At 40.6% G+C, this 144,179-nt stretch overlaps 1 protein-coding gene across 4 annotated transcripts; it reads left to right on the top strand.

Annotated features, from left to right (window-relative positions):
• Positions 1-25,709: 25,709 nt before the first annotated feature.
• On the top strand, positions 25,710-135,401 carry fhl3a (four and a half LIM domains 3a). Of its 4 annotated transcripts, none has more exons than XM_048557994.2 (6): positions 25,710-25,926; positions 107,115-107,289; positions 115,675-115,849; positions 118,765-118,934; positions 120,314-120,500; positions 129,979-135,401. In XM_048557994.2, the coding sequence occupies exons 2-6, from the start codon at positions 107,134-107,136 to the stop codon at positions 130,128-130,130; spliced, it is 840 nt and encodes a 279-aa protein (XP_048413951.1). In that variant the 5' UTR covers positions 25,710-25,926; positions 107,115-107,133; the 3' UTR covers positions 130,131-135,401. The 4 variants fall into 4 exon arrangements, with proteins under 4 accessions (XP_048413951.1, XP_048413954.1, XP_048413952.1 ...); XM_048557997.2 differs by lacking the exon at positions 25,710-25,926 and adding an exon at positions 72,687-72,793; XM_048557995.2 differs by lacking the exon at positions 25,710-25,926 and adding an exon at positions 95,680-95,883.
• Positions 135,402-144,179: the final 8,778 nt, after the last annotated feature.

Below are 144,179 nucleotides of genomic sequence, written 5' to 3'. Positions count from 1 at the left end.
AAGGATCTTTATTGTGTAGGAGAGGACCATTCTCTTGAATCTAGACCAAAAACAGATATGTTGTTAGTCTGGTTAAATTGTGCAAACTGGTTAGAAGTTATGCAAAAAGTGAAGTGTTTCAGTAATTCAAAGCAGATTACGGAAATTCTATTCATGTTCTCAAGCAACAATAAAACTATTTGTATTTAAAGGCTATTTACACCCATATTGCACCTTGCATAACCCACTATTTTACCCCCTAACAACAGAACATGTATGCTACCACACTCCTTCCAGTTTATCCCTGATCTTGATGAAAATCGGACCAAAAATCAAATAGGATGCTACACAAGTTTTAATCAGTGTTGGCACTATTAAAAAGAAACTAACATCCTTGAGAAAGTATGTAGTCTTGACAACCAGGTATAAAATGGGACACAGCAAAACCAAAAAAATAACGGAAATACTCGGCTGGTCAGGCAGCATTTGTGGAAAGACAAACACAGTGAAAATTTCTGATCTGTCACCTTTGAAAGATATTGATCCTGAAATTTGATTAAATGCTGTTAGGCATTTCTGATATTTTCTCCCTTTACCTCAGAATTTTAAGTGCCTATAATATTTTACTTTGGCACATATGGGCCATAAAAACATTTACTTCTGCCCAGTTTAAATACAGGAAATGAATGACAAGCTATTGAAAAAAAAAGTCCTATCTAGCCTTTCCAAAAAGAAAATCCCAGACAGTTGGCAATACAAGTTGTCCTAATCAGGGGACTTGGTTGTCTGACCGTAACCCAAGATATTGCTTGTGGGAGAGGAGCTGAATAACTGCAAAAAGGCTCTAAACAAACATCTCTTGATTGTCATTTCTGGGAGTTATTGAGGCAACAGCATTCAGTCAGGTCAACCTGATCTCATATACAAGTAATAAGCTGGAAACAAAGCATCTCACAGCATTCATTTTAATGTCACTGAAGGTCCAGGCAGCTCATGTGAATGAGTTTTCTGTTACAAACCATAATTAAATCTATGAATCTTTAATGATTGAAAACCTTGTCCCTAATTTGGTGAACTGTATACTGTGCTGCATTTGGATTTTTACAAGCAGTCTGATTGCCTTGGTCTCTGGCAAATGTGAAACTGTAATTTGTATTCTGTTTTTTATATCGCTCATCTCATCTCCTTTGCAAATTTTCTCTCCTCCCTTTCATTGACTCCCTCACCTGAAGATGTTGATTGCTGGGGGATTTTCATAGGTGCTGGTCATTCTTTGGCTCTACACACTCTTTTCCTGTAGTAATTGTTCAGGTGCAAGTTCAGTGGTGAATACTGGTGTCCTGCACTGCTGCTCTGTTCTCATCCACATGCGCATTGGTATAGTTGTCAGAAAGTGAATGACCTGGTAACTTTTCCCATTAAGCTGCAGCCAATTAGTGTCCATCCAGTGTGACCCCTCTCGAATATAACTAACTCAATGCAGTTTGGACAAGTAATTTGGAGCCTTAAATAAATGTAAAATGCTGTGGATACTGGAAATCTGAAATAAAAACAAACAGGGCAGGAGAAATTCTGCAGATCTGGCAGCATTAAGGGAGGAAGGAATGGAATCCAGTATGACTCTTCTTCCAAACTGGACCATTTCTGGCCCTCAGGATTCAAAAATTGTGATTTTTGTTGCCCATTAGTGGCTAGCAATGGGCTGTTTGTGGAAGCAGCCCATGTGATGACAAGGCCTCGCTTGGGGCAAGGACATGGGAGAAGGCGCTCAAGCCCGAAAATGACTGAACTCGATATTGAGTCCTGAAGGCTACAAAGTCCCCAAGTGTAAGTTCTTTAAAAAAAGCAATCAATGAACTGTGGATGCTGTAAATATTTTAAAAATAAGTGACGTTGCTGGAAAAGCTGAACAGGTTTGGCAGCATCTGTGAAGAGAAATCAGAGTAATTGTTTCAGGTCCGGTGACCTTTCCTCACAATTCATGGTAGCTAGGAAAATGTCAGTTTACATGCATAATTTAGGGTGGGAGAAGGGAGTAAGGAGTAAACAATAGGTATGGATAGAGCCCATAGAGAGAGAAGACGAGTTGGACAGACAAAGGAGCTTATAACAATCTGGTTAGGAGGGTGAATAACTGTGAATGGACACTGTTAATGGCTAACAATAGATTGCATGGAATAGCAGACTATGTGATAACAAGGCCTGGTATGTGGGGTGGGGGCATGGGGCAGGGGAGAGTTTAGTTAAAATTATTGAACTCGATATTGAGTCTAGAGGGCTGCAGGGTCCTCAAGTTGAAAATAAGGTGTTGTTCTTCCAGTTTGTGCTGAGCTTCACTGGAACACTGCAGTAGGCTTGAGACAGAGATGTTGGCCAGGGAACAGGGTGTTGTGTTAAAGTGGCAGGCAACAGGAAGCTTTGATTCTTTTTTGCGAGTAGAATGTAGATGTTCTGCAAAAACAGCCACCTAGTCTATGCTTTGTTTCTCTAATGAAGAGAAGACCACACTGTGAGCAACAAATGCAGTCATGCAGATTGTATGAAGTGCAACTGGAAGGTAGGTTTGGGCTATTGGATTGTGGGGAGGGACGAGGCAACTGGGCAGGTGTTACACCTTTGGCAATTGCAGGGGAAGGTGCTGAGGGGCTATGGGGGTGATGGTGTTGGGAGTGAAGGAAGAGTGGGTCAGGGTGTCCTGGCAGGAACAGTCCCTGCGGAAGGCAGACAAAGGAAGAGAAGGGAGTATGTGTCTGGTTGAGTCATCTTACTGGATGTGGTAGAAATGGCATCTGATGATCTTCTGACTGTGGATGCAGGTGGGATGGTAGGTAAGGACAAAAGGAACCCTATCACTATTGTGGGAGGGAAGAGAAGGGGTGAGGGCGGAAGTATGGGAGACGGATCGGACCCAGTTGAGGCCCCTGTCAACAACGAACCCTTGGTTGAGGAAGGAGTTGGACATTTTGGACTCTCCCTTGTCGAAGTTGGCTTCAACAAAACATATGCAACGGAGAGGGAGAAACTGAGAGAATGGAATGCAGTCTTTACAGGAAACAGAATGTGACGATGTATAGTCCAGGTAGCTGTGGGAGTTGGTGGGCAAGGGAAGGGAGGAGCCAGAGATAGACCAAGTGAATGTGAGGGTGGGATGGAAATTGGAAGCCAAATCAATGAATTTTTCCAATTCCAGATGAGAGAGTGAAGCAGCACTGATGATATCACTGATATATCGGAGAAGGAGTTGTGGGTCGGGGCTGGAACGAGGAAAATGACAGGCGTAACTAGGGCCCATGTGGGTACCCATGGCAACTCCCTGCCCTGAAGAAAATGAGAAGAATTAAAAGAGAAGTTGTTGAGGGTGAAGACAAGCTCAGCCAAACGGAGAAGTATTTAATTCACTGCCACAGCTCTTCTTGAAGAAGTTCTGCTCCTCTCACCAGTAGGATTTCTGTTCCACTCTTTCACCTTGTCCGCTGACATTAATTTCACTGTCAGTCCTGGTGTTTGACCAGGCATTTGCTAAAACTCATTTCCACAGCCATATCACATTTCTCAGTGACTGCCTCTGGCTCAGACTCAGCCCACGCAGATTCCAACTGAAGTTTCATCCCTCATGTTTTGAATCCTCCCAGAACCACAGATGTTCAACATACCACAGACAGCTGCTCTCGCCACATTGAGATTCACACTCAATGCTGTGCAGCATCACATGCACACCCTCAACCTTTCTCTCCAACAGCATCGCACCACGCTGGCTCAGGGTTGCACCATTCTGCAGTTCCATTTCATCCTCTGGTTCATTCATCATGCTAACCAGAAACATTTTCTTTTCCTTCCAGGCATCAAAGCCCGCATGATACAACAACTCAGGGATACCCATGGCCCTCTGGAACCCTTCTTCCTACTTCCCTCTGATGACTCTATCCCCTCCAGCAACCTCACCTCCAGTTGGGTATTCAACATCCCTCCTAAACTCTCGCTTTCCAATGACGAACATCTGTACACGGTAAAGATACCAGTTTTATCCCACTGTGACCCAGCTTACTGAATTTTGGGCATGACATGACATCAAACTCTTCTTCTGTCTCCTCCACCTCCATGCCCATTTCTTGAGGAGCATTGTGGGTCCTGCAGCTGCTCCCAGGACTGTACACTTATTTAAAGATTTATTATAATTTTTAAAAAAGTTTTACAGCTATTACGATCATTATAGTTTACTAGTATAGTATTATTTGCCATTTTGTTTTATTAGCATTAAAAAAAACACAAAAAAACTAACAAAAAGCATTGTGATATGTCAGTGTGGAGCTGGAGGAACACAGCAAGCCAGGTAGCATCAGAGTGATTTCTTTTTCAGATGGACTTTTAAACTATTTTAAGGGTCTACAGTGAATGGCTGAGGTTTTTTTTCTTAATTCAGAAATTAGAAAAGTCTATTTGTGTCTTAGAGTTTTTTTCTGGCCTTTAAACGGTTTTTGTTTTGAAAAATCCGAAGTTTTGTTTTAAAATAAGGAATTGTGTTTTCATTCCAGAGAGTCCTACATATGTTCAGCTCCAGAGAAGATTTTTTTCCTTTGAGGAATTTATTGAAAAGGAATCGTTTTTATTCAGTTGATCAGCTAAGTGGTTGATTTTATTTAATTTTTATATTTTTGATATATATATTTCTAATATTTTTCCATTTTAACGTTATTTTCTGCAGGTAATGAAAGGTCATTTATTTTATATATAAAGTGTTATTGAAACAGCCTTCTTTTTAGGCTGAATGTTATTAAGGTCATAAATAAAGTGCAGAGTGAGATGGCGAGTAGATTTAGAAAAGTTATTACCCAGCAGGATCAGTCAGATAGATGAATGATTGTCAAGAAAGGTTAGAAAGTAGCTCAAAAGTCTTTGGTGGCTATTCCTCTTTCAATATAGATAGTCAGATTTTGGAATAGAGGAAGGGGATAGTGAGTTTTGAGAAGATTTGTAGCTCAGGTTGAGATTCTGAATGTGAGTTTGCTCACTGAGCTGGAAGGTTAGTTTTCAGACGTTTCGTCACCATTCTAGGTAACATCATCAGTGAGCCTCCGACGAAGCGCTGGTGTTATGTCCCGCTTTCTATTTATCTGGTTAGGTTTCCTTGGGTTGGTGATGTCATTTCCTGTTCTTTTTCTCAGGGGATGGTAGATTGGCTCCAATTCAATGTGTTTGTTGATGGAATTCCGGTTGGAATGCCATGCTTCTAGGAATTCTCGTGCATGTCTCTGCTTGGCTTGTCCTAGGATGGATGTGTTGTCCCAATCAAAGTGGTGTCCTTCCTTATCTGTATGTAAGGATACGAGTGATAGTGGGTCATGTCGTTTTGTGGCTAGTTGATGTTCATGTATCCTGGTGGCTAGCTTTCATAGAACATAGAACATAGAACACTACAGCGCAGTACAGGCCTTTCAGCCCTCGATGTTGCGCCGACTTGTGAAACCAAACTCAAGTCCATCTAACCTACACTATTCCATTATTATCCATATGTTTATCCAATGGCCATTTAAATGCTCTTAAACTTGGTGAATCTCCTCCCTAGCTTTCCAGAGAATCCTAGGATACATCCCATTCAGCCCAGGGGACTTATCTATTTTCACACCTTCCAGAATTGCTAACACCTCCTCCTCGTGAACCTCAATCCCGTCTAGTCTAATAGCCTGTATCTCAGTGTTCTCCTTGACAACATTGTCTTTTTCATTGTGTAGATTTAAGGGAATGGGTCTAGGTGGGATGCTCGGAGGATCAGTGTGGACTTGTTGGGCTAAAGGGCCTGTTTTCACCCTGTAGGGATTCTAAGATATTTAAAGGTTCATCCACTGAGCCTATATAATAGAACTGAGATATAAAAACGGGGAGATCAATTTGATAGCATTTATACTATAGGACCTCCAATAGTCAGCGGGAGATTGAGAAGTAAGGACTTTTACACTTGCCTGAAGTTTGTCTACATATCTGCTCTCTGACTTGTCTTAGACTGTAAGGGTGCCTACAGTACATTCCCAGCAATAAGATTGCTCCTTTTTGGTTTCTATATTCTACCAATATGGCTTGATTTGAGAAGCCTTCTAAGAAGTCATCCCTCTTCACTGCTGTAATAGGTTCCAGATCAAAATTGAAACACTTTCTCCTCCTTTACCTCCTTCCCTTTCTTGCCTAAAGACCCTGGAATATTGAGCTGCCATCCTGCCCCACGTCTCAACCATATCTCAGTGACAGCAAATGACATATTTCTGGATGTCCTCAGGTAGTCACAATTGCAGATGGGGTCATGTCCTGCTTTGTGAAAGATAGCCCTCCAGCTGATTTTGTGTACAAGTCCCCTCTGCAAGGGTTTAGGTATTCATCCGGCTGTGAGAAGTGGTTTAGATTAGATTTCCTACAGTGTGGAAACAGGCCCTTCGGCCCAACAAGTCCACACTGCCCATTGAATTTTGTTTGCTTAAAATGCCCACCAAGGCAATCCAACCCATCAACCTTCACAATTGATACGAATGCTGCCTTTTCTACTCACTGGACTGGTTTGATGATTCCTTCGCTTTGCAGCCTCCTGATTTCTGCCTCTCCTTTTGCACATGAGGCAAACAGCACTGGACAGGCCTTGCAGAATTGCGGAATTGCTTCCTGGTCAAAATGTAAGGTGGCCTTGGGTTCTTTGATAGTTCCAAGCACTTCCTTAATAACTTGCAGGTATTTTATTAGGTCTTAAGGTCAGGCAGCCATATTCTAATCAAAACATGTTGAGCCAATTAAAGTGAATCTTTCTCAACCAATTCTGCTCCATCAACGTTGGGCCTGAGTCTTCCTTGTACTGCAATCAGTGTTAACTGAACCAATTGCTTCTCACAAGAGACCAGAACCAAAGTCATATGCATTAATCTGTAATAGTTCCCCAGTATACAGTCTCAGCCTGGGTTGGGTCTTGCACACTTTAAGGATTGGGTAAATCTTGTTAAAAACTGGTTCTGCAATCTGGTACAACTGTGCCAGTGTTGACCTCCATTAGAACCAGGTGACCATTTATCCTGACATTTATGAGTTATAGAATCATACACTATGGAAACAGACCCTTTGGTCCAACTCATCCATGCCAATCAGTTTCCCAAACTAAACTAGTCCTGTTTGCGACTAGTGCACACTTATTGTTTTGTCAAGTCTAGTGCCCAGAAGGAAGTCAGCTGGAGAGCAACTTTCAAACACAGGGGCCCTGTGGAAGCACACCCTGAATCCAAATACAGTGAGGGTGAAAACAAGGATGCACGATTCCAACCACTTAGTCATCAAGACAGGAGATGGGCATTCGGGTCCTGCTGTTTATCGAAGAGATAAAGGCTCATCTGCATCCTGACTCTGAATGCCCTTTCCTGACAGGATAAAGAAAAAAAAACTCAGTCTTAAATTTAAACTGATTAAATCAAACCTCCTGAGGTAATTAAGATGCCAGACACCACTTATTTTAATTGATTCTGATTTGTGCGCTGTTGAGCAATTTAACTGTTCCAAACTACATGTTGGTGGACTTTCCAGAGTATGCACTCTCCTGGATACAAGCCTATGAGTTCTCTTACTCAATCAGGCCTCGTAAGACTCCTTTGTTATCTTGCAATTGCATATGAGCAGCAACTACAATGATTTGCCAACCAGATCCCGAAGAATATTTTAGCTGTTTGGCCAAAGCTTGGCTTTATTTTGAGTCTTTACTGTAGGTTGACCTAGGATCCGTCTCCTCAGGATATGTCTTACGTGAGGCTGTGCAAGCACCTACAATCAAGTGGTGTTTCCGAAGCTCAGTCAGGTGCAGGTGTTCACTTCCATCGGGATACCCTTTAACTCACATGCTCTACTTGCCACATTTTCTAATGACAAAACCAGTTGTAGTACCTGTTTGAACACTTTCTGCTGGTAGGCACCTCTGTATGGTTCTATCATTAATCTCACATCCCAATGGTCTCCATATCTCATTCTCCAAAATCACATACCAGTCATCCTAACCTAATCAAAAATCTTGATACAGATGCATCTGGTTCTCAACTGCCAAATAAAGCCAATAGCATCTCAGAATTAGAGGGTGCTTGGGGTAGTAATATCCCTTAACTAAATCCACTAACTCTTCCAAGGTTTTAATATCTGTTGCCTCAGGGAAAGTTAGGCTCCTAACTTCAAAAAATGCTGTGGATCCACAAGCAGTCAGAAAAATTACTCGTTGCTTTTCATCTGCCCCAATTTCATTTGCCCAAAAAAAAACACGTTCTTTCCTCACACGACGCCCAGTCCTCAAAAGCAGGATCAAATGAGTCAAATTTCCCAAATAAAGGCATATTGGCAGAAATGGTTACTCCAACTCAAAGACAACTGTTGTGAGAGAATTTTCTTTAGAAACATACCGTTTTCTCTTGTCGCCACTGAAATAACTCCACGGAAGCTGGTATCCCACGACCAAGTCACCCTTTATTTACATGGGTGCAGTAGATGGACTCTAACTAGCTAGCTTAGAGCCAGTCCCTAGAGTAAACAGAACCCCTGTCAAGAGATAATGGGAACTGCAGATGCTGGAGAATCCGAGATAACAAAGTGTGGAGCTGGATGAACACAGCAGGCCAATAAGCAGCCCAGGAGCACAAAAACCGATATTCCCGGCCTAGAACCGAAACATCAGCTTTTGTGCTCCTAAGATGCTGCCTGGCCTGCCGTGTTCATCCGGCTCCACACTTTGTTATCGCGAACCCCTGTCAATCCTGTTTATATCTGCCAGCCAGGAGTCCCTGACTGGCCTAAGTTGACAGCCCAAACAGGGAATTGAGATCCACCTGCCAAGCTCATTCCAAACATTACAATACTTCTAAATGCAAGTCACTGTTTATGTCCTGCAGTCATCAGTTTAAACTGCCTGTTTGTCCAATGTAGTGTTTGTCACAGTTCTTGCAAGGTCTTTTGTAGATGACGTTCGTTTTATTTGTTGTCTGTATAGGGTCTTTTAAGTTCATTAGCTGAAGGGGATAGTTCTCTGAAGAAAATGGAGGGGCCTGTCAGTTATTGGACACTTTGGAACAATTCTTATATTAGGCAGCATTTGACAAGATTTAATAGAATTATTCCTATAGGGGACTCTCCTGTCAGGGGCATAGACAGGCAATGCTGTGGCAGTGAGTGTAAATTTAGGATGGCTTATTGCTTTCCTGGTGCTCGGATTAAGGATGTTTCTAAATGTTTCAAGCTGATTGTTGAAGGTGAGATTGAGAAACCAGAAGTTACTGTCCACATTGGTAAGAATGACGTTTTCAGTGAAAAAAATCAAAGCAGTACAGAGTGAATTTATGAGGCTAGGTAGGTGGTTAAAAAATATAACCTTCAAAGTAGTAATTTCTGATCTACTCCCAATGCCAAACTCAAACAGCAGAAGAAACAAAAGGTTAAAGGAGATAAATCCATGGCAGAAGAGCTGATGTATTGTTCAGGGATTCAAGTTTTTGGACAATTGGAATGTCTTTTGTGATAGAAACGACCTGTTTCAAAAAGTTGGGTCTAACCTAAACTGGAAAGGGGCCAATATCTTAGCATAGAGATTTGCACATTCTATTAAGGGAGACTTTATACTAATAGAGAAGGCCAGTAGAGGAATTCTAAATAGCAGTGTAAATGGAGGGATTGACAGGCAGGTTCTGAATGTGAGAAGAAGACATCAATTAGAAAGAAAAAACAAGAGAGAGTCAGAAAAATTAGTAACTCTAAAGCACTAAATTGCATTTAATTCAATGCAAGGGATATTCAAAGTAAGGCTGATGATTTCAGGGCATGTTTACAAATGTGGGATTGGGACATTAATAGCTATTACAGAAACTTGGCTGAAAGGTGGATAGCACTGGCAGCTCAATGTTTTTGGTTTTAGATGCTATGGGAAGGATAGAAAAGAAGCCAAGAAAAGGGAGATGTGGTATTTTTGATTAAGGAACACATTACTGCTGTAACTAGGGAAGATATTTCTGAAAAATCATCTTGTGAAAATATACAGGTACAAATTACAAATAAGGAAGGAAAGATCACTTTGAAGGGATTGTACAATAGGTGCCTCAACGTAAGAGAGAAATTGAGAAACAAATATGTAGGGAGTTCTCAGCTAATAAGGTCGTAATTATAGTGGATTTGTGTGTGTGTGGGAGAGAGAGACTGCTTGTGTCTGTGTGCTTGTGTGTGCAGTGTTGAGACTGCATGCGCGTGCGTGTGTGTGTGTGTGTGTATGTGGGAGAGCAACTGTGTGTGTGTGTGCATGTGTGTGCTGTGTGTGTGTTTGTTTACGTGTGGGAGAGAGACTGCATGTGTGTGTATGTGTGTGTATATGTGGGAGAGAGAGAGTGTGTGTGTGTGTGTGTGTGTGTGTGTGTGTGTGTGTGTGGAATAGAGACTGCTTGTGTGTGCATGTGTGCTTGTGGGACAGAGACCGCATATATGTGTTTGTCAGTGTGTGTGTGTTTGTGTGTGTGGAATAGAGACTGCATGTGTGTGTGCATACGTGTTTGTGTCTTTGTGTGTGTATTTATGTCCGTGAGCGTGTGTGTGTGTTTGTATGGGTATGCATGTGTGTGTCTGTGTGTGGGAGAGACACCGCATGTGCATGCATGCATGGGCACAGGTGTGCTTGTGTATGTTAAGAAAGCAAGTTAAGAGCAATAAGATGCATCCGGTGTAGATGCATTGTTTGCAAGTGTGTCCCTGCACACAGAGAAGCCTGGCAGAAATGTGCAAGTCCTTGATGACCCTGAGCTCCAAAGTAAAGTATTGAAGAGCTGAACTGGTTTCTGATTGGGTCTGACAGTAGTCACATTGATGCAGTGAGGCTGGTGATTTGCTGTTGCTGACTTCTGAGGTTGCCATGGAGCCTGCAGGCATGTTGTCCTGTTGAAGCAGTTGCATGATGGCTGGGACATGCGTACAGTGAGCTATAGCCATCAGGTACCCACTCTGACTTATATGGTGGGCATTTGCGCCATCCAGTTTTTCAGTGAAAGAGAGGATAATTGGAAGTGGTGCAGAAATGAGGTAAGTTGAGGCTCTATTGAGATGTAAAAGCTTGGCAATAGGTGTTCATTTCTCAATGGCAAGACTCTGGAGCAGCCATTTATGGTTTGAGAGGGAATACTTTTCTCACTGTCGAGAATCAGATATTTTCATTCTCACTGTATTTTCCTAATATTCTCAGTGTTATTCACACTACACTAGGAGGGGAAAATTCTGCCCATATATTTGGGAAAGTAGTTGGAAACATTGTTTTCCTGTAAGAGAATACAATGTCATCTTTAGGAATGATAACATAATAATGAACAATGTAAATAATAAATAAACTCTAATCGAAACTGATTTCTTCTCTATGTTTTAAAGCATAGCACATATTTGTTCTGAGGATTGGTCACTCAACCCGAAACGTTAACTCTGATTTCTCTCCACAGATGCTGCCAGACCTGCTGAGCTTTTCCAGCAATTTCTGGTTTAGTTGCACATATATGTTGGATCAGTTTTCAATGGCTTACCATGACTGAGGAAGAATTTGTCACTTCTCCCCACTAAACAATTGAGGTTTTTGCCTGATGTTTCACCTCATACAGAACCAGAGGTGGCTTCTGAGTGTCTGGAGAATCTGTCTGTCAAACACCATAAACACCAAATAGTCTTTCTCTTTCCTCCATCTTCATGTGTTTGCATATTTATAGTATATTCACTTTGACAACAGGACCATTTTAGTACGAATGGCAGGTCAGTGAATACCTCTTTTTAAAACTCCTGGTTGTATACTCATGGCTATATTTGAAGGGGTCTGTTAGCTGGATGGCTGGTCTGAGATGGAGAGTGATGCCAGCAGCGCGACTTCAATTGCTGCACCTGCTGAGATTACCGCGAAGGTCCCACTTTCTCAATCCCATCCTTCACTGAGGCATGGTGACCCTCAGGTTAAACTCACCACCAGTCATCTCTCCCTAATGAGAGAGAGCAGTCCGCTGGAACTACAGAACTCAGACAGCTCAGCCCAGACTAGATCACCTCTCAATCCACAGAATTGAGTGAACATTATCAATAAAAAAATTACATTTAAATTAACTTAAATAAAATTAATTAAATACAATTAAATGAATACACTTAAATTAATTTATTTAATTGGTTTTCCAGGTAAAAATGCTGTTATTTATATTTTGTAATTTTGCCCTTAATTCTTGAGAACATTATGTTAAAAAATGTTTAACTCTCCATGGTCAATATACTTTCCCTCCCCTTTTCCGAAAATGCTAACTCTCCCTGAATTAGAGGTTGTTGGACACAATTGCTGTTTCTGATGTCTTGTCCAAATGATTGCTTGTTTATCACTGAACCCTGGCAGCGAATGTTAACAATACAATACAGCACAGGGACCAGCCCTCCAGCCCACCAAGCCAGTGCCAATTCCTAATCCTTATTTAGACGCACTACTTATTGGCCAGGCATGGTATCTATCTCTGTTAGCGTCACGTTCATGCGTGTGTCAAGTTGCACCTTAAGTGTTGCTAACATGTCTGTTTCTAACACCTCCACTGGCAATGTGTGTTCCAAACACCCACCACCCTCCATGTGAAAGATTTTCTCCACTCTCCTCCCCTAAACTTTCACCCTCTCACCTGAACCTGTGCCTTCATTACAGTTGGCTTTGTCACCCTGAGAAAAAAAGCCTCCGACTATAGCAGGCTGGTTGACTGGAGTGAATCTCAGCTGAGCTTGATCCTGTTCTCACCTTGACCAGGGTTCACTGAATAATAACCAGGAGCAAAAAAACCCTTTTCCATGTTGTTTAGTTCTGACCCTTATTGTATCATCCTAGCTGACAATTTTTAAGATTACCTGCTTCTATGTAAGCTCTCTCAATTCTTCTGGAATTACATGATGTCTTAAATGTTACTTTGTGCCTGTTGTCAGAAAAATCAAGGCAAACTTGTCAAAGTACTGAAAGAAATGCTGCCAGGCTTCGTTTTCTTTTATTAATACAGGCCTGCTCCCTTAAGTCACATCTGTTCATGTCACCATCTCACTTACAGCAACAAAGAATGAATTCTAGTGCCTGCATATTCATACCTAACACTTAGTGTCCAAGTCAATGTAAACATTAACTCTGACACGCTTAATTCAACAAATCTTTTAAATCGCCAACAATATTAAAGACTTTTTTTATGATAACTAATGTCAACAAGTCCTTATCTTCACAGATCCACTGAAAGGAATGGAAGAAACAGCAAAATATTTGCACTAATCCACATAGAATAAGTGCCTCATGTGAAACAGTCTAGTCTTAACTTACTACTTAAAGTCTGTGTTATGAAAAATGCTTGCAAATGAACCAAAAATTCAGAAATAAAACTTATAATTTTGTTTATTACTGTAACTGTTCACTGCACACTTATTTTAATGTTGTATTAATATTTAGTAATAAATTTATTATGCTTTGTATGTAAATATTTCTTAATTTACAATGTATATTTATTTTTTGCCAACAAACATCAACAAAATAGTAACGGTTTCCTATATGTTGTCATACAGTAGGCAGGATTGTTTCACAAATTTCCTTCTACATTGTATATAGGTAGCCAGGATTTAGGTCATGGCTTATTAAGCTGTTATCCCTGGCTTGTCCTTATAAAAGTGCTGCTCAGATACCCAATGTGGGCAAAGTGATCCAGATAATCTTCAAGTAATTTAGTGAATAACCATTGTTATTAGAAGTTTTGCTGAATCAGTGGTTGTCATGTTGTCTGAAAGTCAATACAAACAATGGAAATATTGGGTTCATTTCACTTTTTCTATATCTTCAATATTCAGCATTCACTTAAACTAATTAATCGATCATTACATTTCCACTGCTGCACTTGGAGGATAGAGTGTTCTGTGAAGTCGTGCACCGTACGTAATGTAACACACATTAATTTTTAAAAATAATCTTTCATTTATACAGCTCTTTTCACAACCGTAGGACACCTTAAAGTGGTTTGCAGCCAATTAATTATTGTTGAAATGTGTTCATGGCTGTAAGTTAGAAATTGAAGCAACTAGTTTACACACAGCAGGACACCACAGACAGCAACGCAGTAGAGTTGAGGTAAACTGTTTTGCGATGTTGATTAAGAGAGTAGGTTGTGTCAAAACCCCAAGGAAAACTGCCCTGTACTTCTAAATTTTGCCACTTGATCTTGTACATCCACCAGAGAGACCTGACAACACCTTGGTTTTAATGCCTCATTTGAAAGTTGAGTGGCTCATCAAGCAGTTTGGGGTGGGGATGAGGTTGAAGGACAGCATGTTGGGGGAGGCATTATCCTGTAGGCAGCATGGTGGCTCAATGGTTAACACTGCTGCCACACAGCGCTAAAGACCCAGATTTGATTCCAGTCTTGGGTAACCCTCTGTGTGGAGTTTGCACATTCTGCCCGTGTCTGTGTGGGTTTCCTGCCCATGCTCTGGTTTCCTCCCACAATCCAAAGATGTGTTGCTCAAGTGGATTGGCCATGGGGAAGGTTTGGATGGGATGCTCTTTGGAGGGTTAGCACAGACTCAAAGGGCTGAATGGTGTCTTTCTGCACTACAGGCATTCTATGAAGGGAGATTTCTTACAGTAAAGTACTCTCTCAAGCACTGCACTGAAGAATCCATTTTGATGTTTGCATCCAAGTGCGGAAGTGGGACTTGAACCCAAAACCTCTGGTTCAGAAATGAGATTTTCACAACTGAGTCAAACTAACATCACCGTATTAAAATATTATTAACATCCTGTTAGATTTCTGATGGACAAAAAAGCCATGATTTTATTCTTCTGTGTTGCTGTTTCTTTCTTGCTATCTAATTTGTTTTGGTTGGTTTGTTTTTGCTTGACTGTCATATATTTGACTTACGGATGTCTACATCACTTTGTGGCTGTCTTTTGGAAGGTACAACGACTCTGCTCTTCTTCTTATGTATTTCATCATCTTTGTGTTGCTGTAAAGATCTTCTTTCATTGGCATACTCAAGAGCTGCCTCAAATATTTTAAGGTGGGGCCACATGACATTTATTTTATTAGTTTCGAAGACAACTTCAGATAAAGGGATTCTGTTCTAAGCCTTCTTAACAAATTCACTTACTCAGCATTAGCATAATGGCTTCAGTGTTCCACTCTATTGAATTCTGTCAAATAACACATGAATCAAAGTTCCTCCTCTTGGGCATTTTTCAATTTGTATTAGTTGATGGCATTTAGATATGTCATGTTGTTTTAAAACTTTAATATTTTGAATGAAACAAATCATGCGACCTTTGGCAATAACACCTCCAGACAATCCTGAAATTCAAGCAAATTTCTAATTAACTGGGTAGACTCGATAGCTAGAGACTTTTCCCCAGGGCAGGATTGACTGCCACGAGGGGTCATAGTTTTAAGGTGTTAGGAGGAAGGTATAGAGGAGACATCAGAGGGAGGTTCTTCACCCAGAGAGTTGTGAGTGCATGGAATAGTTTGCCAGTGGTAGTCATGGAAGCAGAGTCATTAGTGACATTTAAGCGACTGCTGGACATGCACATGGACAGCAGTGAATTGAGGGGAATGTAGGTTAGGTTATTTTATTTTTGGATTAGGATTATTCCACGGCACAACATTGTGGGCCAAAGGGCCTGTACTGTGCTGTACTTTTCTATGTTCTATGTTCTAAATATAGAACCAGGAAATCCACACAACTCTTGTTTAAAGATGAACTATCAACAAAAGGGCAACAGCATTCCAGTCAACTTTTCTTTCTGCTTTGCATGGACAAATCTCACAACTGTGTGATTATTATATCATGCATTTATAAAGAAGAGTAACGTGACTTTAAAAAGAGTCACAGCCTATATATATAGAACTGGCTCAAAGGTTGGAGACAGGGGGCATTGGTGGTGGGTTGCTTTTCAGACTGGAGGCCTGTGACCCGTGGTGTGCCACAAGGATCAGTGTTGGGTCCATCAGAGGGGAAGGAAAGTTGACGTTTCGGGTCAGGACTCTTCTTCAGAAGAAGGGTCCTGACCCAAACCATCAACCTTCCTGCTCCTCTGATGCTGCCTGGCCTGCTGTGTTCCTCCAGTTCCACACTGTGTTATCTCTGACTCCAGCATCTGCAGTTCTTTCTATCTCACAGTGCTGGGTCCACTGCTTTTTGTCATTTATATAATTGATCTCGATGTGAACATAAGAGGTATGGTTCATCAGTTTGCAGGTGACACCAAATTGGAGGTGTAGTGGACAGCAAAGATTACTTCAGAGTACAACGGTATCTTGTTCAGACGGGCCCTGAATATTTAAGCAAATAGTTTCAAATGCATACGAGTGCATCACACCATGATTCTGACTCATTCTGACTCTTCACAAAGTCCAGATCATTTAATGGATAAATTCCAATTGCTAAGCAACTGACATCTGCAGTATGTCACTGTACTACACATTCTAGTTGTACTACTTGTGTCTCAATTCATTAAACTCATGAACTTGTACAGGTCAGTTTCAATGACACCATTTATGCCAGAATAGATGGTGTTGCCATCAGATTCACTTCATGACCAGCTCTTGCTGACATCTTTGTTGATTGCCATTAGAGGCGCATTTTTGATGGACAGACCACTAGCCTCCCACCACTTGCAAAAGGTAGATGACATGTTGAAATATTTCAATCCACAGCCATATGAAAAAACTTATTCCCACACATTAATAACCTTTGATCTACACTCAAATTTATTACAGAAATCAAGTAAATGAGATCTTCTTTTTCAATGTGTTAGTTGAGAAATTGGAAAATGAATCCTTAACTATTTTTTATGTACACCTGTCAATATACAAACTGGGATTTCTATAGCCCACACTGGACCAGATTTATCTCATAGCCCTTTGCAGGAATATGGTGCTCACCACCTACTCCCTGCATAAGCTTGACACTAAGATAGGACATATCACATCTCTCCTACATGATAACAGTTACCATGATCAAATCATTACTCATTGCATACTGTAAAAATTTATGAAGGGGCCAAAATCCACCACTTTTGGCATCAAATGTTCCCCAGTCTTCCTGTGGGAGGGCAATGTGTCTCAAACATTTGAACAATATGTGAAGCTAGCTGTTTGATGTTGCTCCTATGTAAATCCCTAAGTTGTTTTCTCTACAAATACAATGCTGGCATGAAACTAAAAATAAGACATTTTGCATGCCACACAAATGAATAACGAGAGTTCCAGCGCTGGTATGAAGCCACTATCTAGGCCAGACATCCGAATGACTGATAGACTGTATCAAGTAACACGTCCCATTGACCATTCACAGCAGGCAGCAAGGTATAAAATATAGGCAGCAAAATATAGCCACCAAAGGATGTGATTCTGTAATTGGAAATCATTTCATAAATAATCCAAACTACGCTAAGAGTGAGACTAGAAGCCAGTTTAGGATTATACGTTGGGATCATAGTGAGTTGCATTTGTGTGTGCTAGAAACTACCGACATAAATACCCAGGATCCTGTTTTATATCAGCAAAAAAGGATTCGTTCATACATTGCACCTCTGGGCAAAGCCCTGGCCAATCAAATTCTACCTGCATGGTCTGACAATTAAGATTGACCGTTAACTGTTCTTGCAATATCTCCGTACCAATGCTGCCTCAAATAGTCTGCACCCTCTTCTTATTCTGTACAAAATCATCTCTCTTTTTCAAGCCTGAAGTTAAGCAACTGCCAGTGCAGCCCAACAGGTTTATTTGAAATCCCAAGCTTTCATAGCACTGCTCTTTCATCAGTGAAGTCAGGTGGCTTCACCTGACAAAGGAGCAGTGCTTGAAAGCTTGTGATTACAAATAAACCTGTTGGGTTGTAACCTGGTGTCATGTGACTTCTGACTTTGTCCACTCCAGTCCAGTACCTCCACATCATGGCTGCCTTGTCCAAATCTGTCTTTTATGTTCTAGTGCTGTTGAGGGCAGGATAAAATGCTTTGACTGCTGTTGTCCTTTTAGCAATACCTAAGCTCCTTTACAAACTACAGAAGTAGCATAACAGCAAGGGATGTCCTAAGCCTAAAAGCAAATTATGGAAGTAGTTTGGGTAAAAATAAGCGCATGTAAAGGCAAGAATCATTGCAGTGATGGTGTACAGGCCCTTTAACAGTGACCACATGGACAGGAATATAAAGGAAAAAATAATTAGAGCTTGTCAGACCCAGCAAAACTACAACTAATGGTATTCAAACAGAATGAGATAATGGGAACTGCAGATGCTGGAGAATCCAAGATAACAAAGTGTGGGGCTGGATGAACACAGCAGGCCAAGCAGCATCTCAGGAGCACAAAAGCTGACGTTTTGGGCCTAGACCTTTGGTTTTGTGCTTTTGTGCTCCTGAGATGCTGTTTGGCCTGCGGTGTTCATCCAGCTTCACACTTCGTTACCTTGTATTCAAAGAGAATACCTGGTTGAAATCATACCTAGCACAAAGTTAGATTTGAATTTGGTAGAGGTTACTTATCTCAGCTCCAGAATATCTCTGGAGGAGTTCTTCTGGTGGTGTCTTGCGCTTGACCATTTTCAGCTGCTACATCAATGACATTCCCACCATTGTTAGGCTCACACTGGGGATGTTTGCTAATGGTTACACAATGTTCAGGAGCTTAGGAGCATAGAATAACAAGGGAAATGGATGGAGGGTATTGGGTTGCATGGGCAAGACATGGGCAGTGTGAGGGCTGAGGGATGAAGAAATGTTTTGTATTTCTCTTCTTTTACAATGGCAAGATACCCTTTGAATCTGGTCCTGGGACACTTTTGGAGATGGCATAGTACCCCTTGGGAGAGTCAAAGCACCTCTTGCTGTATTTGAGGTACCTTTCAGAATGCCTTTCAAAAGACATTCATGTGCTTCAAAAAAGTGCATAAACTCATTGAGGTTGCTACAGCTGTCAAGGAAGTGTAAAGTAGTTGAAAAAGCAATGACAGATATTTCAAGGTGCCACATGACATACACTATTATTGAATTTGTGTTGTAAAACTGATTTCCCAAGCCATCATTTTCACAAAGAGGTGTCTAATGAGTGACCATTTCACTGGACAGCTTCAACTGTTCAATGAATAGATGTAGAGCTGGATGAACACAGCAGGCCAAGCAGCATCAGAGGAGCAGGAAGGCTGACATTCAGGCCTAGACCCTTCTTTAGAAGACATTTCTGAAGAAGGGTCGAGGCCTGAAACATCAGCCTTCCTGCTCCTCTGATGCTGCTTGGCCTGCTGTGTTCATCCAGCTCTACACCTTTTTATCTCAGATTCTCCAGCATCTGCAGTTCCTACTATCTCTGTTCAATGAATAGAACTGTTAATTTACGTAAGGTAGGAAACACATATGGATTTAAGTATTTAAGTGAATTGCTTGTTTGCATAAATGATTAATTGAAGGGATTTCAATGTGTTGAATGTTTTCTCGCTATCCATGAGTGTTTTATTTTACACTAGTCTTTTTTCAGTAGTGATATAATCAATAATGTCAGCCTACTGCCTGAGATTTGCCTACGGTGCACATTAGGTGGCTTTTTGAAATAAAATGGCAAAGTGTGGTGGGTCGGAGAGTATGAGTTGGCATAGAGGCAACAGGGACCAAAAAAATTATTATGGGCATAGGGTGGCACTGGAGCTGTGGAGATGGGTACAGGGGCATTGTGTGGCTTAGAGCCTATAAAGATCCATGGGGATAAGTAACATAGCATAAAGTGGCTTGGACTGATTATTGAGTGTGCATTGAGATAAAGGGGATCTTTCAGGTTTTCATTATAATTTCTACATGTTGGCAACAGAGCCAGAACAGCAGGATAAGGTTTCCATCCAGCCTGCTTCAGGAACTAGCTTGCCCAGGGTTGTGCAGCCCAAGATCTTAATCCAGCTCCCCAAGGGTAGAAAAGCAGTGGGGAGTGCAGGCAGCTGTTTTTTACAGTTTGGTTTCGTGGAGCTGGGATTTCTCCTAATCTGCACTTTCAAGCTTGAGACGAAAGTCAGGGTCTCTGTCGCCAGAATTTGGGTCTGAACTGTCAGCGGTTTCAAACTCTTGATGTGGGCTGGTCATATACATTGGGAAGAGTTCATCCTGCCCCTCTGTCCACTTCTGCTGGGGCCCAGCTTGCTGTGATCTGTGTTTAATTTTACAGCCATGACCTGGTCACTTGTTTTGTGCTCATAACCCTTCATAAAACTTGCTGAACCAGGTTCCTGCTGATGGAGTTTTTCACGGGTTGGAGCAAATCCTGTTTCTTTGTTTCATTGTGCATTTGCTGTCGGCGTATTTTCTGGATATCCATTTCTTCTCCATCTCTGTAAATACTTTTGATTTCAGTAATATTTTACTTACTGTGGCTGATTGATTTCTTTCTCCCTGTTACTGAGTGCATACTCTGCCATGATCTTTTCTTCACGTTTTCTTCAGCTTCTGCCCAAACCCTCTCACTCCATAGCTTTGTGCCATGAATTGCCAGTCCCTACAGCCACTGAGCTTCATTGAGATATTTCCACCTGCTCATGGGTTCAGGTCACTGGACTGATCTTATGACTTCCACCCATGCTGTAGTACCATCACTGAGCTTCACCTCTACACTCTTGAGAGTGAGCAGCGACAGGCTTTATTTGAAGTAATTGTGCACAGAGGACACCTCATCTGGAGGTCTGCAGACTCAGGTTCCAAACCTGTGATCTAACATCTTTATGACATAGTTCTGAAGAAGTGTCAGACCAGACTCAAAACATTAACTGTTTCTCTCTCTACAGATGCTGCCAGACCTGCTGAGTTTCTCCAACATTCTGTGTCTCATAAGATGCTGCTTGGCCTGCTGTGTTCATCCAGCTCCACACTTTGTTATCTCGGATTCTCCAGTATCTGCAGTTCCCATTATCTCTGTGACATAGCTGTTTTGGCACATGCTCAATAGCTATAACTAGAAACCACACCCCATAACAATGTGATTTACATGGAAGTTCACAGTATATATGGCTCAGAAAGAGGCCATTTGGTGCAAATAGTCCATACGTTTATAGTCAATTTGAGCCTCCTCCAATTCCTCATCTAAATCTACAGCCGTAAATGATACATTTCTTCCTCAAATGCTTGAGTAGTTCTCACTTAAAACCATCGGTAGTATGCTATTTGTTTCAACTGCTCATGTGGTAGCAAGTTCCACATTCTTACCATTCTTTGGGTATTGCGGTTTCTTCTAGATGTCTTGGTGGCTATTTTATATTGGTGGCCTTTATTTAAATTCTTTCTCAAAAGTGGAAATATTGAGCATAATTTAAATGTAATCCATGCGGGTTGAGACCACTGGTTGGAGGCCTGTTGGGAAAACTTTGTCATTCAGTAGGATGTTGAGGGGGAGGCAACTGAATGTAGTACCTAGCCAGTGTAGTAATTGGAATGCAGTCAACTGGGTGGGTCTTGTAGAATGTGTTCCCTGATTGGGGCTGTAAATCTGGGCCAATCAGGGAGTCCTGGCTGACAGATATAAACAGGAGTGTCAGGAGTTCTACTCACTCTAGGACATGAATTTGAACAGGCTGGGTCAGTGTCTTGTACTATGTGCATGTAAGTAAGGGGTGACTTGGTAACAGGATACCATCAACACACACTTGATCTATGTACAGTTTATGAATGGAAGAAAACTCATCATTGTAAACTCCCTTGCCTTTTCACTCTGTACTGTCCAGACAGAATGGGCTACAAGACACCAAGAAACAAGCAGAAAACACACCTTTCATGAGAGAGAGTTTTCACCTGACGTTCCTGTTGCTGGATCCTCTGTCAGTAGAAAGGCTGTTGCATGTCCTCCAAAAATTCACAACCAAACAATATAAGGTGCACAATTTGTACAAAAGAAGACACGAGAAAAATGAGTGCTTTGTTTGTCAAAAAGAGCAAAATGGTCACCTAATGTTCTTAGGGGAGAAAAAAAAGAAAGAAAGCAAATAAATAAACAGGAGTATTATGGATTCTACTCACTCTAGGAGTTGGCTCTGAACTAGTTGGGCCAGTCTCATGTACTATGCACATGTAAATACAGGGTGACTTGATGACAGGGTAGCAGCCTTCATCGAATTATTTCAGCCAATATCTCCAATAATTATCTCCTCTGGCACAAATATCCAGCGTGTCCAGAATTGTCAGCGAATCTGAGGCTAGCAGCTTGCTACCATTGCAATACACCACTAGGGGGTGGTGGAGAGACTTGAGACTGCAGCCAGAAAGACACCAAGCTGAGACATGACTGAGGGTGGGCAGCGGCGAAGGGAACACTGGTGTGAATGGAGTACTGACTAGACAGGGTGTCTGGGATGCTCAGCTTTGCCTCGAGGGAGGGTCTTGGCTCATAGAGGCAATCATTGGGAAAATGGCAAGACCTACATGCACCAGGAGGGAAGACACAGTGTATACGAATAGTTGTGATACAATGAGGATGGGCGGTGGATGGATTCAGGAAGTGTGGGCAGTTGGGAGAGTTTTGGAGATCAATTGCACACGAGTACTGGGGTTTGGGAATTCTGAAGAAAGCTATTGATGGAACTGTGGTCAGATTGAGTGTTGGCAGGAAGGTACAAGTTCTTTGATAGGTGAAAAGAGACTGTGTGCATTAAGGAGGGCCCTCAGTTGTTGTGGAAGAGTAAGCCACCACACTAGGAAGAGTGCACATTGGGATGACTAGTGAATATCAAGATCTCAGAATGAATAACTACAGTTGGGAAACACTCACTCTGGGTGGGAATGTAAATAGTTTGGAAATCTCTTTGGAAAGCAGTGCCAGGACAGATCAAGAAATAAAACAGAACTTGCTGGAAAAGCTCAGCAGGTCTGGCAGCATCTGTGAAGGAACAAACAGAATTAACATTTCAGGTTGGCTGCCCCTTCCTGCATCCGCAGTTCTTCCGTTTTTTTATACAGATCAAGAAATGTTTGGGAAAATGGGCCAGGGAGGTACTTAGTGGCGTGGAATACAGCCAGGATAGGAGATAGGAAATGAGTGCTTGGAACAGGTAAATTGATAATTCACAAGATCATGCAACTTTTGGATGTATTTTTCAGTTTCAGGAAGCAACTTAGAAATATTAAATATTTAAGATTGTTTTGATTTGTAGCAACACACGACATCTGATGTGGGATTTATGATTTGTGACATAATCTTGGGCATACTGACTGATGAATTCAACCATATGATACCCATTTTCCAAGCCAAAACTAGCTCAGTCAATCTCTAATTTAGCAGCTGGAAACGTGTGTGCATGTCTGTTCCAGGCAGATTGGTGAGGCAAATGTGTTCAGGGCATATGCTTGAAACGGGCAATTAATTTCAAAGCAAGCTGGGGGTTGGTGTGGTGCTCACTCTGTTTGAAATTCCCACAGCAGGTTGCTTTGCCCAGTTCTGCCTACATTCAGTAAAATCAGCTCCTGGGGCTGCATACAACCAAATTTATTTATACAAATTTATTTGCTTGAACACAGAGTCTAATTTTCTTTATACCTAGAGCTCCACCCACGCCCCCCTCCCACCACCACCAATCGCCTTTTATTTTGAAAGTTTTCCACTCGGCACACTTCAGATTCGCCTCGGCCTCCAACACTAGCCTCCTTGTCACTCACCTTTGGCACTCTCCACCAATATAAAACCTAACCTCTCAACATGCCCCAGCAACCACTCCCTCCTCCCAACATACATGTAACAGTTGCTTTCCGGAGAGACCACTCTCTCCGTGACTCCCTTGTTCGCTCCACACTGCCCTCCAACCCCACCACACCCGGCACCTTCCCCTGCAACCGCAGGAAATGCTACACTTGCCCCCACACCTCCTCCCTCACCCCTATCCCAGGCCCCAAGATGACATTCCACATTAAGCAGAGGTTCACCTGCACATCTGCCAATGTGGTATACTGCATCCACTGTACCCGGTGCGGCTTCCTCTACATTGGGGAAACCAAGCGGAGGCTTGGAGACTGCTTTGCAGAACACCTCCGCTCAGTTCGCAACAAACAACTGCACCTCCCAGTCGCAAACCATTTCCACTCACCCTCCCATTCTCTAGATGACATGTCCATCATGGGCCTCCTGCACTGCCACAATGATGCCACCCGAAGGTTGCAGAAACAGCAACTCATATTCCGCCTGGGAACCCTGCAGCCTAATGGTATCAATGTGGACTTCACCAGTTTCAAAATCTCCCCTTCCCCCACCACATCCCAAAACCAGCCCAGTTCGTCCCCTCCCCCCACTGCACCACACAACCAGCCCAGCTCTTCCCCCCCACCCACTGCATCCCAAAACCAGTCCAACCTGTCTCTGCCTCCCTAACCGGTTCTTCCTCTCACCCATCCCTTCCTCCCACCCCAAGCCGCACCCCCATCTACCTACTAACCTCATCCCACCTCCTTGACCTGTCCGTCTTCCCTGGACTGACCTATCCCCTCCCTACCTCCCCACCTATACTCTCTCCACCTATCTTCTTTACTCTCCATCTTCGGTCCGCCTCCCCCTCTCTCCCTATTTATTCCAGTTCCCTCTCCCCATCCCCCTCTCTGATGAAGGGTCCAGGCCCGAAACGTCAGCTTTTGTGCTCCTGAGATGCTGCTTGGCCTGCTGTGTTCATCCAGCCTCACATTTTATTATCTTGGAATTCTCCAGCATCTGCAGTTCCCATTATCTCTGATACATGTAACAGTAATTGATCCTGGCATTTCTTTACCCAACCAGATCTGCCATCATTTACCTGAGGGTCACTGCAATGTTGGAGAACTGGCTCGGTTTCATCTTCATTGGCACTGTTAGCCTGATGCCTGGGGTTTAGGTTGCCTTGGGATTATATCATTTGGGCACAGGGCAATGCACCAAGCTTAGAATTGGCCAAATTTCTACGTCTCTATTTTAAATCAATGCAATGGGGCTTGTTTGGTTTGGAGCTCATTTTTGCCAGTTACATCTGTGTTTCCTTTACTCCATGTAAAGTATGTAAACTGTTATTAAATATTTGAAATGTTTTACAAAATGAAAGGGCACAACCAGTTGGTCAGCGTCTGAAGAAACCGGATATGCTTCTGACTCATCAGGCAGGGATCCTGACTGGATCTTGCTGATGTGCTCCCAGATCTTAGTCTTGTTCAATCTTCCTGACAAACTTGTACATTTCTAACCATTTTCCGTTTGAATTTCAGATTTCACTCATCTTACTTGTATAGAAGCACTCGTTGCCTCTGCTGGTTCATAGTGTAAATTAGTGACATCATTAGGACTTCATTCATATTGAAATAGGTTACGTGTGCCCTAGGTACAAAAGCTACTGCATTTTGTGTTGAATAGGAATAAATCACCAGGGTTCCAGGGGATAAAACACATAATTTAGTTCTCGGGAAGGTTGGCACCAGATCTTTCCAGCTGCGATTCTCTTCAGGAGGAAGTAGCATTCACCTTTCTTTCGTTTATCTTGGACCAGGCTGCAGCAGTTGCCTCTTTGATATGATCACTTTGTTATAATGGGCGGATTGAGTAGGTGTTGATGGTGTTATCAGTGTGTAGTGATCGATAGGTCCAAGGTGCCATTTAGTCACACCTCGCGGCGTCAGTCAGTGGAAGGAGGCTCAGAGATGGTTAGTTGTTTGCTAATAACCTTGGCTTGGATACAAGGGTTTTCAGGGCGGGATCCCGTGAGTCACTTCCTGTACTTGTTGGGCCCCTAATCTTCCCTCTGTTCTGCCAGAGCCGTCAGAGCCAAGCCTGCTTCTCTTGCAGACTGTGTCAGGAGAACTCTAACCACTTCCCAAGCAGGAAAAAGCAAGACAAAGCTTTTCAGCACAGTGTGCCTTTGAAGCATTTATGTTAAAGCAGTGCTTTGATCACTGACCTGAGTTCATTGAAAATACAGTTGGTAAGTGTCCAATTTTTTTACTCTCTTGATATCTGACAATCTACTGTTACTAGCGCCGCTCGTGCAGCTTCTGACTCTCTGTTAGGAAACCACCTGGAGTTATGTGTTTTAGGTAGTGTTTCTAAAGCTCCCTGAATGTGCTTTGCCCTGCAGATTATACCCTGCTACAGTGTGGTTCCCCTGGCTATGTAAAGTCATTGAGGCCGTCGTTATGCGTAGATTAAAGCGGAGAAGAAACTGCACATTTTGTTGGCAGCTTCTCTTCGACTTTATGTGGAATGTACAGTTTACAACTGCACTTAAAGGGTCGCCTGTCTTTTTGCTGTTCCTGACCACTGCAATTACCCTTTTGGCGCTTCAGGGCAATTGGTCGTATTTTAAGCAAAATGCCATTAAGCGTCTCAGGTCATCAACACTCAGACACTACAGAACTGAACTGCTACAGTTTGAGGAAAACTGCAGTATAACTGCCTTAATCAGGGCACATGCGCCCACTGTTACTGAGACACCCACTGATTGACATTTACAGAGTAAATGTGAGCTGTGGGACTCCAGAGACAAGTTCTAAAGAGGGGAGTCGCTTTGCAAATTGCAGAGTTTTTCTTTTGAAAGTGAAGCGATATACATCGACTTTCAACAGTTTTACGAGTCCTGAAAGTGCTTCTCCCCCTCGCTCCCGTTATCCTGCTATTTCGTATTAGGTTACCAGCCCAGCATTCATCCTGGACATTCCCTTTTCCTCAGCGGTTTGGCGCAATTTGATACAAAGACATTGTCAAAAGCTAATCGCTTGAGGTCCAAAGAAACTCCGCAGTTTAGACGTTTCAGTAAATCTGTGGATTTTAATGAATGGCGAAGCCCTGCTATGATGCAATCTAGAATTATCCATGCAATCTGAAACGTTTGCGACGCAAAGGAGGAATTTGTCAATTTCGCTTGACGTTTCAAGCTTTCAAATTGGAACACAATTACTTCCAGTTTTAAGTGGAAAAAGATCTGCTGAGTGGATCGGGATGGCGAGAAGATGTGGGAATTGACGGAGCCATAATAAAAGCAAGACAGTGTGGTTTGGAAATAATTAATTTCTTAAAGCAGACCTCTCTCTTGAGTGTAGCACATACTCTGGGAGTCACCTTCCCACGGAAAATGTAGAGAGTACAAACGAACTGTAACTAGTTTCAGAGCAATGTGAAAAATGTGTGATTTCGGTGGGGTCTCTGGTAGACCCTGGTTTAAATATAATTTCCTCCAGCGCCAAGTTAACACACACGTTTACTATGAATGGGCGAAAAAAATGCATTGACAGTTTGGGCTTTTGATACCAGTTCAATCAATATTCCACCAGGAAAAGAAACCCCACCCCCAAATTTCAAGTTTGGATTAAACTGCTTGAACGGCTCGGTACTACAATTCAGGATTTTTTTAAAAAAATCACCGTTTTAATATCTAGATAATAATATTCACTGAAGTTCCAAAAGGGATTTATATATAAAATAGTTTGAGACGTTTGACATATTCGGCAATACATAGATTTCCATGTAAATTTAGAGGCTTCAAATGGCAATTATTTTTGGTAATCAAAGATTCTGACTGGAAATGTATACTTGCTGTGTCACTTTTCAAACAAGTGTCTGTTTCCCCTAGTTTTCCACAGCATTATACGCAAGTGGTCAATTAACATTAGTCCGCGGGTCGGGAATGTGACCCGGGACTGTAGTGGATGAGTATTAGAACCAAGATTATTTTTCCCTCTATAACCTTTAAACACTGAGGTGAACTACACTGGCCCCCATTAACACTCTTCCTGAGATGGATAATGCACTATAGATTATTCTTGTTTTGCCCTTGAATGATGAGGGAATGCTCAGGTGATCTGCTCCTTCGCTAGCCTGACAAAAGTTACACCCTAATTTTCAGAATACCAATTAACTAAATCTGACAGTTTTACAACTCTGTACGTGAGCTGTCAGGTGAGAGACAAACATTTGTATAGCGCTATTTATAATCTCAGGTCATCCCAAAGTATTTTACAGATGGACATACATTTGAAGTTTAGCCAAACAACCAACTTGCACTTAAAAGACTCCTCATTAACAGCAATGTAATAACGACTGGCTGATGTTTTTCTTGTGATGTGAAACAGTGGCAAGGACACCAAGGTTGTTGCCATGGAATCTCTTATGCCCACCTTAGAACAGAAGCAGAGCCTAATTTTAACCCTTGTTCTGCAAGATGGTATCTCTGACAGGATTATTCTCAATTGGCAACTTAGACTTTATGCCCAAGTCACCAGAGTAACCCTTCACAGAATCTCAGAAATGTCACAGCACGGAAAGAGGTCATTCAGCCCATCATGTCTGCACTGGCTCTTAAAATGAGCATCCATTGTCTGCTCCCAATTTCCTCCTTTTTTCCTATGCCCTTTGGACATTATTTCTATCCAAATATCCTTTAGACCTGCTGAGTTTCTCCAGCAATTTCTGTTTTGAATCAATTGAACCTGCCCCCACCACTTCCTGGCTATATTCCAGACGCTAACTACTCACTGTGCGGAAGTGTTTTTATTTGCATAACAATCTTTTACAAATCATTTTAAACCTATGCCCCTTGTTTTTCTTCCTTTTACAAGCCGAAACAGTTTCTTCCTATCTACTGTATCGAGTCTGTTCATTATTTTGGGAACTTCAATCGGATCTCTTAACCTTCTTCTCTCTAAGGAGGTCAATCCCAACTTCTTCCATCTATGCTCCCAACCAAAGTTTCTCAATCCTGAAACCATTCTTGTAAATTACTTCTGTGCTCTCCATTGCATTCACATCTTTCCCATAATGAGGCACCCAGATCTGCACGCAGTACTCCAGCTGAGGTCTAGCAAGTATTTTGTACAAGTTCAACATCACCTCCTTGCTCTTGTACTTGATAAGCCGCAACCTTGTAAGGTGAGAGTGTTTTCAATTGCATTGCATTTCAGCTCCACATAAGCATATGAATGTTTGAAGTTAAAATTACTTGTTACCTTGGCTCAAACAATGCCATAAAATGTAAAGTGCACAAAGTGGTTCCTGCCATTTTTACTGGCCCTATCAATTATCTTGGGGGGGGGGGGGGCAGAAAAATGCAAAGTCTGTACAATCTGTGTTACAATGAAGAATAGAAGCTGTTCAGGGCCAAATTAGGGTGAACCAAAGGTAACAACAGTAAGGGGCCTACTGTAAGCCTTGTTACAAATTTATGAAGAGCCAGTTGTTGAGCACCCCCAAACTGGGCCTGTGCAGTTTCTGTGCTGGAAGCCAATAACCTCCTAACTTCAAAATATTTAAGTTGATCTGTGTAATCCTTTTCTTTTCCAGCTGCCTTGAAGAAGAAATAAACATTCTCAAAAACAGTACAACTCTTTCCAGAAAATATAAGAAGTTTGTCAATTTCAGAATATATACACCGTACTCAATGATGATTTTATGGAGCTTAATTATTTAAAGGTGTTATCAGGAAATTTAAAAATGATCTTGGTCTGTTATTTAAGTTGCTGTTTGTGCAACCCCTTTAAAAGGGTACTGTTCTCCTGGGGTAATTTTGCTGGATTTGTCCATAATGACTGCCACAATAATGTCCTTACACAGCCAACTGTGTGTCCCACTGAAAATATTCTATTTCACACAAAATGTTTTTTGGAATATTAACAGAAACAGACAATGATTGTGTTATAATCATTTGTTCTATAGTAAACATTTGGAGCTTACCTGGTCCCATTGAAATGCTGTTTGAGAACTAGCTGTTTTAAATTGACCCAATGCTGCATTAGTTCCTCAGAGTTTGTAGAATGAAAATATTGTGTTTACTTGATCCTAAGGTTTCACTCACTGTCTCATCCAGAATAATGGAAGTGAAAGCAATTTTTTAAAACAAACATCAACATGGGAACAGGTTTAAACCATTTTGCTTCCTCAAGCCTTTTCTGATGTCCAATAAGATCATGTTGTGACCTACAGGGGAGGCAATGGCCTAGTGGTATTAGAGATAATGGGAACTGCAGATGCTGGAGAATCCAAGATAACAAAGTGTGAAGCTGAATGAACACAGCAGACCAAGCAGCATCTCAGGAGCACAAAAGCTGACGTTTCGGGCCTAGACCGTTCATCAGAGAGGGGGATGGGGAGAGGGTTCTGGAATAAATAGGGAGAGAGGGGGAGGCGGACCGAAGATGGAGAGAAAAGAAGATAGGTGGAGAGGAGAGTATAGGTGGGGAGGGGATAGATCAGTCCAGGGAAGACGGACAGGCCAAGGAGGTGGAATGTGGTTGGTAGGTAGGAAATGGAGGTGCGGCTTGAGGTGGGAGGAAGGGATGGGTGAGTGGAAGAACAGGTTAGGGAGGCAGAGACAGGCTGGGCTGGTTTTGGGATGCAGTGGGGGGAGGGGATGAGCTGGGCTGGTTTTGGGATGCAGTGGGGGGAGGGGACAAACTGGGCTGGTTTTGGGATGCGGTGGGGGAAGGGGAGATTTTGAAGCTGATGAAGTCCACATTGATACCATTGGGCTGCAGGGTTCCCAAGTGGAATATGAGTTGCTGTTCCTGCAACCTTCGGGTGGCATTATTGTGGCACTGCAGGAGGCCCATGATGGACATGTCGTCTGAGGAATGGGAGGGGGAGATGAAATGGTTTGCGACTGGGAGGTGCAGTTGTTTGTTGCGAACCGAGCGGAGGTATTCTGCAAGCGGTCCCCAAGCCTCTGCTTGGTTTCCCAGTGTAGAGGAAGCCACACCAGGTACAGTGGATACAGTATACCACATTGGCAGATGTGTAGGTGAACCTCTGCTTAATGTGGAAAGTCATCTTGGGGCCTGGGATGGGGGTGAGGGCGGAGGTGTGGGGGCAAGTGTAGCATTTCCTGCGGTTGCAGGGGAAGGTGCCGGGTGTGGTGGAGTTGGAGGGCAATGTGGAGCGAACAAGGGAGTCACGGAGAGAATGGTCTCTCCGGAAGGCAGACAAGGGTGGGGATGAAAAAATGTCTTGGGTGGTGGGGTCGGATTGTAGATGGCGGAAGTGTCGGAGGATGATGCGTTGTATCTGGAGGTTGATGGGGTGGTATGTGAGAACGAGGGGGATCCTCTTTGGGCGGTTGTGGTGGGGGCGGGGTGCGAGGGATGTGTTGCGGGAAATGCGGGAGATGCAGTTAAGGGTGTTCTCGACCACTGTGGGGGGAAAGTTGCAGTCCTGGAAGAACTTGGACATCTGGGATGTGCGGAAGTGGAATGCCTCATCCTGGGAGCAGATGCGGCGGAGGCTTAGGAATTGGGAATAGGGGATGGAATTTTTGCAGGAGGGTGGGTGGGAGGAGGTATATTCTAGGTAGCTGTGGGAGTCAGTGGGCTTGAAATGGACATCAGTTACTAGCTGGTTACCTGAGATGGAGACTGAGAGGTCCAGGAAGGTGAGGGGTGTGTTGGAGATGGTCCCGGTGAACTTGAGGTTGGGGTCGAAGGTGTTGGTGAAGTGGATGAACTGTTCGAGCTCCTCTGGGGAGCAAGAGGCGGTGCCGATACAGTCATCAATGTACCGGAGGAAGAGGTGGGGTTTGGGGCCTGTGTAGGTGCGGAAAAGGGACTGTTCCACGTAACCTACAAAGAGGCAGGCATAGCTGGGGCCCATGCGGGTGCCCATGGCCACCCCCTTAGTCTAACCTATGAAGGAAGAATAAAACCATCACATACTTGTATTTCCTGTTTTATTTTCTACCTTTATTCTGGGTAATCTCCCTTTTAGTCATTATAATCTTTTGGGACGAGGTGTCATTGTTTTAAACCTATGCATCATCATGATCACCACCTTCCAATTCATCCATTCCAGGGTTGGGATTTGCCGCAGCACTGAAAACTGTCTGGACTGATGGGTGAAGGGTGAATGCTGAAGGTGGTTGTGATAGAACAGCTGTCTTATTTTGAATTTCACTTTTAATATTTGGTGTGATGGTATTAACATTGCAAAATTACTGTGCCAGTGACTAGTATGTGAATGGGCCATGTGACATTCCATAATTCCAAGGGGTTCTGGGCTACATTCACTGTCCGAATTGTTTACGGTATTCTGAGAAGGTAGAAAGTAAAATTTTCAAGTTTGGGAAGTGGCAGAAGGTGAATAAAGGCAATAGGTCAGAGTGAAAATGAGAGCAGAACCCTGGGAAAAGTGGACAAAGGGAGCCTGGGGAGAAGCTCCAAGTTAGCTCTCTTCCAAGCCATAAATTCAAACTGAGGTCAGGGGCTTTCATTACAGAACAGGTGGAAGCTTATGGTAATGGTTACTTGTAAATCTCACTTTCTGCCTCTAGCCTTTAATGTACAAAGGGAAGCAGAGACTGAGTTATTTTGTAAGGTTGAAGGTTGAGGAATGCTCCTGTTGAAACCTGATGCACATACAGTACAGTACATGCAAGTTTTAGCTGCCCTTGTGGACACTAATCTCCACTCCCTCATTTTACAGTGAAACTTTGAAATGTGTTGGGATAAAGTGAACTGGGTTAAAAACTCAATATGCTGGCACAAATGACTGCTCCCCAGAGGTGGGCTTTATGCCAACTTAACGTCAACGTCTCTGCAGCATAATCTGTCACACAAGGTCATACTGTATTGTATGTGGGATTTCTAAAAGTTGGCACTTTTAGATGTCAGTGTGAGTTAATCACTGCTTTTGTGACCTTGTCTGTGTTGCCTTGATGCTGGATGGATGAACGTTCCTGAATGTCTTGTAGGTTAAAGAATTTGCGCCAAAAAGTCTGAAAGAACTCCAATTCAATTGTCTTAGTTTACAGATAACATTTATATTAGGGTGTTAAAGTAACCCGACTACTTCAGACTTAGGGAATGGGAAAACTGGCACAGGTTCCCACTCCTGGGGAAGGGATATATGGACTCCATCGTGATTGTGGATACACCTTCCACCAAGCACACTTTTGGAGAGCTCCATGAAAAATGTGGTAACTGTTTAGTGATCCTGGTGGCAAGTTTGATTGTATGACTGTGGGTGATGGAATACAGTTGAGATTCGATGCCTGCGAGTCGCGCACCTTGGTGTCTAGATTCACTCAAGAAGCAGACATTTGGGGAGATAATTTCTGTTTGTTCTCCTGCTGTGTTATCAATTAGACATAAAAGGAGAGAAAATATGGAAGAAATTCACATGGGACCTTAAGTATGGTATGTTTATAAATAGGACTGTGCTTTGTGAGTCAAATTGTGAAGGTCAGGGACTGCATGTGGTCATTTGACTTTGCCTTGGACTTTCTTGTTTAGTGTTTCATAGGTACACATCTTGAAACTATAGGACATTCATGGTGACTAGTTTTCAACATATTGTCCATTGCAGAGCTTTCCTGATGTTGCCTTTTAGTGGGTTTTCTGTAATAATCAATGTTCCCCTCACTCCCTTTTTAATATTCAGCAGCAGAATATCTTTTACATATGGTGTCTGTCTTGCTTTCAAATTAACTTTCCTCGAGTTCTGCTGAGGACATAAATATGTGCCCCGAGAGTCTGGCTTGAAAAAAGATACTTGGCAGGAGATCAAATGTTATTTGAACATTTATTTGTAATGGACACATTTTGTCTGGTAACAGTTTGTGTAGAACAGTTAAATGTAGCCTGTTAAGAAGCTCAAGTGGTAAGGCACTTGAGTCTCAACAAAAAGGTTGCGCAAGGTCACTTGTTCAAACTGCCTCCCTTTCAGCCAAGCAGATCTGTCAAGCATGATTCTAGGAAGGAGACTTTCTCTGGAAGATTGACCAAGGTGAGGTCAGTGGGGGAAACATAGTGATGGCAAAGCTGTGGGATGGAAGTTGGACATGACAGTGGCAAAAACCAGACTTAGTAACTCAAGTTGCAAATTCTGAGAGTTGATCAGAAAATTGTTAATCATTAATAGATGGCTCTCCCTCATTCATAGCCTGTCATCTTGATTTAGCTGCTGGACAGCAATATTGATTGGGACAGATTCACAAAAAGGCCGTTGTTGTCACATTCATATTCATTACTCTTACTGAAAAATGAAGTATCTAGATGGGTGGAGGAAGTAGACCCAAGATAATGATACAAAGGAAAGTCCAGGTTCAAGCGCAGAGTGGTACAATGCCTACTGAGTTATTTGTGGTCTGGATTTTGATAAACCTCCCCATATTGAGAGCCATTCTCTGCTGTTCACTTTTATGGTATGAGGGAGGAAGAAGAACACTGTCATGGGCTGATCAATGTCAGGGTTGTGGGAGAGATGATCGCTATCAGTTTTGCAAGTGTTTACACTTAACATAGGACAATAATGGAATAATTTATAAACTCTGTGCACATACAGCCTTGTGACATTTGAACTTCACAGCAAACAACATCCGCTGTCATGAAAATGGGAATATGGTTTGACTTTCCCTGACTATCCTGTACCATAAGAGCGTTGTTAGATTCCAGGAATGCTCATCACTTCTGAAGGAGCCGGCTTTGGAATTATTGCTGAGACAAATGAGGTTCTTTCTTAAGGCAAAAAAGTAGGATAGACTGGCACAAACTCAAGTCCTGAGGAAGAGTCATACGGATTCAAAATATTAACTTTGCCTCTGTCTCCAGAGATACTCAGCAGGATCTCCAGTACTACTTGGTTTTGTTTCGGACATCAAGCATCTGCACTATTTTGCTTTCATCAGGATAGATTGGCAATCTGATTGGAATATCCAAGCCCATTCATTTTGTCGCAAAAGAAAATATTTTAATGGACATGAGCAATTTAAATGCAACTTACAAGTATTTAAAAAAACACTTTGAAATCATGTTGCATGATATTTAGTAATCAGCATATTAACTTGGTTGTGAGGAATTCCCATGCCTTCATCTCGACAATGGGATTAAAGCTTTTAATATGTGAGAAATTTTGCCTATTATTTTGTGAATATAATTACCACGTGTGAAATTTGACTGAATTCTGAGGTTTTCTTCAATAAAACCACCGTACATTAAGCAAAGTCTAAATGCCTCAGTCATCTAGAACTCAGACATTCTTCCGAAAACGCCAGTATACCCTGGGAACTTTCACACAACTGTTGAGGTTAAAATTCCTCATGAAACATGCATTTTGCAAAATGGAACAAGTTCAAAGGCGCTATTCTAATCCGGATGTTTGCAAACTGCTCAGAAGTTTTTTGTTTTCCAGGTTTTACAGTCATCTAAGCTGTGTTTTATTTTAGTGAGAGCTTTCATTTGCAAGTATTCCTTTTATTCTTCTTTGATTTTAGAGAAATGTTAACATTTTCAGAAAGAGTTCAACACAGCAATGAAAAATGACAAAGCTCAAATCACGCCAAGGATCATAATTTGGCAGGATGTCAGTTGGTAAAACCCAGTACTGAAAATGCTGTACCTGTTCCACTGAACCTACAGGATGTTTATGAAATACGTACTGCATGAGTGATAGATTTGTGTAATATGTTATGTGTATTGCTTTAGATGTGGGTGTGGTATGTACTGTACTGTAATGAATAGCTTGTTAGGACTTGGTAGCACATCATTTGAGTCTTTTGAATTAATCTTACAGTTGCCTTGTCTATATATGGAATTATGTTCAGGCTAGTGCACTGACCTAATGGCTCAGTTACTAATGATAGGTGTATTGCTAATCTGTAAAGACCAGAAGGTCACAGCACTGACTTTGGAGCTGTGCTGATTTAGTAAGGTGGTAGCAAGAGGGTGCTACAATTAGCTTCACCGTGTCACTGAGTTAAAGAGAAGTAAAACAATCAGGTGACTCCACTCTTATTGCTAACCACTGTGACGTACAACCGTTGAATGTCAAATAGGACTTTGGATTCACCTGTGACACTGTGATGGTTGAATGTCTTGCCAAGGCTGCTGAGAGCAGGAAAATACCTTACTTTTGCTGCTGTCCTTTCCCAACAATATTGAGATGAGGAAATCCTTAACACTGGAGTTATTGCTGTGGCTTCTGCAATCTACCACCAAAGCTGTAAGCTTCTGCTGCAAGTGTGTATTTTAATAAGGCAGCCTCTTTGTACTGTCCTCAAAGCTTATATTTCCTCTTAGCCTTGAAATGACAGAAAACATGGATATATTTAACTTTTCATCAAAGTCATTAATATAAATTATAAGTAGTCGAGATGCCAGCAGTGTTGTTATAATGTTATGGTTTTTGCAAGAATGGGTTTTGAATATCCAACTTCTGTCATTTAATGTCTGAAAATTTAATGGACGATAAACTTTTTAAAAAGGACATTACTGACCTAAAATAGCTGTGGCAATTGCCTAACACACTCTCCACCAACTGACCCACAGCATTTTAAACCAGCTGCCTCAGAATAATCATTTTAATCAAGAGGTACTGAGACTCGGAGAGAGGTCAAATAATTTGCATCTCTCATCTTATTCATACTTGCATGATAAATTCACTTTGAATCATGAAAGGTTGCCTACAATCTGGCTTGGAAAGAAACTACACCACAATCACCAGAATCACCAAAGTAGTGATGGATCAACAGCAATCTTTAAATAACAAAGGAGAGAGAAAATGACATGGACTGATAACAGTAAGGTTACCAAAAGTTTCTTCTGCCTTTCTCTCAAAATTTCAGAAACCAACGCCAGTGAGAAAGTAAATTGGAGAAGCTGTTGTTCACTGAGAAATCAAAGTCATCTGCAAGATTTGTAGAAAAATCAAAACCTCTGCAGCTATTACAACATCGGGCTGTAGGCCATTTGGTTTGAGGGGTTTGTTGGCTACAGATCTTTTAACTATTTTTTCCAAAACGTTGCTGTTCTGGTTTTAATTGCTCCACTATTCAACTGCTATTTCTTGGAAAAGTTTGTTGGTTTACATTGATTGAGGCATGATGGAGTGATTGTAACATATTCATAATTCCAGGAAATTTGAAAAAAAAATTAAACTGTCTATTTCTTGGGTTGACCACAGGCATCGGCCACTGCTCATAGAAAGGACATTGAGAACTAGGTTGGAAACCTACATCAGACTTCACCCTGCCAGTGGAGGCAGAATCCTGTTTGAAGCTTTAAATTGGTTGATATTGCTAGAGTCCTGTCAAGGATGGCCAGAAAACTCGATTTGTCAACTGTGCCAATCCTGACAAAGAAGAAAAGCTGGGCTGCATGTGTTGAAATCTGGCTGGAATGGCCAGCTGATTACAACCTGACAACTAAGATCCCAGGCATATTTTGCTATGATTTGGTTTTAACACAGTAGCCTCTGCTGAAAAATAAGCATACTAAAGCTGAAGTTTATTAATAAAAGAAATGAAGATGATGAAGAATAAACCAAATTATCTACTTATAACATGAATTTAATGATTTTTAAACATGCAGAAGTATCATCCATTAACCCCCAAAAAGTTGAAAAGAAAAAGTAACTTCTGAATAGTGCCTAAAACATGTGCCTGGTCCAGTGTCCCAAAACACACCTTGTTTAATACAGCAAATTTATCATTCACAGCAGAGCCTCTGTGTCTCTATACCTGGACTGGAAGCGTAGATAGCTTCTTCCAGGAGCAATTGCACAATTGAGCTTAAACGTGCTTTATTTTAAGTAACTTCTCCAGGGTTTTATTCCAACTCCTCTGGGCTGGAACTAACACCAACTCTTCACTCTCAGGTATCTTAGTTCACTGTCCTTTCTCGTGAGCAGTGGTTGATGCATCCATCCTCATCCATGGATTTCACAAGACAGCTAAAAATTCTAAGTAAAACTTAAAACAATTCTTTTAAACTGTGTTTCTTTTAAGCTTAAAAGAAACAAGTGCCAAAAATCTGAGAAACCTTCAGAGCTTATTGTTTTATGATTCATGAAGGTAAATAATCTCAGGTGGAAAAAAGATTCATTAGTGGTGCACTAAATCTCATTAATTCTAATGCTAGGCCTCAAACTGTTTTGTTAGAAACTACCAACACTACAGGTGTACTTCCAGGTTAACTATTAACATTAGACACAGAAAACCCTCATGTTGCTACCTCAACAACTAAAACAAAAACCAAGCTTACAATAATTGATATTAAAAATATGTATTAATCACTCTATTTACGTGATATGTGAAGAATGGAGATTTGGAAGAGTACTTTGAAGCTCAGATCAGATAGAAGGCTGCCGCACAGGATCACTTTAGATTAAAAGTTCACAAATTGCCGTATCCTTACAAGGTGGGGTGCATAAGTCTTCATGTGGTTCTGTTTGAATGCATGAAGTGGAACTTGTCTGGATTTCTGGGCAAAATCCTATTCAAACAGAAGCAACCTGAAAAACAGTGTTTATCTCATTGCTACTTGAGGGACCTTGCTGTGCACAGAGCGGCTTTGAGTTTGCCTGCAATAAAACAATGACTACAAATTGGTCAAGAAGTATTTTGACAAGTTCTGTGGATTGAAAAGTGGTGTTGAAGTGCAATATTTATTCTCTTAGTGCTACCCACAGCCCTGGATAGCAGGTAGGCAGCAATGAATGTGAAACACTGTATTCGGGATAAGTACTGTAGATCTAGTTTTCTGGTCGATGGGTAGCATATTGACGCTACCCATTTTAGTTGAGGAAAAGTTGTCCACTGTTACCCATTGACATTTAATTGATTCACCAATGACATTTTGGATGGCAAGATGAGGGATAGCCTATGCACTCCTTTTATATGAAATTTTGGTTCTGAGCTGATAATGTATTCCATATGGCAAGACATCAAAATGACAAATGAAGCACTTATCGTGCAGGCATAACATTTACATTCCATGTTCCATTCTGTAGCCCTTAATGTACATCATAATGAACATTTTCAGCTGATTTTATGTGCAGATGTATTATAGTTTAAAAAGTGTTTTGAAAATCATCTTCGTTTGAGAAATGAGAAGAATTTGGCCAAGCATTGTAATAGAGATGAGCTGGCAAAATAATAGTTGCAGCATTTACAGACACATTTAGATTTGTTAGGTTTTCTTTTTCACAATAATATGCAGCATTCAACTGCACTGTATAATTGGCCACCATAATCAAAACGTGAATATATGAGGAGATAATACCCCCAGCTACAACAGTATGATTTTATAAATTCACTGAACGAAAAAGAATTTTTAAAAGCTGTTGGATAATAACTAGGTACATAATCTTGAAGCATTACATGGAGTTTTTGAAGCTAACTCTTGTCTGATAACAAACTGTCATGTACTTTATATGATTTAAAAATTCCTTTTTATGCATTGTTGTTGTTTAGTGCAGTCTAACTTGTGTGGGCCTGGTTGCCACAGAAGAGTTAAAAGTTTAAAGTACCTATGGTGTCCAAATTATAGTTTATCAAGCCCAGAAATGGAGATACAACAGCTTTCAAGGAGTCTGGTTATGTTGGTTCTTTCAAGGTCTGTTTGGCAGTGAGCCTTACACCGTCAAACCACTGGAACTATCAGGTTGCAGACATAATTTTGAAGTTGGTTGTCAGTTAAAGGATCAAAGATCAGGCACTCTCATTGGAAGCTGTGTTTGTCTTCAGTATGTAATTTTAAGATCCTAGAACAAGGGGTTTTCCTGGGTGCGGGGTGGGGGGGTGGTGGGCGAGGTGCGGGGTGTGTGGTGGTGGTGGATAGCCTGGAGGGTGAAGGTTTGATTTGTTGACACCTGTTTTTTTATTCCTTAAAGCTGCTGCCTCTTAAAAGTTTGATTTAGTAAGTTTCAACATGCAAGGACAACACTGCCTGGCACTGATATGCAAGGGGTAATTTTTTGACTGTGATGCATAGGTGGTAACCTGATGGAGGAAAGCTCCCAACTTTTAATGAGCCTGGCCAATTTTCATTCCGTTCATTTCAATGGAATGACAATTAGACTGTTTGAAAACCTATGATTCCAGTGTGAACTGCCATCATAATATATGATGCCTTTACCCAAGATTCCAGAGTAGATTCATGGTCTCCATTGATCCTGGGCAGTAGCTGAGACAATAAACTTCTGAGCTTCTACAATATGGAGAAAATTTTAGCGAGAATTCAAGCTCTTGATTACTGTCTGTGTATACGTGTGTGAGACAGTGAGAATAGGATTTGAGCTGGTATGTGATACCTCCACTGAATATTTAGGCCTGTGCATGATTCTGTTAAGTAGCCCATCCTTCATGCCAAAAACACCAGATCTTATTTTCCACCACTGGGCAAGAAATTATACATGGGAAGTTTTGATTTGCATTCGTGGTGGTCTAGTCATTACTCCCAAGCAAGAAATTGAAAAATTACTACCCTATTAAATGCCCCCGTGAGGAAGCATTGAAACTATACTGTAGCAAAGCATCCAGGATGCAGTCTCCACATAATAGACAAATCATATAGAACTGAGACAGGGAGAAACCTCTTCACTCAAAAGATGGTGATACTTTGGAATTCTCAAACCCAGATGGTTATGGGAATAAACTTAAGACAAATTGATAGATTTCTTGTTACCAAGACAGCCAGAGAAAGGGAGACAGGCAGGAATCATGGAGCAGCTTCGAGAGTCTGAATGATCTACTGCTCTAGGATTCCCATCTGGTGACATTAGTGTCTTTTAGGACAGCAAGATGTCTTAACTCTCTTCTATCTCCATAAGCTGAGGTGGATGGAATTGTTTTCTGTGGAAATACAGATTGATTTTTCAAATTGGATTCTGACATTAAAATAATGGATACAGATTCTGAATTTCTGGGATGTGGCCCAATTTGCTGCAACTCAATGTCACTGCAATCTTTGAAAAGTCATTGCGATAACTGAGATCTTGTGTTGCCTCCCCTTGGATAATGGATTTAATAGAAATATGCACTCATGAAGTGTTCGCACAGCCTGGAGTGGTGACTTGAATTTATATTGGAAAAGGAAAACCCTTTATCCCTATTGGTTTTCCCATATGCATGCCACAGCATTTTTCAATTTGCATCTGATATACTCGTTTCATGTTTGTGTATCAATAGGCTACATTGGGAGAAGAAGTTTATTCACTGGTTGACTTAAAAGAACCCAGGTACCCAACATCCTATCCAATGTTTGTTTCTATATTACAACTGTAAATACACTTGAAGTGCTTCACTATCTTTAAAGTCTTTTGAGACATCCACTGTTTGCAAAAAAAACCCAATATAAATGCAAGTCCTTTTTCAATGTAAAACTAAACTTTCCTGGTCTTTCATAGATTAAACTGTGAGCTGAAGTGTGTTTTAACATTGTTTTTAATGACACCCATAAAAACTTGCCAGTATGACTGACATGGAGCAGCTGCACAATTTGGCTTGCAACGCTAGAGTACTAAAGTGCTGGATAAATCCAATTAAACAATTGAATCTCAATTTCAGAGAGTTGTAGGAGCAGGAGCTAGGGAAGTAAAACTGTTTTTTACGATAGTGATTAATCACAACACTAGTATGGGATTTAAGCACTTACAACGCCAACCAGAATAACAAGAATCAAGATACTCGGCAAGCAGGAATGGTCATCATATTGCTAGCTGTCTAACCACATACAATGCTGCAGATTAACAAGAAGACAGCCTGTCAGAGTGTAATTCAGGAAGGTTGTGTTTGTATGTTAGAATGCTGTCAAGGTGACATAATGACTACATAGGTGCAGACATTCTGCCTAGCATTACTATGCCACTGCCAAGCAGTGGATGTATTTGCCTTCCAACTGGAAGGATGATCAATTGAGCTAGCCCCTAGGCATTTAGTGAACTGAAGTAAAAGTCTTTAGTGCTGTCAGCACCCCCTTCAAGTCATCTCCGTCAACCATCACAAGGATCTTTTCAACTGAATAGGTTGTGCTGATTTCATTTTCTTTGCCATTGCTACTGGCCTTTGCCCTGCTCCCAGAATCTGTCCCTGGCTCACTGGATGTGCAAATATTTGTCCTCCCAACAGTCATCTGAGGACATGCAGCCGGTGTGATGTTATTATTGCATGGACTATAGTGATGTCAACCACACGCGTAAAGATTAATTCTTCCTTAGGGATATTTCTCATCAGTAACTGACATCACTAGGCCCATTTGTACATGGACAAGTGGCCATTTTGATAGACAGCTTTACATTTGTGCTAATTATGCCTTTCAAAGAAATATTACCAAGATTGCTTTTAGCTCATTCACAGAATGTGGTCATTACTGGCCAGGCCAGTGTTTATTCCATCTTATTTTGGTGAAAGGGCCTATCAAGGATTTCTACAGACCACTGAAGTTTATTAGTATATAGAGACTAATTAAGGAAGTTAAATGTCCTTTCAAAAGCATATTGCTGAGTAATGATTCAGGAGGTCTCCTGTTAAGTACAGGGCAAATAGAAAATCACTGAGACACTATGCCTTGGACTGGCCAGAGAAAGGTACTTACTTACTTGTACTAGAGTGAAGAATTGTGATGAAAGCCCACAGGAAAGAGTTGAGACAATGAAATAATCACGCCATATTGTGACATTCCTGAACAGATGTTCCCAGATGATGGTAATACTTGACAAGTCAGATCATGGGATTTAATTGATCTTAACCAAGCTACAAAAGTAAAAGTTATGTTAGTGTCAGCCAGTAAACATATTCACCAGAGGCTTTCAACATTTTTCAACAAAAATGTTTATTATACAAGAAACAAGTGTGCAAGATACTTAATAAAGACCGTCTCAATTTTGTACCGTCATGGTAAGTGAACTGCATCCACCATGACTTGATTTCTGAAAAATATTTGTTATGGGATGTGGATACCTCTGGCTAAGCCAGCATTAATTACCCATACCTAATTGCCCAGAGGGCAGTTCAGAATCAATTGCATTGTCACGGGTCTGGAGTCACATTTAGGCCAGACCAGGTAAGGATGACAAATTTCCTTCCCTAAAGGACATTAGTAAGTGAGGTGGGTTTTTCTAGCATCAAACAATTGTTTCATGGTCATAATTAACCATTAAATTCCAGATTCTTGTTTGAATTCAAACTCCATCTGCCATGGCAGGATTTTAACCTGGATCCCCAGAAATTTAGCTGAGTTTCAGGATTAATTGTCTAGTGATAATCCCACGAGGCCATTGCTTCCTTCTAAATGAATAAATGATTTATATGCTATGTCCATCATGTGTTTAATCTCTTCCCTCACTGGAGCTGAATTGTTTGGGTGGAGTCTGTCCCTACATTACCATCATATTCACCAAAGACTGTAAATAGGCCAGGAAAATAAACTGTTCAGGAGTCTCTAATTGCTTTTGTCAGATGCGTCAACAACTTTCTGGAATGGCATGATATTCCATCTAACTTTTTAAGCACCTTTTTATGTTATCCAACTTGTATAACTGGAGGATTAACTTTTTTAAATTTGCAATTTCTGATTTGATATTTGCATTGTTCTGATTTTTATCTGTCTCTGAGCAGCGGGAGTTGATGGTCGAGCAGTGTTTTTGTTTGACTGTTAATCAGGAGACCCAGATAATGTTCTGAGGACTGGGATTGAATCCTGCAATGGCAGAGGGTGGAACTTCAATTCAATTAAAAATATCTGGAATTAAGAATCTAATGATGATCATGAACCCATTGTTGTTTTCTCAGGGGAAAAACGCATCTGGTTCACTGATGTCCGAAAGGAAGGAAACCGCCATCCTTACCTGCTCTGGCCCACGTGTGACCCCAGAACCACAACAATGTAATTGACTCGTAATTGCCCTCTGAGCAATTAGAGATGGGCAATAAATGTTGGCCCAGTCAGCAATGCCTTCATCCCGTTAATGAATAAATAAAATCATCCCATCATCATATCCATTTAACATATAAAATAACATACTCACTGATTCTAACTCATACATGGACAGAATGCATGACATAATTCATTGTTTTTTTTTCTTGAGTTGATGAACTCCATAGCACACCACCAATAATAGCTCGCTAGATACTGGTAGCAGTAATGACACCTTCTTTCCAGTCGGAAAATTCCAAGCTTTGGTGTTTTTATCTGTTCTAGTTTTCATTGCGGAGCAATTGTTGAGCAAATTTCAAATGCTTTCGGGCCAACTCTCACCCACATTTGAAACATGATGCAGAGGTGATAAATGTAATTTCTTCTCTGAGCTTTGGTTTATAAATTTTGCCTTGATAAATTTTAAGGAGTTCTCTCACCCCGGGTCCAAATTAGTTCAAAAGCCGTGAATCAGATGGATTCATCAGGATCCCCCCCACCAATAACAAAACATTAAGGTCTTCCCAACAGTAAGTGCTGATTGTGTGGTCTTGAACGTTTGATATAATTCCAAAGCTCCATGGGATTGTGGATAATTGAAGTGGCAAATTATTTATAAAATTATTCATTATTTCTTTGAATATTTGTAACGCTAAATTGGAGCCTCCATCTGACTGTGTATTTCTTTGGGCAATCCATATCTTTTTAAACATAAAGGACTAACTTTTCATTACCATTTTTGCTGTAATTTGACATAATTCTCATTATTGCATTTCTTTCGTATTAGGTCAATGTATCTCGCTTTTAACAATTCCCTTGAGATAGGTAACAATAGTAATAACTTCTCATTTTACCCACAGAAATTAGCTTTGGGATGTACAATGGAAGCATATCTTGTATCGAGTTTAGGTTTTTGCATTTCTCCTTGACTATTTTGGTATCCTTCTGTTTGCTTGCTAAAAAGTAATACATTATGCATTCCAAGATTTTCTATTCTTCCCATTTCCTTTTGGATTTTCATGTGACCATTTCTCCACATGTAACTGTGTGTGAGAGATAACAGGCCAGAATGCTGGTTCTCTGTTCTGTCATAGTTGTTGCTCATCTGAATAAGTCAAAAGCGTTGCTGGAATGCTATTTCATAATTCTTAAATTATGATTTCAAAACCTTTCAGTAACTTTAGTGATCAAAACCACTGATTCCATAATATTTCTCTTTCTGCTGCAAATTCTACAAATCTAATTTAAGTTTATTTTATACAATCCTAAATTATAATTGAGATTCAGGAACGGGCTTTTAAGCATTGTGTATTGTTCTCTCAATAGTTTTGTAATCTGCAGATTATTCTCTCATTAAACTGAATCATAGAATCCCTACAGCATAGAGGCAGGCCATTCAGTTCATGCCAACTATCCAAAGAGCTCCCCACCCAATCTCTGTAACCCTGGCCAATCCACCTAACCTGTACATCTTTTGGACTGTGGGAGGACACCTGTGGAGACATGGGAAGAATGTGAAAAATCCCCACAGACAGTCGCCTGAGGGTGCAATTGAACCTGGGCCCCTGGCACTGTGAGGCAGCAGTGCTGCCACAGTGCCACCGCACTGGTGCAGATGTTCATGGCTGTACCTATCAAGATATTCTCTACAATTCAGTTCCAGATATCTTTGGATGATTTCAAAGCTCCGGCTGCCATTTCAAATGAGGTGGAATATCTTTCACATTCATCCTCTGTAAATTTAACCACTAAATACTGGTTTCCAGACAAATTGCATCAATCTCTGAAATACTACTCATTCTTTCTTCCATTATTCTAAACTATTCTCTCACCAAGTGATGTTGTCTGGTTGTTTCCCCAAACTATCTTTGTAGTTCAAATTTTAAAATTCTGTTGCCTTTCCCGTTGGTCTTGATTTTTCTTTCTTTATCTCTTTCCAGTTCAAGCTTTCTTCTTTCCATTCCTCTTTTCTCCAGTTTTTCTTCCAATTTAAGGTTTTGAAAATCTTTCCTTTCCATTTTTCCTTTCACCCAATGTATTTATTATGGTCTGAGTATTGGTGAATTCCAGCATAGCCATCTCAATTTCAGGATTCCTTCCATTAAATTCTAAATACTGGATAATCTATTTAAGTATCTCCATCCAGACTTATCTGCTCACTCTTTCTTTTCTCCGTGCATCTGTAGAACGTTAAATTATTTTAAATCTTTTGACTATCTACTATTCCCAGCTGCATTCAAAGCCATGTTTAGAATTCCAGTTTATGTAATGAAATGGGGACAGGGGTCGGGTAAAGGCTGAAATTTGATCAATTACCTTTTAGATGAAGAAGCTGGGAAACAAAACTCAATTGAGTTCCACTTTTAATTGGACATGGTGAAAACCATGCTCTGGTATGAGTAACTCTCGTCAAATATTAGCCCAAGTCTGAATGCTGTCTCGGCCTTGTTGCTTCTAATCTTGCCCTTCTTTTCAAAGCTTTCTCCTGGCTCACCTTCACAGATGCCATTGGACACCCCAACCCAATGTCCATGTGATGAACTATCTGTTAGTTGTCACTTAATGCCAAAAATTCACTGACCAGATTAGAATTAGAACCCATCAGGGAAATAGTTTGGCCCCCCACATTGACCATGGCCTTGCAAAGCAGATTCCATTCAGTGCAGCTCCATTTACACAACAGCCACCCAACTGTGTATATGTTAAACCTGAGGATGGCATACTTGCTGAACTGCAGCAACTAATTAAAATGATGTAGCATAATGTATTAAATAATTCACGCTTTCAGAATTGGCCTTGCCTCTTCCTATTTCTCCACATTTAACCTCCACCAGTTTTGCAACCCTGTGAAATCCCTGGACGACTCCAATTTTGGTCTCTTGTACATCCTTGATTTTTAATCCTTCCCCACTTTGTCTGCGTCTTCAGTTACGAAACTCCTAAACACTTTAATTCCTTTACTGTACTCCCCTGCCTCTCTTAACCTCATTTCTTCTTAAAGATGCTCTTTAAATCTGACTTCAAATCTCCTTTATGTGGTTTTGAATCAAGTATTTGCTGCTAAAACTCTTCTGAAATGCCTTGGGATGTTTTGCTACGTTAAGTACGCTTTAGAAATCCAAGTTGTAATTTCTTGTATTGTTGTGCAATCCAGGCTGAATGTCTTCTCATGGGCCACGATCACAGTTAATTGAATTGCACCTGACTTTGTTAATGGTGCTGTGAATCTTTGCCACTTGGATATGAGTCAGCATCCTCCGATTATTCATCCATGCCATTTCTGTTGAGCAAATTAACAAAAATGCTCAAGCTCTGTCAATGTTTTGTAGCAAAGCTGCCTTCCTCCAAGACCTGGAGGAATTCAAATAAGTGCAGAGGCAACATAAGTCATATGCATTACCTCATTCCCAAAATATGCTTTGTTACTGAGAAAATGGAAACTGTGTGGTTTACGGTCTGAACAAAATCATTACCTTATGTTGAGCTGTGACAATGTGCACTTTAATTGATAAGGGGCTTCTTTCCATCAGGACTGAGGTCAGCATTGTGATATAATTAAAATGGTCATTGTCAACAATTTTCTTTTTTTTAAATCAAAGCCAATTTTTAATCTATCAGTGACAAATGGCAATCATAGTTTTTCAGGGTAAATATCTCAATAATAAAGGTACGGGGCTAATTCAGTGTAATTCGTGACCAGGCCTCAGGCAAGGATCCTCAATTTATGATTGATTCCAGGCAAGGTACCACAAATTTGCCAAGCTCCTGGGCAGCAGTGGGTAAAGAACTGGCTCCCCTTATTTATTCACTCATTCCACTCAGTTGACTGCGATAAGGTTAATCTATTAGCATCCATTGTGGCTAGCTTTCTCACTGGCTCCTTTTAAACTATGAATTCATCTGGCCTATGTAACAACACTTTCTTCAGTTAATTAGAGTGAATTTTAATTACTAAATACGCAAAATAAAACCATAGCACAAACCACATCTTACGCAGCTGAACTAGTGAGGCCAAAACAAAATATAAAACTTATGTCAAGATAAACAGATCAGTCCGAGTTCTAGGTGAACAGTAGATGAAGGAATGTTGCAGCTGTTACAGTGGGTGTTACAGCTAGCATTATCATTGGTAGTTAAACAGTCAATTTTGAGAATCACAGCTTCGCAGGTCAATTGAAACTCAACACCAAGAAGGCTGTAATCAGTCATCTTTTAAATTCCAACATGTGATTTTTTTTTAAGTTTGATCTGTTCTCAGGTAATCTGGGATTATGATCCATGGTCATGAGAATACTGAGCGGTCCATTCACATGCCTGGATTTATGGTGTACAAACACGCCTGGACTTGTGGTGTTTGGCAACATTTGCTATCCATCAACCATCATCTATTTGCAAATAAATGTATTTCACACTGAGAGCATGTGATCTGAGGGAAATGAATCCATGTATGCCAACATGCTTCTACCCCTTTTTTTATTACCTCTGTACTCTTCAATATGACAACAAAAATACTTCAATCCATTTTTTCAAAGATGATGTCAGAAAGACTTCCCTCAACCATGCCTTGGAAGTGTTTGCCACCAATTTTCACCTTTTTGTCCTTCACCTAAATCGTTTCCTGTTCTGAACTTGTATAGTTGCCATTAATAGAACAGACGTTCAGGACTCACTTCTGTCCTTCGTGTCAAATGTTTGTCTGAGTTTGAATACTGCGGTGTTGGGCAGTTTTTCTAACATTTTACTTGGGAGTTGGTATGTTACAGGAAATGGCTTGTCCTCTGATAATACCTCGTCTCCTTCCTCAACCAAATGCGCCATCAGAAGCTTTCTTTTTCTCTCGGTATGCTACACATCACTTGTTGCTTCTTTTGAGCTTTCTCACTTTTTAAATTCCTTCTAATATTCAACCAAATTGCCCTGAATATTCTATGCTTATTTTCCCATTATATCTGATATTGTGTACATCTTTTAAAAATATTTTTACATGACAGGAAGCCACAGATCTGGATGAAGAGTCATCTAGACTCAAAATGTTAGCTTGCTCTCTCCCATAGAATCCCTACAGTGTGGAAACGGGCCCTTCGGCCCAACAAGCCCACATCAATTCTCAGAACAACCCATCCCCAATAACCCACTTAACTCACACATTCCTGAACACCATGGGCAATTTAGCATGGCCCATCTACCTAGTCTGCACATCGTTGAACTGTGGGAGGAAACCCACGCAGACACAGGGAGAATGTGCAAACTCCACACCGACAGAAGCCCGTAGCTGGAATCGAACCTGGATCCCTGGCGCTGTGAGGCAGTAGTGCTAAACACTGAGCCACCGGGCCACCCCATGGATGCTATCTGTCCTGCTGTGATATCCAGCATTTGTTTTTTTTCAAATTGTAGGTTTTTCTTTGGCAGTCACACATAAATGTTGGTTTGCCTATTGGGACTTGTATGCTAATGAAGGAGAAAAACAGGGAGCAAAAGATATCGAGGAGTCATTAAAGGCACAAGACACATGTTATGATGCAAAGATTTCATGAAATGACCATTGCCTTGAGTAATATTGTATCACTAAGGAATCATTAATTACAACACAATAAATAGCCAATTCAATTCTGTCCATGTCCTTCCACTTTTATGTCCATCACTCCTTACTCGATGTAAGTAGAGTTTTGCATAACATCAACCATGGTGCTGTGTAATCCTGCATGCACTAGATTACTGTAGCCACCTTCAAAAGACACGGAGAATTAATTCAATTTGGCAGGACCTCTTCTCTTAGAAATGTTTTCTTAATGTGCCATGAGCCTGAAGTGGAAGCCATTATGAAACTTCAGGAAGGCACAAGAAATCCTCTGGTTATAAATCACTGCAAATGGATATTCAGACAAGAGCTAGTGAAGAAAATGCATTACACATGCTCCACTTACTGTACATCCAGGAAATCACTAACCTATTAGGTTGGTGCAGCTTTTCAGTCCTGGAATGTCATGTTTCCTTTACCTCCCACCCCACCCCCACCATGACTTACACAGATGTTGCACACAGGGCCCACTTATGAACATAACAAAGAGCTGCCCTATAGCTTCCAGTAGGGCCAGCCCTGTGATTCCTGTAGGACTATAAACTTGTGATGAGCCATGGTAATTGGGAGTGCAAACCACAGTGTGGATCTTTGGGCGTTTATTTATTTATCTTCTCAGACATTAAGATTGCACCAGCATTTGACTGATACCCTATTGCAGGATATTGCCACGTTAAAGTAACTAGAACAACTAAGCCTTAGAATGTTGTAGTTCATTTATTTTTACACACGGGCAGAAATTGGAAATGACCAGCAATTTTTGTATCAGTTCAAAAAGGACAATAAATTTTCCAGTCTTTCAAATTCTAAATGTGTGGAAAATCTAGCAAGGTGTCGACAAATCTAGGCCCGAAACATCAGCTTTTATGTTCCTAAGTTGCTGCTTGGCCTGCTGTGTTCATCCAGCTCCACACTTTGTTATCTATAATTTCTATCTCCTTACTTTCAAGCTAGAAATGAAGTGCCTGAGAGCTGGGGGTGGACAGGTGATCTCAGTTAGAAAAGGGATTCAGCTGTTAGGGATTTCTTTGATAGATGGTTATGCGGTTAACCACTTAAGTTTGGTCAGTCTGTTTTATCCAGACCTTGAATTTTCAGCCAAAACACCTGCTGTGTGATTCATCCAGCATGAGTCACTTCCAGCATTCAGACACCGGTTATAACGCCAGCCACAAGACAAAAGCACAACAGAGATGCACTTCATTTACTCATTGCCATTTTTCCCTGTGGGTATTGCAACAAGTATGCATGAACCTCAGCCTTCAGACTGCCACCTTGATACAATAGCAGTTATCTCCTCAGCCTCTGGAGTGCTAACATGTTTTGCACTTAGTTGGATGCAGCTAATTCTTATCAAAAGAAGCTAGAAGATGTTAGTGGTGCAAATGAGATCTGAAGTTCAGAGAGAAGAGTAACTGTGTTCTGCAGGAGTCAATTGAAAATAAAGCGCAGGAATACATGCAAATCTTTGACTAATTTTAGCAATGTAGGCCTTGTCTATCGATGTAGCATTCCAGCACTATTTCATTGTGACTTTATGGCCAGTTAGTGGAATGGATTTCACCACCTCGTCCTTGGGTTATGCTGCTTAAAATATCTGAATGCAATTTAAGAAATCATCTACTCTTACTTAGATTAGAGAAATTGTAGTCTTTTGCAAAATTGGCTGCAGTCAGTTTGCAAGGCAGTTTTTTTTTTGCAAGGCTGTACCATCTTCTGGCTGATTGTGGAGTTGTGTGGTTGAATTAGGAGGCGCTGACAAAACTGGTATTGTCAATAGTAATCCAGCGACCCAAGATAGTGCTTTGGGAGATGAAGGTTTGAATCTTACCATGGCACAAGGTGCTGTTTGAATTCGATTTAATAAATCTGGAATTCACAAGCTAGTCTAATGGTGACCACGAAATGGCAGCCCAGAGGTTAGCACTGCTGCCTCACAGCACCAGGGACTCAGGTTTGATTCCACCTTTGGGCAACTGGCTGTGTGGAGTTTGCACATTCTGCCTGTGTGCATGCGTGGGTTTCCCTGGGTGCTCCAGTTTCCTCTTACAGTCCAAAGATGTGCCGGTCAGGTGGATTGCTCAATTTCCCTGCAGTGTTGAACATGTGTAGGCTAGTTGAATTAGCTGTGGGGATAGGGTAGGGGTTGGGCCTGGGTGGGATGCTGTTCAGAGTGTTAGCATGGACTGGTTGGGCCAAATGGCCTGCTTCCATAGTAGACCTTCTACGATTCTAAAATCCCATCTGATTCACAAATGCCCTTTTGGATAATTAAATGCCCTCATGAATTGGTCTAGCAAGCCATTCAGTTGTGTCCCCTTGTTCCAAAGTCTGGCAAAAGGAATGAAGCTGGGTGGATGAGCTAGAATCAGTCAAGGCACACACCATCCTGAGCTGAACCTTTTTGTCACAATTCCTTCACTATTGTCCAATTCTCTTACTCATACCACAGTGGGTGTAACTCCTACATTTGGAGGCAGCTCACCAACACCATTTGAAGGCTAATTACAGGTGGCCTACAAAAGTCTACATATTGTGATTTCTTTTTTTCTTAGTGGATTCTGTAGCTTGAGACCTAAAGAGGGTGGCTGGCTGTAGATGTTCAGCAGGCTGAGAAATTGAGATTCAAGTGTAAATGTTCTATTGTTAGGACTGTTTCACTGTTGTCATTCTTCTTGCTGAGCTAAATGCAAGTGCACAGTTTTGAATTGATAGGAACAATGTATTTTCCATTTGGATCATCTGGTATCCAGAACAAATTGTTCTTCTGTACATGTGTTGTGATTATTTTCTGCACAAGTCTTTATTCTGGAAAAATGTTGAACTGATTGCAAGTACGTGTTGATTAGGAAATTTCAAAAGACTGTTCAGGAATGCTTCGGATCTCCTGTTAAAATATGGTGGGAGCACAAAGACCTGAGTGGAGGAAAAAGGATACTTGAACATGTTAGAATTAGATCAAAAGAAATTTGAACTGGGCTGAGCTGATGGTTCAGTTAATGAGGTCTCTTGATTTTTGATCTACGCTGAAATGAGACAGAACTGAGTGCCAAGAGCACCAGTTCCGGCACATTAGAGGATAGTAGCATATTGCTCTTGATCACTTTCCAACAATCATCTTTGCTATGTTGTGCAAACCAGGTGAGCATTCAACTCGGCTACGATCTCTCCATGTTTAAAACAAACAGAGCAACTCCATCTCCCAAACCCCCTCTCCTCCTCCAAGATGTTATTTAAAACCTAATGCTTGGACAGAATGATCCATCAGCTGTCCTAATAGCTTCCTGTGTTGATTGGTGCCAATTTTTATTTGATTGCATACCTGTAAAGCTCTGTGGGAGACATTATGCTTTTAAAAGTGCTATACTAATGCGAGTTTTTGTTGATTGGAACTCACTCTGAGATCCCAAGAGAATGCCCCATGGGCAATAGACTGTGTCAGTGGGACCAGTCCAAACATTAACTAGCACCTCCAGGAGGAGTAAGAAAGGGAAGGAGTGAGAACAGTTCACTGCAGATACTGTATTCTGTGTGTCTAAGTCAGACACTTAAAAACCTTGACTCATCAAGCAGACTGATTGCTTTGGTTTTTTTGTTATATATAACAGATCAGTTTTGGCTTTAGATCAGAAGCAGTTACAAAGCACTAGGGGGAAAAAGAAGTTAATCTCCCAGAGCTGAAAAAGAAATGGTCATCACCAATGCTACAAGGAGTTTTTAAAAAGCTCATTGAAATTTTAAAGATTTGGAAAGCAATTGTCTCCATCTCAACAGTGCTAATGAAAGCAGTAGTTTGAGCAAGTGTCAAAATAGATCAACAGCAAGCTGATTGTTTACTGCTGAAAAAACACTAAACTTAAGGCTTCCAACTGCAACCGCTTGTTTCCATTACAAATTCGGCCCTACTGCATTGTTGCTATGTGACATTGTTACAATGGAATTGGCTGTTTGCACAAAAAAATGATGAGAATGCATAATATGTGTTTTTTTTAAATGATAAAATCACACTAAATTATACAGATGATCTAACATCATTCGACTCGTTGCTTTCACAATAAATCCCTTGGCTTTAAACAAAATAAGCAGTTGGTAATGTTGCTTTACACCAGTCATTCTTTCCCTATCTCCTACCATCATTTTATCCAATTGTGAATTCTAACTTGAGAAAAAAGGAACTCTCATAGAATTGCAGAAACCTGCCATTCTTGGACCTCAGGCCCATCACTGAACTGTGAAGTCTCCAATTCCTTGTGTCTTGCATTTTTGGCCAGATCTGTGTCTTGAGTTTCTTGGTGAAAATATGTAACACTCTTTCTTTCTGTGTTTCTCGCCCCATTCCTCCTCATTGAAATTAAGTTTAGAGTCCATATTGCCTGCTTCAGTGTTTCCAGTTGTCTGACTCTGCCCTTGGCAAGCATCTTTAATTGAGAAAATACAAGACATAAATTGATATGGTGTCTCCTATGACCACTAGCCATCCCAAAGCATGTTGCCACAGGTCAAGTGATGACAGCAAAAATACTTTTTGAGATGTAGGGAATGTGGCTGCCATTATGTGCGCTGGTAGAGGCAGCATGGTGGCTCAGTAGTTAGCACTGCTGCCTCAGGGCCAGGGACCTGGGTTCAATTCCAACCTGGGGCAACTGTCTGTCTGTGTGGAATTTGCACATCCTCCCTGTGTCTGCGTGGGTTTTCTCTGGGAGTTCTGGTTTCCTCCCATAGTGCTAATATGTGGAAGCTAGGTGGATTGGTCATGCTAAATTGCCCGTGGTGTCCAGGGATCTGTAGTTCAGGTGCATTAGCCATGGGAAATGCAGGGTTATAGGGATAGGGTAGGGTGATGGGCCTGGGTGGGATGCTGCTCAGAAAGTCAGTGTGAACTTGTTGGGGTTGAATGGCCTGTTTCCACACTGGAGATTTGTATGATTCTATTTCTGTGATGCAGTTTGAGGAATATAAACTGGCCAGGAATCATTTCGCTCTCCTTTTAAAATTGTGCAATTAAATTATTCTATTCAGATATTATAGTATCTCACTTGAAAAACAGTCTCTGTCAACTGATGGACAACAGTTGCTGGAATGTCAACCGAGATTTTGTGTTTGCAAATCCTGAAGTTTGAACGCTGCTGCGCAACCCTGAGACACACATGTTATTAATTGAACCACAGTTGATGTTCAATAATATGTCAGTGTTATGACATAGACGCAAGACAAAATGATTAGGGCATTTTGAAACTCCTGTGAGCAACTTGTGTGTAAAATAACTTTGTCAATACAAATATGTTTATTTATATAAAATGCCTGGATATAATATGCAGGTGTATGTGTTCCCTACAATTAAATTACAAGTGGAGTAGAATGACTGCTGTTAATTTGGCAAATAAAGCAGCTATTTGACATCAGCAACATCCCACAATCATGACATTGATTTAATTTTTTTTTCTGATTTGTTGGGAGGGATGTTGATCAGGACATCACAAAACATTACCGAACCCTGCTGCATGGTGCTGGCTGGCTGGTTGTTGTTGATAGCTAGTTAATGGTGTGGTTGTAGTGAAGACTAGTTGTTAGATTAATTATGATGACTGGTTGATAGGATCTTCATAATGGGTCTGTGGTATGGTATTGCTGGTGGGTGAACCGGTAGATGGTGTACTATGCCTGGTAGGTCCAGCTGGCTTTCTGCCTCCCTGTTGCAGATTAATCAACTGGTATAAGGTTTCTGAGTTGGCAATAGCCACTCTGGTTCTTTCAGTTTTCTGCTATTCTGGAGTTTTTGCTTCAGTTCCTGCTGTTTTAAGTATTGTAAATTTATATTTCAACTGCTGTTCACTAAAACCTGCTCCTTTTAATGTAAAAATGCACCGCTGTTATTTTCTTAAGACTTTAAATATCCGCAGACCACTTGGCAATGTGCCTCAGAATCCACACTCTAGCCAGAGAACTTGGTTGGGCTTGTCTCAGAAAAGGTCTCTTACGGTGTTGCAGATTTTTCAGGCTTACAGGAATGGTAGATTTATACTCAGTGGCATCTTCAGTTTTTTTGCGTGCTGTGTCAGCTTTTGCAAACTTCCTTGGTTGACTGGAATAAAAGAAAGAAAAAAGACTTGCGTTCAAAAGTCATAGCTCAGAACATCTCAAAGCATTTTTATAGTCAAATAAAATACTTCTGAAGCATTGTCACTGCTGTAGGAAACATGAGAGCCGAATTGCACGCAACAAGCTCACACAAAGAGCAATGTGATAATGTTCACATTATGACTTTTTTGAGATGTTTTTTGATGATGGATATTGGCCAGAATGTCGTGAATGAGCGCTGTTGTACTGTGGTAGTATCCCTACATGTGGGTTAGGAGGTCCGTGTAATGTTATTTCTGGACCTGTTGATTGGAAGATATCTACAGGGGATAACTCCTCTCTCCCTCTTTTTGAAACCGTCTTTGTGATCTTTGCTTTCACCCGTGAGAGCAGTTTGAGTATTGATCTATTTTGAAGTTTTGTCCAAAAGAGAGCACCTTCAGCAGTGCAGAACTCCCTCCGTACTGTGCAGGAATATCAAGCTTGACTTTTGTGCTCACATTCTGAGCTTGGACTTGTGAAGGGCCCAGACCCGAAACGTTAACTTTTCTGCTCCTCTGATGCTGCCTGGTCTGCTGTGTTCCCCCAAATCCATGCTGTGTTGTCTCTGACTCCAGCATATGCAGTTCTTGCTATCTCTTTTTAACCCAAAGTTGTGTATGCTACTCACTGAGCATGGACTAGCAGTCCCAGAACATATACATATTCGATTTTGTTCTTCAATTAAATTCTTAACAAAATCAAATGCCTTAGATTGTAACATGTAGCAATTAATCTTTAAAGGTTCAAACAACCCTTCCAAAAATGGTCAGCTTTTATGCTGAGTATGAGATGTAATAAGCAAAGCAGCAGAAAGGAATGTAAAGGCGCAGATTTGCCTCCACCAGGAAACTTGCATGGGACGATGGCAAAGCCAAATGCTTTGTGGAGGAGGAATATTTTCAATACTTTATTTGATAAATTCAATAGTTTTTCTGCCTTATAATATGCATTTGTGCTGAAAGAGAAAAGAACCAGACTGTGTTTTCTGCCAGTCTAACTGAACCCAGCAAAGGAAACAAAGAAAGAAAACTTATTAAACTCCACAACAATAAACCTTTTCTCCTCTTCTCTATTGTACTAAATGACTAGAAAAACAAACACATAGGGGACTGTTGATCTGTATTTGATTAACTGATGCACATGCAGATCCATAAAAATTCATGTACCCTACACTCAAATCAATTGAAATCATGTACGTTCAGTCAATGCAAAAACTATTCGTTTATGAATATGACTCAGAGTCTTTATAGAATTCTACTGAAACTCATTCCAATTGCCTTAAATTCACTTTTACAGTCCATCGGTGTCCCTGCCTCGAGTTGCACTGAATGACAAGAGCCTCACTAAACTAATGCAGGTTACGACAATCGCCAGAACTAATGCAATAAAATGCACACATGCCACCCAGAGAGCTTTGTGCACTGGATAGATTTACAGTGCACATAAAAATATGAACAACCAGGACAACAAAAAACATAAGTTTTATTGTAAATTCTTGACATTGTTTCAAAAATGAATTATTTTAAAGTAGTAAACCATCTTTTTACATGTGACTGTGAAATAGTGTTTCCCCATGAGAATGATTCACCTCATACAGTCGTATTGCATCTGTGCTTTTAAAATAAAGTGATGCGATTGAAACTGATGGTGGACTAAGGAAATTGGTTTGCAGAAAGCATGAGAGGATCGTTTTTTTTAAATGTACTGATGGCAAGCTTCAAAGCAGAACTTGGAACCAAAAGGTTTTATATACCAGATCAACTTAAAGAAGGCAATCTACAGTAAACAAAAAGGGGAGAAAAGAAATTGCACTGCTTTCATTTCTAGCTCATGTGTTGCAGCGTTGTGTAAAAGAAATGCTCGAAATGTATAAGAGTGCACATCAACACCCATTGATACTGCTGAATGTTTACTGCAACCATTGATTTAAGTGCATCCTCTGCCAAACAGGATGTGGTTATTGTTTCAGGCACCCAGTTTCCCTATTCCTTCTCTTCTCAAAATAGCTGCAAGGTTAAGTGAAATTTTTAGGATCTCCCCTTATTTGTGCCTTGTGGAAATGTTTGCTTTATCCACACAAAGCAACGAGATGATCTGATGCGGAAGGACTAGGCATGTGCCCATCAAATATTTAATAATTGAACACAGTTACAGATACCACTGATTAAGTCATAGGATACAGTGCAATAGCCATTACAGGACTTTGACCTTGTACTGGAAATTTTTTATATTACACATTCTGTATGCTCAAGGTGTATTGTGAAGTAGCAGATTGGTTGATTTCAGCTTTGCGTCATTGTGCCTATGTTCCTAAAAAAAAGTTTAAAAAATCTTCCAGCTGGTCCAATCAGTCTGCATATGGAGTACCAACGCAGTTCTGGTAGTGCTGCTTGTTAAAATGAACTGGAATTATTATATGATGATAAAATGTGAGGCTGGATGAACACAGCAGGCCCAGCAGCATCTCAGGAGCACAAAAGCTGACGTTTCGGGCCTAGACCCTTCATCAGAGAGAGGGATGGGGAGAGGGTTCTGGAATAAATAGGGAGAGAGGGGGAGGCGGACCAAAGATGGAGAGAAAAGAAGATAGGTGGACAGGACAGTATAGGTAGGGAGGGGATATGTCAGTCCAGGGAAGGCGGACAGGTCAAGGAGGTGGGATGAGGTTAGTAGGTAGGAGATGTACATGCTGCCCACTATATACAAAAATCTTCCAAACCCGTGATGTTTCTCCATGGTCACTGGGTCAAAGTGCTTTAACTCCCTCCCTTACAGCATCTGGGGGTGCCTTCATCACAGAAGTTGCAGAGATACAGAACGGCAGCCCACGTCCGCCTTCTCCAGGTCAGCCAGGAATTGTAAGTAAATGCTGGCCTCATCAGCAATGCCCAAATATCGTGAACTTTTTAAAAAATTACATGTTTTTCATATATACTAACTTTAAATTAAAAAGTTCTCAGTAATGAACGTGGTGAAATCTACCATATGAAGTCACAGCAATTGTATCACTTCTCTGTTAAACTCTACATAAAGGACACATACTCTCAATTGCTCCCAGCCACAGAGCCTCCTGATAATAAAACTGTTTCATTAACTAGACATTAAAGTATAGAGTACAGGGGAGTGACCTCAGACCTGTGATCACATTTTGTGGTCCATTGGTTATTAACTGTTCTCACACTGCACCGCTCATGCCCATATCAGACTATAAAATAAAGAAAATGGTCAATTGGCTTTTGTTAGAATGAGAATGTTTTGTTTGTTTGTTTGTTTTATTTTGGATACGTAGCCCTCAACTATACCACTTCATGGTATTAAATGTCAGAAGTAGCTTAATAGTTTCATTCCTGGCTTTGGTGTCATGATTTCCATCCACACTCACTCACTAACATTTTAGTGCAGTTCTGGGTGAGTGCTACACTGTCAGAAGTGCCATGTTTCCCATGATAAACCTTTTCTGGTTTGTCCCATTGGTGACCCCATCAGCAATCCAAAACCAAGATAATAAATTAAAATTTTCTAAGCTCACATCCTTTAAATTTTGAACCACAAACAAGCCAATAGTCTTTAATGTTTACATACCCTGTCATAAGGGAGCACAGTTAAAACAATTTCCTGTTAACACTCCAGTGGTTCCTGCCTTCTGGCACACATTGGATAAGATCATTGTTCTGAAAGAACTGCTGACCTAGTTATATATTTAAAACTGCTTAATGAAGTAACCACCACCCACAACCGCAATTTTGTAATCCAATGTCTAAAACTGATTTTAACGCATACAACTCTCAATCTTTCATCACAATGGGGGAGCAGTTGTGCCGCTGCTATTAGCCTAAGAGGTCGCAGGTACCATATCTAAACAGCATTCATTCCCTGCAAGATAGGAACACAACTCAACTCTTGAAGTGGGTGATTACCACTAAATATTCTGGTCCTTTCTTCTTTCTTTCCCCAAATATAGACCCAGTCTTTGCTAGCCTGCTCACCCCATGACCATAAGATTTGCTGTCTTTGGTCATCCTCCATACCCCGTTCAGCTTAGTCTACACCACTACATCTCAGCAGAAAGAGATTTTATCTTATAACTGCAGGTCTTTCACAATGCTTAGTGAATGGAATGCTTTTGCAATTTTTGTCCTTCATAGCCTTTTGGTGAGATGGTCACCTCAGCATCAATCAGCTCAGGAAAACCCATAATCCTCTGGGACAGGATAGGGAGAACATAATGCCTTTAAGGTCAAGCTCAAGATATCCTATATCCGAATCAAAGGAAAGGATAAAGGCCACAGACCCTGACCACTCTCTTCCTGTTATCTGTATTTAGATTCAAACTACAACTTAATAGAGACACTGAATCTTCAATTGTTATTTGTTTCATATAAATTTAGGAAATGACTTGACTTGAATTAGTTCAAACTCTTTTTTTTCAAAAATATGCATTTTTCTTAAAACCAATTGCTTAATTTTACAGTGATATTGGGAAACTGCAGATGCTGTAGAATCCAAGATAACAAAGTGTGGAGCTGGATGAACACAGCAGGCCAAGCAGCATCTCAGGAGTGCAAAAGCTCATGTTTCGGGCCTAGGATGAAGGGTCTAGGCCCAAAATGTCAGCTTTTGTGCTCCTGAGATGCTGCTTGGCCTGCTGTGTTCATCCAGCTCCACACTTTGTTATCTTGCTTAATTTTACATGTTGTTTCATCTTTAACATTACAAAAGCTGCAAAGCAAACAGTTTGTGGCATTCTGAGATTCCCCACTAGACATAGTTATAGGTTATATTTACATTATTCATTTCATGTCGAACATACAGGGCTTTACAACATTTCCTGCTCCTCAGTAGCCTTGTTTAGGGTTGAATACGGAAGCTATAATTTGGGAACTAATATTGGTACCTGTTTGTCTCTTCCACATGTATTTTAACATTGCAATAACCTCACAAAACAGTATTGACTAATACTTCCATGTGAAACTTCAACTCCTTGCTCTAAGTGCTCATTGAATCCTTTGTCACCTATTCCTTGATCTAAAATCTGTTTCCGTGGTAAAATTTAGTCAAATATGTCACAGGCTTTAAATGGTCATAGAAAACAAGAGTATAAAGAAAATTCTGTGCTGAAATTAAAAATGGTAACATTGGCAGAGAAGTGTAGGTAATTGAGAGAACTGCCTCCAGAGCCCCTCAGGATCATGGTCATTAGTCTGAAGTGGGTTATAGTTGTATCTTAGCGACAGCTTATTGATCATGTAAAAGGTGAATTGAGCTTGATTCAAGTACTAGAGGGTGTCATTGAAAGGACAATAATAAAAAGGAGCCTGTATTTTGGGTAATTGCAGATGAACCTCTGCTGCAATCAATGAGGCAAGGATTATAGCACTCGTGACTGATGCAACTTGTTTTCTTGTTTTTTTACAAGCTGTCTGCAGTAACTGTAAAATAGACAGATCAGTTTTTAAGGTTCAATCTGGCCAAAGGTATCCCCAGTAACAAAGATGGAAGTGATAGCTCGAAGGGCAATCTGGGACCATTTAAAGAAGATGAGAAGTGGGGGCTCCTCTATTCTTCTGACACACAACAAACAGAGGAGAATAATATATAAGCACCCAAGAAAACTCAAAGATTATTTTTTAAGAGAATTGTGAAAAGTTGGAAAGAAAAGATGCAAGGTCATGGGAAAAGGCAGGGCAGAGAATTAAATTAGATAACCTCCAAAGAGTCAGTACAGGTACAATGGGCTGAATGGCTGCTGCCTTTGGTGTAGGATTCTCTGAATGAGGAAACATTTGGTGCAGAAGAATAGGGTTTTTTAAAAAAAACTAAACTGTAATTCTTCTTTAATAATGGAATTTGGGACTGCAGAGTTAGCTAGGGCCAGTTCAATAGGGGAGAACCAGTTAATGTCATAAGCACTTACACATTGACATGTGACATTTCTAAAGCAAGTTAACGAAAACAGCAGGAAACACTGAAACAATGAATCTGTTCATTCCTCCATTGAGTTTAATACTGCAGATTTTTCCCTTGTATTTTCAATGTGTCACGTTGCATAGACTGTAGCTCTGTTCCATATCAGCAGGGATTGTGACTGACAGGTTGATAGCATTGAATAGCATATGGAAATAAAGAATAATCTCTAAACTTCAAGCCTCACATAAATAAGAACCATGTGCTAAGAAACCTACAGCTTAACAGGGAGAGATACTAGTGTTGTGTTATTTTCCCTTATATATATTTAACTGGTGCTCCAGCATTCGATTTAGCTAAAATGTTTTACAGCAGAAATAAGCAGACACAGCCCTTGGGTTTTTCCTCCTCATTATAGTCCTGCAGGGTGGATAGATTAAAATTTTGTCTACAAGCAAAATGCACCTTTTGGGCATATAGCAATAAAGCTGTCCAGCTGCAACACAGAGTTTAACCTCAACAAAACAAATCTGGGACACCAAGACTTCTGCAAGGTTGTATCAGGTTTGGTGTTGGCAGAGTGAGGGATAGTCTACCTGTCTGCAGCTTTGTAAAGCAGGCTGTATCTTAGTGACAGCTTATTTACCGTGTAAAAGGTGAATTGAGCTTGAATTACCAAGTAATGCATGCACATATGGACAGATCTTTGGCTTTCCTGGCTTCTCCCTGAGGTAAAGCTTCTTTTGAAGTCTTTGATTATTCTCATCTCTTTTTTCCTAACTTTCTGAAGGGTATTGCTTTCTCCTTTTACTGCATGTTATAATGCATCAACCCTGAACAGTTTGAGCAATTCCTCTTTCGAAAACAAAATTAATGAGTTGCCCTCAGCGTTTGAAGAGCTGGATTGAAACTGAAATGAGAAACATCAAAGAAACATCAATTAGAAAACATTGTTCCATTTTAATGCCCCTCCCACCTCCCCTAAAAGATCTAAAAATTCTACAGCTGGTAACCACACCTTTTTATCCTTCATAAAATTGTGATTTGAAAACATTAATTTGATTTTATTTGTTTGACTGCAGTCTGTCACTAAAGGATGACAGTTACAAAGCATCTGTTTGCATTGTTCTGTGGGACAGCGCAACACCAAAGTTGCACGTTCTCAAAATGTGACTTTCCTATTTTTGTTATTGTATATGCAATCTTAGAAAGGTGTGTACTGTTCCTGGATAATCTCAGGAAAATGTAACAGTGGGTGTCATAAAAGCAAAATACTGCAGATGCTGGAATCTGAAACTGTTTTGAGACCAACATGAGTCTTCTTCAGAACTACATATTAGACTTGGAACGTTAATGCTGTTTCTCCCACCACAGATGCTGCCACATGTGCTGAGTTTCTCCAGCATTCTCTGTGCTAGTGGCTGTGATATTTTTGTCCAAAGTCACTTGAACTGTGGAAAACTCTCAGCAGTGTGGTTATGGTATTTGAGCTTACAGACTTGGGGTTATGTATGTTTTCAGCTGCACTCTAATATTAGAAACAGTATTAGGGGTGATGAGTGCATCATCAGTGCTAGTTATTGTAAAGATTGAAGTCACAGATCAGTCGGTGTGACTTTAAAATGAAGTCGTTTTATTGTGATTCATATTTCCCCCTTTTCAATTTAGTGAAGATGCCTAGTGGTAGCACTGATGAAGCTCCAGAAATAACACCATATCATGCACACTGTAAATGACTTAAGAACAGTTGGAGCAGTTAGGTGTTAATTTTCACCTTTGCCTCTTAGGTAATGAACTGGCAAAGCGATCACTGTTCCAATGAATGGTCACCTCAACCTGAAACATGACTTTTGTTTTTGTCCACAGATACTGTTTGACCTGCTGACCATTTCGAACAATTGTCTTTTTATTTGTGAAATAAGCAGCTCTCCTATCCATTATAGAAACAGTAGATATTGAAACTAAGCAGGGTCAGTAGCAAGAGACTGAGCAGGTCCTCCAATTTTACCTCAAAATATGATAAAAATGATCTCTTTCAAACCTTTGCACTTTGAAATCAAATGGTGTGACAGTCTGGGTATTGCCTTAGCATATTTACTCTTCCTAACTGAAAATTGCCAAATCCTAATGATCTGATTTCTTGAATATTTGTGCTTCTGTTTGTTTAACTTTCAAATCTGGAGGGGATTCCTTTTCCTTAATAGAACAAGCATGACCTTTGAGCAATGATGAAAATATATTCATTTTTGTACTGTGCCCTGCACGCACTGCTGCTTGTCATTTTTAATGGCATTTGAAGAGGAGTTTCACTCGATTAGCAGACAGCAGTTGTTCTGCCATTTCATGGGGACGTTTGAAACCCTTACTATAAAAGGGAGACTTGTTGCATTATAGGAGCCTGTTATGTCAGATAAAGTACTGGAACAGGTTAGCAGAAACAGCTGTCTTGTCTGTCAATGACTAGATGCATGTGATCCATTACAGCTGAAATTTTGAGGTTTGCTGTTGGTCACATGCTCCTCGTGCAATTTGGGGAAAAAAAATATGTTTTGGATTTTTCCTTTGAACTACTTATAACGGTCTCTTTTCACCATTGTTCCACCTCTGGCCAGTAGCCCAGTCACTTCAGAACTTTAGTTGCATGGGCGACCTTCAGCTGAACTCATGAATGGCCGCTTGGAAATGGGGACGATCACCCTCCATAACCAAATGATTATTCACAGATGCTTCTGCTGGGCTTTTTGGCAACAGCAATGTGAGGTGAAAAGTTTAATACGAAGGCAGCCGGAGGTAACTACAACAATGGCAACTAGTGATTGGGCACCGAGTTAGACCCGAATTCATTCTCTGTTGATGCCCGAGCAAATAAGGTAGGCTTCCTTCAAAGCTCTGTGTGGGCTAGCTTCAGATGGGTTTAACTCTTGTAAGCATTTTAGGAAGGAGTTGGAGCTGTTTTTGTTCTGTTTAAATTTGTCCCCTACTGACATAACTTTGCACACAATAGCTGACTCTTAAAGATTGGGAAGGCTCGCCTGCGTGCTGCATTCTTTAGGCATGTTGTCATCTTGCAGATATACTTTTGGCTTAAAATTCATAAAGATTTGTTTTAAAAAGTGACCAGTCTTACCCAAAAAATGAATCATCAAGCCAACAGACCGGAGGGACTGTGATTAAGAGGATTAGAAGCATTTTTGCTGAATGAGTCTTTATTAAAATAAGAAACTGAAGAGTTGTTCTCTAGTAAACCTTCTCAATAAAGCAAATAGTACTACAGAACTTTGTTGTGTGAAGAAACCACATAGCCATATGTAGAGTCTCTAGCCAAAATCTTGTAGCCTAGAAGTAATGGGTGAGTGATATGATTCCAACTCAACCTTGCATTATGTTGGACCAAGACCTCTTTGGAAAGCTCTGGAGCCATGTTCGGAGTTTGCATGACTCAAAGGTGCCACTAGATACCTTCCATCCTTCCTTCTTTCCAACTTGCATAAAGATGTCTCCATTCTTAAACTGAAGAAAGCTTGACTCACTTGTTTTAGTGGGAAAGCAAGTTTGGCAGAGAGGTCCTCCCAATTCCTCACAGAAATCCCGAAGATCTCTGATGTATTTTACCCCAAGTCATAACCGGTACTTAAGGGAGACTCAAGGATTTCAACTTTTTACAGGAACAGGAGCTCTGACTATGGAAGTTCTAACTAAAGGTGAGTATTACTGATATTGCAACACATTAGTGTTATTATTGAATTTCAGAAGAGAAAGGCAGTAGGGCTTATTTGTAGTTATTTGCCAAGCATTGGAAACCATAGGAAGAATGTATGTCGCTCCTTGTAATTACCTACTGACTAAATAAACATTTTAGCAGTCACATTATTTTTCTAAGTGAGACAATACTGATGCTTTTCTGTTAAGCTGCATGCTCAAAAAATTTCATTTTAACAACAGAAAAATAGCATCATTGTCTCATTTTGATTCAGAGTGTAATAATACAGCATGGAAACAGGCCCTTCGGCCCAAAATGGAGAATTTTTGCCCAAACTGACAGTGACAAATGGTAATTGTGTGTGGTAGTGGATGGAAGAGGAAAACCAGAGTCCATCTTCTCTGAGTTTACCATTACTTCGATGTCATCATCCTCTGCTGAACATGCCCACATTTCCTCTGGTGCAGCTTATATCAGGAATGCATTGGTCCATGTGGTATTCGAATACCACAATCAGCTTCTAGCAAGGACTCTGACTGGTTAGAACAAAGAACAAGAAAATTACAGCACAAGAACATGGCCTTTGGCCCTTCAACCCTGCGCCGACATGCTGTCTGTCACAACTAAAACGCCCTACCCTTCTGGGAACCGTATTCCCATCCTATTCATGAATTCGTCAAGATGCCTTTTGGAAGGTCGAATTTGAAAGCTGAGTACAGGATTAAGGATAGGATTCTTGGCAGCGTGGAGGAACAGAGGGATCTTGGTGTGCAGATACATAGATCCCTTAAAATGGCCACCCAAGTGGACAGGGTTGTTAAGAAAGCATATGGTGTTTTGGCTTTCATTAACAGGGGGATTGAGTTTAAGAGTCGTGAGATCTTGTTGCAGCTCTATAAAACTTTGGTTAGACCGCACTTGGAATACTGCGTCCAGTTCTGGGCGCCCTATTATAGGAAAGATGTGGATGCTTTGGAGAGGGTTCAGAGGAGGTTTACCAGGATGCTGCCTGGACTGGAGGGCTTATCTTATGAAGAGAGGTTGACTGAGCTCGGTCTCTTTTCATTGGAGAAAAGGAGGAGGAGAGGGGACCTAATTGAGGTATACAAGATAATGAGAGGCATAGATAGAGTCGATAGCCAGAGACTATTTCCCAGGGCAGAAATGGCTAGCACGAGGGGTCATAGTTTTAAGCTGGTTGGTGGAAAGTATAGAGGGGATGTCAGAGGCAGGTTCTTTACGCAGAGAGTTGTGAGAGCATGGAATGCGTTGCCAGCAGCAGTTGTGGAAGCAAGGTCATTGGGGTCATTTAAGAGACTGCTGGACATGCATATGGTCACAGAAATTTGAGGGTGCATCCATGAGGATCAATGGTCGGCACAACATTGTGGGCTGAAGGGCCTGTTCTGTGCTGTACTGTTCTATGTTCTATGTTCTCTATGTTCTATGCCCTTTAAAAGTCATATCTGCTTCCACTACCGCCCCTGGCAGTGAGTTCCAGGCTCCCACCACCCTCTGTTTTCAACCAAAAAAACCTGCCCTGTACATCACCTTTTAAACCTTACCCCTTGCACTTTAAACTTATGCCCCCTACTAACTAAGCTCCACCCTGGGAAAAAGCTTCTGACTGTCCACTCTCTCCGTGCTCTAAGGTTCCTGAGATCAATCAAATTATTGCACTGTACAGATTAAGTTGCAGGAGGTAATGAGTGCATGTAACATGGGTAGTACATTAATCATGGGTGACGTTAGCATTCATGTATAGCTAGAATTCATAGTGTGTTCAAGATAGTTTCCTAGAACAATATGTTGCAGATCCAACCAGGGATCAGGCTATTTTGGAGCTGGGAATTTGTCATGAGGCAAATTCAATAAGTAACATCGGAGTAAAAGATTACCAAGGACACAGTGACCATAACATGGTATAGCATTCACTGTCAGATGGAGGAATCTGGGTCAGAAACAACTGGACAATTAGGGTAATTTCAACATGGCAACCTGTAATTAGTGAAATGTCACAGATTAGTGCTGGTATCACATTTATGTACAATATGTGTTAATGATTTAGATGAGGAAAATAGCCAAGTTTGGGGATGACACAAAAATAAGTGGGAAGGCAAGTGGTGAGGATGAGTGACCGCAAAATAGTATAAACAGGTTAGGCAAGTGGGCAACACCTTTCAAATGAAATATAATTTGGAAAATTGGGAGATTATGCACTTTGGCAGGAAGAGTACAGCAGCTGAATTATATTCATTCATAGATTCCCTACATTTCCTGTGGAAATGGACCCTTTGGCCCAACAAGTCCACACCCACCCTCAGAACATCCCACCCAGACCCATCCCCTATAACCCACCGAAACTGCACATCCCTGAACACTATGTCCAAACCACCTAGCCTACACATCTTTGGACAGTGGGAGGAAACCAGAGGACCCTGAAGGAACCCACACAGACATGAGAATGGGCAAACTCCACAGAGATAGTCACCCAAGGGTAAAATTGAACCTGGGTCCCTGGTGCTGTGAGGCAGCAGTGCTAACCACTGTGCTGTCCACTGGTATCACTTAAATGATGAAAGTCTGCAGAAGGCTACAGAACTGAGGGATTTAGGAATCCTTGAGCATGAATCACGTAAAGTTAGCGTCCAAGTTCAGTGAGTAAAAGGGAAAGCAAATGGAATGTTGGCCTTTTATTTCAAAGAAAATAGTGTATAAAAATAGGGAGGTTTTGCTAAAACCTTACCAGGTCAGATTCTGTCATGAAAGAGCCAAACGAGATCAACCACTTTACACCTTTATTCACACCTCAGTGAAATTAAACCACTGAAGACCCCCAATGGTTACTCAAATGGTTCCTAACCAGATCTTTGAACAGCCAGTCCCAGACATTGTGAATAATTAATTCCAGATACTGGTTCTGTATCTCAAACGAAACACTCAACTTTTTAGCAGCAGAACAATTAAACGAGAAAAGGTGAGGTCCATGCTTTAAACCCAAAGCATTTGTTTCAGCACCAAGCCACACAAAAGACAGACAAACAGATAAAGTTAAAGGATTAAGAGAAAACAAAACCAGCCAGATCAGTTAGATGGCTTTCACAGGTACAAATAAACACTTGGCTGTTTTTCAGAACTGTTGGTCAGGATCACCTTGGTTCACCCAGACAAAGGCAGTAATACTTTCAGATGAGTCTACTATTTTTTCCGGTTTCCGGAAGCTGATGTAGCAGATTGGGCAAGGAACTTTCAAATCTTCATGCTGTCCCAGCAGTAATCTAAACCTATTTAGCAGAAAACATAGTTCAAAGAAATAACTTCGAACCTGGTTTCACCGTGGTAGAATAGTCAACTCTTCCAAGGTAATAATTACCATTCGACAACTGTCATCTGTTTGAACATAGGGTCTCTTCCAGACTTGCTAGAACCAGTGTCCAGGTACTGACCTTGTTAATAGCCATCTTCTGTTATCTGTTTAAATACACTGCTGATCCCAGGGTCTCTGTGTCTGTTGGAATCCCTTTAATTAAGAATCAGCCCTCAATTAGCCTTCAGACCTGTCCTCTCAAACAAACAATACTTTGGTCTGTTTTCTTCCTTTTATCACAAGCTGTCCCAAAGTTCTCAATTCATTTCTTGTTCACCATTCAAAACTGATAAAAGAATATAAATGATGAAATGTCAGGTGAGGGTTCTAACATCACAACTGGACTACTGTGGATAGTTTTGGATCCCTTTTCAAAGGAAAGATACATTGCCTTTAGAAGCAGGTCAAAGAAGGCTCACTGATACCAGGTACCAGACTGTTTTATGTTGAGAACGTTGGGCCTGTACTCACTAAACTTAACAGAACAAGAGGTGATCTTAGTTCAGTAGATAAGATTCCTCGAACTTGACAAGAGAGATGCAGAGAGGTTGTTTCCACTTGTGGGTGAGTCTAAGATCAGACGACATAATCTCAGATGGGGGTGGGGGGGGTCACCCATTTAAGACAAATGATGAGAATCTCTTCTCAGGATGGTGATACTGTGGAATAATTTACCAGAGAAGGCTGTCTAGGATGGGTTGTTCAGTCTGTTCAATGCTGAGACAGGTTTTTAATCAGTCAGGAGTCAAAGGTGAAGGGGAAAATGCACAAAAGTGGAGCTTGGAGTTATTAGATCAGCAATGATCTCATTAAATGGCAGAGCAGAATGAGTGGGCTGAATGGCCTACTTTTGCTTCTTCGTCTTATGATCTCATGGTCTGGTTCTGGACCTGATGTCTCCAACATGAACCACCTTCTTTCACCGCTCAGTCATCTCTACAAAGGCAGTGTTGCTGAAGTCTCAAGTGAAAAATTGAACTGGCAGCTAGAAGAGTCTGGTAGGTTTCAATCAGCTGGAAGTGTCTGGCTTTCTTTCCACTTGCTGCTTTTCTGACAGCTCAATGACATGAGGCAGCTGTGTTTAAGGGCCCTCAGACAGGTCAGCTCTGGCAGACAGCAGGCTTCACATGAGGAACAACAACCTCATTTTTCCCAAGAGTCTGGTAGTTGGTCCCCCCATTTCAAGTATCACTGTAGGTGGTCTCTCAGTTAAAAGAAAACAAACAAATTGTAAAAATGCTGCATTACCTCACTTGGTTTTGGTCGTGAATACTTCTCTCGAGAGTTTTGTTCCAGCTTGTTCTTATTTCTGCACAGTCTCCCTTTCAGCCCATTCTGTAGCCCCTCCTTGTCTTTGCCACAGTATTAACTAAAACCCATTATTTTAAGACAGGCCTTTTGCCTTGAAATTGTATAAAGTACTAGCTTCACAGTGTCAAAACAGGGCCCTTACACTCAAATATATAAAATAATAATTGATTTGTTTCGTTGTGTAAGAAAACAGAAAAGTCAACAGGTTCTGTCAATATTTGCATTCATCATCCAAAAGGTGATGAATCCGTAAAGAGTATTCCAGAATTGAGGTAGTTGATGTAAACTTGCAGTCCTGTAACAGTCTATTCAGCTGGAAAAGTACAAACCTTCTCCTATATTTCCATAACATCCTATCAATGCATTCTTACTCTGCTTTATTATTTCATGTATCCCCTCAAATGCATCTGTGTTCATCACCTTGTCTACTGTGTGGATTTTCAGCCGCTGCATTTAAAAACTAGACACAAACAAGTTGTTAAGATACAGCCTCAAATCATGCAATCTTTTGTATTTGAACTACAGACAAGGGTTTTATCAACCAATGGATCAGATCTAATCTGTGAAGTCCTGTCCCACTTATTTGTGAATGGTGCTCACAGGAGAAGGAGGCTCCACAGATATCCCCAATCTCAATGATGGTGGGGATCAACACAAGCACAAAAGACAAAGCGGATGAATCTGAAATCATTGTCTGCCAGAAGTGTTGAATGAATGTGCCATTTCAGTTTCCTCCTGAGATTTTCAGCATCATAGATTACAGCTTCTGGCAATTTCATTCCTGCCGCACGATATCAATAAATAGGTGAAGAGACTAGATAGTGCCAAGACTTTGGGTCATGACAGCATTCCAGCAAAAGTACTGAAGTCGCTTTCCAACTGTAGCCAAATTGTTCCATAGCACTTAGAACAATGGCATCAACCTGGCAAAGTACACGATTGACCAGGTATGTCATGTCCACGCAAAGAACAAACCCAACCCAGTCGTTTACTCTATTATTCTACTCTCATAGATCAGCACATTGATGGAAGAAGGTGTGCTCAACAGTGCTTTTGATCAACACTTCCTCAACAATAACCTGCTCACCAAAACTTAGTTTGGCTCCACAAGGCTCCTGATCTCAGCAAAACATTTCTTCATGTTTATCAGACAGATTGCTACCTCATTCAATATGCAGATAAAAAATCTTTCAGATTTGCAAGGATTTAGTTGTAAGTCAATAGTTTAGCACAACTCATTTCCAACTTTCCCTTCCAGACCCTTTCCCTAATTAAAAAAAAATCAAATAGAGGACGAAACAAAGGATGGGACTAAATCAAAATGGAGTTGGTGAAATAATGTGCCTCCGCCATACCCACATCTGTATTAAAAACCTCAAGGCTGCTGGTGGACACCACATTTTCCCTTTCCAGACAAATGTAGGCATAGATGCAGCTGCAGAAGAGAAGCAAGCAGTCAGAACCATGGCCCACTGCTTGAACCTGTGGATGGCAACTTTAGCCAAACCCAGGAACAGGCCAAGAACATAGGGTCAGCAGTAGACCACCTAGCTGTTCGAGTCTTCATCTGAGATCAGACATTTTCAGACTAGAATGACTGTAGAACCCAGTGTTTGTTTTTTTAAATTATGCCTTGCACACATCTGTACAATTCTTTTGCCCATCACCGAATCACCCACGTGAATGGTCAAAAAGTCAATTCTTGAACTAACTGCAAGTCAGCAAGCTACCAGCACCTTGCCAGTGAGAGGTACTAACAGAAAAAAAGTCACTGAATCCCTACAGTGTGGAAGCAGGCCGTTCAGCCCATTGAATCCAAATCAGCCCTCAGAGCATCCCAGACCCAGCTCACCGTTCCATCCCCATAACCCTGCATTTCCCATGGCTAATCCACCTAGCCTACACATCCAGGGACACTGGGCAATTTAGCATGGCCAATCCACCTAACCTGGGCATCTTTGGACTGTGGGAGAAAACCCACGCAGGCAAAGAGTATATGCAAACTCTACATAGTCATTTGTCCAAGGCTGGAATCGAACCCAGGTTCCTGGAGCTGTGAGGCAGCAGTGCTAACCACTGAGCCACCATGGCACACACCAAATAGATTCTTCTGACCTATGCCAGCACAAGTTTACTCGAGAGCCAACTGTCTGGAAAATCTACTCTGAGAACCCTCACAACTTGGTGTCGTTTGAGGCAATTATTTCACCTTCAGAACATTCAACAAACAAGAGATCTGCCTCAACACAAACCATTGACAATAAATCGGAGACTGAGACTGAGGTGTAAATTTACCGATATCCAAACTTTACTCCCATGAGGTATCCCATCTCAATATTGGAGGAAGTGGGTGAATAAATAAACTTTATTTTTAAACACTCAAATATTTACTGCTGAAGTTGTTTAAAGGGCAAACAAACATTTTTATCCAGGGGAAAATGTATCAGCCCATCCCTGTGATGGGAAGTTTCGTATTCTTATTACCATTAAGTTATCTTTCTCTGGGCACTTAAAAAAACACTCGTCGATTTATTGTACATTCCCATCGAAAGCTGATGCAGTGGTGACTTGCTGGAATGTTTTCAGTGGCCACTGAGTCATAACATTATTTGCATTAAAGCCTGTCACTAAGTTGAGGATTTTTAACTGCAGATGGATGAAATAGGCAGTATATAGCAGCCAAATGCTCTAACTTGGGCTTTTGTACTTAAAGCAAAGATTTCTGAATGGAGATAAGATACAGGAATTTGATCATTTGAAGGGGTGGTGTGTTGAGGGGGGAGGGGGGAGATCATAAACGCTATGATTGCCCCAGGAAGTGGCGACTCCTAGGATGCTATCGAATAAAACTCATGTGATTCAGGTCCTGTCACATTACTGCCGCTTGTATACAACAGGTGAAGATTAAGATGCTAACAGAAGACCTCACCCAGCACAGGAAAGCCACCTTTCCTTTAAGCTGTGCAAGCCATTCTCAGGATCTGTAGATGGCCGTTGGCATGCTGATGCTGTTTACAGTATTTTCTTCCAGTTCCAGAAGTTGCTGCTACGCACAGGCCTCTGAGGCCCACACAGAAGAAGAAAACAATAGTGGAGAAGGGCTGACTGAGCAGATAGCAGGTCCTGGATTTTTACTCTTGTCAGATGTCAGGAATTGGGAAGTCTCTCGGCTTGCCGTGATACTTTAGTGGAAGAGAAAAGGTTTGTGCAGTAAATTCTATCATGACCGATCTGCAGACCTCATCTGTCCTGCACGAGCCATGAGACTTAATCTAAAAGATGAGGTTGCCATAGCCTGACCAGACCATAGGGCTGCTGTCTCGTGTTAGAGACAGCCAGTGGTGGCCTAACATGAGGCTCACCATGCCTCAAGGGAGAGGAGAGATTCAGAACAAAAGTCCTTCATGGTTCTGTCAGCCTGTGCAAGAATTAAAGTAGTGTTGTTGCATTTACTCTGCTTTGCAGACCAGCTGTCCAGCCAATTGATCTAACCAACCCCTACGCTTATCTAAGAGTTCCTAACTCCCAAATTGCAGTTTAATGTCTGACTTTTTTTTACTCAAGATTTTGTTAATTTTGATTTTATATTCCTCCCGTTCCATAGAAATAACTGAACCTATTTCTCTGGATCATTTGGTCCAGCAAATTACCCAATATGTTGCACTCCCCTCACCATATGGTATAATGTGATCCGTTGTGGGCAAACTTTCTGATAGGTCTATGAATGTTTTTTTTAAACAACCTTACCTCCTGATGTCAACCTGAAACAATCACATCCCTTCAAACCATTGTTATTTGTAAACTTGCTGACGTGATATTATGTTTCTTAAAGCTCTGACACATACGTATTAATTTTCCTAAAAATCATCTAATGCCAGCAACATGTCTGTATGTGAACTGAAGCAGGAGATGAGCACAGCACATTGAAACCTTTGGCCCAGTTAACCAGACTGCCCTTAGTCCTCCCCATTTCACAAGTTCCTATGAAGCAAATTTCTGGATTCCTGGCTCTGTCACTGTCCTCATGTTATTCAGAAATGGGATTTAGCCAGAATTTATAATTGACAGTCTATTGTGGTCCCTAGCTGTGTCTGACTGGAAAGTATTTTTGAGGTGGTCACCATTGACTAAATAAACTGTTAGCCAGAGCTCTTACCAAGGGTTCCTTTTTATTCAGACTCCCTTTCATTGCCGAACTAATAACTGAAAATAGAATGGGGTGCTTAATGATTAGGATTTCTTTGGTTATGATATTGGATATTTTTAAATGTCCTTCGCACTTCCACTTCCTAGACCACTCCTATCATTCACCAGAAGCACCAGCTGACAGAAGGCAGGTCGGAAACCTGCATCTGAAAGCAATGTTTGATCATTCCTGCAGAGAAGAATCTGGTCTCCACAATAACACTCTCCCAACAAAGGTGTGGAACTCGCCTTGTGATAAATTGGAAGTGCAAATTGATGTGTTCCTGTGTTTCTCTTCTGTCTAGTGATCGACCATTTTCGTCGCTTGTACTACTCCGCCAGCCATCAATTTGAATATTAAACAAATATTCTGTTAAATATTCAAACTCCAATTCCCCATTCTTCTTCGTGTGTAGTGCTAAATCATTAAAAGTTTGTGATCCTAGCATATTCTCCTGAAGTCTCCGATTGCTTCGCTGCCAATTGCTTTTGAAGTGTAATCATTGCTACGCAGATGAAACCAGCAGTCAATCTGCACACCAAAACACACACTCAGAAAGACAATGACAAAAATCTGTTTGCTTTTGATAGAGGGAAGAATGTCAGTCACTGCACAGCGAGAACATCTTGTTCGTTTTGAACAGTGCCATGGCAACCTTTGCATTCACCCTGAACTTGGCCTTCAGTCAATGTCTTATCAGACTGATACTCCCTCTGACAATGCAGCAGTGACTGAAGCATCAGACTGGATTAGATGCTCAAGAACTGGGTGCAACATAAGCTTGTGACCTTTAGACTTACAACAAAGATGATATGACATTAATATGAAGCCCTGTTCTCAGACAATAGGCGTACCTTGTGAAAAAGAGTGTATTTGACCTTTGTGTCATGGGTTTACAGGAGTTTTGTGTATTGAGTAAATGTTCAATGGAAAAACTGATGGTTGAGCTGCAAATAGGAATTTTTCAGTATGCTGTGCTCTGGAGTTCAGGAGGCAGAGATAAGGAGAAAGTAATGATTGCTTCCAGGGCTCTTGTTGTTCAAGCTCCAAGGGAATTCTAGAAAGTTTCTTCAGGTTTGGAACTATATATATAATTTTTGGGCATCACGGTGTGTTAAAAAGATTAAAGTTAAAACCTAAATGAGTGCTCAATTTACATAGCACAGATAAATAAATCTGACTGAAACTCCACAGCAGTTACATTTTCATGACGTAAGTGGTTTCCATGGCCAACGTGGCCTTCCAAGACAGGATACATATCTTCAAAATGCAAAGCAGATGTTACATTTTACCACAGTCTTGTTTTCTATTTCATTTTACTGGATTTTGCAATCCACTGACATCACTTCCTGTGATGTACAAGGATTTCTTTTCCTATTTGTTGTATTTTTTGCCTTTGCCTGTTTTGGCATCCCACTCTCCATTCCAGACATTGATACTCAAACCATCCTGCAGCATGAGTCATTGGGTGCCCCGCATCCTTGTATATATGGAATCCTAAATGGCCAGTGTCATGTTTGATTAAGCTTGTCTGATTACAAATCCTTGAACAGTGCTTGATTGCTTCAACTTTTGATGGAGCCAGTGAATTCAGTGACACCTGACTTTCAGAAAAAGGATGCTGGAGAGAAGCTGAATGTAGCAATTTCTAATTTTGACTACAGGTATATTGAAAGTGTTAAAATAAAGCCATGTAAATGCTGTTTTAATTTAGCAATATTGAACCATTACTGTAAGGTAAATATGTACCATGACTCAATCCAAATGTAAGCTTGTTTGTGTACAGTGAATGGGGGCTGTGATTTAACCAGCCCCCACCCTGGGTCCCATACTCTGGCCTTCTGTCTCACCACTATGACTTTCCTTCTTACTCCAGCTATTCTTGAGATCTGTTGCACTGAAGCAGTTAGACTTTTGTCAGTTGTGTGAAATTATAAAGAGAGTGGGTTGAGTTCATCTGAGCTACCCTTTTTGGGAATTTAAAATAGGATGAGGCAACCCTGGTGTTTGATGTCCTCCCAAATTCCTATCGCTAATTCTCCCTCCAGCTCTGTTCTCCTGTATATCCTGCTTCCCCTTGTCCCAGAAATGGTGGTCTTCTATTCAGATCCTTAGGGATTTAATCTTTAAACTTTTCCACCTCTTTTGCCTCCTTTTAAGGATAAATTCCAACGGCAGAACTCAGTGGTTAGCACTGCTGCCTCACAGCACCAGGGACGTGGGTTTGATTCCACCCTCCGATCACTGCCTGTGTAGAGTTTGCATGTTTTCTCAGTGTCTGTGCGGGATTCCTCCAGGTGCTCCAGTTTCCTCCCGTAGTCCAAAGAAGTGTAGGCCAGGTGGATTTTCCATGCTAAATTGCCTGTAGTATTCAGGTATGCATAGGTTCTGTGGGTTATAGGGGGATGGGTCTGGGTTGGACCCTCTGAGGGTCAATGAGGACTTTGTTGGGTAGACCTGTTTCCACACTGTAGGGATACTATGAACTATGAAGCATGAACTTGACCATGAACCAGGATAGCTGACACTTTAATGCAGTACTGGCTTTAAACTGCTCTGTCAGAGATGCTGTTTTTTCAAATGATGTTAATGTTGGAGACCCCAACTGCCTGTTCCATTGGATATAAAAGTTTCTATGGCATCATTCTGAAAAAGAGCAGGCAAGTTGTCCTTGGCATTCTGGTCAATATTTTTCCTACGATCATCATCACAAAAGCACATGATCTAGTCGCTATCCCATTTACTATTTGTGGACAAAATTGATGGCTGGATTTCTGTTAGCTCAATCAAGTACGAAGTGCCTTGAGACATCTGGTGTTACAAAAAGTGCTTCATAAATACACCCCTTTGTAAACTGTCAAAGACTAATCTCCTCGACCCAAGTTTTTTGATGAGCCCAAAGTATTTTAATTGTTCATCAAGCTGTTCAGCCATGTCCAGCAACAATCTCCCCAAAAATGCAAACGAGGACCAGAGTTGCTTTTGGTCAACTGCTCAGAGGTGTTGTGACATATTGTAGGTGGGATCTGAAGCTAGGGATCCTGCCTGTCAAGTAGGGACACTACCACATTGCCATAAGAGATCCTACAGTAGTGAAAACCACAATGACACTGGCAAGAATAAAAAGGAAACCGCAATTATTGCAAGTACACCTTTTGGAGGAAGTGGGGCTTGAACCAGGTTTTCCGGTTCAGAGGGAGGGACACTACTTCTGTGACACAGGATCTCTTTCACCAAACTTAACAAAACTGCACCTTTGGCTCAGTAGGCATTGTACGTCAGGATTCTGGGAAGAAGCTTAAATTGGCCCAATTTTTTTTTGTAAAAGCATATTGTCTGGATATGAACAGCTAATTGCAGTGGATTGCTGCCACTTCAGCAGTGATTGACTCTGAATGTAGCACCAACCTTTGGGAGTATCGAGAATGAGATTGTTGCTGTGATATTAAAAACAGCTGTTCAGCACTCTTTACGTGTGTAGCAAAAAGAAGGATACACATCAATCCCTTGTCAGTTCCTGTTGAGAGCAATGTCTATTTGCCAGGAGAATCTTGCTCTTTACAGAAATTTCCTGTATTCTACTGTCACTGATTTAATTCCAGAGCCATTAAATGTTCCTCAAACCACATGCATTTAAGTAGGAGGAACTTAAAGTTTGGCACAGTTTTTAAAATCTGCAACAAATTGTCACTTCACAGCCTGTCTCTTGCTCACAGTCCATCTGTGGTACAGTCTGTACCAGTGCAACAGAAGAAGTCCTTTGCTTATAAAAGATAGCCAGCGGGTGGAAATCTAAACATTCAGCAAATGTGGTCTCATGGAAACCATATAGGAAGGAAATTTAACATGCTCCTGTGGCACTTGTCTGAAAGGCCACCCCTGTGTTTGTTCAGTGTTTGCCTCAAGTCATTCTCAGCACTGGGATTCATTTCTGGTTATTAATCAGACCCAAGGGCAATGTCTGACTTGGTTAATCTCTGCTGCCTTGAAAAATAAGGGTCAGATAGTTCCATTCCCAGTTCAGAGGGTAACAAAACAGCACTGACTACATCACCGGATTCAGCACCAGGGCTTCAGGCAACTTGCATAGCAGTGCACCTCAATTTTTAAATAATGACCGATCCTGATTAAAATAATAGAACCCATTGACTGTCCATTTTTCTAAAGTACCCCACCCCCTTCTCAACACCAACATCCTTCCTCAAATTTGGGGCTTTGTTTCTGTTATTCTTTTACAAAATAGATATAATGCACCCTGTTTACAAAGCCTTGCCTTTTGAAGTAATACAGAATGCATATTATACTAAAGCCTTTGTAACAGAGTCTGTTATTTCTTTGTTGTGGCAGCAACTTATAGGTGCCTTTAATTAAAAGGCTGTGATACAATTAGGTGTTCAAGAAAAACGCTTGAAGTGTCAAATTTCTTTAACCCTGAACTGAGCCATAAGCAGTATGCTGAAGATCAAATTTTGCAGCAGCCAGTCCTTGTGTTCAACAAAAGAACCCATTTATTTTAAAATTCATTCACAGGATGTGGCCATCACCAGCCAGGCCAGTATTTATTGCTTATGGTCAAAAACATTACATGTGTCTCCAGACTCACAGCATACCAGACAAGATAAGGATGGCAGCTTCCTTCCCTAAGGACTTTAATAAAGCCAATGGGTTTCTCTCCCAACAATTGAAAACAGTTTCATAGTCATCATTAGACTCTTAATTCCAGATTTTTATTGAATTCAAATTCCACTATCCATGCATGAGCCCAGGTCCATCCCTGGATTAGAAGTCCAGTGACGATACCACATGGCCATTGTCTCCTCAGCCACAACAAAATGTCAATGAAATACAACTCCTTGAAGTCAGTGTTCTCTGGATACCTGGGGAGCAGCTCCTAGGTGTATGCAGCAGAAGGAATTGGTGATTGCTGGGTGTCGCTGGCTGGTCAACATTTGTTGTTTATGCCTTTGATAATGTTATGGTGAGATGCTGCCTTGAACTGTTATAATTTTTTTGGTGTAGGTAGACCCACAATGTCATTAGGGAGGGAGCTCCAGGATTTTCATCCAGTGACACTGAAGAAACAGCAATTATATTCTCCCATCAGAATGGTGAATTGCTTGGAGGTGAACTTGCAGGTGGTAATATTTCCATGTACCTGCTACCCTTTGTACTTACAGATTCTAGTGGTCCAGGATTTGTTGTCTAAGGACAGGGTGTGAATGGCACCATATCCATAAGCAATCAATTAATCGTAAACCTGAGTTAGCTTCTTTGTCCTGAATAGTGTCCAGCCTCTTGTTACACTGATTTATTGCTAGCAATACCATTGTGGAGATTAAACCTCCAGCTAGCCATCTCTGAACCTCATAGTTGAAGAGACTCTTTGCAAAAGAAGTGCAAATAATATGAACAGAGGCCTTACAGAACAGGATAAGCTGCTGGAGGAGAGAGGAGGAGGCTAGAGAAGGAAAGCTATCAATGACAGGCTACATTCACACAGGGTGTTAAGGAAGTCATTCTCCTGCCTGAATCTCAGTGAAGAACAGTGGGTGTGATGAAACTTCATAAAGGACATCCTCACTGGAACCTGCCACTTGCTGCAGTATTAGAGCAGGACATGAATGACATTGCCACTGACTGTGATTGAGTGCCTGGCTTCTTCCAGCCTGGAGCTAATAATAATGGCAACATTTTCCAATTCATTATGAGCTGTTCAATATGAAAGGTCACTGAATTCTGAGAGAGATGATTGGGCAAAGTCAGCAAATGGTTTTGTGAGGATTGCAGGTTTTATTTGCACAGAGTCCAGTGACTCTGTACATAGATTTGAGGGCACTGCATGTCAACTCTGAGATGTCCCACTATCAGAAGGAACTCCCCTCCTGAATATCCAACTCAAGTGTGATCGTGCACAGTGCAATGTGCAACGTCTAATGTCCCGAGAGCAAGTATGTTACCCTTACTAAGCAGCAGTTAGCTGTACCATGTGCATTTGGAAATTAAACACAAACAGCAAGAAGGGGGAAAAATAAATTGTGGGCCATGCACTCGTATAGACATCTTGCCACTCTCGTACCAAAATCCTGTTTCTTCTTTTGGAAGAAACGCAACATTTTTCCAACTGTGAGCAGACAGACTTAGTATGAATGTGTCAAACATCTTAATGATATGTTGGCCAATGTAGTTTCTGCCCTTAGATCATCAACTGTACAAAGCAAAAGAAATGAGGTTCCACATTCAGACGTGAACTGCATAGTTAACAGTGTGCACATAAAGAGTAAATACATCAGCAATTATATCATTTTTGTTCAGAAAATAACTAGTCTCTTGGAAGTGGTAAACTGAGGTCTTGTTTCTTCTCAGTGATGTAAGAGATGCCTTGCAACTATTTTAAAGAAGAGAAGGAGGGTTCTTTCTTGTATCCTGGCCAATATTTCTCCTTCAGTCTTGATTTGCATTGTTTTGGAGCTATGCACAAATTGGCTGTTTGTTCCCCCTGATTACAAAAAATGACTACAATTCAGAAGTGCTTCATGGCTGGAAGGCACATCAGGACATCCTGAGGTCATAAAAAGTGCTATATAACTGCATGTCGTTCTTCTGAAACTTTTCAGCCTTTTACCAAATAATAAAAATGTTTAATTTGAGATGCAAAATACGCTTATGATATCCATCCATCGGTTAATGCAGGACTTCTAGACAATTGCTTTCCTTTTTGTGGTTTGAAATCTGATTCACTTGAAACCTGATTTGTCTACACACAGTACAGTTCACATCAGGCAGTTGTACCAAACTTGATGATGTGTTTGAAGTCTCTCTTATGATCCCGCTCATTCTGTCTCTGTTCAAATGTAAAGATGTCCCAAATGAAAAGAAACATCTGTATTGGGATAGTTCAATTTGAATGGATTCAGATTTCATATGATACCCTAGGCACTGACAGGACCATTACTGATGGAGTGCCTTTGTATGTTGACACTTCATGTTTTAAATTCCTTCAGACCAGGTTTACTGCAACATTTTCTGCAGTAAGTCTAACTGAGGAGTACATCTTGGGCTATATTGGAACGTGAGTCGACATAATGCACTCAAGAACTGCAGTTGGGCTTTTAACTCTCAAACAGGGAAAGTGATGAGAAATCTAACCTGCTTAAGTCCAGACTTTGCTGTATTTACAGACCTTAAATCACACTGAACAGTCTACTTCAGGTTTCCTGCTGAGTGACAATCTCCTGCAGGTTGCCACTCAGCTCTTTACAACAAAAGAAAGGAGCTCCCCATTTCTGAGATGATTCTGCTGAAGAAATTCAGTTCCGTACTACCATTCTAACAATTCTCTCATTAGCACCGATAGAGGGCTGTCAGGTCAGGGTCTGGGAATTGTGTGGGTTCTAGTTGCCCAAGAGATACATGATGCATTTAATAGCCTAACATTTCCTAGTAACTGTTTTACTTAATTTCAACAGAATCATCTGAAGTCTGAGTTTTTTTAAATGGAGATCTTTGTAGGGTTCCTGGCATAAACAAGTTGCCCTGCAGAAATTTCAAGTTTCCAAGCAATTATTTTGAAGAGTGCTACAATATGGATTCCTCGGAGTCCTGATGCATGCCTCCCATCTACACTGGAACAACTTTGGAAAATTCTTAATGTAGCATTGAAATTAAAACTAGATGAGGGATATCAGTATGATATTTGTGCCTGTGATTTGAGTATGGTTGATATGTGTTATTACAAGTTGTATAAAGCATCTGACCCTGTGTACAGCTACCTCTGTTTTTATAATATTCTTGATTCCCAAGGACTGCAGTGTTACGGGAGAAGGGTACCAATCTATTTATAATCTATGGATGACCCATAATGACCCATCTGACTTCTGGGAGAAAACTTAATGATGGGTCATGACCTTTGTCTGCATGGGACCATGAGCATTCCCATCATTATCAGTCTGGTTTTGGTGTGTGTTCTCACACCAGCATGTGGTAACATATGGATGAGATAAACAGCCTGTAAGCAATGCCATAAAAACAATGAGGCAGCTTGTGACATCAAGTAGGCAAACGCACACATTATTTTAACTTTCAGCAATTCCTTCTGCAAAAGGGTGGTGTATGTATAGCAAACATTGTATGTGTCCCTTTAAAAGTTAGCTAGCCCACAGTAGTAAAATCCATGGAATACCTTTTAATGAAGGAATTCAAAGTGACCTGCACATTCTAGGGATAGAATTACTAGTGTAAGTCATGGAATATTTGAAATAATGCACAGACTGACTTTGTGAATTCAAAGTAGACATGATTGAAAAAAGATCCTGGCAGTGGTAAAAGCCCTAAAGACTCAGACATCAAACAATAATATCATCACTGCTTTCAACCTCTGGCATAGGAATATAGGAAATGGGACCAGCAGTAAAGCATTAAGCCTGCTCCACCATTCAACATGATCATGACTGATCCTCTATCTGAGTAATACGATCCCACATTCTCTCCAGAACTTAGAACATTAAGAAAAGATCTTTTCTGGGAAAGTGGTTGTTATCTACAGGATCACAACTGCTATTTATCCAGTGACACACCAAATAAGCATGCCACAATAAGACAACTTTTGTCATTTTTGTACATCTATCCCAGTTTTGTAAGTTGGAATTTCGGTTGGAGTTTTCCCTTCTGTGTAGGTGGTGAAAAGAGGAAATAATTGGATGAGTTTGCCTTCTCGCTTCTTCTCCAATTAAATGCTCAGCAGGAATATCTGTGGGTGATATACTTAACTCGCTAGCAATGAAGGAGATACCAAAGTGTGGAGCTGGATTAACACAGCAGGCCAAGCAGCATCTTAGGAGCATACCCGAAGGGTCTAGGCCCGAACGTCAGCTTTTGTGCTCCTAAGATGCTGCTTGGCCTGCTGTGTTCATCCAGCTCCATGCTTAGTTATGTCGGATTCTCTAGCATCTGCAGTTCCCATTATCTCTCGCCAGCAATGAAGTTCCCTAAGTGGTCAATTCTTGTTCATTCAAGAGCCTTAAGTCAACACGTCCCTGATCACCTACTTCCCTGACTGGTGAGAAAGGTGGCTCGAATCTTAAATGGCAAGCATGGTGACGTGCCTATCAAGTCAAGCATTGCTTTCTGCTGCTGCAGTCTGGGGCAAGTGGCAAATGGGTGGCCTCCGAAACCACACCCCAGATCATGCTATCGATTCTCCTGGCCCCCCCACTCCCTCCCACCCCCATAATCCAGAAACTGTGACTCTTTAATAAAAAAAACTCACCTTTGAAGATCCAGAAGCTACCAGCCCCTGATTGGGTAGCATTTTCTGGTGTCCCAGGTTGCTCATACCAAGGCTCCTGATAGGTAGGATACCTGTACATGCTGACCTATCGGCTGCAGGTATTCCACAATGTTCTCTTGTTGGTGGGAATGGCATGTCAGTTGCCATTAAACACACTCACTTCCACGCTTAATTGAGCAATTGGAAAATCCTAGCTGAATTCTTCCTGACATGTTTGCCTGAGACTGCACTCGTTGCACATCCAAGGTCACAGTGTTTTAAAAGAAGCAACAGACTTTTGGTGAATTGTAGCTGCAAAATTCACAATTTATTACCCTACTGTAAATGAATTTGAATTACTTATACAGGGCCTGTCTGAGGAGCTTTCTGACAGGCCTGGGTTGGATAATTTTATTTTAGAAGAAACTTTTGATAACCTTCCATGCCCCTCGTTTAACTTTTTTTTTACAGTCAAGTACTTCTAGTTCTAGTACTTCTTGAAAGAGAAGCTCAATTTTCACTGCCACTTTTATGGTCTATCTGAACAGGAGAGTTTAAATGTGCCTCAGAGAGAACCCTTTCAACTAACAGATTAGCGACTTTCAGCTTGACAGCCTTAGCTGCATACACACTCTCTGGCCTGAAGGATGAAAGGTCAATATGCCAATCCACATACATCTGGATATATCCTTTGCAAAGTATGCATTATGGAAAAGTACTTTTGTTGCCAGTAATAATATCAAAAATAACTGAATTGCTATAAAAGTATTTATTGCAATTTTCAAGTTATTTTTTCCTTGAAACAAGGGGATTACAGTACAGTTGCATCCACTACATTTTCATAGATCAGACAATATTGTAAAGAATGGATCATCCTGAAGATCGCAATGCTTACTCTACAGAACACACAAAAAAATGTGACTTGTGTTCAGGATCACTTGTGCCATTATATTAGATAACATTTGCGTTAGTGGATCATATAGAATGACTTCCTTTGAACGGAATATTTCACAAATTGTCATGAGAAAAAATTCAAGTTTGCTTTTTTTTTGCGTAGTATTAATTGAAGAAAAGGTTCTGGGCAGATTGGAAGAATACCCTACTCTTCTTAGTACTATTCAATGTAAGGTAATGCTTGTGATTTTTGTCAGCTGCAGCTCAGTTGGTGGCACTCCTCCTTCTAACAGAAGGTCTGATTTCAAGTCCCACTGTGAGTGAGTCAATCTGAGTGCAGACATCCAGACTGACACTCTCATGCATTATCAAAGAAATGCTAAACTACTGAAGATTCTATGTTTCAGTCGAGATATAAGATCAGCTCATTTGCTGATTCAGGTGCATTTAAAAGATCTTGTGCAGCTTGTTCAAGGACAAAAACAGCTTTACTGCTCATTGTATTTCTGTTGATGGGATCTCACTGTGCATAGATTGACTGACTGCCATGTTTCCAGGACATCCTGTGGTTGCAAAAGTTACTGTAATTTAATGCAAGGCTTTCTTTTCATTCATTAGTGAAGAGCTGCCCGAAGGAAAATTCTTCAATCACAGCTCCCTCAGAGAGCATGTGATTCCCTGAATTTACCAATTACCATGAATCATTTTGGGCATATCTCGCATATCCTGAGGCACTGCATAAATACTACTTTTGTTACAAACAAATAAAAAGTCTCCCTTTGATACTTCAGATGAAATCAGCCTATCGTTGAGCAGAAGTTGGACAAAAGCAAAAGGAGACAATATAAGAACATATTTACACACCTTTTGATTTATTTAACTTAGATTCTCATACCACAAGCCATCAAATGGAACAATTTTGAGAATGTATTAATTCCGATTTTATTTTGGATCAGACGATGTTTCCTTTTCCTGCTACTTTCCTGTTTTTCCATTTTGAAGTTCACATCCTTTATTCCAGAGCAACAGAATGTAGAAAGCTGAGCTACAAGCAGGCAGCTGGATTCTACAGAGCACCCTGATTTATTGTGGATCACAAGAACACGTACTTTTGATTTGCACAATATATGTACAAGATACACAATACTATATCTCTGTATATACAAATACAGTCTACACTTAGTCCATTTGATACATGTAGTCATAAATATACAGTATATATTGCATGTACAAACCATACCTTTAGGTACCAAACCTATAGATATAAATACATACAGAATTTCATGGGGGGGAGCAATCATACTCATTAGCAAGTAATTGTTGACGATGACTGAGATAAGATCTGTATATTTATGTGTATATGAAGTCAAGCATAATTTTAGAAACTACCATATTTTAATTTTCTTATTGCATGATTGACTGAACTTACCTTGATTATAAGGTAACTAATGATATAAAGTACCTTGTGTGACAATTTATTGACTGCAAAATAAAGCAGCTTATTGGTTAACTCAGCGTGGACTGACACATTCTTTAAAACAGAATGAAAAAGCTACATTGCAAGTGAAAGTCCCGAAGAACAGACCATTCACAACCACCATGCCACATGCCTGACATTTGCGTTGTTTTCAAAAAGTCATTAGACATTCTCTCCTGAGAGTCATACATCCACACACACAATTGTCACACATTTCTTTGTTTGCATCGTAGTAGCCTGCTGCTTTATTATCTATACAAATTCCTTTCTAAATATTACAACTTGTGTAACTTTACTCTACTGTGACTTAATGGCAGAATGTGTTTCTCCTTAGTGTGTATTTATGAACTGCAAACAGAAACATGCTTTCCTGCAAGTGATAAATAGAAAGCAGGTGGCCACTTACATATATTTTACAGAATTGGCAAATGAACGGAATACCCCTTAAGGGAAGAAAGAACAATGGTTTCTAACATTTCTCTAGAACACAAGCTCCATGCAATTTAATCATAACCCCATCAATAATTATTCTTCTATTAAGTCATTATACATGACAACATTAATTATTGTAGTAATCAAGATGGTGTAATTTATGTACCTATTGTTCCATATGCTGTTACAACTGTGAAATAACTGCCAGTATTCTATCACAAAGTCACACTTTGTTTACATGTGCACAGTACATTGACTCTAACCAGTTAGCTCAAAGCCAGTCCCTAGACTGAGAAGACCAGAGTCTCCTGTTTATATCTGTCAGGTGGGCCTCTCAAGTTAACAACCCCAAGCAAGGATCGCATAGTCAATAAGATTCCCCTGGCCTTGGCTCCAGTTATGACAGCCTGTTTCTGTTTTATTAAATCTTTAGAAATGTTATTGTATTGCATATTACAATATTCCTTCTTGCTTTGTGTTTTCCGTTGTACACATACATTCATTAGGGTATTCTGGTGACTCAGTGATTAGCACTGCTGCCTCACAGCGCCAGGGACCCAGGCCTGATCCCACCCTCGGGCAACTGTCTCTGTGGAGTTGGCACGTTCTTCTTGTGTCGGCGTGGGTTTCCTCCAGATGCTCTAATTTCCTCCCACAGTACAAAGATGTGCAGGTTAGGTGGATTGCCAGTGCTAAATTGCCCGTAGTTTTCAGGGATATGGAGCTGGGGTGGGTCTGGGTGGGATGCTTTGTGGTTCGGTGTGGATTTGATGGGTCGAAGCGCCTGTTTCCATACTGTAGGCATTTTTTATTTTAAAAAAAAATCTTAAATAACCAGCTGTTATTGTCCCAACCAGTTTTCAGAATGATATTAAGGTCAGCTACAGGAAAGTTTATTTTTCTGCTTGCAGATATTCAGTTAATGGTGACTTATAGTGGTTATAATTACTTAACTCTTCACAGCAAGGTAATTTTACAACCATTCTCAAATCGGCGCCGATTTTATGAATCAAAGTAATGTCACTGAATAGTGATGAGGCCATATTAATAAAAAGTAGTTAGATGTCCATCAAATTTATTCAAAAGCTTGTGTATAAAGATCGACAATGTTCTGTGTACATCAGTCAATGATAAATAAAAGACTAAAACAAATCTCACATTTTACTAGATTTGAACGAGTCAGGTAGGAATTGTTTGCATTATGTGAACTAGCCAGTTTTTATCCAAAAAGTGTTATAAATAATGTAATTGTGAAATATTGAATGTTGGCTAATTAGTGCCTCGTTATGAGAAAATGTGGTTCTCTTTGGGATCATGTCGGAAAACATTCAAAACAAAGTGCTGCGTTTTTCTAACATTGTGTTTAAAATTGAATGGTATTAAAAGGCAATAGTTTTCTAGCATGTTACAAATTTCCAGCATTTTCAGTAATTGTAAATTGACCCCATAATGTGCCATATTTAGAGGAGTACATCAGTGATCAAAGGGGCCTTGGTGTGCAGCTTTGTAGCCCCTTGAAAGTGGAGTTGCAAGTAGACAGGGTAGTGAAGAAGGCGTTTGATACACTTGCCTTTATTGGTCAGTGCGTTGAGTATAGGAGTTGGGAGGTCATGTTGTGGCTCTACTATGACATTGGTGAGGCTACTTTTGGAATACTGCATTCAATTCTGGTCTCCTTCTACAGGAAAAATATTTAAAAACCAGAAGAACTATGGATGCTGTAAATCAGGAACTAAAGCAGAAGTCGCTGGAAAAGCTCGGCAGTTCTGAGGAAGAGTCACTGGATCCGAAATGTTAACTGTGTTACTTTTTTTCTTCACAGATGCTGCCAGACCTGATGAGCTTTTCCAGCGAATTCTGTTTCAGTTCCTGATAGGACAGATTTTGTTAAACTTGAAAGGATTTAGAAAAGATTTACAAGGATGTTGCCAGGGTTGGAGGGTTTAAGCTATAGGGAGAAGCTGAATAGACTGGGGCTATTTTCTCTGGAACCTTGTAGGCTGAGGGCTGACCTTATACAGGTTTATAAAGTCATGAGGCATGGATTGGGTGAATAGTCGAGGTCTTTCCCCAGGTTAGGGAAGGGCATAGGATTAAGGTGTCAAGGGGAAAAATTTAAAATTGACCTGAAGGGTAACTTTTTCATGCAGAGGGTGATGCATGTATGGAATGAACTGCCAGAGGAAGTGTTGGAGGCTGGTACAATTGCAACATTTAAAGGGCATCTGGATGGGTGTATGAATAGGAAGGGTTGAAAGGGATATGGGCCAAATGCTGGCAAGTGGGACTAGATTAATTCGGATATCTGGTCGGCATGGATGAGATGGAACAAAGTGTCTTGTTTCATGCTGTACATCTCTGATTTTATGACTCTAAGAACAGCTATTGTGTATTTATCAGGCTCACTGACTCTGGACTGGAGTTCATTCAGTGTACTGGTTTATTACATCCCAGTACAAGTGTGAAAAATACCTTTCAAACTAGACAACCTGCTGATATAAGTGAGACTACCCTGCAACAATGATAAACAGTATGTGGAAATTGAAACTCAGGTGTCTTTATTTCCTCAAAAGCCCTGTTCTATCTACAGGGTGGGTTAAAATTCTGTCCTAATATCATAAGTACATAAAATGCTCTTTCTATTGTGTTACTATGGCCATAAAGTAGAAATAAGTGACTCAGTGTAAGAGGCGTTTTCCATTTTAACGATTTTAACTTTCTCCACTCGGTAGAAGCAAGGTAGTGGCAAAGTTAAAATCAATATAGTGGAATGACTGCCTTGCTCCATGTCAAGCGTTCAAAGGCTGGGGAGGGACATTACTGGAGCTTTGGTTGTATGGCATTGTGAAATGTCAGCAAAATGGATCACTCCATTTCACTGTAAAGATCAGGCACCTAGCTCACAGGCTCCAAGTCACACCCCGCCCCCGCCACAACCGCCCCAAGAGGATCCCCCTCGTTCTCACACACCACCCTACCAACCTCCGGATACAACGCATTATCCTCCGACACTTCCGCCATTTACAATCCGACCCCACCACCCAAGACATTTTTCCATCCCCTCCCCTGTCTGCTTTCCGGAGAGACCACTCTCTCCGTGACTCCCTTGTTCGCTCCACACTGCCCTCCAACCCCACCACACGCGGCACCTTCCCCTGCAACCGCAGGAAATGCTACACTTGTCCCCACACCTCCTCCCTCACCCCCATCCCAGGCCCCAAGATGACATTCCACATTAAGCAGAGGTTCACCTGCACATCTGCCAATGTGGTATACTGCATCCACTGTACCCGGTGCGGCTTCCTCTACATTGGGGAAACCAAGCGGAGGCTTGGGGACCGCTTTGCAGAACACCTCCGCTCAGTTCGCAACAAACAACTGCACCTCCCAGTCGCAAACCATTTCCACTCCCCCTCCCATTCTCTTGATGACATGTCCATCATGGGCCTCCTGCACTGCCACAATGATGCCACCCGAAGGTTGCAGGAACAGCAACTCATATTCCGCCTGGGAACCCTGCAGCCATATGGTATCAATGTGGACTTCACCAGTTTCAAAATCTCCCCTTCCCCTACTGCATCCCGAAACCAGCCCAGTTCATCCCCTCCCCCCACCGCACCACACAACCAGCCCAGCTCTTCCCCCCCCACCCACTGCATCCCAAAACCAGTCCAACCTGTCTCTGCCTCCCTAACCGGTTCTTCCTCTCACCCATCCCTTCCTCCCACCCCAAGCCGCACCCCCAGCTACCTACTAACCTCATCCCACCTCCTTGACCTGTCCGTCTTCCCTGGACTGACCTATCCCCTCCCTACCTCCCCACCTACACCCTCTCCACCTATCTCCTTTACTCTCCATCTTCGGTCCGCCTCCCCCTCTCTCCCTATTTATTCCAGTTCCCTCACCCCATCCCCCTCTCTGATGAAGGGTCTAGGCCCGAAACGTCAGCTTTTGTGCTCCTGAGATGCTGCTTGGCCTGCTGTGTTCATCCAGCCTCACATTTTATTATCTATATAAGTGTTCAAATATACTTTTTTGTGTCAAATAGATGTTCAAAATCTAATCACAAGCAATTTAATTGGTTTCCTTAAACTGCAACCAGATCATTCCACCAAACTCTGCCATAATCTGTGAACATAATCAGCCTTGAAATGATAGTTAGTAACAGCAAGCTGGAAAATTGTTCCACTTCACTGGTAGCACTTACTATTATCCACAATAATCACAGATTTCAGAAATCTATTCTACGACTCAACTTAAACTGATTTATATTTTCAGCAAGAATATAATAGTGGAATACATTTCATAATACATTGGTTTTATCCTGAGCATATGTGCAGGTTTTGTGTCGAGTGAATTACTGTGTCTCTTGTTGCTTTCTGTTCCAAGCAGAGTGTTTAGATAGGAGCTTGCACTCCTTCAAACTGACTTTCCACACTTTATGATATCACGTGGCAAAAATCACTTTAGGTACCTTTGCGCTATGGCTGGAAGCCACAAGGATGTGGGTTTTATCTGGACTTCATGAGCAATTACTTTCCACTTCCTCAGTCAGATCCCAGTGGTTATAGAGCAGAAACTTAATTTCGCAACAGTACCCGCAGTCCTTTCACATCAGTTCCAATAATCAAATCTGCAACTTTTCGAGTAATTGTTTTTTCAACATTTGTATTTTTTTTAACCAAGAACTTCTGGATTGAACTGGTCTAAGAAGCTTCAACTTTAAAAACATTTTTTCTAACTTTTCCTCCTATGCTTTTGTCTCCTTTCTGTCCCACTTTTCTTGAATTATTTTCTTTTCCTCATTATAATCTGTAGTATATTTTAAAGATCTTAAAGCTTTGCAGCAATTACACCAGTTTGAGTGCAGGAACTTATTTTTACATTATGTAAAGAAATTTGTGTCTACAGAGATGGTAAGACAGGATGCCTTATCTAGTTCCATGTGATCTGACATGACTGACACCCATGGTCAAATGTTATTCCGTTTATTCTACAGAATGCCTACTGCATGCTTCCCCAATTAGCTTCCTCTTCCTACAGCTTTCTTTACAGTCTTGAGTAAGCCAGGCTTAACCAAACAGGCAAAGTAACCATCAATTGTAAACAGTCTCACCTAATTGAACACAGAACAACTGAATGCTCTGCCTTACTTTTATGTAATTCCTCTGTATGCTTTCTACCCTTCCTTCCATGTCTCCAATTTTGTCCCCATCCCCTCTTTTGTTTTTACTCTTTTTTTAAAAAAAATTCTCTGCGTAACATTTTCTTTGGCTGAAGGACATTTCCAGTCAAGATGCTAACTATCCACCGCAAAGTAAGTTTTTGAATTGGCAAAAAAAAGCAAAATGGAGGGAACGCCTTCCCTGTTTGCAGCTTTTGCACAAATACTTCAACCTCAGCTGCAAAGTGCCTGTCACTTTGGTTTAATCACAGCCATTTTTCTACAATAAAAGTCCTTGCAGCGGTGAGATCAGAATTTCCGGGCCTCAAATGTTTTCTTCTGCTGTGTTGATGTGTTGTGTGGCATTGCACAATTGCTGTCAGACTTTTTTTGAGGGAAAACGTTGCCTTATTTGTAAAAACTATACATTTCTGTCATATTCTAAGTCTAGTAAAACAAGGGAGAAAGGATGTACTGCAGCTGGTTAGAATTATACTTCAAAGTGTTTCACGTGATTTGTCAAGTAAATCTTTAACCATCCACATTCCCCAAAGGACGTAGTCTCTTGTACAGACTGCCATCTGTATCTCGTATGTGTCGAGTAATCATACAGAGAACTGTGTGTTCTGCAATTTAGCCTGATAACAACTGGCTGGCCCAGAAAAAGCTTTATTTGAGTTAAAATAGCTCTTCACGAATGGCCCTGATATGTAAAGTGCTATCTGTCTGCAGCTAGTGCTATAGTTGTGGTTCAGGGAGGGGAAAATTGGACAGGTTTCCTACTCTTGAATGCTATTTCTGACATAAATGCACCCTTGTCCATTTGAGAGAGGAATAAGATTGGCTGTGGTGCTCCTAGCCATGCATGAGTGTTGTTCTTTGAATGAGACCGCAGGAAGCAATCAACTTTTTGAAACCTATAGCCCTTGAAGAACTTCATGCATTCAGAAGATGGTTAAACATTGGAAAGAACATTTTAATAGCTTTACATTGGGGTATGTGTTGATAAAAGGTTATAATCATCGAGTGGAGAATGATTCCCAACTGCACAGAATGTGTTGTTCCTTTTGTCAGAAAGAAAGTTGTGCTCTGACAGCAGAGGAAAAAAATGAAGAGTTGCATAACTTGGAACTTTGAGAAGATATTGGCCAGGTACCATGTGATTAGGAAGTATATGCTGGATAGTGATGGGAAAGCAACTCTAGAGGAGCAATCCTGATCTGAAGCCAAGTTTGCTGAAATACAATGTGTTATTAACATCAAAAGTGGCTTAGCAGTGCATTCCAAGGTTTTGAGTTCTAGTTTATCAAGGTCTGATAAGATTGTTCCCCTCTCTCTTGACGATTAGGATTTTGTGGTGGTATCAGAGCTGTCTTGAAAACACAGATTAGCAATAATAAGAAAAGTCCTTTTATGGTTTAAAGCAGAATTTAAAAAAGCTCATGCTGTATGAGCTGCTTCAAATGTTGAAGATTATAAAATACACTATGTGGAAGTGCTGGTGTTGGACTGGGGTGCACAAGGTCAGAAGCCCTCCATTTTGCAATACCAGGTTATAATCCAATAGGATTATTTGAAATCACAAGCTATTGGAGCACAACCCCTTCCTTTAAGTTCAGTGAGAGAGAAGAGCACACAGGCACATAGTTTATAGGCAGAGAGATCAAAAGATCATATAACTAGTGAGTGCAGTGTTGAATAATAAGCCTCTGTACGTGTCCAAGAGTGTTGGGCACAGTAAAGTGTCAACAGCTGAATAACTAGTGAAGGAATGATCTGTAATCGGATTAAGTGAGGCAGAGAGATAATTACAAAAAATTAACAATAAGGTGGTACTGTAGACAAACTAAGTGACTGGAATAATGTGACGGTTATAGAAGTTGCATGCTGAGAACCTAACCTAATTCAAAACTGTACAAACTAAGATGGAGATCATGACGCCATCACATTGATAAATTGTTAAACCAGGAAAGTAAGGAAGATTTTACAAATAGATAGGTGTAGTGGATTACATGTAGCATGACATGAACCCAAGATCATGGTTAAGATCATCATCATCATCATGGGTACGGAATTTAGCTATCAGTCTGTGCTCGGCGATTCTGCATTATGTATCTTGAAGTCTGCCTTGGAGGATGCTTACCTGAAGATCGGACACTGAATGTCCTTGATTGTTGAGGTATTCCCCAAATGGGAGGGAGCATTCCTGTGTGGCGATTGGTGCATGGTGTCCATTGTTCCCTTGTCATAGCATCTGCATGATTTCGCCAATATCCTGCGCATCGGGGCATCCTTGCCTGCAGTGTATGAGATAGACAATGCTGGCCGAATCACATGAATATTTGCCTTGCAAGTGGTGGGTGGTGTTCCTGTGTGTGATGGTGGAGTCCATGTTTGTGATCTGATATGTCTTGCAGATGTTGCCATGGCAGGGTTGTGTGGTGTTGTGGTCGATGTTGTCCTAAAGGCTGGGTAGTTTGCTGCGAACAATGGTCTGTTTAAGGTTTGCCAGTTGTTTGAAGGTGAGAAGTGGAGGCATAGGGATAATCTTGGCAAGGTGCTCATTACAACCTTCAACACATCGATGACAAAGAACGAGGCATAATCTCACCATTCTGGGGAAGTACTGGATGATGAAGAAAGGTACTCTGTCAATCATTTCCTGTGTCTGGCTTCTGAGGAGGTCATGATGGTTTTTTTGCTGGGGCACATTGGAACTGGCGATCGATGAGATGAGCATCATATCCGACTCTTTTATGTCCTTCAAAACCTTTGCGGTGTCCATCGAGTTTCCCCTCATCTGAGCAGATTCTGTGTATGCACAGGGCTTGTCCATAGGGGATGTCGTCTTTAATATGTTTGCAGTGGAAGCTGGAGAAGTGCAGCATCGTGAGGTTATCTACGGGCCTGCGGTAGAGTGAGGTATTGAGATGTCTGTCCCTGATGAAGATGTGTGTGTCCAAGAATGAGCTTGATTCTGAAGAGTAGTCCATGGTAAGCCTGATGTTGGGATGAAACCTGTTGATATCACTCTGTGGTTGTTTGTGATTCCTCGCCATGAGTCCAATTGAGGAAAATGTTGTCACTGTACCTGGTGTAATGCGTTGGTTGGAGGTCCTGTGCAGCAAAGAAGTCTTGCTCGAACTTGTGCATGAAAATGTAGGCATATCGTTCCCCATGGCTGTTCTGTGTCTGGATGAAGAACTGGCTGTCGGAGGTGATGATGTTGTGTCGAGAATGAAGCGCATGAATTGTAGGATGGTGTCTGGAAATTGGCAGTTGTTGGCGTTGAGTACTGAGGCTGTTGCAGTGACCCTGTTGTCATGGAGTATGATGGTGTAGAGTGCTGAAACGTGCATTATGACGAGACTTTTTGCGCAGAAATAGAGTTAAACGGTAACCATAGCTACATTCCTCTTGCCCCAAGACACATTTACTGATACCAGTACATCTGTTAACTTTGAAAAGGTGTAATGCTCTTATAAAAGCTCGCTCCTTTTTCATGTGTAAAGGTAGAAAAGTAGAACTCCACATTTTACACAAGAGTAGAGCATACAGCTGCTGAGTCTGCTCCATCTTTCAATATGATTATAGCTGATCTTTGTCCTCTACTCCATTTTTCCACCTGTTCCCAAAAATCCTTTGATTTCCTGAGAGACCGTAAATCTATTCCATCCAATTAAGTACTTTTTGAAGTGAAAATTCTTTTGTAATGCGGGGAATTACAGCAGGCAATTTGCATACATTAAGGTCTCTGAGTGCAGACCAGAAAATCTCTCTCAGATATTGATTTGAGGGTTCAGCACTGACTAAGACACTGGGAATAACGTTCCTGCTCCTCTTTTTTTAGTTCTGTCAGTTCATTCCACAGAACAGCTAGGAAGAACTTTGGTTTAAAGTCTCATCTGAAAGATAGCACTCCTTCTTCTTTTTGCTCATTAACATCAACCTGTTCAAGGCCTGGAGTGGACCTTGAACCTCTGTTTCTAACACAGACAAAAATATAACTACTGAGCTAAGTTGGCAATGCAATTCCAAAATTAAGACAGTGTCTGTACTTAAATTATTTTACTGGATCTAAAGAGCTTTGGGACTTGCTGAACTTGTGCAAGAAACTCAATAAATGCAAGTCCTAGGCTTAAGGCATAGTTACAACAGGCATTTGCTGGTTTGCAGAACAGCTCAGCCTCTGTGGCATAATCAAAGAAAAATCATAACTAATTCATCTAAAAAGATTATAGATGAGACCGTCCAACATAACAGCTTAAATGGAAACAGCAGTAACACCAAGAATAGATCCACTGTACATATATAATTAGCTTGTGGTCTCATAGTTTGGCCACTGAGTACAAAGAAAAGACTGTACTAAAGTGTTTTGAAGTACATTTTGTTCACTGATTTTTTACAAAAGTAGGAGGAGGAAGAAGCACAGTGAAAAGTCAGGGATGTATTGCTTTTTTTTTCAGGAATTTAGTAGCAATAGCACAGTAATTTAAAGGTCTTGGGTGGGGGATGTTCCATTGTTTATGCAGCAATATCACACAGGGCAGTTTTAATGCAGCTTACGTCCAATGATCTGCACTTGATTATAGCAAAGATCAATAATCATAAGTACGTCAGAATTGAGGGCAGTTCCGTAGATGTTGAAATCTCACATTTCAGGCTGTCAGTTTCTGTAACTACAACTGTAACTACAGATACTTTCTAAACTGGACCCACTTCAGAAATGCTGATTTTATCTTTTCTTCATACACTGAACAATCAACGAAAGCACAAAACATTCACAATTTGTACAGAAAAAAATCTGGGAAAGTTCCAGTCTGATGCAAGGGAATTGACCCTCTGTTTCTCATCACACATACTGCATGACCTGGTGAGTTTTACAGCCCTTTTTTCTACTTCTTATTTCAGATTTCCAACATCTGCAATGTTTCATGTTTGTATTAGTGTCACAGACTGAGTAAGCTGATCATTCAAAGTAGTAACCAGTGTAGCTGTAGAATTTCCTGAAACCCCTCTAATTACCATGCTACTTCTAGTAATTAAGTTAAATCTGCAGAGTTTCTTTCTTTAGTGCAACAAACCTTACTTTCACCATCTGGTCATAATAATTAGAGGGAATTTTCTTCACTCTCTCATGTATACTGTGTAAAGGAAAAGGTCTCTTCGAACTGTATGGTAAATGATAATTACAGCCAGTGTGAGTCAGTATGATCTTGTTTTGCAAGTTACAGTTGCAAGGAGAGAAACTGGTGTAGCATTGAAAGACTGTATCAGGAGAGTTGTTGTACACTGAATAGTAGATGGAGAAGATTCTTGAGCTCTCTGCAGAACTTGTTTTTTTTGATGTAAGGCTTTGGTATCCAGAAGGATTGCTAACTAATAACATGCATGCATCACGAAAGAGAATGCTTTGGGGGAAATTGTCTTCAGTTTGCATCTGTTCTTGCTGTGAAGCTGATTGGTTGATGGAGGAGAGGGATATCATAGGAGATGATGGGAATGAGCCAACACTGTAAAAGTATAAAAATAATTTGGCAACTCTAACGGAGTAGCATTTGGCCTCCTTTTGGATGACTGAAGTGATTGGTATCGCTGACCGCTTACTGACTTCTAACCTGGCAAAGCCCAGCCTGCTACATGAAATATTTCAGCAAACTGCATCACATCCAAAGCAGTTGAAAAGAATACCGTCTTTGTGCAAGTAAGGCTCCCCACCTTCTGGTGTTTCTGAGCCTGAATCAACAATAGTAGGGTCTGCAAAACACAAAAAAAACTTGCATTTCACCTTTCCTGACCTCAGGACATGACAAAGTATTTTACAGCCAATGAAGTACTTTTAGCGTACAGTCACTGATATAAAGTAGGAAACACAGCAGTTGATTTCCACACAGCAAGGTCCCTTTAGCAGCCTTAAGATAGTGGCCATAAGATCATTTTTTTTAGGGGTAGCTTGAGGAATAAGTATCAGCTAAGATACCACGGAGAATGCCCCTGTTCTTCAGAATAGTGCATTGGGATTTCTTATGGCCACCTTTCAGGGCAGATTTGGCCTTTTATACTTAGTCTCTTCTGAAATACAGCACCTCAGGTGCTCAGTTGTTTGGATGAAAACTAAAAGGTTTAAAAAGAAAAGACTAACATTTGACAAGAAGAATAGTGCCTATTCCACAGAAAAATATGCCTGCTGCATGGATAGTTTGACTCTCTTTGTTTGCCCATGGAATTTCACTACACCAACCTCTTTGTCAGCGTTGCATAGAACTTGTGAAATGCTGAATCACTCCCAAATATAGCCCCTTCACATTTACAGAGCATGATTCCATTCTTCACACAACCAAAGGTTACCAAGGCATTGTCATAGTTTCTAAGTTAATGTTTCACTTTGGATTATGATTTTGTGTTCTATTTACATCAAATTGTTGGAATATGAACTGAAATTGAGGAATTTTCACATTGATTATTCTAATTCCTAGATAATTGAAACCTGGTGGAATTTGGAAATCCTTGACAAGCTAATATTAGTTAGGTTTTCAGTGCTTTGATTATTATAAGAACAGGTTACTGCTTCTCTATGTATTGGTGGGGGTGGGGGTGGGGGGAACCCAACTTACTCAAACGCTTTACTGTCTCTTTTAGTTCCTTTTGTATAATGGCAAAGAACTGTGCTTATCTATTATCAATACAGATGGCTGAGATTCCCTACCTCTACCTCCTTGTTCAAAGCAATCCTAGAAAGGTCCAGGTTCAGCATTAACCTCACTGACCTGGTATATGCTGATCTGAAAAAGAGCATCAGGTTTTTCAGATGTCAGTATTAGCCAACAACAATCTGTTCCAACGTTTAGGAGGCGATGAGTATGAGCATACACACTACACTTCCACTTCATGCAGAGAGATCTCGGTGTCCACGTACACAGATCCTTGAAAGTTGCCACCCAGGTTGACAGGGCTGTTAAGAAGGCATAACAGTGTTTTAGCTTTTATTAATAGAGGGATCAAGTTCCGGAACCAAGAGGTTATGGTGAAGCTGTACAAAACTCTGGTGCGGCCGCACTTGGAGTATTGCGTACAGTTCTGGTCACCGCATTATAAGAAGGATGTGGAAGCTTTGGAAAGGGTGCAGAGGAGATTTACTAGGATGTTGCCTGGTATGGAGGGAAGGTCTTACGAGGAAAGGCTGAGGGACTTGAGGCTGTTTTCATTAGAGAGAAGAAGGTTGAGAGGTGACTTAATTGAAACATATAAAATAATCAGAGGGTTAGATAGGGTGGATAGGTAGAGCATTTTTCCTAGGATGGTGACGGCGAGCACGAGGGGGCATCGCTTTAAATTGAGGGGTGAAAGATATAGGACAGATGTCAGAGGTAGTTTCTTTACTCAGAGTAGTAAGGGAATGGAACGCTTTGCCTGCAACGGTAGTAGATTCGCCAACTTTAGGTACATTTAAGTGATCATTGGACAAGCATATGGACGTACATGGAATAGTGTAGGTTAGATGGGCTTGAGATCGGTATGACAGGTCGGCACAACATCGAGGGCCGAAGGGCCTGTACTGTGCTGTAATGTTCTATGTTCTATGTTCTATGATTTACTCAACTCAGCACTCGTAACTGTAATGCCTGCATCTCCTTTTTGCTACAGTAATGCACTATGTACAGACCTCCTGTAATTACTTCATAGCATCAGCTTCATCAGGCACTTTTAGCCTTATAGTAGTTATTCTCTTGTGAGACAAATAAACTATTATTGAATGATTCATTGCAGTTTGCAGACACTTTGTTTTCTGACCAATTCCATACACACACATTGTTTTAGCTGTCAGCCCTCAGGAATTCAGTGCTGTAGTGCAAACTTCAAAAGCTTCAAAAGACTTTTTTATGTTAACCCTAAAGCAGTTTGAGGCTAAATCCACTTGAAGTCTACAAGAGTCATAGCACCACTTAAGGAACATGTCCCCTAGCTCCCATTGAAACAGAGACTCCTCCCCAACAGACACTGTTGTTGTAACATTTGTGTTTGAACTCACTACAGCAGTTACAAGTCAGAAAGAAGCCTGCTGCCAGCTTACGTTCTACAGTGGAAAACCAGTCTATCCAAAACAGCGATGTCATTTTAAAATAGGCAGATAGGTGTGAAGAAATCTCTGTACAAGAATAGCAAGTGAAGTGTAAAGTCGTGTTCAAAATGCAGTCAAGTGATGGAAATGCCTGATGGCAAATATATGTAAATAGGAGGAATTGTGAATGTCAAGTGGTTCAGACAAACTTACTCGCATTCCTGCCGATGCTGAGCGTCCAAGCCTGGATGGTAATGTTCTTTTATCACAGTTACAGCACTGTTTCAGATCAGAATAACCTAAGGACCAGTCAAAATGTAGTCTTTTAGCATCAGCATTTTAAAATGCAAGAAGTGGAGCTGCAGTCAATCATGAGTAATGCAGGACACTGAACTTACAGCTCCTCTTCCCGGCCAGATGTGAATATTTGGGACAAGAACTGGATAATGCTTTTAAAAGTTTTATTTCCCTGGTGCACTAAATCACTGCAAAGTCCTATCTTACATGTCACGTGACTTTGAGTTTACTCACTACTTCCTGTAACAATGACCATAGCTTTAATAAAAAATAAGCCAGTGAACTGGAGTCCTTCAGTAAGAATTTTTGCTAAGGCTGTTTTTAACTAATAGTTCATTTTAAAGATAGAACATATTTCAAACCTTTGGATGGCAACCTAACGTCTGAGTCTTTGCTGAGTTTAGCCTGCCCTGACTCAATGGAGCTGGAACTGATTCCATCATTTCAAACCCTCCAACAGCTGAGATCAGCTGAAAAAGCTCCAGTCACCTAACCCCAGCATTTCACTGGACATTACATTTACCCAGTAGTAACAGGCAGCTGTGTGAAAGTGTCAATTCTCCTCCTCATCCTGTCAGAATACTCAGATCTTTGTTTGTTCTAATTCTGGTTGCAGTGCCCTGGGAAAGGATTCCAAATAATACTGAATATCAATGTTGAAATTTAGTCTTCACAGCATTTATTCCTGAACATTGCAATTTGGCCTTCCCTTGTAATAGCCAAGAACTTCAACTATTGAGAAGGCTGTCCGACATTGTAAGCAATGTACAAGTGAAAGAAAAGGTATTCTGTACTTAAAGTACATTGAGTAAAATGTTCTGTTTAAAAAGCAATTGACCTATCAAATTATTTGAAATTTGCTTGGATTTATACCTCTGCCCCTTTTGGTGGCTGCTGAGATATAGAGACACAAGTTTATCCCTTGGAGATGCAATGCTTCTTGCTAGCTCCTCTTTCTAAATACAATCCAGATTTGCAACAGAGTGGTTTTGGTAGACTGAATATGAATGCTCCAACTCCATAGCCAGTGCAAAGACATTTGTTTCCTAGCCCATGCACTCCTGTGGCCAATAGATTAATAAACGTTTGACAAAGATACCCTCCTCCAAAGACTGAATCAAATTTATTATCCCATTTATAGCCTCCAGGATAGAATGTCTGCAGCAAGTAGCAATGAAATGAAGACCAATCTCAGCAGTGATAAATGCTGATGTATCGTGCTACTATAAAGATGTCCCACCCAGATTGTCAGTGGAATTTCAATGACAAGAGAAGTCTTGCAATGCTTCTCAAGCCTATTGTAAAACTATTCTGTACAGGATTCCAGCTGTCTGAAAGTTGGAATGTTACAACACAAGATTAAAATTACACAATCGCAAATGACAAGTTTTGCTCCAATATGTCTAAGTTTACAATAGACAGGAACAAGAAAGCCCTGGTGTGCCACCAGAATCTTGGTACTTTTTATAGAAGAATGGTAAAGGAGACAAAGATATTTTCGGAAAAATGTTAATAGTAGAATACCTTTCAAACTGGCAATGTCTCATGCTCTGCAGTTCTGCAACATCAGGTCAAACTTCCTACATTCCCCAACAGTTTAGAATCTGAAGCCAGACATCTAACGAATGAGAATGAGAAGCCCATCCTTTTACAGGCAACAGAAAAGAGAAACTTTCATCCTGGCAATTGTGAATTTAGCAATGCCTTTCTAGACCTGTGCCACCTAGATATTTGTCTACTTATTGTTAAAGGAACAATCAAAGTTTTTATTTGGTACAAAGTAGAAGATGGAGCTTTCTCTATGACTGGTGGCAACAACCACCCAGCCGTAGGAAATGGAAGGCGTACAATCATACACCAAGTCACCAGCTGTTAATGGTCAGGGCATCCATGCCTAAAGAAAATTACTTACTTTTGTGGTATTCATTCATCTCGTTGAGTCATGGGGCAGGTTCTGCATCCTTGGTATTATGACGGACACATGGTAAAGCCGATGCTCACTCTCTCGTTGCTTCCAAAAGTTGTAGTTATTGCCTCACCTCTGTTGTTGACAGTGCTGTTGAGTTGATAGGATAACTGATATGGGTCTGGTTTACTGCTAACCTAAACCTCTTCTGTCCAAGACTGTGTTGTAGTGCAGGACTTTTCCTGCTTCTGAATTATGTTAACTTGGATTTCCCATCTGTTTTGTTCTTATTTATACTAATAAAGACAAACCCAAATGGTAATCAAGTGACAAAATGCTGTTCAAATTTTCTCTGGTTCCATTTCAATGCTGGGATTAGATCACATTACGTAACTGAAGTGGCACAGATTGACCTGCTTTGTTAATTGTTGTCATTCAAAATGCCTGCTTTGAGATGAGTCATCAGTTGCATGTGGAGGTGATCACATTTTAGACAGGATAGAAGCATGTCCATCTGTAAATCCAAACTCTCTTCGGCTTGCGGGTTGCAAATAATATTATCTTTCTAACAAAGGTTCGTTCTTTTAAAACAACAGCTGGAAGATTTAACAGCAGCAAAACAGCTGTCTGTCACCTAATAAATCCAAACATTGTGTGAGCTAGTGTCTACTGGTATCAGCTGTGACTCTGACACTGAGCTTTCGGAATAGCATTTAGTTATTGTTCAAACCCTTGTAATTTGATAAATGACGGGAAATATTACTTTGGCTTCCGGAAGGTTGTAATGTGTGACAAGAGATATTTTGGTCTCCTTATGAAGTAATTGTGTTTGAGCCAAGATGGTGATCCTGGTGAAAGCCACAGTTGATGCTTATACTGTTTCAGCTTGGCTTTCAGCAGGGGTCATTGGATTTTGGTCAGGAGGGGAAAGGTTAGCTTTTTTTTTATCTCGTTCCCAAAACCAGAGTGACTGAGGCAATTGTAACAGCCCATCTGCTGGTTGTGGCTGAGTAAATCAACACAGGCAAATCAAAACTTGACCTTGAATCGAAATGTATTCATTTTTCTTTTCGTTTAATCTGAGCTTCTCTTTGCCATTGCTGTGAATTGAGATCTAAATCTGGAGTCTGCAAGACCTTGAAGTGTAAATAAGAGGGAGAATATTTCTACTAGCAGGAGGGTCAGTAAACAGAGGACCTAAACCTAGGTTAATTAGCAAGCTACCAGATGGGAGATGTAAAGAGATGTATTTGTTCCCTCCCTGCCACCTTGTGAATTGTTACAAATTGGAATGCAGAGTTTAAAAGGATAATAGCTAACGTTCAAAAGAACCAAAGCTTGAAAGGGACATTGCGGGGTAATGGGGAAAGAAGGGGGGAATGGAACCATTTGCTAGGCTCATTCAAAAAGCCAGTGACAGTAAGGTCATTCACACTAGCCAGTTTGTATTGTTATTATCAGGCAATGACTCTCAACCTTCCCCACTGGAAAAAGTCTTTGGAGTCAAGGTCTCTCCAAGTAGCATGGCTGGCAATTAGAATCTGCAACAAAGGATCCTTTTTTTTGTTACCTCAGTAAACGTTTACCTAAGCTGAGATGGTCTATAATACTTTTAGTGGTAGACACAACATCTAGGCTTGCACTATGATCTTTTGAACAGGAACAGTAATAAGCAATGAAACACGGTGGATCTGTGACTCTAAGATTACAAAGGGATCTCGATCAAATGCGCCAAACGGCTGAAAAATGTCAGATGGAGTTCAGTCTAGATAAATGTGAGGTATTGCATTTTGGTACAACAAATAAGGGTAGGACTTAGAGTTAGTGGTAGGGCCTTAGGTAGTGTTGAAGAACAGAACGACCAAGGGGATGCAGGTACATAGTTCTTGATGTTTGTGTCACATATAGGCAGGCTGATTAGAAAGGTGCTTGGAACACTCCCCTTCATTGCTTAGTCCTGTGAGTATAGGAGTTGGGATGTTACATTGAGATTTTACAGGACATTAGTGAGGCCTCTTCTGGGATACTATGTCCAGCGCTGGTCACCCAATTATAGGAAGGATATTTTCATGTTGGAGAGGGTTCAGAAGTGATTTACCAGGATGTTGTTGGGTATGGAAAGTTTGAGTTTGTAAGGAAAGGCTGGATGGGCTGAGACTTTTTCCATGGAACGTAGGAGATTGAGAAGTGACTGATTTGTTTTATACTCTGAGAGGTATAGATAAAGTTGAAAGTTGTCTTTTCCCTAAGATGGGAATTTCAAGACTAGGGGTCACATTTTTAAGGTGAGAAGAGAAATATTTAAAGACATGAGGCAAATTTTTTTATATTCAGGATGATTCATGTGTGGAATGAACTTCCTGATAAAGTGGTGGATACAGATACAATTAGAATATTTAAGACATCTGGATGGATATAAGAATAGGAAAAGTTTGGAGGGATATGATCCAGGACAATGTAGGTGGGACTAGTTTAGTTTAGGATTATGTTCAGCATGGACTGGTCAGACCGAAGGGTCTGTTCCCATGCAGTATGACTCTAAATAAATACTTTCAGTCAACAAAAATTTTCCATTCTCTGATTAAAATTAACAATGGATTGAATATCAAATGCTGATGTAGAAGAGAGCTTTAAATTTCTTCTGCACTTTGCGTTGAAATAAGTTAGTTCCATCCCTGAAAGGCCTGACTCTCGTTTTTCAGAATGTTTCCTATTTGAAGACTTGCCAAATAGCAGAAATATTTTCTCTCTATCTAGTCCATGAATTCTCATTAATGCTTTATAAAATGTCAACCAAATTAACCCTTAACTTTCTAAATTGCATGGAATACCAATCTAGTTTGCATCATTTCTCAAATTAAAGCCGTGAAGTGCAGGCTGACTTGTCATTGGGAGCTGGAATTCTTCCCAAGTTCCAGATAGCGCGCATAGAGGTAGGGGAGTCACAGCAAATATAGAGATAGGTCAGCCATGGAAGATAAGCAATGAGCAGTTTATTAGAGTTTCGTCGTGGTATACCTCATGCTTTTGGCTGGTTAAATTCCAGCAATACCAGTTTACAGACTTGGCAATTACTACGCTTTCTCTTTGCCAACTTGCACCCAAGACTTACATGTTGCTCAACAGTTGGAAAAGCTAAAGCATGAATGTCCCTACTGTGGATAAAATTACCCGTGTACAGCATGAGGCAGTTGGTCCAAAAAGCAAGAGTATTCTTCAGACTCCTGCAAATTGAGAAGATAAGTTTCCTACTGATTGTTAATACAAAGTTTAGAAGTTCCAGAACCAGAGTTGACTGCCAGCCCTACATTAATCCAAATAAAAGCTGGTGACAATAGTCTAACACTTTTCACATCCTGGTTTCTAAAAGTTGGGGTTTGGACTGCCGATGGGTAAAGCACAGCAATGGTTTGCCATTGCTGCCTTCAGGATGGCTGACCAAGAAACTCTCCCACTTTTAACACCTGGCATTAGATGTATAGAAAGAACTTGCAAGCTAATAATTAATCTCTAGGCCACATTTACAAATCCATCTTTCCTAGTCAGCAAGTTCTGGCATGGGTTAAACCAGGAGCTTCTGGCTGAGGTATTAATGTGCCATAAGACTTGGTAGAAGCCAAAATCTGACTCCAACCTGATGGTATAACACAGTATAAAACTCGGTAAAAATGAGCAAACAGCTGAAATCAGGCACTTGTATGTTTCATTAACTAGATGTAGTCAATTAATCAAGTAATTGGTTTCAGCCACCATGTAGTAAATGGAGTGAAACACATTCAAAGTGACAAGTTATTGCAGGTTTAATTTTTTCAGTGAACCAAACCTCCAGTGTTACATTCAATGAACAGTTACGCAATGTGTTCAAGTGGGAACATACAACTTTACTACGCTATTATGGCTGTAGCTAGTGCACAATGTAATAATGTAACGCATTTCTTGCTTTTTGGGATGTGTTGTTTGGTTGATGCTTTCTTCATTATTAAAAAGGCCACAAATAATACATCTTGCATTCAAAGTCGGTATAGGGAACGTCAGTGTATCACGGTGCTGTTAATGACATCTGATAGATCTCTTCACCAGTCAAAAACTTGACACTATTGGCTTTAAGCTGTTTTCATATTTTACTTAACTGACAGTTTAATGCAAGCAGCTTTTGCTTTTTCTCCCATTTTTAATCTATCTGTCAGTACTAATAGACTTTTCCTTTTCCCCATCAGTGAGCTACAGGGATTTGCATAGATGTGGTGAGATGGAGATTCAAATTAACAGCTTGCTTCCTTAATAGCCCATGTGTTACATATTCTCGTGATAAGTCATCTTCCTGCCTAAACGAGTCTGTTAACTGTGGCATTTGGTGTGAGAGTAATGTGGAGTGCTGTGTACCTTTAGCCTGTCAGTACTAATCCTGCTGGTAGCTGTGGATACTTGTTGGAATCGTTTCTAGTGAGTCTTAATTTGTTTTTCTTTTCGTTTTCTCATGCAGATTTTTAGGGATCTGGAAACCATATATGTTAACTTTATCACAACTTATTTTTCTTAAGAATCCTACAGTTCAGTATGTATTGTTCTCAATAATTTGTATCTTACATGCTTCATCAACAGTAAAAACCTGAAGGAGTAGTGTTTACATATACTGAAAGTTTCCAAAAAAACATTTTGGGTAAAGAAATGACCTGGTTCTCAGCATTTTTGTAGTTTATTATTTACATTTTTTTTGTGCTTTTTCATGTAACTTTATTGATTAAATTGTATTTGACTCCTCCACTGTAAGCTATTTATTACAGTTTAAGGAACCAGGAACTAATTGCTATGTGAATATGCATCCCAGAGTACCATATTACAGCTAACAACATATCAGTCTATTAGTCCATTAACTATATGGACAGTAGTATCAGCACTGTTGTCGTAATGAGATTTTAAGTCATGTTTAACTGAATTGCTAGATAGCCTCAGCAATCCTATTCTTATCTTTAACTTTCTCAACTTTTTACTTGAATCAACACCTCAATATTGAGTGAGGTAGTTGTTTCAATGGGATATTGCCAACCTCATCATTCCACTGTTCATTGAAACTTGGAACTTCAGGTTAGTTATCTAGAAATCAGAGCGGAAAACAGGAAGACTTTCAAAAAGTTAAAATGGGCTTCAGACTGGGGAAATGAGGAACAAAGTCATCGGTGTAAAAGTGGGTGCTGCTTGTTCTAATCTGCCTCAGAGTAACAACTGGCATCTGTTTAGATGGTTGTCATATAATACTGAGGAGTGCAGAGCCAGTATGGCCCAACATTTGATCTCAATTTCAATTGAAGTGGTAGATGTTGGCTTCAGTAACTGTACTCGAATAGGTTCCATTGCTGCTGTATCAGGCAGGGAGAAAAGCCAAAGTTTCTGTTCCTTTTGTTCGTATCCAGTAATTCTTGTGGAAAGATGCAGGCATGGACATCACTGAAGCACAGGAGCATGCTGCTCATTGCAGTCCTTCATGGTTGACTCAGTCTGGATTCACCCTCGATGAATGAGCACTTTGGCAAGCTGCCCATGGAATAATACATAAGTGTTAGTTAGGAAAGTGAAGAAGGGGAAAAAAAAAGCAAAGAGGGAGGGAATGGGACCAATAAATAGCAGCTGCTCCTTAGTTTCCCTAAGAGCTCCCAGTTCACTGGGATGGTAGTAGGGGGTTACTTTTGGAATAGTTTCCCATTGCTCTGCCATTATTCTTGCCAAACTGAGACAGAGCAGCATGATTTCCACCAATAGTGATTTTCTTGGAAACAAACAAATGTGAGCTGTTGCACTTGACAATTATGTTGACTAAAATTTTTCCTTTTATTTCTGTTCACAGTAACAACTGTCCATAGAAGATGAGTGACCGCTTTGATTGTGATAACTGCAAAGAATCCCTATATGGCAGAAAATACATCCTCTCTGAAGACAGCCCCTACTGTATCCCATGCTATGATACCCTGTTTGCAAATACGTGTGATGAGTGCAAAGAGCTGATTGGACATGAAGCTAGGGTAATTACAACGATTTAAATATATGACTTCCTTTTGTTATTATACTGTTTTACAACTATTATTGCGCTGTGAATAGTACAATATGCAATTCGACAAACCTAAACAACAAGCATTAAGGAAATACATATTTCAAGCCTCGAATCTATGTTGAGTTTGAAATAGTCCCTCAGTTCCAGTAAGGGACTTTTGCCATGTCACTGAACAGTAGATGTGCATCTACTGTTGATAAAGTGCTCGTTCTTCAGTTTTCAGAAGTTTCTGCTGAATGTGGTATGGAATTTCTGACCGTGTCTAAAATTTTTCTCTTTACTTGGCTCAAGTTCCATTGACTTTTCACCTAATTTGGCACGTCAGGTCCTCTTTAACATCTAGTCATTGGAAAATAGTGATAACCTCTCTTTTGTGCCACTGAAATTAATTAGGAAATAGTATTTAATGACTCTGCTGTTGGGAAGGCTGGGATCTGCTGCAGTGAGGGTATGGGGACAAGAAATTGGGAAAGAATGTATTTCACTTTGTTTGCTTGACCCCGTTGTGCATCTGAAGGGTGAACAAAATCACTGGTGAGGGCGATCAAATACATGTTTTACTCATTTCAGAGATAAAGTACTTTTTGTTGAATCTTTTCCTCTCGCACACATCTGGATAATTTACAAGAAATAGCAATGCAAAGAAAAGCAACATTTATACTGTATGAGAAGAAATTGCTTGGCAATAGACTCAACTGGATCCAAAGGCACACAGGATCAAAAAAGGATCCAAATGGCCAAAGGTGGCCATTTGGTAGCATACCTCTTCTTTACCCATAAGAATGATTCCAACCATCCCGTTCCTGGCAATTTTGATAAATCATCTTGCTCCCATGTTACATTTCTATCCTTGAGCCCACTGAAGGCTTCCAAGAAGCTTAATGCAAGCTGGAGAAAATATACCTAATTTTCTGCTCAGACACTCCACAGCCTCTAGAACTCAACATGGAGTTCCACAGATTCCGAGCATGATCTCTGGCTTCCAACTAGCTTCTGAATGCTCCTCCACTTCACCGATCACCAACCACCACCGCTACCTACTGGCCAGGCCTTGTTCGTATCTTGTCTTTGCTGTCAGCAAAGCAGACCCGTTTTTCCCTTTTTCACACTTAATCATTTGCACCACTGTCACACACTCACCACCATTAGTACTCCCTTTGTCTTTTACAACAAAGTCGCTGGCCCCAATGTTGACTCTGCTCTCTCTTCACTGATGCTGCCAGACCTAATGAGTTTCTCCTAGCTATTTCTGTTTATTTTTGTTTCAGATTTCTGACGTGCAGGCCTTTCTTTTTGTTTTTTGCTGATCTGTTCCACTTGCTGCTCCTCCCTCATTGTCAACACTGTAAGCACCACTATTTTCCAACTTCTCTCAGTTTTGAAGAAGAGACATCTCAGACATGTGATAATTTTGTTTTTCTCTCTGCACAGGTGCTGCCAGACCTGCTGAGTTTGTCCAGCTCTTTCTGTTTTAGTTACTGCTTTCAGGCCCTTTTAAACTCTTTTACATTACCTTCGTTATTGACATTAATTTTCGATCTGGGGTGGCTCAGGTTCCAGCTATAGTACAGTTCTGCTCTGTGCAGGATTTTGTATCGGTTGTCAACCAAAGTCAATTTTTTCAGAAACTTTTCAAGTGCTCCTTTGTCTCTACAGTTGTTAGCAACTGTCATGTTCGATATCCTGCTCTGAGATTTACACCTTTGGGCCGTGTTTGGTGAGGGATGTACCCCAATATTTTTGCTGTTCAGTTATGCAAGTTTCCTGTGGAGGTACAATGAATGACTGAAGCTCGTGTGTAAAATGTTGATGAGGCTTGAGGCTGCATTTCAAACTAACCTTAGCCCTCTAAATTGGAGAATGGGCCCAGGCTCGGGTCTGTACAATGTCTAAGTCCTCCAATCTAATCATGCTTTTACTCAATGGACCTCCAAGGGCTGTGCTGTAATCCTAACAAAGGTTTACTTCGTGGAGTATCCTGTTAACATTGTAATACCAAAATGTGTATTCTTGTGAATCTTTGTACATAATATTTTTTCCAAAATCATTAACATTAATATGCCTTTCCTCAAACATTAATAAATTCCTGTGATGGAATTTCGGTTCCTGTACAAAACGTGCAAGATCAGAGCACTGTCTAGTCTGTGAATATTAGCATTTCACCTCAGTAAATAATGTTTTATTGACTTCCCCGATCTGCATTTGTGATCACACTACCACAGCACAGTAAACTATTGTGTGTCATGATCCTAGTCTTATGCAGTCAGGTAGTTAATCATTTTGAGATTTACATATTTGTTATATTAACACAACTCCACACTGCTCCAAGCTTCCCATAAACAAATGGTTTTGTGTTTACGTTGGCAGTGCCTGTCTTGTATGTTCAGTTTTTTCTTTTGAATTGTTGCTCTTCAAATGCTTTCTCAAACATTTAGCAGCAACATTTGTTTGTGAGAGGATTTTGAGAGTGTGGCTCATTTTCCTTTTCTCCCTTGAGGAGCATTTTGTTTTGTTGTTATGGCGCCGGGCAACCTTAAGAGTATTTATTTTAAAGTGCAAGTCAAGACTTCGAAGATGGCACGTATTTAATGCACACAATGTTTCTCCATTACTGAATTGTTAGCATCAATTTGTTTCATATCAGTTGATCTGTTTAAAGTGAAAACAAGTCAAAAAGAGAATATTTTCCACTTACCTGACTGCCACCACTAATTGCTTCGGAGAGGTCATCAGGAGTGTGGTGCTCTCAGTTTATTGGATTCCACTGTATGAAATCTGTGGGAAATCAGCAATGTCAACATGAGGGGACCTTTCTTTATTTGGAAGTTTCCAAATGAGCATTTCTCTGCTCTCTTGTGTTTAGAAGAAAGTGATTTCTAATGTGATCCCCACTCACGTACTGGGTACACTCTGCTCTGCTCTGCCGGAGAGCCTGATGCATTGGCCTTCTGATCAACATTTTGTCCAAATCATGCTATATTCCCATGAGTGAGTTTAATTGAGAGTGATCAGGCAATTTGACCACAGGAGGCTTCACAGCCAAACCTGATGTTCGTTGGAACATTCAAATCAATGGAACAGAAACCATGGCTACTTTCTTTCCCTTTCCTTTCCAGCCCTTTCTCCTCCTTAGTTAGCATGGCACAGGCAAGAGATCCTCACCTCTGGCACAAACTGGAATACAGGAAAAATAGGAAGGTTGAAACAAACACAGAAAACGGAAGGAATCTCAGTAGGTCCAGTAGCATTTGTGGAGATGGAAACAGAGTTAACATTTTCAAGTCTCTTCTTCAAAACTGAAAGGAGCTGGAAAGTACAGGGGGATCTGCTCTAACATGATAGACAAGTTCCTGTGAAACGATGTGTTATAGAAAATTGCGCTATCGAAACAATGAGGCCTATGGAAAAAGAGGATGTTAGGGGTTATAGAATATAGAACAGCGCAGCACAGTACAGGCCCTTCAGCCCACAATGTTGTGCCAACCTATTATCCTACGAAGATCAAACTACCCTGCATATCTCACTTTATGCTACCATCCAAGTGCTTATCCAAGATTTGCTTAAATGTCTCTAATGTATCTGACCATGATTTATTTCTCAGTGACAAAAAGAAACTTTGTTACTTTCCTGATATAAACTTAATAATGCTCCATTAGAATGCCCTTTCTCCTCCTCCCTAAAACCTGGGAGATCACAACAGAGTATTATTATTGTTAACAAACCAACGTCCTGAATTTCATCCTTGGATCACAAGTGGAGCGGAGGTCGAATTTAACTTTTAAAAATGCCCACCTGATCTCTGCATTTTGTTTCCATTGGTGGGTTAGTGGGGGAAGAGTGGTGTATGTAGACTGCGTGGAAATTTGGGCTCCAGTCCCCCAGGAAGAGCTGAGGAGACGGCATGTTGCCAAGGCGGACTGAATAAATACTGCTTCAGGCTCAAGCACCATCTCCAACAATTAAAATAATTAAAAATAAAATATTATTCCAGCCTTCATCCCTCATTACACCTTCCCCTTCACTGATTCTCACTCCCACACATTTTCCATCTCCCATTCATGCCAATCCTTGTCACTTCATGTCCTCCACCCTTGCACCATAGTCCTTCATACCCTCTTGCCACACATTGCTCCTCTACCAATCTCATGTGATTGACCAGCAAAAAGAAATCACTCAAAATGCCTCCAATCACTCAAAAATGTAACTCAAAGCCTAGTTGTCGGCTTGTTGAGCTGGCCGGTTATCATACAGACCAGCTAGCATGGTGACTAAACGTCTGTTCACTGGCAAGCAAGCCAAAAACCTCATCCACAACCCGTGCTACAAATCTTTGCAAGAACCTTAAACAAAGGGTAGTACAGTTTGAACAGATGTTTAATTCACATGTAACAACAAAATAACAGTAAATTTATCATCTTGAAAAAAAATGTCAAGATGACTTGTGGGGGAAGATGTTCTGAGGCAATTCTGTTGTTTAATGCAGGGGCTGAGGGTCATCATCATCACCATCAGGTGCAGCTTTGTTTGCAGGGTTAGGACGAAAAATAGTTAATCCAGGAGAGGTTGACTGTGGTTCATTGTCTTCTGATTGTTTCTTTTGGGGGTTGGCTTAAAAAAGACATCCAGTTTTTGTTTCTTTGCCCTTTTTCTTCTTTCATGAAGAAACAGTTTGTGGGGTGTCAAATAAGATCTTATTCCACAAACTGCTACCCTGCTTCATTCTGCATTGTAATCATTGTCCTCTAATAGTTGCAATTGCTTCTCAGTGTCCTTCAGCATTGAAGACAAAACAGAAGTGGAAAGCTCTCATGATGCTGCATCCTGGACTACTACTACTTCATTTCCAGCTTCCACTTCCCCCTCAGCGAACAGTTGTTGTAGATGAGCTGTAGAGAGGTCTCCACAGTGGGACTCAAGCAGCTGTTCAAAATCCTCACTCTCCACTTCTTCAAATCCAGCTTGTTCTGCAAGATCAGCACGATGTTCTTTGATTCTTAGGGACTTCTCTGATGGATCAAAGCTTTTTACATCTTGAAAGAAAACTCTGGGACAGGTTTCTGCCAAACTGCATGCAAGCAGGCCTTACTGGCATCAGCCCAGGCTTCCATGATAATGTCAATTGCATTCTTGATGTTAAAGTTCTTCCAAAATAGAGGCACGCTGTCCATATCCCCCTCTGTGGCTACAGCCAGCCTCTTAAATGTGTGCCTTAAATAATAAGCTTTAAATATTGTACCCTGGTTCATGGGTTGAAGAAGAGAGTTGTGTTTTGGGATAGAAATAGCACTTTGATTTCAGAAAGCCCACCAATGATGGGAGGATGGCTTGGCGTGTAATCCAGGATGAGGAGAATTTTGAAATCCACTTTTTTTTTTCTCTCCTGCAATACTTTCTAAAACACCTTCAAAAACATCAACAGTAAGGTCAGAAAATATTTGTCCAGCCATCCAACCACTTTGTTGCTTGACCTAAAGTAGATGCCTAGAGTGAACTTGAGGTAGCCTTTCAAGATTTGCTGGTTGGCAGAATGGTACACCATCACCACAGGCTTAAGCTTTGAATCTCTACTGGCATTGGCACTCAGCAGCACAGTCATATGATCCTTTGCAACCTTAGAGGCGGGAGCATGTGCTTCACTCATGGAAACGTACATTCTTCTAGTATAAACCTATCTCATCCAAATTGAAGATTTGATCTAAGTTGTAGTCACCTTCGTCAATCAATTTTTTTTTGACTATGGGAGGAAATGCTATCGCATGCTCCTCATTTACGTGGCGAAACTGCCAGTGCAGCTTTGTGACTAACATGGCAGAATTATACAGTGCCTCTCGCAGAAAGCCTGAGGACCTTTAACACCAGCCCAGGGACTCTTTCGGCACGTACTCAAGACAGAGCCCATGAACCAATCTTATGTGTTGACATTGGATTCGCATTATAGTCAACACAAAGTTCGCATTTTACAAATACCTTTCCCCTATTCATCAAACGCCTTATAACCAATTCAAGTTGCTGGAACATGCGTTATAGGACATCCCCGTAATGTGTTTTTTTGCAGCCCTTTACAATTCTGAAAAAGAAACATATCGATTCGAAATGTGAATTCTGTTTCTGTCTCCACAGATGATGTCAGACCTGCTGAATTTCTCCAGCATTTTTTAATTTTAACTTTTGTCATCTGCAGTATTTTTTACTTTCTTATAATTAAAACAAGTTGCTTCATCTATTAGAAGTTAATTGTTGTTATTGTTTCAGCAATGCATCCAACTTATGTTTCAACCACAGAGATTGTTAAAAATATTTTATCATGATTTGAATCATGAAATGCACGCTGTATTTTAAGTGTATAAGTAAACTGTAAAACCAATGTGGATATTTTTGGATTGCAGCTGAAACTTATATAAAAACACGCTTGTCTTTGACCATTTTGCTTAAAAGCTGTGGCGTCAAATCTGGTCATTTGGAACTAAAATGCTTTTTCAGAGACCAAATTTGCAGACAAATTTGCAAGTTTAATGGCTGGAAGGCTTCCTTCAGTTCTATAACCGTTCTGCCATGAGTGAATTTCTTTTTTTTTCTAATTCTGAAACAAATAGTTGCATTTCTGTTCAAATAAAATGGTGACGCGGACCCATTCTGTCTAGCATTCATCCTTTTTGTTTCCTCACAAGCAGCAGCGCTGTACTCATTCAAAAAAATTGCAACACTCTGTCCTTTGCAGATCATGTGCATTCCATGCAATAAAGGCACTACCTGCCCACTTTCCAATAAACTGAATCACGGTGGTACTGTTAGGCAGTAGCCTACAAGATTCTTCTTAGAATAATCAAAAATGTTTCACAGAATCTTTCTTTTCAATGAAAGTAACCTACATAGATCGACAAGTAGTCTATAGCAATACTTTCATATTAATGACTGTAAGTTTCACTCACTCTTCTTTAACATTGCCAACAGTAAACTAGCTCATCTGTTGGAATTATGCAGAGCTTTATTTTCAGTGCACACTGAATTAAAACTGTCCTTTTCAGCTCCTTTCCCCCTTCCGTGTACGCACATAACTGCCTGGTGCACCCACAAGTCATGTTAACCTACTACAGCAAATTGTAATAAGAGACTGCTTGAGACCAAAGGCAGATTGAACCATTGCAAATGAGCAGAGCAAAATTCACCTGGGCTCCATTGGAATTATGTCTTATCAGAACTAGATATATTTGAATTCAACAGAATATTACGTGGTAAAATAATTTCACTTTGACCCTTTCTCATGAAGCATGTGATGGCCTATTATTGTCTGAAAAGAAGGACCTTCAGTTAGCTCCTGTGCCCAATACAAGCATTGAAAGGGTGCGGGGACAATCAACACAGGAAATAAGATCTCTGCTCTCTTATGCTGTAGTAATTTTCAATGGAAGCGAGCAGATGTGTTTCAAAAGAATTTAGATACAAGGGAATGTTCTGGTGCACGCTGCCCTTCAAAATCCAAGCGTGGAGCTTTTTGATGTTTAATTGTAGGTTATTTTGAATGTGTTTTGGCATGTTGTCATGTAACACTTAAGATTGTCTTTGATGTCAGTATCCAGTAGATAGGGGGTCATTGAGGCAAGAATGCCACATTATGGATCACAGCAGGAACTCCCCTGATCAGGTAGTTGGTAAATTTTCTGTTCAATGGAACTGAGACCGAGCCATCAGAAAGTTCCCAGGATCAATATTTCATCTTTGTTGAATTAATGGTCCCCTGTCAAGAAAGCAGTACAAGGACAATGTCTCATGCCAATTCAAACATGCAATGTATCCACTTGGCTGAGGTACCAGATTGGACCACGTTCCAACATGTCATCACCATAAGGAGATATGGTGGGAAAACAGGAGCAAAAGTTGGGTGTATTGGTGAATGACAGTGATCCATAATGTTATCATGGACATGTATATCTGCTGACATTTACCTGATAAACACTTTTAAAGTCCATTTGGTGCTCACCATTGACAGATTGAATGTCTTACAAGATTATAGTCTTTGTGTCGTTGTCCCAGTGTTTTAACTTAAGGCTCATCACTTGACCTACACTGCAAAACAAGTTAATTGTTCAATCATCCATCTCATTGTTTGTGGAATCTTGTGCACAAATTTAGCTATAGTTTGCTTACATTGACCAAACATGAGAGTAATTCATTAACTGTGAAACATTTGGGGTTATTCAAAGGACGCGAAAGACAAATTCTTTCTTAACATGAGTAATTCACTAGGGTTTCAAAGTCAGCAGTGAACCCTCTGAATCATTCAGATAATTTGAGTTATGTTCTTGAAAAGCTGCAGAGTATCATCTCTGTCTGCTTTTTTTTTCTGATTCTCGATCAGGAGCTGTTCTACGAAGATCGTCACTACCACGAGCATTGCTTCAGGTGTTATCGCTGTGACAGATCTCTGGCAGATGAGCCATTTACATGCCAGGAAGAAGAGCTGTTGTGCAATGATTGCTACTGCAGTGAATTCTCCTCAAAATGTATTGCTTGTGACAAGGTCGTCATGCCTGGTATGTGCCCTTTAGTCTCATTTGTCAAATGCTTTATTGTCCCTTACCCCCGGGGTTGAACTATTTTTCATATCAACAAAGTGATAATACAGTTCTGCATCTTATTTATGAAATGTTTAGAATTAAGATTTTAAAGAAGAATCAGAAAGCTGACCTACAAATGGACCAGAAATGGTAAATCCTAAATTGTTTTCAGTCCTCACTCAGCCTGTTGAATTATTTCAGCTCTTTACTGCTGAGCTCAACATTTGTACATTTTACATGTGTCTACAGGCCAAATTATACACATTCACCAGCTGCATGATATAGAGCCATTCCAAAAGTCTCCCTTCGTTATACCCAGTTAAGCATAACCAACACTGGAAACATTTCATTTTGCAACAGGCAGACAGGAAGATATTAGGCAACAGAAAATTCTTATTAGCACAGAACTGACTGAATCATTCTGATCCTTTAGCGGTATGTTGCCGAACCCAAACCCTTCACTGCTTAACAACAACAACTGGTATTTATACAGCACCTTTTTAATGTAATAAATGATCCCAATGCACTTCAGAAACACCATTCAAAGTAATATTGGTGTTAGATCAGGTGTCCAAAGAGGCAGGTTTTAAGGGAATATCGTAAACAAGGAAAGAGGCACAGAAAGGATATTGTGGAATTTGGGAATCGGGCAGCTGAATGCACTGCCAACAATAATGGGATGTTTAAATTAGGGATGCATCGGGAGCCCAGAATTAGAAAGACAAAGATATTGTGGAAGATTTCAAATTGGACAAGGGATAGGGAGGGGCACGGGCACGGCCACAGCTAGATTGGAAAACAAAAAAGACTTTAAATAATTGAAATTTTGCTGAACTGGGAGCCAATATAGATGATGGGTGAATGGGCCCAGAGTGTAAATTAGGACCAGGGTAGCAGAATGTTGGATGTTGGCAAGTTTACTGAGGTTAGAATGTGGGAAGTTGGCCAGGAGTCTTCTGAAACGTTCAAGTCCAAATGGAACAAGAGCCATACATTAAATAGCCAGCAGTAGATGAACTAAAATAGGAACAGAGTCAGTAACGTTAATGAAGATGGAAATCTGTGGTCTTAGTGATGACAGATGCACTTGTTGGAAACTGGTGATACACTTGTGGACAGTCTGATTCAACCTCCAACATTTGCCAGGAGGAAGGATAGTGTTGGTGACAAGTGATCAAAAACACTGACTTTGGTCTTCCTGATACTTAGGTGGAAAAATTTTCTCCTCATCAGATTTCAGAAAAGCAGTGGGATAACTGAAAGACAGGAGGTTGGAGAGTTAACAATAGGTAGCACTGGAGCTCCTCAGCGAACATGTAGAAACCGATGTGATTTGGATAATAGTGCAGAGATGTGAAGTAGCAGGTGTCCAAGGAAAATTCCTGAGGGGTCACCACAGAATATTGTACAAGATTAGTATGAGGCCTCATTGTAGATGATTGTCTGGCTCCACTTAGATAGGAATCAGTCTCTAGCTGTGTAAAGTACCACTGCACTGATTGATGTTAGACAGGCTTTAGAGGATGGTGCGCTTAACTCACGTTAAAGGTACAGGTGAATGGAGGAGTGATAGTTTACCTTTGTCATAATCACATTATGATTGCTTTGCTTAGGTTTTCAGTGGGGTCTGGCTGATATCATGCAATCTGCCCTGGTACCTTTTTATAGAGGACCCAGCATAATCTGATACAAACGTATTAGACAACAAGGAGGAGTGGTGATGCAATTGTAGTCTATTGATCACCCACCATAACTTTTACAGAAGATTATCGGATATGTTAGTGAAACTTGGTAAATGCTCAGTTACAGCAGGAGAAGCTTCTTGGGAATTCCAGACAGTGCTCTTTGTAGATTAAATTTCTGAGAGAATTCTTGTGGTCTGGTACTGGGGCCTTGAATTTTAAGAAAACTGCATGTAAACAGCAAACTTATGGCCCCTGTGCTGGGCAGTCATTGGGGCTATAGCATGGAAGATTTATAAGCTATGAATGATGTTTCACATGGGTGAGGTTACAGCTGAAACTTGTTCCCAACCCTGAAACTAATTTGTTCCCACAATTGATAATCTCTCATATTTCTGCTCCTGGGTTAGTTGTAAGACAAAAGTTGAAACAGCATAGACTGATCCAGCTGCTACTGATTCCAGTGCTGCGCTTCACCCCTCCTAGACCTCGGGTTGAAAATAGTGGTCAAATATGAGTAACTCTGGGATCAGTTGGTAAATAGTTGCCAGTAGAGTAAAAGAAGAGCTCAGCTTTAGTGCTAGGTACAATTTTGCTGAGTTTGGTGGCCTCTGGAAGCATGGTGACGATGAAAGTACATTGAGACTTTCTTCATGTCTAGGAAGTGTAGTAAGCCCCAGTACGTACCACGTGCTGGTGCGTACGTGGATTTCCATCACAGTCTAAATGAATATTCTGCCTATATTTATGTCTCTTGGGTCTTGGTGAAGACTTATGTTTGGGTGAAGTATTATGGGATCTTTAGTATCCAACTCAGCAGCACCTTAAGATGAGCATGGAAAAATCGAACGGTGAGGTCAAGATACAGTGAGAGAATGACGCATGCACTAATATCAAGAGCACAGGCACAAACCTCCACAGTCTAACCTAATTCATCAAACTATATACTATACATTTGTCCTTGAATGCAGATGTGAACGAGAAATCAGGTGCATCCTGTGCACAAACTTGTGATAAACGTTTCCGCTCCTAGTTATGATCCCAAGAAGCTGAAGATGAAATCTGCCCAACTGAGTCATTGACGCGATTCTCATTGCATTGTACCGCCAGGTGAATCTTGGTCCAGACACCATGAACTCAGTTAGCCCAGGGGTGGTGTTCTGTTTTGTGAGATCGTTGTGTGATGGTGATTACCTTTTTGTGTGTCAGGTACTCGGAAGCTTGAATACAACGGCAGCACTTGGCATGAAGGATGCTTTATTTGTCACACCTGTGAGCAGCCGATTGGATCCAAGGCCTTTGTTCCTGATAAGAGTGAGATTTACTGTGTGCCTTGCTATGAGAACCATTTTGCTCCGCGGTGTTTCCGCTGCAAGAAGGTAATGCCTGACACTTGATTTGACAAGGCTTTAATGTGTTGTTTACCCCTTCTGCAGGCTGAATGGCCTTTTACTTTTAATTCCCATCCTGGTTACTGTACCTCCATCTTTCAAAATGATTTCCTCTTTCTTACTACTCCATTAATATGCTTTTTTTTAAATACCTTAATTAAATCTTAAGTTAAATGTCTTAACCTTCACAGTTCCTCCTGGTTTCATCTGGCACCATTCTGGTAAATCTCCTCTGCACCTTCTCCAAGGCTGTGATAGCCTGCCTTAAGTTTTTGGCAGCTTTCAGCTAAGGCCTAAATAATGATTTATAGGAAGTTCAACCATTGCTTATTTTTCACCTGGTACAATAGAATGACCACAATGTGATCAGGCCTATGTAACGTTACATAGTTGAATGTTCTCAATTAGATCTTGAAGCTTTAGTGTCAAGAAATATATAGAGGGAGAACTCCAGCTGCAATCCAGCAGCTAAGCCACAGACTGAGTCAGTAACTTAGCAAAGAGAATGTTTTTGGGTTCGTTATTTGCATCAGGTTCATCTCCTATCCAACGCAGTTACAACATGGCAACTTGTGTGCGGCTCGTGATGGGAAGAAGGAACTTGACTTGAGGGGAATAACAACATTCTTTTCTCATAATTGCATGACTATTTGGCTATCTGCACAATTGACAGCAGGTTGTCTAGAAAGTGAACTACTTTATCTACGAAGTATCATTCTCTTGCTACTCTATGGAGTTAGATGGCTTAGATCAGCATATGCGTGGTGTTCAGCCTGACAGTCCTTTGTTTGAAGAGCATTACTTCAACATTCCAGTTATGTTTTTTAAAAGCATGAAGATGTTAGTAGCTTTTGTTTTATCCATTCATTCATGGGACGAGGGCGTTGCTAGCCAGACCAGCATTTATTGTCCAGATAGCAATTAAGAATCAGTCACATTGCTGTGGGTTTGGATTTCCATATAGGCCACCACAGCAGCTTCCCTCCCTGAAGGACATTAGTGAATCAGGTGGGTCTTCTGACTATTGACAATATTTCCATGCTAATCAATAGACTCTGAACTCCAGGTTTTTACTGAATTCAAAACCCACCACCTGCCATGACTGGATTCAAGCCTGGTTCCCCAGAACATTCCCAGAGTCTCTAGATTAACAGCCCAGCGATAAGGCCGCCAGGCCATCAGCTTCCCAAATGTAAATCTACTCCGTTTCTTCCACAAATGCAGGTTGAATGATCTTTCAGGTTGTTCTTGTACCTGAAAAGTTTTGTCAAGCTTGGCAATCTGCTGAATATCTTTACATGGAAAATTATGTCAAGTTAATCTGATACAGGGATGATTCTAATGATTTCTTCTGAATGACTATACAGGCCTTGACCAAAGGAGGTGTTACTTATCATGATGAACCTTATCACAAAGAATGCTTTGTCTGCAACGGGTGCAAGACTCAGCTGGCTGGCCAGCAATTCACCTCCCGGGAGGATTCTCCATACTGCCTCAAGTGCTTTGGAAACCTGTATGCCAAGAAATGTGCAGCCTGTGCCAAGCCCATCACAGGTAAATAGCTGCGTACCTCGACCGTTTGCAGTACTCTTCTGGGTATCTGCCAATTTTGACTAAAAAGCGAATGGCCCAGTTATCTTGCAACAGTGCTAGAATTTCTACAGAATGTTTCTCATAAAACTGGCACTTAATGCCACCTTGTAAATCACTTGAATTCTAATTCTATTTATTGAGAAATAAGATTGCATCGCGATTAAAACTTATTGCCTTCATTGGGAGATCTCCATGATCTCACTTAAATGTTGTCTGCCAGAGATGTTGACAGAAACATTATTATAATTTAATAACCTAAGTTGATTACTATTTGTTGTTTAATTATTTTGTGCTCCAGATTGAAGGTGTACAGACCATGGTTTGATTTGTCGCAATAATTTATACTACACAAAGACTGTCCATCTTCTATTCTCTGAGTCAAGTGTCCTACTCCCCATAAAACTGAGCGCATCATCTGGGTTGACATTTAAGTGTAATGCTAACAAGGTGCGATAGTGTCAGAGGTGTTATGGATTTCATTGTCCATCAAGGAAAAATATGTGCAAATTTCCTGCTGAATTTCTTTCTTTAAAAATGTGATCACTTTTTAAAAGTATTTAATTATCCATAAACTAGTTTGTGTCGTCCTGAGTTCAGGAAAATTGCTACATTAAATGCAAATCCAGAAAGAGGAAAAAAAACAGTAAAACTGGCAAATGAGCTATAGGTCCAACATAACCCGAATATTTCAAAATGGAACTCCAGTACAATTGTTTCTGGGTGTTAATGAATATATTTCATGTGGGAAATTGACTTACATTTATATAGAGCCTTTCGTATCAAGTGAGGTAACAGGTTGTATTTATATAGCATCTTTAGCATATTACAAATTCCATAGTCACTCTTTACGAGAACATTATGAAATAAAATTTGGCATTGACCCATCTGAGATATTGGGGAAGATGACCAAAAGAAAGAAATAGGTTTGAAGGAGAATTCCAATCCTGTTGCCAATTAGTTTGTTTGAAGTTCAGGCAGTGCTGTATTGGAGGGTGACCCAATCCTGTCTTGAATTGTGCTGCTCATGCCACAGTCCCACTGGGAAGCTATGCTGACATAGACCTCTGGATGAAGAAGTGTGGTTACAGCTTTGGAGCCCATCTCTTGCATAAGCTCATTCTATATCCAACTCTGCCACTGGAAACATGGGATTGTATAATTAACCCTTATTCCTTTTCTGCTAGTTAACAAGTGCAAACTCTCATAGCTCTGAAATGTAATAGCAGTGATGTGATGGATGTGAGCGGCTTTATAATTAATAGTCTTTGACCATAACTTTATTTAATGAAAATAATGTTAAGATTTGATTGAGCTTTCTGATTGTTGGAGCCTTGCTTGTGTCAAACATGGATTTACAGTCACTTTTTCTCATAAAGGCCAGTTACTCATTTGAAGTAGAGCCCGGATGCAAAACCAAAAGTAGGAATTTAACATCAGGATTGTCCCAGAAAAGGGAATCCTGGGCATGCATTAGATGATCAATTTAATGTTGTTTGTTCCCTCTAAGATATGTGGCTACATATGCACAGCCATTGCAGGGATCTGTGCACAGCAATCAATATTGCGGCACTGCCTACTGGTTCTGGACTCTGAGGCGCGCACAGCCAGAAAGAGGAAAGTTAGAGAATGCTAATTGTGTGTCATAAAACAGAGTCTTTAAAGCAGAAAATATCACTTATTCAAAACAATCTGAGGTTATTGTGAACCTGATCTCAAACTGGAGTAGGTTTTACTTTAAGAGAAATCTTTACACTTTTTATTAAAACAGTACAAATAGAAAGTAAGGCTAAATGTTTAAAAAGTCTGTAAAGCCAGGAAGGGAATCTCTGTAACATTCAAAAAGGACAATAAAGCTTTTTGCAAAGGATATGAGTAAACAGAAGCTCCAAAAATGACTGAGGTTGTTGAGATGAGAGGATTGAGAGTTGGGAAAAGATGAGCCAGAGTTGGCAGAAAATTTATGAGCACTTCAGTGTTTATGAAAGAAACTAATATCAAGGAAACTGTGAAATGAAAGGGAAGTTTTGGAGGATTAGTCAAACTAAAGCAGAATAAAGGTGCCAGGGTCAGAGCACATACTTCTGAAGATCCCGTATTTAAAATGGGGAATGAATGGTAAAAGCTCAAAAGGCTGTTTGGAACAGTTGAGAGAGGCGTGGCCTGGACATCTGGAGAGCAGCCACTGTAATGCAGTTTCACAAAGCACAGCAGAGAAATCCAAAGTAAGAGCAGGCAAGTTAATTTAACATCTTTTCCAATTTGCTTTTTTACAATCGGTAATGAAAGATGAAGTTACTAAATATGTAAATGGAGAAGTAATTAAAACAATGTGGATTTTTGATCACACTTGACCAAGTTTTCTGAGTATCTAATGTGGTTGACTGGGCCAGTGCAATAAACATACTACATTTGGACTTTCAGAAAACGTTTGTTGAATTAGTGAATGGTGAGATAAGAGGACACTGATTAGAACTAAGAATGTTGTGGATGGCGGTGTCCCAAAGTACGTTGCTGAGGGTACCCTTCAATTTTAATTGTACCATTTTAAAAACCTACTTGGTGACCAAATTCATACACGACTCAAAGATAGAATCCATTTACTTTGTATCCTATAGAGCGATAGAAAACTGTAAAGGGCTGTTTGAGATGGTGTATTGGAAATGTAAAAGGGTACATTTTGTTTTAAAAAAAACATAACATTGAAGGTAAAAGGTGGATGACATGAAAGAAGAGGTAGTTCACATTCAAAAATGCATAAATAAGGCTATTTTTATAAAACCAAGCTGAAGAAATGCTGGGCTATGTTGCAAGGAGTAGAAGAAAATGTTGAGATGTAATTATGACATGATAAAAAAAATTAATACAACCACAGTTGTGGTGTTATGTGCAATCTTCAGTTTCACACAACACAAAGAATATAAAGACTTTAGAGGAAGTACCGTGCAAATTTTCAAAAAGGCTGCCTGGTGTGAGTAAATATTGTGAATAAAGTATTGAAAGTTGTGGCTAATTTCCATGAAAAAGTGACTGTAGTATGATTTATTAATATCAAGTCATAAGGACTGAATTGGCCCCTTTACTTTTCAACCTCGGTTGGCTGAAAAAAGTTTAAGATTCTTTCCTAGCATAAGCCCATCCCCCTCTGTAATAAGAATGCAGTTATCCAATGTGTGCTGTATCCATAAAGAGCCAAAAACAAGGATTTTTCTGTGTAAACAAAAGCAATTTTATTATCTGATAATTCCAAGAAAAATAATAGACATGATGTCAAGCATACATGCACACTATTTCAAAGTTTAAAACAAGTTCAGTATGAAAGGGAAAGGAAAGAAATGTACAGTTTAAAGAAGCTAGGTTATCTTTAGGTAAGGTTTTAACCTGTGACCATGATTATTAATTGGTGTCTTGACTCATCAACAATAGCAAATACATCAGCTGGCCTTTGTGCTCTTGGTGTTCTGATATTACTATTTGATGAGTTCCATTGCCAGGTACTTTACCTCCTTTTAAGAGGCCAAGAGAGCACTTTTTCTAGCTGGTCATGGTTGCCCTAGCTTTGCTAAAAGCAGTTCCTTGAAAGATAATAAAAATAGAAAGTATTGGAGAAATTCAGCAAATCCAGAAGCATCTGTGGAGAGAGAATCTTTAATGCCAAAGAAGCATCAGATCAGACTTGAAATGTTAACTGTTTCCACAGATGCTGCCAGATCTGTTGAGCTTCGCCGGCCCTTAGTTTTTTTTTAGTTTACACCCCTAGCATTGAGCTTGGTTTGTAGCCTTCTGCCTTCAGACAGAATGTGTTTCGTTAGGTTTTTGACTGTAAGTGAAATCTCAGCCCTATTATGTGAAAACTTGCATAGTGGTGTAAAGCAGTACAGGCTACTTGCCTGATGGAGATGACTGTTTTAGTACTTTAGGAAAACATGTTAATTCAGCTCAGATGGTTTTTATTTATCTTAGTGTTCCCATGACTTGGCCAAGCTATGATCAGGTGATTGCTATGGCTGTTTTGAGTCAGCGGTTTTCCTTTTGTAAAACTATTTCTGTGCATGGAAGCCTTGGGCATGAAAATCCAATTACTGTATTTCAAAATCAATAGCACATATTTTTATTCTTATTGTCAGTGCTTAAAACTTTGTAACAAAGTAGAAAAACTTTAGGCTAAATTTTAGCAGAAATCGGCTGAGTGTCAATTTTGTTGAGTCTCATGGAGGATTTCTATCCATGATTTTTTTTCACATGATTTGTTGAAATTTGCCTCAGTACCCATATGTAATACCTTTAGAGTCTCCCACATCGTATGCACAATCTCACCAGAGGTGAGAGCACTCATCAGTGCCAGGGAATCCTGTGATTTCCAGTGCCAGAACCATTTCTAAAGCCCAGCTGTGTACCAGCCAAGCATTGCCAGCTGGGAGCTGCCCTTCACCAGTGAGGTGGGGGTGGGGGTTGAGGTGCAGCCAAAAAGAATTGTTTCTCAGACATGGCTGACATTTCATTGCAAATAGAAGTGCACATTCATAACTGTACTGGAATTTAAGAACCAAAGTAAACAACTTATCCATCCATAATATCAGCCCTCTCTAAGGGAGTGCTTCTCTTCCCCCAGCGCCAACTATTGTGCAGAAGTGTCCTGACCCTCCCTCTACCCAAGGTAGTTCTGACCATCAATGCCTGCCAGCCCCCACATACCCCTTAACCCAAGATCTCCACTGTAATATTGTTTTTCTTCTTTATATCTTGAATTTTTCACCTCTCTATTCCAACATTCTGCCTCCGGTCTTTACAATTGAATCCCCAAGCTCCCCACTAGAGCAGGGGCCACTGATTTAATACCCAGTCCCCACTCACTGCCACCTACAGCTGACTGTAGCGGACCACCTCTGAATGACTTGAATGATTAATGAACCCTGACTGATGATTGATGAGACTGCTGACTGATCTCTGTGTAGCTCTCTGACTGTCATGCTGTGATTTCCCTGACTGGGCCTGCAACATTGACCATGGCCCATTCCCCAGACACCAAAACACCTCCAATTCTGGTGTCCTCTCTAAACGTATTAACCATCCCTCTTGCTCTGTTTTCACGTGACTTTATTCTCCTATGTGTCAACCAGCTGTTTAACCTATTTTAAAACGTTGGCATGAACTCTATTGCAACCATTAACTCTTACATAGTTTGTAACTTCACAATCATCCATGTAAAAATCTTTCTGTATGTCTTGTACCTTTCTAAATTAATTTTACATTTATATTCCTACATTTTGGATTCCAAAGTCTTCGGAAATAGTGGGTGGAACGTACCCAGCTATTGCTTGGTTTGTTGGGCAAATAGGTTGCAGTTGACAGGAATAAAATCTTGATGTTGAGAGAAAAAAGTTCTATTTTCCAACAGGAAGGTGTTTGGTATGCTTGCCTTTATTGGTCAGTGCATTAGCTCTGAGGAAGGGTCATCGGACCAGAAATGTTAAATTTGATTTTTCATCACAGATGCCACCAGACCTGCTGAGCTTTTCCAGCAACATCTCTTTTTGTCTGATTTGTAGGAGTTGGGAGGTCATGTTGCAGCTGTACAGGACATTGGTTAGGCCACTATTGAAATACTGCATGTAATTCTGGTTTCCCTGCTAATAGGAAGGATGTTCTGAAACTTGAAAGGGTTCAGAAAATATTTACGAGAATGTTACCAGGGTTGGAGGGTTTGTGCTATAGGGAGATGCTGAATAGGCTGGGGCTATTTTCCCTGGAGCGTCAGATGCTGAGGAGTGACCTTATAGAGGTTATAAATTCATGTGGGGCATGGATAAGGTGAATAGACAAGATCTTTTCCCTGGGGTAGGGGAGTCCAAAACTAGAGGGCATAGTTTTAAGGTGAGAGGGGAAAGATTTTAAAAAAGAACCTAAGGGGAAACTTTTTCCAGACAGGGTGGTGCGTGTATGGAGCAAGCTGCCAGAGGAAGTCGTGGAGGCTGGTACAATTACAACATTTTAAAAGGCACCTGGATGGGTATATGAATAGGAAGGGTTTAGAGGGATATGGCCCAAATGCTGGCGAATGTGCTTAGATTTATTTAGGATATCTGGTCGGCATGGATGAGTTGGACCAAAGGGTTGTTTCCATGCTGTATATCTCTGACTCTGACTCTGTACATAAGATTGGGGCATCTGAATGTGAAGAATGAATAACCCAGCAGGAAGTGGTTGGGCTGTTTCAATGTTGTTATTGTTTTGTGTAAATCCCAATATGTCATTGAACATCAATGCGATGAGATTGCACAGGCTGTTCACTTTTTCTGGTGTGATATAAAACAATCTCCTTTGTGCTTTAAACTGAGGATTGTGCTGTTTGAAGAGATCCAGTCACAAACAAAACCCAGGAAGACATTGCATTCATCCTTCTTACTCTGCCTTTACTCAATTTGAGATTAATTTTTTGCACATCATGCACTGGATGTCAGCCAACTATGGAGCACCTTCACCCTTACAACTGTGCCTTGTAACCATTTAATTCATTCCTGTGGAGGGTCCAGCTATTATGGATTTGGCCAGTAACTCGTCACCATGACAGTTTGTGCACAAAACATTTTACTTCAACATACCATAAAGTCTGCAGAAAGTAATTAAAATGTCATATTCTGACAGCAGCCCAATGCTTTTTAACTGTAAACTTGCTGGACTTGAAATCTGGAGAGTCCAGTTTCTGAATCATTTTTCTGTTGATTCAAGTTAGCCATGTCAAGCTTGGGGAAATGGTGCAGTTTGCTCACTCTATTACATTGTATCCTAACCATAATCTCAAACTGCCATCTCGAATCACAGAATCCCTGTAGTGCAGAAAGAGGCCATTAGGCCCATCGAGTCTGCACTGACCCTACGAAAAGCATCTCACCCAGACTCACCACATCCCTTCCCATCCCCCTAACCCCACATGACTATGGGAGGAAACCCACACAGACACGGGGAGATTGTGCAAACTCCACACAGACAGTCCCCCAAGGCTCAGATCAAACCTGGGTGCCATGCACTGTGAGGCGGCAGTGCTAACCATTATGCCATTATGCTGCCCTCATGTCTACTGTCTTTGCATGGTATTAGTATGTCTATCCCTCAGACTGACCAGCTTACTCTGGGTCGTCATTTTCTTTACGGTCCTTATAAGCCATAAGACAGCAAGGACTTTAATTTCTTTATTCTGGATCTGGAATATACTTCATCCAATTTGGAACCTCACTGCAGGCACATGGAAGTTAGAAATCAACTGTGCAGATTAACTGCGTTTGAACTCTGTTATGTTCATAGTTTTTTTTCTTGCTTTAAATTCTGAAGTAGGTTTGTAAACTGAGTTAGCAACATTTCACCCACGTCTAAACTGGGTGAAGAAAGCCGGGCATTTTAACCCAGTCGATCAGTCACTTAAATAGAGGGAGCTCTGAGGTTAATGGCTGAAAGAGGAAAACAGGTAGCCGAATTTTTATTTTGCAAAAGAAAACCTCTGTAATCAGGTGCCAAGTGTCAACACAATCCTATTTGTTGCTTTAATGTATTAGTCAGTCATTTGTCGTAATTTTTGGTCCTTCTTGAGTTCCAAATTTTTAATGATTCTGCTAATCCTTTGTTTTTACTAGAAAGCTATCGTTCTGATATCTGATTTGTTTCATGTTTGGGGGGAAAGAAAAAAGAAGACTCCCAGCTGAGACAAAAGGCTCACAACTGTAGCAAACTGCACCTGCAGGCATATTCTACCATATTCACAGGAACATCAGAAATGCTTCTGTCACAGTTGAAAGGATTTCATGTGGCAGAAATCAGAAAGATATATGTCCCAATGTTTTTCTTAGTGAAATGCCAAAACATGAGTTGAAGCTTTGATGGAAACCTCTTGAGGATCAAATATTCTGTGATAATGTCGTATGGTACACACAGTAGTATCGTTTTAATTTAAACAATAATGCAGAGCTCTTAACAGTAATAGCATCAGCAATGAATGTTGGAATGCTGACAAGCAGCTCTCCAAGGCCTTTTGATCTGCAAACATAACGCTTTATAAATTAGGACACCAATTAGATTATGACTCTTTGATTAATAACGTGTGTTGGTCTGTGCAATTGTAATTAGGCCATTAAGAAAGTTTTAATTGGATTACCTAGGTAACTCTGATTTGCAGTTATGTGAAATGTGTGAATTATAGTTTAAGCAAGCAGCCTACTTGCTAACATATCCAAATACTTGCAACTATCAGCTTAGCGCACTACTTAACAGGTCTTAACTACTCCATGTTTTTTGCAGTTATACATGGTCAATGCTGGGAATATGATGAGGTGGAAAATGTTTTTAAGAGGTCAAATATTAAAATGTAAGGGTGAGCAATTATTATAAAGATTATAATTTTGACATAGGAGGAATGGAACAATTCCTTAACTTTCTAGTGTTTGAGCTTTGCAAGGTAGCTTCCCCACTTCAACTGAAGCCTTCATCTTTGACAGGAAAGGAAACAAGTTCAGTAGTAAGTAGAGGAGCTAGTGTCACCGAGAAAGCTTGACTGATAGTCTAGGAACGCTGGGCTAAACTCAGCCAGGCAGCTGAAAGGATGCCATAGTTAACACTAATCCTTTTGAGCAAGGGCAAATAATCCGTCACGATGTTTCTGTTTTAGATAATCTTCATTCAATCCTGCTGATGATACAACATTTTTTTTAGTATTTGGCTGTGTATTTTGCTCCTTCGGTCCTGTGCCCCAGCTGTCTGGGTAGAGTTCAACCCTAACCAGGCTCACATGAGGAACGGCTATTTGGACGAGGTAACCCAAGAGATACTGGCAGTCAAGAATTCTCACCTTTTTTATACCTTTTTAAAAAGGAATGTGGGGGAGGACTTGGGAGAAAACAGCTCTTAAAGTCAAGTTGTAAAAGCTCAAGCCTATGTGCCTTGGTAATCCTGTTAGTTGGCTCAGCAGATTTTTTTCTGAAATATGGTCATTCAGTTGGGAATCTATTGATTTTCCCTGAAAAGGAAGAAAACTAAACAATGATATCAACTTTGTCACAGAATCCTACATAATGAGGTGGTTGAGACTCTCAATTCTTTGTATACAATGATTTAACATCCTACAATTTTTCTGCAGAATGGTCGTTATGGGCAAAAATAGTTGGAATGCACCATATAATAATTATAATTGAAATTGTAGTCCCCTCTCATGTTTGCCACAGGAAGCAATTGCGCAATCGCATTTCCCTTTCTCCATCTCTCCCTTCAGAAGTTTTCAAATGTGGAAAGGTCATCTGGTTGTACAAACATGAGGTGCAGGTCCAGCACATGTGGCGTGTTATTATGGGAGAGAGTTTATCTTTTCACTTTGAATTCAGACAGAATTGATTCAGAGTGCACAATACAATTAGGTAGCAATTTTCTAAAATGCCTTTTTTTTTGTTTCTCTCTGAAGGTTTTGGAGGTGGCAAATACATTTCCTTTGAAGATCGTCAGTGGCACCAGAGCTGCTTCACCTGCTCACGATGTTCGGCCTCGCTGGTGGGGAAAGGATTTTTCCCTGAGAAGGATGATATTCTTTGTCGTGAATGTAACAGTGACTTATGAATTGACCACTGACACAAGTTCCACTCTTGTATTTTTCTACTTTCAAATTGCACCAGTGCAGCTTTAGGCCATTTAAAGCACAGTTTGTGTCTCTGAAAGCACCTATCCTTTCACACTTTTCTAGTGACATTTTGTACATGTCTAAACTTGTACAATAAAGATTTAACATATTACTTGCTCTCCCTAATGCCTTGCTACCTTATCGGTGAAGCTCAGAAACTCTCTAGGGAAGATGAACAACAGTAAAGTTAGTCTTTTAGTCATTAAGTGGGGCATCAAAATGTTGCTTATTCTATAAAATTATCTATCACAGTCATATCACACATCTAAAATACTCAGCAATATAACATTCCAAACAGTTCAGTAATTTAAAGGCATAGGGACTAAAATACAAATTTGGTGAGATATAAATGGCCAATATCAACATCCTGCATGTTACCATTGGTTTTAAATAAACTGTGCAGACATTTTTTCACCCATCTGCAGCAGATGGACATATAGCCATGAACACAATCTTTTGGCCCTGAGGTAGGGACACTCCCACTGCACCACATCCCTTACCTTGCACACAAAATTCTTGCCTACAGGACACCCTGCCTGATTTTATTTTCTTACCAGGAAAGGTAAATTAGGCTAGTGCAAATAATAATCAATCAATCCAATACCACTTATTTCATAGCCTTTCCCATGTTCAGATGTTACCAAACCATTCCGTCGTGAAGGACTCCCATTTGAGCTCTGCACTGCACTGAACCTGCTGATCTCAATCATGCTGAGTTAGCACAATGATTGGACAAGGGAGATTGAAAATGAGCCAAGGCCCTTACTATTGATCACTTTCTGGAGATGTGGAAGTACATGTTTGCGGATGTCAGAAGATAGAATTGAACTTGGACTTCATCCCCAAAACCAGCCCCTGAAATTCACTGACTAGAGCCACATGTGAAGAATGGTAACTTAAAAAGATATTCAAAAATCCCAACAAACCATTTGCAGAATGAAACTTAGTCTTCAAAAGAGAAAGGATGAGGTAGAGTGCTTCAGTGTTTTAAGAAATTTTTCACGTTGGAGCTGAGTGGGTAAATCTTGGAAAAAATGTTGAACTAGTCCCTCCATATTCACCTTGCTCCAACTGGTTTTCCCAGGGTTTGGCTACATTCCTGGATGCAAGCGACCCAGTAGCAGGCAACAAATAGACACCAATATAATCCCAAGTAATTGGCATTTTCCAAGGGAAGTGGTAATTTCCCAGAGGTGCATGAGATGCCTACCGCATTGGTTACCCATTTCTAAATAAAAGGCAAGCAGACTTCAGAAAGATCGCTGTGTACGTGGGCTCCATTCAGCATATCTGTAGGCAAATGCTTTCAAGTGGATAAGATGCCCCTGCTTGTGGATCATTTTATCATTTCTGGGAATTGGGTTTGGGTTGCTGGTTCCAGCATTAACAGTGCATCTGCATCTCCGTCATGTAGCCTCCTATTCCATTTACCTGAGCCCCACACTCATTCTGTCCAGTGGCCTTTCCTTCAATCATTTTGATGGCCCTCTTCCTAACTGGACAGCACTTGGGGACGTTGCTTCTTAATTGGCCACATCAGAGGTCAGAAACAAAAACAGAAGTTGCTGGGAAAGCTTAGCAGGTCTGGCAGCAGCTGTGAAGAGAAATCAGTTAGTGTTTCAGGTTGGGTGACCATTCCTCAGAACATCAGAGGTCATGCTGTTGAAATAAGCGAGATCAGATCCCAAAAATGGTCCTGACTCATTGTAATTTTTTCCAGAGAAGTGCACTCTGTACTTTTGTAATGCCCTTTTTCTAGCCCATCATGTCAGGATGTTTGGTTTTGTGACTTCTCTCATTGGGTTAATGAGAAATGAGGTAATTGATTTTCATTCAACTAGGCAGCTCTGAACTTGGTGGGAGGCTTTTTTCCCAATTTAGTGAAAAGCAGGTGAATGGTAGCAGTGGAATACCTCGAGCATCATACATTGCACATCAAGGTAGATGGGTTTGTTTGTGGATCTCTGAAGAGACTTGTGACAGCAAAAGTGTCCAGCAGAGAGAGAGAGACCTGGGACAGCAGAGCAAGAAAGCATTATTTTATGCAGTGCAGGGGAAATTCATGACAAATATCGAGAACTTTACCGCAAAATAGTGATAATTATTTGGAATCTATTGTTGGAGATGTAGTTAAGACTTAGCTTGTAACACACCATTAGATGATGTAACAGAAAAGTAGTAGGTTAAAACAGCTGAAGATCTGAAAAAATAATTTGCTTTCTCTCCACAAATGCTACCAGACCTGCTGAATTTCTCTAGCAAAGTTTTAAAAAGTTGATTAGGGTTTAATGCAGAGAAAAATAGTATTGGTTTTCTGAAAGGATGACAGCAAATGGCTGAAAAGGACATGTTTATTGAAATCTAATTACTGAGAAGAATCACCTCCATTGTTCTGTTGTGCAACAGAAGATGTGAGCTCCTCCTTTTCTACTATACGTCTTGTCATTAGGGCCATTGCAAATCAGATGTTGGAGGTGTCCATTAAGTGGACTTTCAGAATCAGTTACATTGATAATTAATACAGATCAACCAGAATTTACGTTAACTCATTCACTAATAAGGCACCTTATGTTACTTTCTCTAGGTTCTTATTAGAAAGGCATAGAATATTTTGGAACAGCCATAAAAGACAGAAATAAATTTTGTGGTGAATGACAATGATCCTTGGTCTACAAGTAGCCCAGTTTAATCTTCAATTTTCCCTGTTCCAAGGATCAAATATCTCCAGTCACTTGATCATTGCTCACTTGATCACTTCACTAATTCCAGTTGTGGGATTCAAATGGCTGTTCAGCTGGAACAACCCCAGCCATTCTGCAATACTTGTGCTGACAATGAGCTGACTAGTTTGGGCTACTTGTTAAAATCAAAATGGAAAGTTGAGCATGTCACACTTGTCAGTATTTATAGAAAATGCATCTGATCTCAGATGGGGTTGGCCATTATTTGACGGGGGCAATAAAATGGCTGAGTTGTTTCAAAAATGCTCAGAAATGCCTGGTTGCACTTTCCACTGCATTGATTGGACAAATAGACCAAGTAATAAGAAAAGGAGTCAGACTTTTTACACCTTATATGGAAAGTTTCAGTCTGTTTGGACAAGATTTAATGTTGAGACGACAAGCTGTGTTTGGAATTTTGCATCTCTCATAATATCGAAATAGAAGCAGTTATGCTTTCCCATATGTGTCTTGACTATAATCTGAGAGAGAGGGTGCACCTTGTGGGTAACATTTACTGTTGATTTGATCAAAGGTATTGCTATTAATCAGTTTCCTTAGGACTGTACATTCAACCAAGTTAATTGGGACATATTTGGAAATCACTATAAGCAAAACTTGATTATGAGCAGAGTTGTGTAATACAAACTGTGGTTCAGCTGTGTTTTGTCAGTAATTTTAAAGATATTATTTGAAGACAAAATCTAGAGTTTATTTCCTTTTATTTTAACCACACGCGCAACCTCCTGCCCATATTGAGGACCCTATTTACTGAGCAATATACAAGATACACTATTACATTTTGGTGACTGTTCATGATTAAGTTACATTTCAGTTGTTGAAAAGTAGGTGGATTAAAGGATTGCAAATATGAACATCCCTGCAGTGTTACTAGCTTCAATCTAAAGGCTTGTAAATATGAAGCCCCATTTATACCAAATGGATTAGAGCTGATAGATTTTCAATCGCACCCTGTCTTAGATTCTAGGTTGTGTATCTTGGTGTTCACATGTACAGCTACAGTTTGAATATATCACATCCATTATATTATTTATCATTACAATTGTTTTTGAAGAAAATCACAAATGCTGCCAACCTGACATTCTGTACAATGGTGAAGCACCTTGTAATAAAGTGCGATGGGCAGCAAGTCATGAGAGACTCAAGTTTTGAGGATGCAATTTTGAAGTTTATGACTGGTTTGTGAATCTTTCTTGGGGGGTACATTTGTATGAAGCTGTACCAGTGAGATGGATGTGAGCAGGTGGGAGCTCATGATGAAGTTGCTCAACATTGGTCAATTGGTATGGCGCTACTGATGCTTTAGAATGGTATTCAGTGTGGGCATTCAATTCACATTGTTGAAAGAAGAGGCTGTGTAGTGAAACGGCACTGAATTTTTGCAAACAACATAAAATAATTGATAACCCAGTATCTTTCATTTCACAGATAATAAGATTGAACACTCAAATAATGCAGAGGTCATCTTGCTATATAGATCCAGGACAATCCTAGTGTCTAAGCTCAGATGTCCTCAGCAACATGCTAGAGAAGGAATAATTAGCCTGCAAACCCATTTCTAATTACTGTGGACGACTGTTATTGGGAGTAGCAAGTGAGGACAGGATTAGGTGTGATGTAATCAGATGTGCATTATTAATTTGCAAGGATTTCTTAGATGAGCTGGTTGTATCACTTTTGTGGAGACACGTCAAGTGTAATCAATAAACAGCATTCATACTCAACGTACCATGGATGTAAGGTTAGTTCCCTTAATTCGGAAAGATTGGTCACCCCCAGAGATAATGGAAACAATCTCCAGTGGGTTTTTTCCTGCCTCAGTCCTTTCAGCACCCCAGGATATTCAATTTGATTATCCATCTAAATGACAGGTTTAAGAAGAGCGAGCTCTGCCAACACTGTTCATTCCTGTTAGTATTGTTAACAGAGACTGAGAATGATAGAACAAGAGATGGCGAGACCAGAAATCATGCTATTTAAAGGCTGTCTAATTCCTTGCCTGTGCTGCCTTAGTGATGGTTGCCATGCAATGGTTCATACATTCCAGCTTGTTATACCCATTTAAAGTTCTCTTCATGTTACCACTAAAAATGTGTAAAATTGCCAAACATTGTTGGTGTGTGCATTTTTTATTTTTTTTCTCTTCTAATAGTGTTTTCTTGTTTTTAATGTGTGATTTGTAACCTAATACTATTAAAAGTGGTGGGCCAGTCCCACAAGTCACAAGAGTTTACATATAACAGAATGTTATGCATGTTTCTTTTATTAATCACCAAAGCAAAGTTCATATATAACACTATTGTAAAAGCTTTGATGCTGGTAAGTCAGAGTATACTGTGTATTGTTTAACAAGTGAGCTGTGATCAGCAGCATGCAATGTCTGCTTTATAGTGTAGTTGTCCTGTCTGACTTACATTTTCATTTATGTGTTTTTAAAACGCTTACACAATAAAAAAGAAATAAATGGCAGCTTCTTTTGGCTTTGATTTTGCTCTTTTCTGCACTACACTGTCCATCATTGTGGATTTGACACCACAGTATCTTGGTTGGTATATGCACTACTGTGATAGACCCAGATTTGATCTTTGATCCGTGCTGGGTACATCACTAGCATTACTGAGTATGGTCTCCATACCACTGGATTGCTAAGAAAGTGAAAGGTCCAATTCCTCAACAATGGAAAATGCATACGAGGATGTGGAGAATGAGGACTGACTGTCCGTTCCAATTCTGGATGATTATACATTCCCAATTTGTACTGGCGGTTGCCAGTTCAGCCCAATAAGGCCCTAAGCTCTGGAATTTCATCCCTTAACTTCTCTTCCTTTAAGACCCGTCTTAAATTTTATCTCTTGGCAAAGCTTTTGGATAATGACTCCAATACTTCTTTTATGGCCCAATATGAAAACTTGGTTTATAACATTCTTAAAAGTGGTGAACAATTGTCATCTCAGCTGAAATGTTAGCAATCGTTGGCTGGATTCACGTTAGTGTCAATTTTAAATGAAATACTGCAGCTTTTGCCTAAAGCGCTCCTACTTAGCCAGATGAACAAGCAAGAACTGAAAATTTGACAGTTATTTCATTTTTTTATATGTGTTTGATGTCAAACATTGACATCAATGTTATCCTTTCGAACCTTACATTGTTTGGCTTTGATATTCATTCATTTATCAGTCATTGTGCTGCTTGTTCCACTGCATTTAAAGCAACTTTCTTTGAGGAGAAATTCAACATTTCCCAAAGATTCATTTTTAAAAAAATGTTACATGTCTAATGTTCACAATTTATATATGTTTGGAGTTTAATTAGACTTGTGTAATTTAAATAATTGACTCTGAATCATACTATAATAAGAAAAATGGAGATTTTGAGTCCATTCGTTAGTTTTTTTCCTAATAATTTGACCAGTAAATGTAATGCCTGTCAGCATTATTGGCTATAAACATCAGGAGATCATTGGTTTAGTCATTGCACTTGTTTAATTGCTCTTAACCCAGGGAGTGATTCCAATGTTAGGATTAGCACAATCAGCTGGCCTGGGAAGGGGGCAAAATCAATTGGGATCATGCAATCTCCTCTTTGGAAAGCAAATGCATGTGGATCGAAAGAGCAAATTACTGCAGATGCCAGAATGTGTACTGAAAACAAAAAATGTTGGAGATCACACAGTGTCAGGCAGCATCCCATGGACAGAGAGGAAGCTATAACATTTCGAGTCCATATGACTGTTCATCAGGGCTAAAGTGAAGTGTGGATGGGAGTTGGTTGGAGTGCTGGGGGAGAAAGGGTGTTGATAGTTCAGATTAAGAGATCAGAATGTGAGAATGGCGGAACAATCATGTGTCTGACTGTCAGATCTGAAAGAGCAGACAGTCTCACTGGGGTGAGGTGAGGGCAGAGAGGACATATTAACACAGAATGTGACAAGAAACTGAAGGGATGGGCTCACAGTTTGAAGGCATTGAACTCAATATTAAGCCTGGAAGGTTGTAAAGTGCTCAGTTTAAATATAAGATGGTGCTCGTCCAGTTTTTGTTGGAGTATTGCAGCATGCTGAGGACACACGAGTGTGGTTGGAAGGCTGGGCATGATCGGCTGATGCCAGATAATAGACTTCTGAGTAGCAGCCTGTTCAAGACCAAGCAAAAACTAAGAGTTCTCTGTACTTTTAAAAAGTGGAGTTGAAAACAGATTCAGAAACAGAAATAAAAGGCAAAATAGTGAATCTTTGCAAACTGAAATCATGAAAAGTTGAGGCCTTTTTAAACAAGCGATATCGAACTACCCAGACTTATGGGTTATCATGAGCCATGGTTTTAAATGAAAGTTTAAATAACAGATAAATTGTTGCAAATTATGCATTGGCTATGTTTGAATGAATACATTCTACTGAAAATTGCTCAAATGCTTTCGGACTGTGTTAGTTTATCTGTAGTAGAAGTAAAACAGAGCAAGCAAATTACTGCAGATACTGGCAACAGAGGATCTAAATGATCTGACAACAAGCAACGCAAAAAAAAAATGTTCATGGTACTGGAAGTTTGAAATATAAAGCAGGAAACGTTGCAAAGATCTGGAAGCTTCACAAGAACGCCAATGGTTAGGGATTGAAGCTCAGGTGCGACCACCAGCCTTATGGTAGTTAAAATCTCCCAGCATTACAGAAACCTTCACCAGAACTTCAAACTATTACAGATCAGTAACATTTAAAAAGCACAGAAGAAGTAAAGAATTTGTGGGGATTGAGGGGGGAGGGGGGTGAAGTGTGGGCGGAAATGAGGGATACCTACAAAAGAAGAAAAAAAGATTTTTCGAAATGAATTCTCTTTCTTCTCTCCAAGGTGTGCTTTCTCATTTCCACTTCCCTTGGTAAAGGAGTCCACCTGAAATTTATTTCAGGTCTCAGGAAACGTCTGAATTTGTAACATGAACACATTTGTTCTTACCATGAAAGCATAATTAATTTGATGGCTGGTTCCAACATGAGCTTATGCTAATTATCTGATTTTATTCAGAAGGCAGCATAATGTTTCCTCAGTAAGCGACACTGCAGTCATGGAAATTTGGAAAGCAAAGAGCAAAATTCACTACCAACATAGCCTTTCTTAGCACGATCTGGATAATTTCTAGGGGTGATTTTATGGGCAAGCAGGATAAGATAACAATACCCTTGCACCTCCTGGGTCCAGTCCCAGAACTGGTCTATGGAAGTTGTCATCCCATTCCAAACAAACATTCATTTTCCAGGCCAATGATAATGGAGTCCATACTTCCTATACATTCATGAAGGGAGCTGAGGATGTGCTTGGGGTTAATGCCTTGATCATTGGGACTTGTGAAAGGTGCAGTAATTAGGACTAAACCGTTAATTGATCATGGTTAAATGTTAAACACTTATGGTTAAAGGTTAATGGTTGAACCAGATATATAAAACAAAAATTGGAGGAGATTTAGAATTACAGTCTCCTTAATCCAAGAAAAATCCAAGGATCACCAAGCTGGGTGGATTAGCCATGGAATATACAGGATTACAGGGATAAGGTAGAGGAACTGGGTCTGGGTGGGAGATTCAGTATGGACTGGAGCTGAATGGCTTGCTTCCAAACTGTAAGGATTCTATGAATAACTACCAAGCATAAGTGAAAGAAGCCATGTCATAATGATGCCAGATGGCATGAAACTATAGCCTATTGCTGTAAGGTTGCAAGTGCATGTCCTCTCTTACTGCACCTTGTAAATATTTATTTTTAAAAATTTGCTCAAGTTCACACATTCTACATTGGATAGCAGGAACCCAACTGAATGGTAGATGGTCAGTTGGGTGGTCAGTGAATGGTGAATGGGATCAAAGCAGGTTTTGTCTAAGATTTCCTTGAAGAGCCTAGAAAAGGCAACTTGCTCTACAGGCTCACAAGAAAACTCCTTTTCCTTTGAACTGCTTCTCCTGACCTCATTTGTAACCATGCCTCCACATGTTTGACTTTTCCATGCAGGCCTGTGATTAAGTTTGTAGTTGGATCCTAATTATACACATTAAACAAGGAGCAAGGCTACACCACTTGGGTCTTCAGGCCATCAATGCCATTTGATATGACCTGGGCTGATCTGACTTTAACCTCAACTCTACATTTCTGCATGTCCCCAGTAACCTTTCATCCCCTTGGCCAGCAAGAATCTGTCCACCTCTACCTTAAAAATATTAAATGATTCTGTATCCACTGCTTTTTGAGGAAGGGAATTCCAAAGACTCTTGGCTCTCAGAGAGGTAAAATGTTTCCTCATCTCCCTTTAATTTTAAACTATGGTCCCTAGATCCTCCCATGAGAGGGAACATGCTTTCAACATCCACCCTGTCAAGTCCCCTCAGGATCTTACATGTTTCAGTACAGTCAGTCTGACTCTTAAACTCCAGAGGGTACAGGTCTAACCTGTCCAGCCTTTAGCATATGCTCATTCCAGGTATTAATCTGGTAAACGTCTGAATTGTTTCCGACATATTAACATCCTTCTGTAAGTACAGTAACTAGTGCTGTAATTAGTACTCCAATTGCGGTCTCACCAAAGCTCTGCATAACTGAAGCACAACCTCCCTCTTCTTGCATTCAATTCCAATCTCAATAAAACAATATTCTATTAGATTTCCTGATTACTCATTGTACCTGCATACTCACATGAGGTTCATGCACTAGGATACCCAGATCTCACTGCATCTCAGACTTCTGTAACCTTTCATCTTTTAAATAATATGTTTCATTTTTATTTTTTGTGGGATTGGAATGACAGATCAAAATTCACCAATTCCTGATTTCTATGGAAGTTTAAAAATTCTCTCTCTATCTCTCATAACTTCTCTCCTCTTCTCTTATCCTGCTAGGTGGATGTGGGCTATTTTCAGTGTTTATTACTGAGTCAACAGTCAACGTCTCTCAATAATGCTATGTTTTCACGTGAGAAATTCCCATCTGCTTCACGTAAACACCTGATAGAAATTGTTTTCAATTTTCAGCTGTCAATCAAATACTTTTGTGGTATGTAATTTAATGCTTGCACGCTGAGGCTGTCAATCAAACTTAGTATTTACACTGGGCTGGTAATGTGATGCTGCACAAAGTCTGATTGATATAGGGCAGGTCTTCTTCACCAGAAGGTGTTTATACTCAGTTCCAGTCAGACTGAGATAAATATGATCTGAAATAGAAACGGAGATTGTGAACCTAAAAACAAATGGAGGAACGGAGAATAGAAAGAGATATGCTCAATGTTGGTTTAGCATTGTGTTATGTGTATAATACCTAAAAAAAGTCATGATAACTGTGGGGACAGGATATAGAACTACCTTAAGGAATTACCTCGATATTTATTGCAATGCAGATGTGTTGTCATCAGTTTAAAACAAGTATGTACTTTTCATTGTCATCTTGAAATGCTTTCCAGCCAGTGAAGTACTTTAGAAGTGTGGTCATTGGTGTAATGCAGGAAACATGGCAGCCGACTTACACAGCAAACAACAATGTTGCAGGAGACCCTCAACTGGCACTAACTCCCCAGGCCTCAGACCACCAGAGGAAAGAAGCCAACTTATCTCAGTCGACAGAGCATAGCAGTAAGCAGGCAGTCTCCACTTTAGCTGCAGATGTCTAGAGGGAACCTAGATGGAGTGGAAGAGAAAGATAGATAAAGAAATTTTGAATTCACATAAGTGGCAAAAGTGTTAATAGAGTGAATGCATAGCCCATGTAAATATAACTATGATTATATTTCAATAATAGATGATACCTGTTCAATAACGTTGCTGGTTCTCCAAAGGTGACACACATGCAAAAGGTCTGGAGATGCACAAATTTGTGTTCCACCTTTTACATCACTTCCTCAAATATGGCATCTCTAAATATTGTACCATGTGTCAGATTGAACATTGGGCACCCTTTGTGAATTTGGGGCTTGGTAACAATTCTCCAGATTGTGTTCAGTGAATTTTCATTCTTTCAAGCCTGGCCTTGGCTGTATGGGGGTCTCCTGGGTCCTCCCTAGCTGTACCATAGCTGGTAAAAGTGTAGAATTCACTTGCTCCAGCCTCATGTACACAAGAAATGACAGGTGAACAAAGGTCAGGGATTGATCTGTTCAGCATCTTTTGGAAGCTCTCTTTGTTCCTGCTTCAGAAAACAGCAGATTCCCTTTGTTACAAAATTCCCTGCGATTCCTGATTTTGCTGGGACCCTGATGTAATGAAATACTGAGCCATGGAGCAAAAGTGTTGCCTGGGGCTTCACCAGAGAGAGGAGAACACACCTGAGGATGGTTCTTATGCAACTGATGCAATATTCAAAGAGTTGACACTTTATTCAAGAGTTGGCTCATTCCTCCATTGATGGCCCGCAGAGAATTACAATAACCACTTCCACCTGCAAAGACCCTCCTCTCAAATTTGGCTTCATTATTAGTGAATAACTGCGTTCAGAGCTGGAGAAAGGTCATGTATGTGCAGCACTTCTAAAAGAAGATTCATCACCTTCTAACCTTCCTCTGACACCACCAAAATCCCTTATTATCCTTCACCATCCTCCACATATCCACCTTAAATCTTAGCCTTCCCACATTTGGCATTAGCTGCTCCTTCAACTTTACAGGCCCACTCGCTGAATGAGATCATCTGGTCTATGGCCTTGGGACTTCCACACTATTGGGTCTCATTCCCTCTGTCACTGGCACTCCACTAGTTACTTCCAAGTACCTCAATTTAATCTTCAAGATTCCACCATTAACACCATGGATCCTGCATTGAAGATCAATACTTAATCACCAGCCTTGTCTGTGAAACCTCTCTGACCTGCAGCTGTACCAGTTACATTCATAGACAATCCTTTCACATTTCCCCTGCAAACTTTGGCCTCGATCAGTTCCTTGATTAATTCCCATTTTGCTCCTATACTCTTCCATTGGTTACCCTCAGTTCCGTGAGCAATTTAAACTACAAACGTCATGACATGGAATAGATAAATGCTCGTCAAAGAGGACAGAGTAGCCATTCCAAATTCATAGAAGATCACTATCCCACCTGGTGCAAGTCACCAACATGGAGTTGTGAATCTAAAGGCATCTGTCGCTCACTCATGCAAAGCTGAATTGGAAAGGAGAAATTAAGTTCTCATGATGCTGACTTTTGTTGAGAATTTCTGAGATGCATGTGCATGCAAAAAGAAGTCCCAACATTTGTCTTCAGGAAGCTTTGTCTGCCTTTAAAGCTCAGAGGACTTAATTGCAAAAATTTGTCTTACTGTTGTTACAGGAGTGATACAAATAAATCACAAATTTTCATTTCCATCATCTGAGTTTTATACCTTAGAATTTCCAAGAGCTTTTTTTTTAGCAATGATTAAATGCTGACCCAAAATAACTTTGTGGTCACATGGCCACAGATTGAAACAAGTCCAGGAGATCAAGTTGGAATAAATGAATCTATACACTGAAATTTCCACTTTATCTAGAGCATCAAAACCAGGCAAATGAACTAGTATCAAGGAATTTGCATCTCCTGTTCAAATTTGCACTTGCATTGTAAGTACACAAATTGGATATCAAAGGTTGTGCACAAATATTATGGTTTGAAAGCTAATGGAACCGCATTTGGGAATATACAAATAAATTATATTTCAGTCACTGCTTTTGAGCAGCAGAGAAGAGAATGGAAAAATGAATTTGTAACAATGAGAGGTGGAAATCTCTTCCTCCCTGCTTTCCTCATCTCAGAAGACAGAATGCATGTAAAAGCAAACCAGGGAAGCAAACATCCACCTAGAATGCAAACCTTTCTAAAAATTCACTACTGTTGAGGAATTCAATCAACAGTTAAACAATTGTGGTCTAACGTTAGAAATCCAGCACTTTAAAGACTCTAAAGACTTTTGAACTGTGTTGCGTTTATTCCTCTGAGGAATGGCACAGTAGATCAATGGTTAGCGCTGTTGCCTCACAGCACCAGGGACCTGGGTTTGACCTGAGTCTTGGGTGATTGGCTGTGTGGAGTTTGCACATTCTCCCTGTGTCTGCAATGATTTCCTCCTGGTGCTCCGGTTTCCTCCCACAAGTCAAACGTAGTGCAGATTAGGTGGCTTGGCCATGCTAAATTTCCCACAGTGTCCAGGGCTCAGGTATATGTAGGTTAGATGGATTAGCAATGGGAAATGCACGGTTGCAGTGATGAGGTAGGACTGGGTGAGATCCTCTTTGGAGGGTCGGTATGGGCTCGATGGGCTGAATGCCCTGCTTCTACACTGTGGGGCTTCACAAGACCTTCTCTCCTTTTTACAAATATTATTATGTTTTGTGCATATTTGACGTTTTTTATTATTTTTCTTGGTGTTAGTAAGTAACAAAATCCCTCTTCTTTACAAGTAAACCTTGTAATTAGCTCATTTGTTTTGGCTAGTACTCCAGTTTAATTGAAGTGCGATAACTGCAGGCTAAGCAGAAATGAAAATATTTATTGCAACCAACGAAACTGCTTAAAAAGAGCAAGGTTAAATTACCCCATTGTACCTAGGCTCAACACAGTTGGGAGTACAGCTTTTGGTATTTTGTGCTGGTTCCCCAGTTCTTGTGACTTCCCATTCCTGGTTGTGGAAGATTCTGCCTAGAATGTTTAAATGTTTTCCCACTGTTTGCTGAGAATACGAAGGAATAAACATCTTTTAACATTAATTTTAAACAGACGTGAGTGCGCACACTATAAACTTTACTTTCAGCCTTAGGTTAACTTTGCAAAAGGAGCAAGCTTTTATTTTGCCAAAAAAGGGAATGAACAGCTTAATGTTTTCTTGGAAAAGCTAAGCACTTAAACATCTGGACTTTATCCTTGTCTTGATGTTGCTCATGGATAAACACAGGCTAACTTCTGATTTATGTAGAAAAGCAGTGATGTAATGGATATCCCAAAAGACAGCACGCACTCTGAACTAGGCTGTGTTTCAATGGAGAGAGCATAAATTGGGCCCAAGGGCATTGGTGCATATGTTCCTTCTTGCTGCTGTGCTTTCAATGAATACAAGGATGAATGATATTACAGGAATGCTGCACTGATAATCCCAGCAGTTATTTATTTGGGATCTAACTTGATTCCCTCTATTCTCAGTGGAGGAGTAGCAGGATGTGAAAAATAGCTGCAGGATGACGTGGGGCCTAATGGCTCTCATGCAAGAGAGACATGAAGTAAGTTAATGACCTCGGCACCATGAGTACACGTCT

This window comes from Stegostoma tigrinum, chromosome 24, assembly GCF_030684315.1.
Source record: "Stegostoma tigrinum isolate sSteTig4 chromosome 24, sSteTig4.hap1, whole genome shotgun sequence".
NCBI classification, from domain to species: Eukaryota; Metazoa; Chordata; class Chondrichthyes; order Orectolobiformes; family Stegostomatidae; genus Stegostoma; species Stegostoma tigrinum.
This window is presented reverse-complemented; position numbering and strand designations above follow the sequence as displayed.

Excerpts from the sequence above, each read along its gene's own strand:
- fhl3a (XM_048557994.2), top strand. The coding sequence starts at position 107,134 with ATGAGTGACCGCTTTGATTGTGATAACTGCAAAGAATCCCTATATGGC. Across the intron at positions 107,290-115,674 it reads TGATTGGACATGAAGCTAGG|GAGCTGTTCTACGAAGATCG; the intron begins GTAATTACAACG and ends ATTCTCGATCAG. Across the intron at positions 118,935-120,313 it reads GGTGTTTCCGCTGCAAGAAG|GCCTTGACCAAAGGAGGTGT; the intron begins GTAATGCCTGAC and ends ATGACTATACAG.